General features: G+C 39.2%; 1 protein-coding gene and 2 long non-coding RNA genes across 8 annotated transcripts in view; 1 reads left to right on the forward strand and 2 right to left on the reverse strand.

Annotated features, from left to right (window-relative positions):
* Positions 1–50,299: 50,299 nt before the first annotated feature.
* On the reverse strand, positions 50,300–98,329 carry LOC148398975 (uncharacterized). 2 transcript variants are annotated; one of them, XR_015858027.1, is made up of 4 exons: positions 98,283–98,329; positions 72,442–72,542; positions 52,053–52,218; positions 50,300–50,736 (listed from the first exon to the last, which is right to left on the reverse strand). It is a non-coding gene; the product is annotated as an uncharacterized LOC148398975 (long non-coding RNA). The 2 variants fall into 2 exon arrangements; XR_015858026.1 differs by lacking the exon at positions 50,300–50,736 and having other exon boundaries at positions 51,648–52,218.
* LOC148398976 (uncharacterized) lies at positions 51,940–57,595 on the forward strand. The gene is made up of 3 exons (XR_015858028.1): positions 51,940–52,124; positions 54,638–54,880; positions 56,777–57,595. It is a non-coding gene; the product is annotated as an uncharacterized LOC148398976 (long non-coding RNA).
* Positions 98,330–135,503: 37,174 nt separating the features above from the next.
* Positions 135,504–144,179, reverse strand: part of pcdh10a (protocadherin 10a) — a 17,748-nt gene continuing 9,072 nt past the window's right edge. The window contains exons 4-5 of one of the 5 annotated variants that reach the window (XM_088374421.1): positions 138,459–138,619; positions 135,504–136,787 (exon numbers count right to left, since the gene is read on the reverse strand). In XM_088374421.1, coding sequence (XP_088230547.1) covers positions 136,734–136,787; positions 138,459–138,619 — 215 coding nt within the window. In that variant the 3' untranslated portion in view covers positions 135,504–136,733. Of the gene's footprint in view, positions 136,788–136,813; positions 138,735–144,179 lie in introns of those variants that run through there. The other 4 variants (XM_088374419.1, XM_088374420.1, XM_088374418.1 and 1 more) reach the window with 4 other exon arrangements.

Here is a 144,179-nt window from a genome sequence, read left to right on the forward strand (position 1 = left end):
GCTAGAAACGCTTGATGGCTAGGAATCAAAATGGGAGGGAGTACTTGTTCTCATCGGTTGACTTAGTGTAATAGGGCTGCTGTTAGAATTTTTACCGCCCTGTAACTCGAGGGGGGAACCTATTCAAATTTGCTACATTTGGTGAAAACACCCCCAGGAAGACACTGAAAAAGTCAGTTGACTAATCACATAATTAGCTGGAAAATATATCAAGTCTAAATAATAAATACATTTTGTTTTTACAAATGTTACAATTACTTTCCATTTCCAATTTTGTGGACCACCTGCGATACCGCCATGGACCACGAGAGAGCCGAGGACCATCAGTTGACAATTACTGGTACAGAGGATATACGTATACCCAGTATATCCGGTCTCATTAACGTTCATGCTGTTCATTGCTTGACGACCTGACCTAGAGGATATGTATTGCATATAAAAGCATGTGACATAAAGTCCAATGTTTGCAGTGAGCTAAGGTTACAGTTATTTACAAAGTACTTCAGGGTGATTAAACTGAAAGGGAAAACACATACTTTGTAGCTTGAGTTTGATACATATCTTTTGTGACATCAACCCTAGAACTTGTCCAACAAAACGCAAATGCATTTAATAAGAGTACAAAATGCATCATCTTTTTACATCGAAAGGCTCTTAAAGTTGGAGATTCAAAGTACTACCATGTAGTAATTGGTAAACATATTACAACAAAAAAGTTCTATTTAAAAGTTCAGCAAAATGTAGATTTCGTTGGAGATATTTTGTTGGAGATAATGTGTGAGGAGACGGTGCCCAGGTGGGAAAAACATCTGATTCACTGACCTGCTTAATCCCACTTCTCCAAATAATGCAAGTTATTTGGCAATGCTAATTTGTCCATTAATGTGAATGGTGGTTTTCTGTATGTTACTTGCGATTGGCTTGCAACCTATCCAATCATCTTGGATAGGCTATAGCTCACCAGTGGCCCAATTAAAAAATAAAATGGATGGATGGATCATGTGATAGGTTTCTGATATTTTCTAAGGCAATTTTACCTCAACTGTCATTTAAGCATGTCATTTGCTTAGTCTCAGGCCTGTCGTCAAACCTTATCAATGCTGACGTTATTTACTTAATTAAAAGGCCTATCGCTGACACTGGAACTTAATATGCAATGACGCAACACTTCGAAAACCCCTGATGATGAAGGGAACGGTGGTGGGGGGGTGAGAGAATAAACGAGAAACACTCCTTCCTCCCTGCTATCCTTCTCCTTTGTCAGTCCACTGGGAAGAGAAGCTTAAGTACTTTGGAGCTGCAGTGTCTGTCTTTCACACATCAAACGATTTGTTTTATCCGGTTCATATTCTCCCCTTCCGACCCTGTGCAGCCTGATAAGGCTTTGATGATGAAATGCAGAGGACATCCATTGCATTATATCTGAATTGGCATTCACATAGGTGTGTTTGGGTATGTAAGTTTTGTACGTGTTTTGATGCTTCAATGACGTGATTTCAGGCAAGGTCCTTTTCTGACAGTAATACCAATAGACCTAATTTTCTCCACTTGTTCCTTTTCAAGATGCTGTGTCATCCTTTGCTGACCTCTTTTTTTCTGTCGTCTTTTATCTTTCTCAGTGTTCTCATCTCTCAACTTTGCTGGAGTGAATGCAACCAAATGATAATTAAAAAGATAATTAAGCAGAGAGCATTTGTCAACCACCCCTAACAAGTTGGCACAGAGTTAATTCAAAGTGAAGAATTCAAAGAAAGAATAACAAGTATATGCCTCTGAAGTTTTATTAAAAAAATAGATGATGTTTTCAATCATCATCCTCATCACATTAACTTTGACGTCTTAAAATTCGTAAATATGCACTAGGTACAGTTTGATGTCTTGCATGAAAACTGGAAATCTACCGACCAACCAGCCCATCCATCCATCCATCCATCCATCCATCCATCCATCCATCCATCCATCCATCCATCCATCCATCCATCCATCCATCCATCCATCCATCCATCCATCCATCCATCCATCCATCCATCCATCCAAGTACCTAACTTTCAAAATAAAATGTTTAGATATTTAAGATGGTCTATTACTCATTCTGCGAAAAGTTGTAAAACTACAAGATTTTTTTTATTTAGATCATTGGTCAGACTGAACTATAATACGCGCTAGACATCAAAATGTCCTGGATCTTGGAATGGCATTTACTTTGACAGGTCATCTTTACCTTTAAGGCTTTGTTCAGAATTGTCACATTTGGTTGTGTTAAAGTCAACCCTGGTGTGATGGCTCTCCTAATGTGGCTTGTTTTGTCAAATGCAAAAGCTACCATGCGAACATTGGTCCAAACCAAATAAATCGATGAGAGAGATCTCCTTGAAGATGCACTTTGCGGTCAATTCATGTGTTCTCAGTTATGAATCCTGCATGTACCAAAGCATTTGAAATTACATCATCTGGAACCTCTCTATAAGGATTTTGCATGTTTATTTCTCTCTGTGCTTTAGTGGTTTTTTTTTTCAGCAATCCAGGTTACTTCCACATCCAGAAAAATGTTAGATTAATTAGAGTGTTAAACTTTAAACTGCCCATTGGCGTAAAAGTGAGTCTAATTTTTTTGTGTTCTTGTGGCTTGTGATTGATTAGCAACCTAACTGCCACCCAAAATCAGCTTGGATCAACCCTAATGAGGATAAACAACACTGTAAAGAAAATAGATTGATGGATCGGAAAATGAGTTGGAAGTACAGTCGCGCCTCCAAATTAAACCAAAGCGAAATTGTGCACCATGTATATTTTGTTTTAATTTCATAATTACCGTATTTTCCGGACTATAAGTCGCAGTTTTTCATAGCTTGGCCAAGAGTGTAACTTATGCTCAGGAGCGACTTATGTGTGAAATTGTTAACTCATTATTATATAATTTTACATGTTGTTTTTGCACTAAACCGCAAGAGAGCACTCTAGGCCTGTGTGTCAGGATTCAGAAAGGCTGGAATAATTGGAACTGCAACTGAAGATGAGTCTGACGTAAGTGACGTAGAAGAGGAAGCGCCGCATCTCCTACCTCCGGAGTTAGCGGAGTTGTTTAAAAGTGACACAGAGGATGAAGATTTCATTGGATTCAGTGATTTGGAGTGACACGGATGGTTTGGTAAACTTGTTAGCAAGTTATTTATGCTATAGTTTTTTGAATAACTCTTAATATGTTATGTTAACACACCAGTCATGTTCTCAGTTTGTTGTTTATGTGTCATGTAACGTTAGCATACCGTACAATTATTCAGCCTGTTAATGCCTCTACTTTATTTCTATTTTGAATTGCCCTTCAAGGTGACATGTCTGTTCTTGGTGTTGTATTTGATCAAATAAATTTCCCCCCAAATTTTTGATTTATACTCCAGTGTGACTTATATATGTCTTTTTCTTTTTTATTATGCATTTTATGGCTGGTGCGACTTGTACTCCGGAGCGACTTATGGTCCAGAAAATACAGTTTATATTATGGAAGTCTCACTTTGATTCACTGACTGGTGAGCCTGCTTACTAAACTCAGTCATTTCAAATGAATCATCCAAGTTAACTTATTCGCTTTATGTAGCTACTTAACAGCATATAGCCAGAGACTCGTAAGATACAGGTTGATGGATGGTGCATACTCATGATGCCCGAGTCAACACAATGATTTGAATTATTAACCTCGGTGAATCAAAAACCGATCAGCTCCAGTCTGTCTATACTTGAATTGCTCTCTTAACCTGAAATTAAAAACCCATTACTACACAGACATGTTAAACATCTTACCACAGCAATTTACATTGCAGTGATGCCCTGTGAGGTTTAGAGCAGTGGTTCTTAACCTGGGTTCAATCGAACCCTAGGGGTTCGGTGCGTCGGTCTCAGGGGTTTGGCAGAGCCTCCACACCTGATTCATCGTGTAAAGGCTCATTTTGTGCACATGTAAAAAACATCTATGTCTTGAATTTGAAAAAAATAATTGTGTTTTTCACTAATGAGACGTATGTTGAATACGCATATGAAACTGGGTGGGTTCGGTACCTCCAACAAGTTTAAGAACCACTGGTTGAGAGGGTTGCTGTTGTTTGAAACAAGGCCAGATGTTACAAAGTAAATATACACACACACACACACACGCACTCACACACACACACACTCACACACACACACACACACGCACAATATAATTTTTATAATTGCCCCGTTGGGATTGTTTATCACAATTTGTCCACTGAAAAAAAATAAATAGTGTCACAAAATTCATTAAGACCTGCTCCAAAACCTCTGCACAATAAATTCAGACTTTTTGTACGGGAATGGTTTTAATCCAGCCTTCAAAATGGTGTCCCCCTCCTGGCAATGGAACTACCAGATCATATGTCTCAAACCTATCACTTTGTAAAACACTACATCATGAATATGAGTCAGACTCTAACTTAACCTGCATGGCCCGGAGCCGCTACATGTTTCACTGCAGTGGGCTGGAAATATCCCAACCTCATACCCTTGCCACTCTTGTACTTTGCTATGACAAAGAGCCAGTGCTGTCGACAAAATGTCTGAGGCGAGTTACATCTTGGTATTGTACTTCAGCCCCCCCTTCATATTGTCCCATCACTGTTCTTGCCTGAAACCCATGATCTAATGTACTTGCTTGGATTTAAATAGTTCCATTATGCCTCTGCGACATTTCCATTCAGACCCTTTTTGCTACCTGGTCTGCTCTCTATCACCATGTCCCTGTTAGAATGCCTCTCACACTCACTTTGAGGTCATATGGTGAACATGCCTACAACACTACAAGACAATACGCAGAATTCTCATCCATTTGAAAATAGAAAAAAGTAGGGCCGGGCAGTGCCTTGAAGAGACTGTTTTTGCTCATTGATTTATTTTGTGTCAAAGACACAAATGTGGATGTGATGGTCATCTTGAATAGTCTCAACATCATACCTGTTATTAAGACCATGAAAATCAATTCCATTTAGAAAATTCAACGTAAAAGAACATAAAATATTGTTACACTCATCCTTGAATTTTTAATGAATGAATCTAATTAATCACAGTTTAATCTCATATCTGATGAAGCTCGCAAAATAAAGAAATTGAACTCTAGGATATTACAAAATTGTAGTGCATGACTAATCAGTTGAATACACCAAGAAGAGAATATTTAAAATTCACAATTTTATTGGAGTAGTGTGCTGAGGTCTTCTTAAGTGCATCATTTTATTTTTTTTATACCGCATAACTTGAAATCATTTAAACGGCAGGGAGGAAGAAGTAAGTGGATTTGGACAGGATTTGGACAACCAAGATGACGACATATACGAGCGCCCCGTTTTTTGGTACTTTGGGTTTTGTCTGTTTTTGTGTGTTTTGTTTCATCATGCTCTTATGACGCGCCTCTAAACAGCAGTTGTAGTTGTTGTTTTTTTTATTTGCTGTGGACCTGATCCATTTTTGCCACACAAAAAGCCATAGATCATAGAGGCCATAGATGAGGGAAACGAGCTTGTGCACGTACCTGCATGAATCAGTACACAGGAGACACAAAAAACTTAGCCTGGGATTTTTTTTCCATTCCATGATCAATCAGTGTCAAGATGGATGAGCTGGTGAGGAGAAACAGGGACTTTTTGTCTTTTTGTCTTTTTTCTTCACAGACATAGGACCGTATTTTCCGCATTATAAGGCGCACCTAAACACCTCCAATTTTCTCAAAAGCCGACAGTGCGCCTTGTAATCAGGTGCGCCTTATATATGGACCAATATTGAGCCACTGCAGCAGGCGTGTACAAAGTCCGGCCTGCGGGCCATATGTATATATCTTATATATGGGCAAAGTTTTAAAATGGGCCATTCATTGACGGTGTGCCTTATAATCCGGTGCGCTTTATATATGGACAAAGTTTTAAAATGGGCCATTCATTGAAGGTGCGCCTTATAATCCGGTGCGACTTATAGTGCGGAAACTACGGTAGCTTTGTGAACAGATCCGGGACAGCGGTGGGTATTTCAGTTGTTCTGTGCGGCTCATAACTCAGAGCTCTCCCGCAAAAGTAAAGGTGCCGGTATCTGTTTCTACACCAACATCCTGGCGCACCAATGTGCCGGTGACTTACCAACACTGCTCTGGAATATCTGGAATACTGGTAATAAATGTGTAAATGTGCTGGCACTTGTACAGTGGTTTTCTACCTTTGGCAATCAAACCCCTTCACACTGCTTCCTCATTCACCTACTGATGACCCAGTATCAGAAACTGGGGGTTCAGTATCTTGCTCAAAGAGACTGACATGGTCACGATGGCTGGGGATTTAACGCCCAACTTTGAGGTTGGAAGACATCCACTCTACCTTTGAGCCATGCCGCTCCATAAACGGCAAGAAATTCTACTCTCTACGTGAGCGCTTATGCAAGAGGTGGAGCACAGTTTAGATGTGGAGAATGCTTTCCTGGGCTCCCTGGTAATTGCACTTGGCAACTAGAGTAATCTAAGCAAAGACTACCCAAGTACAGTAATCCCTCGTTTTTCACTGGGGTTACGTTCCGAAAAAAACCCGTGATAGGTGAAATCTGTGAATTAGAAACCTTATTTTTTTTACCATTATTATACAGGTATAACATTGAAACTAAAAGACAAAACTTGTTTTCATTTGTTTAACAAAGAGAAGGAAACACTTTCTTCCAGATGACTAAAGTAAAATAATAATTTTAATCATCAGTGCGTACTATATAGTGCGCCTCTGCGGTCTAACTCAGCTCTGTAGTGACTTTTTCATCTGAAGCCATAACAGAATGCACTGTCAAAAACATCTGTGAAGCAGCGAGGCCGTGAAAGGTGAATCGTGATATAGTGAGGGATTATTGTATAACCACTTTACTAAACAGATCAAATTATTTCTACATCGCAGTTAGCAAAGGAGAAGCAGCTTTCACATCACTTTATGGTTCACCTGATCGCTGCATGCAGACAGAATTTGAAGGTCGAAAAAAATAATTTAACGACATAGAGAGTTGGACCAGTGGAACTGTCAAGAGGCTATACATGTTTAGAAAAATAGACTGGCTGTGACAAACAATCTGAATTAGTACATTGAGACATTGATCTTATATATTCTCATATATACTATAATGGTCTCCAATGACCGTTCCACCCATACCGCTCTCCCCCTTGCTCTTTGCAGGATTTGTACAAAAGGTTTTGACGGCTGCACCCGAACAAGGTCCTGGGCCTGATAATGCCTCTTCATACACATTAAGACACTCTGCCGATGAGCTGAATAAAATTTTCAACACTGCACAGGAGTCATGCCTGTGTCAGACTACAGTCCTCTCAGACCATTTCATTCATCTCGAAAATTCTTGAAAAATATTGGAGCACAACACTTTTCTGATTACATGGCTTCTCGTAATTTAGAATTTTTTTAGTCTGGATTCTGACCATACTCTTGAAAGCCCCTTGCAAAAGCGACACACTTATTGTAGCACTAGATTGTGACATTTCATCAACATTATTGTATACTTCAGTGCTGCCTTTGATACTGTCACTCATAACGTGTCTGTATTACAGACTTCTCTAAGAGAAGACACACCGTGTAATTCATGGATATGTGACCTTTGTCACTTGCGGAGTCCCTGACCAGATATCAGCCCTCTATTGTTCAGTATTCACTTCCAAATCAATTTTCTACACTGTTTGTCCCAACGCGGGTCGTTGGCGTGCTGGAGCCTATCCCAGCAGTCAACAGGCAGTAGGAGGGCGACACCCTGAACTACTTGCCAGCAAATCGCAGGCCACACAGATGAACAACCATTCGCACTCGCACTCACACCTAAGGACATTTTGGCGTGCCTACCAAGCACGTTGGGGTGTGGAAGTAAACCGGACTGCCCGGAGAAAACCCACGTGGGCACGGGGAGAACATGCACACAGGGAGGGCCGGATGTGGAATCGAACCTGCACCCTCCTAACTGTGAACCGGTCGTACTAACCAGTGCTCTACCATGCCGCCCTGGTTGATATCCACAATATCAGATTCATTTCTGTTAGCCTTTCTATGATTTTATACATCTAATGTTAGCATTTAGCTAGCAGCCTTTGGGGTAAATCATCTGGCTTGATTGACATTGCTAAAACTAATCCAACTACGAGTCCTTCTAATCTTATTTATTTATGAATACTTTTTGGTTGGCGTGTGACTGATTGCATATGCAGATTGTATAATAAAAGTAACTGGCACACAAACCTAACATTATTTGTGAAGAACAGGTGCAGCGAGGATTTCACCAAATGCCGACCTTGCATGGTAAAGCAAAATCTTCATGAATGTATCAAGACCATAATCTGCCCTACCACCTTGCAAAGGACCTTTGACTCCTACAAGCATTTAAATGATAATTAATGGTTAAGCCGGCAATTGTAACAGTATCCCACAAAGATGAGAACCTCTTCTGTGCCGGAGTCCTTGAAAAGACAAAATAACTGTCCACCCTAAGGCTGACGGACAGACTACTTTGAGGCTCTATGAATAACAACTAGCCAAGGATAAAGCTGAGGCCCCACTCAAGTAGGTGTCAGAAAGTCAAGTGGGTTTGGTGTTATCTCCATGTACTTTCAGCTGTCCATTAGCATAGCTTTTCAGCTGGTACGGAGGATGGCCCACAATGGGAATAGAAAGGAGAAAGACAATCTCCTTCTCTTATTTTCCTCCTTGTCTTCCACTCTTCAGACCTTCTCTCTCCTTGCTCCCTTACTCCTCACTAATCCGCTAAATCCCAGGAGGGGCCAGAAGTTGTCAAGTGCTGAAGTGGCCTTTTGTCTTCTAGTTTTGTGTTGGGAAGAGGGAGTCCACCTGCTCCTGATAATTTGAAGTTGAGTGAGTGGACTGAGAGTTTTTTGGTTTTATAGATGGGGGCACATGAATGCAATTTAGCGGGTACAATATATTCTGCCATGGGAGGATAATATTTTAAGGGTAACTTGAAAATAGTAGGAATTAGGTGTGATATATAATTTTAGGTTTGCATGGACATTCTTTACAAATAAAATTTTCCACTCATAAAAGTTTCAAAGACAGATAGGAAACAGCAGGTGAGAAAACAGTTGAATATATTCTGTCTTGGGTATTGTGGAGAAGTGCTCGGATTTGTTTCACAAACTCTGCAAATGATGTTTTCTTCATTTTATGACTAAGCAAGTCTTACTTGTTTCTACGCTTAAGAAGCCCTTTGAAACAATTAGAAGCAATATTATTATGATTTAAAGACTGCTTGAATTGGGACATACTGCATTATTGGCAGTGCTTCATCTGTCATTCCCCTCCCCCCTTTCCATAAGTTCTTCATCAAGCCAGCATCACCAAATAATACATCATTAATTGGTAGTATATTTTTTTTGCTGCAATGTTCCTTGCATGCAATCTGGTAAATGGTCTGTATTTGTATAGTGCTTTTCAACCTTTCGTACTCAAAGCGCTTCACATTATATCCCCATTCACCAACTGATGGCATACCATCAGAAACAACTGAGGGCTCAGTGTTTTGCTCAAGGAAACTATGACATGGACACAATGGCTGGGAATTAAACACCCAACCTCTGGGTTGGGATACAACCACTCTAATACTAAGTACTTACCCAATCTGGAAAAAAAAAAACATCAGTGGATGGAAATGTCCACACAAAATAGTATTGGAAAGAAAACTAAATCTTGAGAAGGGGCCACAAATGGAGGGAGTCCCCCTTCCAAGATGACCAGGGTGCAATGGATGCAGAGTAGGCAACATTTTACACATAATGTGGTTCTCTATACAATATTACCTAGAACGATGAGAGACTCCATTTTGTAACAAGAATCGCCACATTAAGACTCAAAACTCCTCCTGAAATCTAAAAACTCGATGAATTTTCCATAGCAATGCCTCTGGCAATGTGCCCCACCTTAGATCTTGTCCAGGTTGGTCGTTGCAAAATCCATTTAGCAGCAGCATTAGATTCAGTCATTGTCACCTAATCCCCTCTCAAAGCAGGAAGGGATGTGACGGGAGAGGGAAGTGGTAGTCTACATGTTGTAGAAAAAGAGAACCAGTTATTTCTGTTGCAGTTTTATGCATTTTTTACTCACGTTTGATTATTAAGACAACTAACTATCCTGGTGTAATATAATCTGAATTGGTTTTAAAATATAATCCAATGAAAAACACAATGTTTATTTGGCTTTACCTTTTAGATTGAATTGATACAGCAGTTGTCGCAAAGGGCGCTATTTCAGAGGAGTGACTAGGAGCAGCAGTGTGACGCGAAGCAAAGTAAGTGTTGTCTGTATTACAGGCAGCATTAGTCCAGAATAAAACCACATTATCACACTTGTTGATGAACAGCCCAGGTCTAATAGCTTTTTTTAAATTGAGTTGTTCAGGTCAAAGGCCACAGTAATGGTCAAAATAATTATTTGTCTTTCCCTTCACTTCGCTCCCAAAAATCTGCTGTTTGAATAGATGTGAAGACTTCACTGTACACACAATTACATTTCTATCTAGGTCACGGTGAAAGAAAGGTTGTAGACCACTGATTAAAAAAGGTTAAGTGGCTTTTATTATGGAAAGTTATGGAAAAGCAATTCTCAACGTTGATTGTACAATCATGTACAGTATGTACTCATCTGTGGGAGTCCATCCATCCATCCATACAGACTAGGCAGACTACACACTGGTCACTAGCCAGTCGCAGGCATAATCCATGAGTCCAGAAACTATTTTTGGTTTTAATTCAAGCCATGTATCATTGGAATTAAATTGGTGTTTGCGGCTCAATGCTAACTTCATAATTCAGCTTTATCTTCGCTAATGGCTTTTTTGCAATGCTCATGGAATGCCTCGTCTTAATCTGAATCTGTAACTCTGTAGCCATAGCATCAGGTATTTGACTGCTTTGCAGTCACTGGCCACAATTTGGATTTGCGCACACTGGTGCAACATATTTGTCGTTTACGATACTTGCAATAAATATTTACTACAATAGCATGTAACACACAATACTGCATTAAATAAAATGTGCAAAAATGGAGTCTTCTGCCACCATACATGTTTGTCACATTATTAACAACACTACTATTTTTCCCTTTTGACTGATCTACACTTTAGTTGTTTGACATCTTACTTTACAGTTAGTGTTTCCCTTTCACTCTCTCGTATTGATTCTTCACTCTGATGTTCTTCTTTAGGTATGAGGTCTCCTCAATAAGTTCAAAGAACTGTGGTTGATTTGAACATTGGATGTCTTCTTGCAGTCATTATAAAGACATTGCACATGCCGTAATGAGATCTGATGACTGCAAGTGCTCACAAATCACTTTGCCATTGAACCAAAGCTGGGTTTAAAAACGGATTTTGAGCCACGATCACTCTAAACAGATTCAGTTGGCTTTTACAGTGTTAAATCAAGATGCATGTGTGCATTGACTCACCTATTCATTCCCATTGTGCTTCCTGACTCTTACCTCAAAATCTTCTATTCCACACCATTCCTTCTCTTTGTCCGTGGCCCTCAAAAGTCAATGCCTTGACCTTTTTAGTAGCTGCTTAAATAGATAAGATGTTATTAGAAACTATGCACTGCTGATGACTCTTTCAGGAGGTGGGACTTCTGCTTCAAGTCAAGTTAAGTCAAGTCAAGTTTATTTGTATAGCCCTAAATCACAAGCAGTCTCAAAGGGGTTCACATAGACAAAAATTGACAATTATTCTCAAAGCATCCCCTGATCTTAAGCTCCCAAAAGGGCAAGGAAAAACAAAAGAAAAATCCCTACCAGGGGAAAATGAGAAACCTTGAGAAGGAACCACAGATGGAAGGATTCCCCTTTCAGGATCATGGGCTTCATTGGCATGGTGATGATGGGGCAAAGTGGAGACGAGCTGACTGTAGACAGAAAAGTCACTTTGGGGAACATTGTGGCCAGGTAGGCATGTCAAAGAGGAGGACCATTTTCTGCAGTTAATTCAAGAGTTGGCAAGAATAGTCTTTGGGGGGGGATGTAATTGAATTGTTGAAGAGGAAAAAATGAGTGGAATTTGAAGTCTTAGATAAATAAAACTGGAAGGTATTGAGAATATTATGAAATATAATATTGTTATTTATTTCAGAGGAAAAACAGTTTTATCACTGAAGGCTGGTTCACTGAACTGTCTCTTGTCATCCCAAAAAGCATAATCTAAATGTGACTCCTCATCACAGGCTGACATTTGTAATAATTGTGCTAAAAGTGAACTGACAGTCTGATTTATCTACCAAAACCAGCAGACTTGCATAGTGCCAGTTTATTAATGACACAGTCTCACGGCATGCACTTTTTTGCATGATATGCCGGTTGAATTACTTTTATTGTGCAAAGGACAATTCCGTTCAAGATGGTTTATATATGGTACAGTCTGTTTTATTGTATTGCAACCCTAACTGGGCCAGCAATGTGAAATTAAAAAAAGTAACAGTTGACAATTGCATTTGAGCATGGTATAAAAAACCTCACCTGTATTGTAAGTAAGTATTGAGGAGGATGTTTTTACTCAGTATTTCAGCTTAAAACACTCGACTGGTACCTGTAGCGTTTTATTTGCAGAATGACCCAGCGTAGATTGTAATGAGTAGCTTTATGATTTTGTCTTTATTTACTCCTATTCCAAGGATTTACTTCTTTTTGGGTGCTGGTAGACTGCTTAATTGATAGATTGCTCTCTCGCCCCGACCTTGCCTCTTTCTTACTACTATATCATGTTTAAAGAAGTCGTGGACAAAGAAATTCTAGAATCCTTGAACCATCCTTCACCTCGACCAGAGAATGTAGAAAAAAAAGTAGGGAAAAGTATACATTTGTGGGATACATGTACGTATAGATATATCAGCAACAATTATGGTACATGGAAAAACATATTGTTAAGGACCTCTCGTAAGAGACACCAACAGGAGGAAATTCGACGTGCATCGCTCCATTCTTCCACTGCACCAACACTAATCTGAAATCACACATATATAGTATAAGCCTTCCTTTATACAGTCTCTTGGAGCACATAATACATATAGAACTACTTTGTTACCAGTACTCCCATATTGACACTAGCCTTCATAGTTTGTATGCACTATTTCTATTGTGTTCATTAGAGCTTGAAAGCAAGATCGGCCTTGTTCAATTAAATGAAGAATAAAAATGAGTGGGTCTTTTGGGTTAATAGAGTAAGCACGCTCAAAGAAAAAATTCTGAAGGTGAAAACGTTCATGAGAGGACCAGTAAAGTAATTAACTAAACTTTAATATTTATCTTCTCTTTTCAAACCAAAATCCAATTTCAGGCTTTGCAACCCCCTATGATAGGTCAATCACAGAGTGCATTAGCCAAATTATCAAACATATTTTAATTTTTGGCCTAGACTCTTCACACTGCCTCTGCTTCAACACAATGCACACAAACTTCCATTTAAATAAATTGAGCCAAAGAAACTAGTCTAGAATATAATATACTACGCACGCATTTTTCCGTTTTTAACATATTACAACAGACTTGATTTCTTTCTTTTCTCTTTTCACTAGCTTCAGTTCTAACACAGGACCATTTATTCACCAGACATAGTCCAAATGGAAGAAAAATATCCAAGGTCACATTTCATCAATTGTGTGCCAAAGTATATTTCCCCCTTAAAACACCATGACATGTTTGTTGTGGGGCATTTTTCCCTCTTATAGTGCAATAGCTTGTCAATTTGTGTGTCGGTATAGGCAGAGTTGTGTAGAAAAGCATAAAGCATGTAGTATTTGTGCACCTGCCTGATAGTGTTTCGTTCACTTGTTTGATGTACAATCTAGTAAATTGAAGCAGCATGGAGATTGGCCCATCAATAGATCAATCTATTGATTTACAGTGCTGGTTATGAGCTCTGTCAGAAAGTGTATGTCACTGTTTTATGGACTACAGTTATAGTATTTTTGGTCACATTTAATATATCTCTTCCCACTGGATGCAATTAACATTTTCTGACATTCAAATGAACACTTTTTATCATCTTCTCCGACTTCATAATCACTGAGGCTTAAAAAAGCAATAAGATTTCCCATCTGAAAAAAGATCCCTCAAAAGACTAACGCCCTGAAATGTCAGGTTTATGGTTTGACAATTTAATGGTAAACACGACAGTTATCTCAGAAGATTTGAATATGAAGATTGTTTTTTTTTGTTTCTTTTTTTTACTTGCAGGATCTGCTGACAGGCACATACCAGTGTGCCTACTAGAAACTCAGTATTATAATTAGCTAATATTAAAACACTAAAGTCAAACCAATGTCTCATTTGTCAAATCTGTGTGTGCTTTTTTTTTTTTTTTTTTAACTATCCCTGAGTAGAGCATTTAGGCGCAGATTAGACTTAGCATGTAAACAATGGCGACAGCAAATCACAAAGAAGCCCAGGTCATTAATGTGACAGGGCTCCTGCCAGAGGGGGCACAATGGCAGGGTTCACCCGCTCTCTCTGTCAAATGTAAAAGGTATCACACACATTGTTATAATGAGGGCCAAACTGGCAGTCCACAGTGTCCTTCACTGTGCATATGGAGAGGAGAATGAAACAAACACACGTTAGGAGAAATTAATGGCTGCGCTATAATTGTACACAGATGTTAAATGTTTTTAGATTTATTCAATTTTGAAGGCTGGACCAATGAAACTTTACAATAAAGTTTACAAAGGAGCAGTATTATTGGGATTAATATTAAAGCCAAAGTAATGATTAGGTTCATATTCAGTTTTTTGTATGTAAGAATGTTTTGCCATGTACTAACTCTTATATGGGCAATTGAAGACAGCCTTGCACCACGACCCAGCTAGCTTGGCAAGTCACGCCCACTAAAAAAGTGGGCCTGGAGATGAAATTTCACCGCGACTGAGTCTTCGTTCAAAACGAACTGTCCAATCCAATTCATTTATTTGTTATGACGTTCCTGTGTGTGCGACGTCACTCTTCAGTGGAGTACGTCATCTTTGTCCTAGTCATTCAACATTAAATCAGTTTTAAATGACCAGAAACACACGAGGTCATTAAAGCCCCAGCAGCTGACGGCACTGGAAGCATTTATGTCAAAAGATGTTTTGTTTTTGTTTTTTTTTTTTTTTTTATGTCACGTCCACTTTTTGCATATTACCGCAACCCCAGTTTGATGCAGAAGCTTCTAGTCTATACGCTTTTTAATCCGGTGCGCCCTATATATGAAAACATTTCTAAAATAAAAAGTTCAATTAAGGTGCGCCTTATAATTCAGTGCGCCTTATAGTGCAGAAAATACTGAATTTCATTTCAGCAATGGCCCGCCTCAAGAATGTGCTTGATGCGACTCCCCCCAATAACCAATTGCTGTTATTGCGTTGACTCTGGCTTGCTCGACTAGGATCGTGCATCTGGCACGAAAAAAAAAGATGCACTATTTTTACACCGAATGCAGACTACATTCTGTTGCCTGCTTTCTAAATCGTCAGATGGGTCAGTGGCACAGCAGCTCTCAACATGGTAACACCTGCTACGGCACGAAAATGAAGTTGCACCTTTTTTTTAGGTGCACAAACATCCGTCTACAAAAATGGGGCCCCACATGTACTTTGGAAAAGACTTTTGAATGTGTCTCTTGTTTTCTAACAGGGGTGCTTCAGGATAATGGGGTCCTTTTGGGCCCTCTACAATCAGAGCAAGAGCATATGTATATGTAAACACATTTGCCTGCCAAAAGTCCAGCTGAACACTTGTGGGATGAACTTGAAAATGCTATTTATACTAGAATGACCAACATTAGTCCCTAACAAGGCTGTTGACCAGCATGAGGAGGAGCCAAGCCATTGTGCCTGTGTACGTTATTTCTATGTGTTAACATGGGGTCCTTGAATAGTGCAATATCCAATAGGGCTTGATTCTTACTTGTTAGTGATAAGATTTACATCATTCAATCCTTCAAAATAACCGGTAATAGCAACAGAGAATAGGATGTTTGGAATAGGCAGAGTATTAAATATAATTTATTTCTCAGTATCGGTCGTAGTCATAGTATAACAGTGGTAATATGCACCCTATGTAGTATGGATCTCATTTCAGGCCCTGATTTCTTACCTCTTTATATATGTACCTTCTTTTTTTTTGTGATATCGGTATATTTATTGTGATGTGCACGTCTGAGTCGATTGGAGTGCTGTGCTCCAAAACCAATTTAGATGTTTCATGCTATGCAATAAAACATCTACGAGTGAGCTCACAAACTCTCAGTCTCAAGACAGATAATAAAAGCACAAGGTCAGCAAGCCAGCTTCATACTTGACACCATAAGTATTTGTCAATAGCCTTTCATTTACACGCTGATGAAAACAGAGAGAAGCTTTTGATGTTAACTGCCACTTTTCAGGTCATGCAGTCAATCCACGGGGTAGGTTAATCTAAGACTTTCTCCCCTTTTGCAACAGTTTTGCCTCACATTTTTTCCATTTGGCTTTATGTTTAATGTAACACTCTTTTCCTAGTGTTCTGCTTGACTTATCATCTCCCCCTTGGTTTCACAGAGGGTTCATTTTGCTCTTGTAGCCGTAGTAGTAGAAATGCACTTTGATGTGAGCCGACAATGCGGCCTGTGCTTCTGCTAAATTTAATCATATTAACTGGTTAATCATGCCCCTACTGTGTGATTCTCGACTTCTTCAGTTTTTTTCCTCTTTTTTTCTACAGCCATCTAGCCTTTTTTTCTGAGGGGAACAGAGAACAGTGTGCTTTACAGAAGTACTGCTACCTAGTGCCCTCTATTGATGAGCCAACACTGGCTGTAGGACAGTGTGGATTGAATATTTAGGGACACTCAACATTAGAAACACAGAAAATGTTTGCCAAATAATTCCTACTATATAATGACAATTTGTTTCTCACGCTATTTATCAAAATCGAGGGGGAGTGCAAGTGAAATTCAGAAAATTAGTTACATTTTATAGGAGTGTCCAACCAGTCGAGTAGACTCCGAGGGGTGTAGAAGGGAAAAAAGGGGTTGTGTATGGGGGTTATAATTTTGTGTCCATGCACTCAACTGCCTGTGTGCCTTATCAGTCCCCTGTCCACAATGACGTATTTAAATGAAAATAAAATGTGGCCCTCCCGATCAGAACACAAGCGGTGTGCTGTTACTGAACGTCTGTGCTCGTCACGGATTATCCAGAACGAACACCCTGATTAAACATAAGGGTGTCTATATGCACACTTGGAACAAGGACACCCTTGGCTGCAGTTCGATGATCAACTTTGTAACTGTGCCATTATAACTGTGTATAGTGGAGATGGTCTGCTGCTGACCCCAAGACGATGTGAGTTGGTGGAGAAAATACCTCAAAAACCTCCTGAATTCCACCGACACGCCTTCCATTGGAGACTTTGAGGTGGGCTCTTCTATCTCTGGGGTTGAAGTCACTGACGTGGTTAAAAAGCTCCTTTGTGGAAAGGCCAAAGGGATCGATGGGTTACTAAATGCTTTGGATGTTGTGGGGCTGTCCTTGTACAGTAGAACCGCCACTACAACATTGCATGGACATCAGGAACAATGCCTCTGGATGGCGGAGGAATCACACTTCTAAGTCTCCTTGGTTAGGTCTTTTCAGATATACAGGACAGGAGGGTCCAGTGGGAGGTCAAATCTCAGATTCAGGAGGAGTAATGTGGTTTTCGTCCCAGCCGTGGACAACTCTCTGTCAACTTAAGAAATACTTGCCGCATATGTGGGAGGTTTTTTTCCTCCTCCGTTTTTGTGAAGTCACGTGAGCATGCAAACCAGGAAAGCCAAAACCGTTAGCGAGTGAACACAAAAATATGTCTGCGCACAAAAATCCCTGTCAGAATTCCATTGAAATTCTGTCAAATGACTGTGCAGACAAGAAAAAAAATTTTGAACATGCATAGCATCAAATTAGGAAACACCTAATACATGTGTGCTAAGAAAATTCAACTTTTGAAAGGCAATTTCGGGAGAAGGTGTATAATTAACAAATTATTATGTTATTCTTGAGAAATTAATTTCTCTCTTTGAATTGAACGATATCGCCAGTCTATAACAAAGTGTATTTGTCACACCTAGATTGAATGGCTATCAGTCCAGGGTGTACTTCACCTTCATCCTGTCAGCTGGAATAGCCTGCAAATCCAACTGATCCTGAAACAGAGAAACAAACAAATAAGAGCATGTCAGTATTTGTCTGTAAATACATTTTTTTTTTTTAATTAGTAGCACATTGTCAGCCAATTTATAACAACAGCAAATACCATAAATGATTTATCAGAAATGCCAGCCAAGTAGATAAATACAAATGAGGTCAATTCATGTCAAGATTTAAAAAAAAAGTGTAAGTTTAGAGGCATCAATAAGCAATTTGGCGAAATTGATGGAATAAATGATGACTTATCTACTTTTCTTTTTTTCTGCCTTCTTGAACAAAATATTTTCCTGAAACTTTTCCATTTTAAGATTTCCAGTCACAGGGTAACCAGAAGCAACCCTGAAGGCATGGTTGGTTTATATCTACTCTACCTGGCAATGTTTCTTCACGTGAAAAAAAAATCCATGTCATATCACACAGTTAAACGGAGTAAACATCTTTGTTTTCTAAAAATGTGTTTTATTGTTAGTATCGCTGTCCTTGGCAATTCGTATTTGATTACAGCTAACTTGGACATTGTTGATCTTTCACTTTTGGTGTCTGAATGACAACCTCACTTAAAGACCCAATTTCATTTTTGGCAGGTTTAGAGCAGCTTTGTCAGTGAGTTTATCCATGTACAAACATCTCTGTTTGGATGATTGTTGAGGATTTGATTATTGATGGCTCTGTGGCTTGTCTGCGTGTGATTGCTTGTGCCTGGGGGGTTGGTGTTTGGAATCAAAATCTGTGTTTATTTTTGCCATCATTCCAATTTCACTACGCCAATCACTGTGGTAACAGCCCAATTGTCTCATCACCATACATCAGCCGTGTCATTGTCCCGCATTATCTATGGCTGTCAAGTTAATTCTACCTCTGTCACTCAATACTTTGTTGTTAATTACATTTCATATTAATTAAAATATTTGGTTATGAGAAAATAAAATAACAATTAACCCAGCTGTTGTCCACATATTAGTGCTCAATAAGCTCATTTGGCTGCCTCAACAACTGGAGCCACATTTAGAATTTTTTTTTTTTTAGTATCTTACTATTACTTTTTGTCATGCCATCCATAAAAATAATGAGTCAATGGTTTTGCTTTTGAAATAGAACCTTCCTTCATGCCATTCAGATTCCATTAAGTCATTTACCCAGACCTGTTCCTGCTTGTTAACTAGTCCTATTTAAACACCACACAGCAGTCACTCCCTTGTCAGTTTGTCCCAGTATGCTCCCCATCTGTCCTCTTGCTCTATGCTGTGTTGCCCTTGTTGCCTCCCAGTTGCCGACCTGTTTCCGTGTACTGACCGACCAAGCCCGAACGCCGCCAGCCCGGACCGAACACCCGACCACGACTCAGTCTCGCTCCTGGAAGTCCACGCCCGATCCCCTCATTTCCTCATTAAACAGTGTGTCGCATTTGGTTGTCGCACCCGTCTGTTCCCATTACAATTTGTGCACTGCATTTATATATCTAAGTATAAAAAATCTAATCATAAATTTCAACAAGTCAACAGAAATCATTAGAGGCACTTTTTCCACTTAAATCTTACTATGCTACTTCATAAATGACAGAAATACGCTGAGACATAGCATTAGTGTGGAATTTTAGGATTAGCCAGGATTTACCTAATCCTCCCAGAGAAGGAAGGCTTTAGGAGGGATAGCACAGCACAGGTTAAAAAGTGGGAGTAGGATATGGAGACCAGAAAACCCTCTGCACGGGGAAAAGGCAAGAAAATATTATCTTTTAATGTTGCAAGAGCATTTGGGATAAAAGCAGTTTGGCAGGGAAGGACAGAGGAAAACAGTCAGTATTGTTTTAATCCTGTCAGTCGGACCCTTTTAATCCCTTGTTGTGAACATCACAGACACACTTTGGTGTTTTTGTTAGCAAGGGTAATCCCTGGTTTTGCGGCCCTTAAATCCAGGGTGGTACACCATAGACAGGGCTCTATGTTAATTATATTTCTGAAACTAAAGGATGCAAGGACGTAAGACTGAAAAGTGATGGACAGGAGAGCCCATGACAAATCACCAGTCAATCATATGGCTGACTCAAAAAATAAAAAACGATAAGACCCACATCTTTGGACTGGGTGAAGAATTACACCTGGAGCATATATTTTCTATGTCCTAAGTAAAGACACAAATAAAGCCACTCACTTTTTGTTTTCAGTGATGCTTGCACCATTTCATTTGTGAACTGTTTATGGTGAAAACAGTCTCCTTGTCTGTCCCCTCATGCTATTCTATGGAGTGAACACAAGCTCCACACCACCCTTTGGTACATTGTAAATCACATTTAAAAAAATACATCATATTTGTCAATATAAGAGTCTCTTGTTGATCTGTGTGATCAAGACAATACAGAAAAGACCTACTTTTAATGAGTAAGATTCCATTTTCCTTCACTTGAGGATAGTCTGACATCGCTTGCCTGGTGGCTTAAAGTTATGATGTCAGTGGGTCATAGTGGTTTATAGGATTTAGCCCCTGGAGGAAGTCACAGGCTCTTTAAATCCAAGACAAAATGGCCTCTAAACTTAATTGAGGTTGCAAGTAGGTGCAATAACACTGATTGTTGTTATCATAAAGCCACAGAGGCATTGCATGCTTCAGTGTTGGTGATATTAACAATAAAAACCATGATAGTTGTGTGAATCCAATTGAGCTTCACTAAGAAAAAAAAACAGTGGAATGGTGTCCAACTGCATATAATTAGCCAATAATTTATTGTTTATAGGGTAGAAAAAAAGATTAAACAACTGAAACGACAACAATTGAAGCACCATTTCCCTGCTGCCATCACACATGCTTTATGGGGCTTCTATGGGAGAGTAAAGCAGATGTTTTGTCTATAACCAGACAGTGATTTTTCTTATTTACATTTCTGCTTGATATCTTCACCGCACACATATACAGTAAAAGCCTCAAGATGATTGACAGTCTGTATAGTTTCCCTAACAATAAAACCTTTTATTGACTATGAAATGGACTGGCGGCCAGACTCAGGTCTACCATGCATGCCTCTTACCCAAAGAGCTGTGGTAAGCTCCAACTCACCTGTGACCCTCGTGACAATAAGTGGTTTAGGTATTGTGGTTTTTTTTTGTGTGTTTTCGTCAGTGAGATAATACACCAGTTATTATAAATATGTACATTAGAAATCCCAAACAATTAATATAAATTACCATTCATATAAATGTAAGTGGATGAATTCCCAGCATGACTTGCTATAAAAAGCCTACAAAATAATCACTGAAGTAAATCAATATGTTTCCCAAATGGATTCTGTAAATAACTGAATAAGGCTGTTGTCAAGAAGCGTTTTTTTTTTTTTCTTGGCGAGAGTTGAGAAAAAAATATATACTATTAGTATTAGGGATGTATCTTTGGGATGATTGATTTTGCATTACTTTGATTTTGAAAGTTTGTATGGTCTCCCTGTACTTGTCTCTTTTGTTTAAATGATTGAATACTATTGACTATTGTCGAGCAAATTATGTGCATCCACTTTGTTGCCGTTTTTTTGGAGCCAATTGTCTTCACTTTTAAAAACAGCAACATATTGCAGACATTATTTTGTTACCCACCCTCTTTTAAAATGAATTTAATTTTTAAACAAACTGGACTTTTTATACAGCTTCTGATATCAAAATGAGTTATTTATCAATTAATTGTCTTTGTGAGGTGATCACACCATACTGTATTGCTATATCACATTGTATCGTGACATATTGTATCGTATCAAACAAAATGGCATTATATGTACTTTTCGAAAAAAAAAAAACAACTTTTATTTCTTTAGTTTATTTGCATTTTATTAAACCTACAAATGTGTCAGATCATTTTACCGGACCCTGTATGTTATTTGAGCTCAGAGTCATCATGGCCCTCAGAAGCAAATCATAACTACGGCGACAAAATTGAGTTTGACATCACCGCAGTAAACTGATATGTCAAAATCAAAGCAGTGATTTCTGCTCTGTTTGTTTGCCAGATCTTTCCCAATAAAGACAACAAAAAATGTGATGTTTAGCATTTAGGGAAGGTGTCCATGGGCAGTCTCTATCACCACTGATGATATTGCAAGTTTCTCATTCTCTAGTGACATTGATTGGAAAACAGCTTCAGGCAACCTAAAGGCTCATGTTTTCCCCGCTCTTTTGTTTCTTGTCATTTGACAGTGAATGTGCATGTGTTTGTGCTTATGCCTGCTTGTGACCTGATCTCCCACTGTTTCATTTTTATCAACAGCTGCGAGCTTTAAATGGTCAATATAATCATTGTCATTGTTTATGTCAATTGAATCACTGACTAAATATTTTTTATTTATGTAAGCATATTGTTATTTTTCCAGCTGTGCATAATTCTACTGTGCATTACAATTTTAAATATTCAATGGTAGCATGTTTAATCAACTCAAAGATGCGCCATAGAGTGGTCTAGTGGTCTCCATCCCATTTGGGAACTCTCAGGTTCGAATAACCCCCTGTATCGTTTGCATGGTCTCCTATGTCACGCTTGGATTGAACTAGTAGTTGGGTTTAAATAGCACAAAACTATGCGTGGTCTTTAAATTGATGACTAAAGTTGCCCATAGGTGTAATTGTGAATGTACATGTTTGTTGGTGACTTGCTGAGGGTGCATGTCATTTTTGGCTCAAATCAACTGAGATTCCACTCAACCACCATTCCACTGAGCACAAGCGGAAAAGAAAAAGGGACAAAGGATGAATGGATGGGTAATTCCAAGATTGTGTATGTTATTTGATTCGGTTGGGATTATTGATTCAGTTAAACAAAAATTAGACGTCGGTCTTCCACAGCATGTTTCCTATTCATCGTATCAGCGACTTTGAAAAGTCTGTGAAATTGGCGCAGTGCATAACAAGGGGGAAGTCTCAAACAATGCTCCTCATCTATCTGAGAGCTTTCCATCTTTGTGCACTCACAAAAGCACACACATTGTGCCTAGATCTCAGGAGAGAGGCAGGAAAAGCATTTGAGAGCTGTCTCCATTCACTTTCATCTCTCATCTCTTTTTAATACCGCTTTCCTTCTGGAGTTTTCTACTTCCACCCTGGCTCCCTCAACTGTTATTTAACCAGCCGTCAGTGTGTGAAATATATTACTGATGACTGAAAGGGTTGAGCTGGAGTTTGAAAGCAAAATCAAATTGTTTTCCTTCAATATATGTGCAGGTATTAGATCATGTTGGGGCCATTCTCTTGCATTGTCTTCTTTGCTCGGCTGCAAACACAGCAGGCTGCCTCATGTCCATTAAGACCCCTTTTGCAGCCCACAAACATTTTTCTCTTTTGTTGGTTGTCATGCTTCACTGAGCACTGTCATTGTTTGTATACATAATTTTAGTGTAGATCCAGTTTGAGATGTGTCCATCTTTAGAGGGGGCATAATCGTGACTGTTATTCTGTTACAGTGTGGCTATCTACTGCTTGTACCATTCACTTTTCAGTTTTCCTCTTTGGAATCTCCCAATATCCAGCTAAAACATTTACTGCACATACATGTAATGAGATCCAAGTGCACGGCTGGATCAAACCGTTGTAAATACATTATGTGTAGGATATTTAAGTATATATTTATAGTATTGAAGAGAATATTGTCATTGTAATGCAAAACAAAATTGGATAGTTAGTCTTTCAGAAGGGGAAAGAAGACAGAAGGGGGAAATGTAGTGTACAAATGAAAAAAAAATGCAGGAGACACAATCTGGAAATTAAAGATGACTAAAATTATATGCAAAAGTGTCATGTGGGGAACACTTGGAAACATAACGGTAGTCTTGCATTTATATATTGAAATTGCCCTGCATGTGCATTGGCTTTTATTCTCCTGCAAGTGTATGATGGGGAAGGTGTGCAGCAAGATTTTTTTTCTGGCTGTGCACATTCTCCCCATCACTTTGCCATTTACACAGCTTCAAGCTAGTATGCACTCTGGGTGGAGTGACCCTAAAATGTGTGCGTTACCCATCAAATTTGGCCTTGTGTGCATTCTGTTATTGACTTAAGCACTTGTCCTTTTACTTGACTGTCAAGTGCTCATGTGAAACAGCATGCTGCACTTGAAATGTGGCTGCAGTTATGCATAATATAGGCCACATTTGCACGTAATTCTGGAAAGGGGACTCCCCGAAAGCTATAACATCTATTTAAACTTCCAATGTTAATTTGTTTTGCTTTTCATCTTCTTTTACCAACATGTAGGCTCAGCTTTCTAGCCAGACCGACCATTTCACCTGCGCTAATGATATTGAGCAGACGTCTCCAAAGCAGAGCCTTTGTGTCTGGCTGCACAGACAAGAATAATAAAGATCCATAAAAAACACAACAACAGGCATGGCACTGTAGCTGCTTTAAATCATCTAGTTATAATGGCCATTTCTTGTTGATTGTTTTGCCCCAGTAACCAATCTGATGATCGTAAATTTGGCCGTCTGAAAATTGACCAAGATTTTGAACACAGCCCGAAAAAGCATACTCTCCTCCAAAGTGTTAGTTTATAGCCACAAGATACATCCACTAGACATTATACTGTATTTTCATATTTCAACGATGCTATATTTTTTCTAATGAATTCCAACGACTTTTACAAGTGTTAGGAAAATTCCATACTCCATAATTTACAGGCGGAAATCACTGTATCACATGCATTTGCTGCTTCCGCATGGTGGATGTGTCAAGTCTGAACGGCCTGTGAGCAGATAAAAAATGTGGAAACCCAGGTGCGTAAAAAAAAGTGGAGGTGAGTAGTTATATCATGTTTTTTTTTCCCTTACAACCCCCTTTTTATTTTTTTTAGCTGTTGAGTTTGGTGATGGCTCTGGGAATGAAGCAGTCCCTAAGTCTGTTTATGCGGCTTTTATGTACACTGTAGTGCTGGCCATAATGCAGGAGTTCAAACAGGTGGTCGGTTTGGGGAATTGTCCTTGACGACAATTGCTGCTCTGCTGAAATAGTGAGAGCTGGCAATGTCCTTTAAGCTGGGCCTTGTTTATTGCTCTCTGTGCTGTCCTGTCGGCTGCTAGCGTACCACACCTTTACAGTACTTTACAGTGAATACCTAGATATAACAACATGAATATAGTACTAGTTAAAAAGAAGTCTTTATTATGGTTGTAATGGTGTAAAGTCACACTACATCACAGGTGTCAAACTCAAGGCCCGAGGGGGCAGATACGGCCCGTCACATCATTTTATGTGGCCCACGAAGACAAATTGTGCATCAAATTCGTGTCATTACTAGAATTACAAATTGTCTTCACTTTTAATAATATCTTTTTTTTTTTAAATATTTGACCAGTTTTTACTTGCCTGATTTGAAAACGAGTTATTTGTCAGTTTGTTTTGTAGCTTTTGCTGTATATAATATGAGGTGCTCATACATTTATTTGGGTTGACAGTCATAATGGCCCTCCGAAAGAAGCTATGACTACAATGCGGCGCGCAAAAAAAATGAGTTTGACACCCCTGCACTACATCATAGGCTGCTGAAGTGATGTCAGATGGTAAGCAGCAATATTAAGATCAAATAGTTCATCTTAATTTTTATGTTACCTGCCTCTTTTTCTCTCAAACTTTTTATGTAACAGTGAGTAAAAAACATATAAAGTTGGTTGGTAAGGGTCTTTTCTTGGTAAAGCTGAGATTTCCGTCCACTGTTTTTTATTTGTATATTGGATAAGTGCCCACCTTTATGGCAGCTGGCTCAGTGGTAGAGTGGTCATCTCCCGACCATGAGGTTTGGGGTTCACGCTCCAGGTATTGTGACCATGTCCTAGTGTCCTTGAGCAAGACACTGAAGCTCTAGTTTCTCTTCATGGCATGTCATCAGTAGGTGAATGAGGAAGCAATGTCAAGTGCTTTGGTAGAAAAGCGCTATACAAGTACAGCCCATTTGCCATTTATTGCTCTTCTTTTGTAGCTTCCATTGCTGAAGTAGGTCTTAACCCTACCTGTGATGTTCTTGTTCTGTTATTATTCCTAGAAAGACTCCATGCTGGGACAATTGGCTCAAATTCAACGCGAGTACAAATGACCGAAAATGCCTTCTAATAAGTGCACATAATGACCTGTGTGCTCATGCGCTCGCCTGTTTGTATTCGCCCGCATGCGTTCGCTTGTGTTTTTATGTGTGCATTTATCTGCGCGTATGGGTGTGCTTGATAATGATGTCCATGAATTATGCATGCGGTGCAATGGTTTTCATTCAATTTCTGCTCTTATAACCCCCAAACAACATTACAGAGGCGGGTCTCTGGGCATTTGGCTGTAAATATACTGTGAACTAATAGACTCAAGACAACTCTGGGCAACACCAGTCTAAAAAGCACTCACTAGGGAGGGAGCATAACAAATTGCCCGGAGGCAGAGCTGTTTTCAGGTCAGCTCTTGTACATTACTTTTGACTGACAGGGGCACCAGTGAGGCCGAGAGCTAATTTGAAATCAGGAAATATAGGGCATTTTTTGTTTTTGTTGATAGGTACGTTATACCAGGCGTTAAGCTAACTAAAGGATGGAACACATAGCTTCAAGGGTAACTGAAGAGCTGCCGGCCAGCCGATCAGCGCAGATTTTCACGCAGGAGGGAAAAGCACAGTTCGGCCCGAAAACTTTACTGTTCTCTTGTTGTTTGAAGAGCCGTCTCACATTGTGAACGGTCAACGCAGATGAGGTGCGATGCAAGTCGGGGACTCGGGGGTATGAGAAACAGCAGTCCCAATGGGTCCCTCATAACTGTTCAGGGAAGACAGCCACAATCTCTTGACTAAACAGAAGAATATTACCATGACGTATTAATTAAGTGCTGCTAGTCAGTTGTTCAATTCAGTTTAAGTATCGTGGTTACGAGCTGCCTCCTTCATAAACCCACAAGCCGTTAATCACTTTGAGTATGTCACCCGGGTTGCAACATTTCTGGCTTAGCCATGGGATGTGCTGGAGCTAGTCCTTCGGGTAACAAGACAAACAATGGCTGTTTTTTTTTAATTATTTTTTCATTGTGAAATATAAAAAAGGTAACTGGGATTAATCTGCAAAAAAGTTGCTCCACAAAATTAGAAAGCTGCTTCTCAAATGAAGTCACTAATTAGCAAAACTGTCACCAATGTCAATGACTTGTGACCTTGCCCTCTTTCATCATTTGCTGTTTGTGGCAATGCCGTGGCTCAGAGCGCTATTGCAATTTGTCCTTTCACTCACATCACTTCTTCCTGTTTCTCCATTGCTCTCCTCTCACTCGCTCCTTGTCTGTTTTGTTGCTCACGAATGGCCGCAAGCTACTTGTTTGGGGGCTGGGGTGACCAGTTCTGCACTTGTGACATTGACAGTGTGTATGCCTTGTCGTGTATATTGACTGGATGAGTGTATTTGCATGGTTGTGTTGTGACCATGAGAAGACGTGACATTTTATTTAGGTGGCAGAAGTCACTTGTTGCATTGCTTCAATTGATATGATTACATTTTATTTCCACAATATCTCATATATATATATATATATATATATATATATATATATATATATATATATATATATATATATATATATATATATATATATATATGAATTTAGTGCTACAAAAAAGGCAGTCATCATAACTTTATGCCAAATGCCAAACTATGCCACATTTACCACCAAGAACCTTGAAAAACAACAGTTCATATATAGTTCACTATTTATGTCACACACAGACATAGCTCCTTTGGGGTGACAAGGGAAAATAAAACACCCAATGAAATATATTTTGACTTGGTTGTGGTTATAATAACAAGGTTAATTTTCATGTGTGTGTCATATAGAGGCTTTGCTCTTGGTGTAGGGCAATTCTGCAGGAAATTCATGCAAATGCTCTGAAATGACACTAATTCAATCAGGAATGTCCTTGACTTCAGGCACTGACTTCGAGATCTTTGTCAAATCAGTTTCACTTGTTTCATAGTGTAGAGAGGTCATTCATGAACCGTTTTACTTCTAATTACAGCATTATCTATCTATCTATCTATCTATCTATCTATCTATCTATCTATCTATCTATCTATCTATCTATCTATCTATCTATCTATCTATCTATCTATCTATCTATCTATCTATCTATCTATCTATCTATCTATCTATCTATCTCCCTCCCTCCTTCCCTCCATCCATCCATCCATCTAGGCCCTTGTTGTGATCTCAATTGCTGTTAGAATCATGCATAGACCTATTTTTTTTCTGTCAACAAAATATGCTGACTGAGAAAAATGTTAATGAATCTATGCCATGCAAGCATGCATCCTTTATGATTTATTTTATTACGAGGTAGGTTTATGGCTATGGTTCAATATAAACTCCAAAAGCTTTACTTGTATGCTTTGCACATTCAAATCACTGTTATTATGTTCCATAACAGTATGCAAGATACCCACAGTAAGCAATTTCATTAATCCTGTATTGTTTGTAAAGGACAGTGATTCTGCTCACAGTTTAAAAAGTATGTTAATAAAACATTTTCATGTAAATGGCTGAGGTTAAATTGTTACGACTGCTAAAATGAAACATTCACGGATCAAGAAAACATTACAAACCGTATAAATTACTGTATAGTGTTGGAAACGATTCCCTTTCGTTTGACTGATTTTATGGCTTCAATATTTATTTAAATAAAAAAAATATATATATATATGCTAATGTGGTGAGTGATACAAGAGTCACTTTTGATAACCAACGTGAATATAAAAGAGGATGAAAGGCTAAACTATTTTAAATGTTGGTTAATATCCATTTCAATTACAGCAAAAATGTTGAGACAATTCTCTTGTTAATAATTATTTCCCAAGAAGGAGTTTAAGGCTTTATTAGGATATACAAGAATGATTTCAAAGACAAATGAACATTATTAATCAAAAGTTTGATGGTAATTAATAGTAGGCTAAGTGAAGATGTCACATAATTGTGCATAAATACTTGCACTGGTTACCTGCACAGCTTTTGGACAATACATTTACAAGAATTGATCTAATCCATTATCCAAAATCCGTACAGAATACTTTTGAACAACTGGGCCCTGAAGCTCCCTATCCTACTGAGGGGCCAACAATTTCGAGTGTTGTCGAAGGCAGCAAATGTTGTATTTTTAGCAGGTTTTTTTCAAGGTAGCATATATTCACCCAACGTTCGCCATCTGTGGCCATGGGATGCACATGTACAAATTGACGATTGCTAAAAATCGAGCATTGTGATTTGATCTCTGCCTCGAAAAAAAATAAAAAAAATAAAGAATTCAACATATTCGTAGAATGAGTCACCTCCTCTGCCTGGGCACAATGTGCATGGACCGACTTGGAGATTGGCAAATGCAATCGCAACTCTGCCTACACTTGATTAGAACATTCATTAGTACTGACCTATTAAACGACCCACCAAAAATGAATGTGAATGTCATATGACGAGAGTTGTGAATCGTTCTTCGTATTGGTTCATAGACCGCTGACTCAGAATCTGGATCAAAAATGTTGTCCAGTATGTCCAGCTTTGCTTTTTGCCTGCACCTGTATTCTCAATTGCACTTACATCGTATTAACTTTATCACACTTTGCAGAGCTTATTTGCCTCCACTCTCAACATTTTATTTAATATTCTATTTGCTGTTGGTTGCAAAAATTTAATTGCCAATTTATGTGATTCAATTCATTTTTTATTCTGTCTGGATTGAATAATAAAGTAATATTAGTAATATGTTATTATGCTCTCTGACTATGATAAAACATCAGAAAAACAACTCGAAACATCCAGAATGTTCATCTGCATTTAGATGTAAGCAAGCATTGCTTGTGCTGACTTCAGGTGCATAAGTGACGTAGGTTTATTAGTTCTACATTTTAGGAACCATACAGAACCACTGCATGAGTGTCATGTGGGTTGATGCCTAACATATTTAACTATTCAATAGCTTATGTACTTAATCCCCACATAATACTCAAGGCCTGATGTTGAATGCAATTTAGAATTGCCACATCTACCCATATGTTTCATGTGCGTAAAAATGAAAAATTGTCAGTGATTCTGAGAAGACTGCAAGATAAGTATCTTGTAAAAATAACACCAACAATTCTCAGAATGTGGATGAAAATGCCATTTAAATGATCCATCAGCTCAAGATAATGTCTGTCGTCTATGTGGATGTGTAGGTGTTTGTGTGATAGTGCTATTGTCTGTGTTTTTGTGTGGGATACGCTAACGGCAAAGTGCACATCTATCATTATGGCTATTATTTTTGCAACAGTTGAGAAAAGTTTTTGTGGGTGGTAAGAGAGAGAATTGGAAGACTGTTACACACGAAGGAAAAGCAAGACACTAACAAACACCTTACAAATAAGTTCTCTCAATTTTGAAGGTAACATGGAAAATTGATTTTTGAATGTTTGTAATATAGTGATAATAAAGTAATTTTCTTGTGAATATCTGCCAACCCATCAAGTGCAAAATTAAACTATATGAATCTATCATCTTCATATTTAATGAGAATGTAGTTGTGAGTGAGCCGGTAGGCTTCTGCCCAACTGTTGTGCAAGAATAATTCACATAGGAACAAACCACACCTCGCTTTCTCAGCCAGTGACATGGCTGACTTAAGTTCCAAACCAAAAGGCTAAAATACAAGCAGCAGTCAAAGTGGTATCATTTAAAAACTAAATGGTAAATTGATCTCCAGTGTTTAGGTTTAGGTAGTTCTTGATCGGCTGCTGTCCCTGTGGGGGTGGGGGGGTATTAGTGTTTGGCAATGAGGGTGGCCGTGGCTAAGGATATAGTAAAGGTCGTCCAGTAAGCAAAAAGTCGGCTGTTCAAAACCTGCTCTGTCCAAGTTGTGTTGTTGTGACCCTGGGCAAGAAACTTCACCCACCTTGCCTCTACTGTCACTCACACTGGTGCACAGCTGGATGTGAATGTTTGGTGGTGGTAGGAGTGACCGTAGGCACATATTGGCATTGACCCTTCTGTCCTGAAAAGTGTAGTAGAAATCTGATGCATTATTATCCATCCATCCCATCCATTTTCTGTATTGCTTTGTCCCCATGGGGGTAGCGGGTGCACTGGAGCTTATCCCAGCAGTTACCGGACAGTAGGCAGGGGACACCCTGAACCGTTTGCCAGCCAATCACAGATGGCAATGATTGTCATTGGCGTGTGTGTGTGTGTTTGTTTGTGTGTAAGTGTGTCCGTTAGTGTGTAAGTGCGTGTGTGTAGCTTTGTGCCAGGTAAGCACAGTTGAAGTAACGGTGCAGGGGGGGTTGTGCACCAATGTGTCACACACAGATACATTATAAGAACTGCTGTCTCCTTGTGTTGAAATGCTTTCATAGTTTCGGGTCCTTGTTTGTTTTCTATACTGCAGCCTCTGCTTCTGCATGTAGAAGCAAGTAGCTAGATACAGTGCATACTGTGACTGGGTGATGTGAAAAGTGACACAGCCAAAACCAAATACAGATGAAATCCATCCCCATATTGGCATTCAACCTTAGTTGAACTTGGCTTTGTCGCAGTAATATACACTGGCTCACAGACAAGAGATGATCAGCCATTAAGAGCTTCATTTCAGCAGGACAAGCAAAGATTGTTTGATCCTTTGAATGACAGCATGCCATCCATTAATCTATCCATTTTCCTCAGTTTATCAGGTTGTGCGGGAAGCAACCTGGGAAGTTCAACCTGTGAAGTCCAGACTTCCCTCTACCCTCCCACTTTGCCAAGCTCTTCCATGGATACCTTGTCATTCCCAGACCAGCCGAGAGAAAAGTTGTGTGACTGATCTACCTTCTGATTCAGCCCCTTCTTAACCATGACAGACCATGTTGATGATCATGACTGCAGAAAACATGCAATGAAAGTATAGGTAGCAGTGAACCCAGATTACTACTGTTCATTTGAGCTCCTAATGTCACTGTCTAAAACAAATAACAGGATGAACCAAAATTTCATTTAATTTAACCAAGTAATCTGCATGTTCTCCTCTTGCCTGTGCGGGTTTCCGCCGGGTGCTCCAGTTTCCTCCCACATTCCAAAAACATGCATGGTCGGCCAACCACTCCAAATTGTCCCGAGGTGTGAGTGAATGTGAATGGTTATTGGTCTCTGAGTGCCCCCCAATTGGCTGGTGACCAGTTAAAGATGTACCCGCAACCCCCGTTGACAGATGGGATAAGCTCCAGCACCCCCGCGACCTTCGTGAGGATGAAGCGGCTCGAATGATGGATGGATAAAAACTGAGGTTACTGTCTTTAAAAACCAAAGACCAAGTCCAAAACCTGGTGTGATGATAGATTCCGACCTAACTTTCAGCTGTCATACCAAATCGATATCAATAAAACATCCTTCTACCCTCTGAAAAATGTCCAGATTGAAAAGTTGCATGCTTCTTTTAAAAGCACAATTAGCTGCTGCTCATTCAGACTAGCGCATACTGATGGATCACTATATTCATGGTTCATTATATTTGTGGATGCTCCAAATAGTCCAACTTAAGGGAGTATTTGCGCTAGGTATGAACAACCTGTCACTATGTGTGTATTTTGCATGAAAACAATGTTGGCTTCCCACAGAAAACCACCATATATATATATATATATATATATATATATATATATATATATATATATATATATATATATATATATATATATATATATATATATATATATATATATATATATATATATATATATATATACACGTATATCCTGACCAATACACTTGTAGTCAATTACAATCACACTCTAAAAGTCCAAAAACCAAGATATAACACACAGCATTAAGAAACATCACACATAGGCCCAGAAGTGACATCAAAGGTCAGGAGGCAAAAAGAAAAAGGGATCAGGGAGGGGGGATCACTCATTTTATCTCCAGGTTCCCTCTTGTGATTCACTGCAGATAGGGCCAATTACCTCTGGCTCCTGATCATAGGAAAAGGACCACTCTCTATCATGCCAGTTATGTCATGGGAACCTGTTATGATAGATGATAATTTAAAGCATTGGACGTGGTTTACTCCTTTTTATGATGCAATGTTAATTATTGAACAAACCTGTCATTTTGAGGTCTCCTCAAAGTGATGCTCATTACAGCTTCCCATTTGTTTTTGAATGTGTGCGTGAATCGGTGAATGTGAGGCAATGTAAAGCACTTTGGGCACCATACGGTGTGGAGAAAGCACTACATAAGTCCAATCCATTTGCCATTTACCATTTTGGAAGTATGAAGAGTGTGCCCAACTACAGGGATATGAAATAATCTATTATCACCTCTCACCCTTCTAGTCATAATGGCATCACTATGACAAAATATCATAGCAACCCAAGTGCTGTTCTTATTGCTTCAGTCCATGCTTACTGTTTCCACTGGACCTCATGCACTGCCAATGTAACTCTCATATACTGCAGCTAAATGGTATGCATTTGATTTAAAAAAAAAAAAAAATGCATCCATCCATTTTCTATATAGCTTGTCGGGCATGCTGGAGTCTATTCCAGCAGTCATTGGGCAGTAGGCGGGGGACACCCTGAATCGGTTGCCAGCCAATCACAGGGCAAATGTACTGTATGTTTGTATGTGTCATATGTACTGTATGGATGGATGGCAGCAGCTCACAGTTTTGTTTCTTTCGATTCCTTTTAAATTTGTCATGTGCACTATACAAGGAGAATGCATTTTTTAATTACTTTAATGAAAGCTCATATTGACAACAAAAGAAATGATCATCTTCTGATAGTCATTATCGGCACAGCAGCTGCCCGATTGTCTGGGGCTCCTCATCCATTATAAAGTTCAAACTAATATGTATTTCTCGGTTAATGGTGTGAGGTTGTTGCAGCGCCTAGAAATGAAAGGAAGTTTGACCCAGATATCTTAAATTAGAAATCCATATTTCATTTCTCAGGCAAGAACCCTTGCTTGCCTAAGGCCGGCAACTGATGTGGGCAACTGTGATAGGTACTATGTCAGTGTCGAGGCCAGCTCGTGCCTCTTTGTTTAGTTGTTAAAAATGCTGCACAATAAAGAGAGAGAGAGAGAGAGACAGACAGACAGACAGACAGACATAGACAGACAGAGTCACAAAACTAGTGTGGTCTGAAAGATCATGGTAATAATTGGTCATCTGAAATTATAATCATAATGGGAGTAGTGAGGGGGAGTGGGGGGGGCTAATATGAGTTTTTCATCAAATAATTAAGAGAACAAATATGTCTGACTAATTTTTCCAACATTCTCAGTACTTAAACCAAATTGTGTATTGGTTAAGGCTGACTGGTTGGTTGTTGGTGGACACATTTTGTTTTTCTTTGCCAAGTAAAGATTTACCAAGTTCTGTTTGGCATTTTGTCAATTATCATCATATGTTGTTATGTTTTTATTTCTCCCTGATGTCACCTCCATCCATCCATTCATCTTCTTCCGCTTATCCGGGGTCGGGCCGCGGGGGCAGCAGCTTTAGGAGGGACTCCCAGACTTCCCTCTCCCCAGCCACTTCATCCAGCTCATCCCGGGGGATCCCAAGGCGTTCCCAGGTCAGCTGAGAGACATTGTCCCTCCAGCGCGTCCTGGGTCGTCCCCGGGGTCTCCTACCGGTGGGACATGCCCGGAACACCTCCCCAGGGAGGCGTCCAGGAGGCATCCTGATGAGATGCCCGAGCCACCTCATCTGGCTCCTCTCAACGTGGAGGAGTAGCGACTCTACTCCGAGTCTCTCCCGGATGACCGAGCTTCTCACCCTATCTCTAAGGGAGAGCCCGGACATCCTGCGGCCAAAACTCATTTCGGCCGCTTGTATCCGGGATCTCGTTCTTTCGGTCACGACCCATAGCTCGCGACCATAGGTGAGGGTAGGAGCATAAATCGACCGGTAAATTGAGAGCTTTGCCTTTTGGCTCAGCTCTCTCTTTACAACGACGGACCCGTACAGAGTCCGCATTACTGCCGACGCTGCACCGATCCGCCTGTTGATCTCGCTCTCCATCCTCCCCTCACTCGTGAACTCTTGTTAAGTGATACTTCTTGTTAAGTATCTTGTCCCAAGATACTTAAACTCCTCCACTTGGGCAAGATCTCATCCCCGATCCGGAAAGGGCATTCCACCCTTTTCCGATCGAGGACCGTGGACTCGGATTTGGAGGTGCTGACCCTCATCCCGACCGCTTCACACTCGGCTGCGAACCACTCCAGTGAGAGCTGGAGATCACGGCCTGAAGAAGCCAACAGCACTACATCGTCTGCAAAAAGCAGAGAAGCGATGCTGACCCCTTCAACGCCTTGGCTGCGCCTAGGAATTCTGTCCATAAAGATTATGAACAGAATCGATGACAAAGGGCAGCCTTGGCGGAGTCCAACCCTCACTGGAAACGAATCCAACTTACTGCCGGAAATGCGGACCAAACTATGGCATCGGTGATACAGGGACCGAAACGCCCTTATCAGTTGGCTCAGCACCCCGTACTCCCGAAGCACCCTCCACAGAACCTCCCGAGGGACACGGTCGAACGCCTTCTCCAAGTACACAAAACAGATGTGGACTGGTTGGGCGAACTCCCATGCACCCTCGAGGATCCTGCTGAGGGTGTAGAGCTGGTCCACTGTTCCACGGCCAGGACGAAAGCCACACCGCTCCTCCTGAATCCGAGGTTCGCCCTCTCGACGGACCCTCGTCTCCAGCACCCCTGAATAGACCTTACCAGGGAGGTTGAGGAGTGTGATTCCCCTGTAATTGGAACACACCCTCCGGTCCCCCTTCTTAAAGAGGGGAACCACCACCCCAGTCTGCCAATCCAGAGGTACTGTCACCGATGTCCACGCAATGTTGTAGAGGCGTGTCAGCCATGACAGCCCCACAACATCCAGAGCCCTTAAGAACTCCGGGCGGATCTCATCCACCCCCGGGGCCTTGCCACCGAGGAGTTTTTAACTACCTCAGTGACTTCGACCCCAGAGATTGGAGAGTCCACCTCAGAGTCCCCAGGCCCTGCTTCCACAATGGAAGGTATGTAGGTGGAATTGAGGAGGTCTGCGAAGTATTCTCGCCACCGACTCACGACGTCCCGAGTCGAGGTCAGCAGCACGCCATCTCCACTGTAAACAGTGTTGATGTTGCACTGCTTCCCCCTCCTGAGACGCCGGATGGTGGACCAGAATTTCCTCGAAGCCGTCCGGAAGTCATTCTCCGTGGCCTCGTCAAACTCCTCCCACGGCCGGGTTTTTGCCTCAGCAACCGCCGAAGCTGCGTTCCGCTTGGCCATCCGGTACCTGTCAGCTGCTTCCGGAGTCCCACAGGCCAAAACGGCCCGATAGGACTCCTTCTTCAGCTTGACAGCATCCCATGCCGCAGGTGTCCACCAGCGGGTTCGGGGATTGCCGCTACGACAGACACCAACGACCTTACGGCCACAGCTCTGGTCGGCCGCCTCAACAATGGAGGCGCGGAACATGGTCCACTCGGACTCAATGTCCCCCGCCTCCCCCGGGACGTGGGAAAAGCTCTGCCGGAGGTGGGAGTTGAAGCTCTTCCTGACAGGGGATTCTGTCGGACGTTCCCAGCAGACCCTCACAGAGCGTTTGGGTCTGCCAGGTCGGACCGGCATCTTCCCCCACCATCGGAGCCAACCCACCACCAGGTGGTGATCAGTTGACAACTCCGCCCCTCTCCTCGCCAGAGTGTCCAAAACATGCGGCCGCAAATCCGATGACACGACTACAAAGTCGATCATGGAACTGCGGCCTCGGATGTCCTGATGCCAAGTGCACACATGGACACCCTTGTGCTTGTACATGGTGTTCATTATAGAAAATCCGTGTCGAGCACAGAAGTCCAATAATAGAACACCGCTCGGGTTCAGATCGGGGGGGGGCGTTCCTCCCAATCACGCCCTTCCAGGTCTCACTGTCATTGCCCACGTGAGCATTGAAGTCACCCAGTAGAACGATGGAGTCCCCAGAAGGAGCGCTCTCCAGCACTTCCTCCAGGGACTCCAAGAAGGGTGAGTACTCTGAGCTGCCGTTTGGTGCATAGACACAAACAACAGTCAGGACCCGTCCCCCCACCCGAAGGCGGAGGGAGGCTACCCTCTCGTTCACTGGGGTGAACCCCAATGTGCAGGCGCCCAGCCGGGGGGCAATAAGTATACCCACACCTGCTCGACGCCTCTCACCGTGGGCAACTCCAGAGTGGAAGAGAGTCCAGTCCCTCTCGAGAGGGCTTGTACCGGAACCCAAACTGTGCGTGGAGGCAAGTCCGACTATGTCTAGTTGGAACTTTTCTGCCTCGCACACCAGCTCAGGCTCTTTTCCAGCCAGAGAGGTGACATTCCATGTCCCAAGAGCCAGCTTCTGCAGCCGGGGATCAGACCGCCAAGGTCCCTGCCTTTGGCCGCCGCCCAGCTTACACTGCACCCGACCCCTTTGGCCCCTCCCACAGGTGGTGAGCCCATGGGAAGATGATGATGTCACTTTATTGTGGTAAAGGGGTTTGTGCAGCCCAATTATCGTAGCAGCTAAATTGTCTAACCCTCAACCTTCTGTGATGCAGGTCAACTACAGCTTCTGGCGTTGTATAAATAAGTTGTGCATAGTGTTTTTTTTTATTTTTTTAATACAGCTAACTTTCATTGAGTCAAACATCGGAGAATACTTGTAGACAGAAACAAGAAACAGGGTGTGTCATCTGACTTTGGCTATCTTGTATGAATGCTCAGTCTACAGGGTTCTTGTGAAAGATGTTGCGTATTTGTGACAACATTTTGACAGGTAACACACTAATTTACCAGGTAGACCTGTTTCTTGCTTTCTAATACTGCATTTTGTATACAGTGGAGTGATTTAACAGAGAAATTAATGTGGATGAATAAAGGTGTTATAGTGCGTTTTTGGAATAAAAGTATATGTATCTTTTGTTTCTGTAGGCTCTCTGTTTAGGGAAATAGTGCCACCAGCTCCTAGTTTGTCATTCAAATAGCCCGATGCATCGACATGTTTGGAAAACAATGTTTTTTTTCGGAGTTTGGGAGTGAATTTTGTAATTTGACACAATATATATTGGTGTCTTATACTCATTTAGAAAACACACACATGCAAAATGAAGAAACAAAAAGAGAGAAAGAAAGAGAGTGAGAATGAAAGATCAAAATCTGCAGTGCATAACCAAAGAAGGAACATCAAAATATTTAATGAACAGCCAAATACTCCCACTTTTTATTTAATACATCATTCTCAAAACAGCATCAAAGCTTTTGAAAAAAACAAGCAAGTGTTTAATTTGGTTTTCATTTATTGCTGATGCTAAAATTCTGGTTGATTTGCCCTGGAATTAAATACCTGACCTTTTGATTGCTGTGATGACATTTACCTGCTTATTCACACATAAAGTACTGTACAAATGAAATGAAGGTCAGAGGTTTATGTCAGCTGTAGGCTAATGATGAACCATGTTTCATATGTCAGCTCATGTGCCTTTTTCACTTCAGTGCTATGACCGGATTAATTGACCGTCACTGAACTTCACCATGACACATTAGAACCATCTCCCCTTCTGACACTCATCTGAACTTTCACTCAGAGACTCATCCATAGAGGATGCTTGGGAAAGGACGCACAAAAAAGCATTTATGTCGGTTTTTGGGTTCTTTAGTGCCAATGATGCACCAATGTTTACATTAACCATTGTACCATATTAACATTTAATTTAAAAAACAAAATCTGGAAAATGCTGAGTAGGACATACATCAGCCAATCTATTTTCTATACTGCTTGTCCTCTTTAGGGTCGCAGATGAGCTGGAGCCTTTCCCAGCAAACTTTCCTAAACTGGTCACTTGCCAATTGCAGTGGACTAGGATTGACATTAATTATACATACACCCACAAGTAGATGATATAACGGATCAGTTGCAGTTCCAACGAGGGGGCTCACACTCCCTAGCTACCCTGGTAAAGTCTATTCACAGTGCTGGAGAGCAAAGTTTATCTAGATTTAGATTCTCAAAGAGAGAAAGAGCAGTGATGTTTTTTTTCCTGGCCATGAAAAAGCGGATCCAGATTTATCACTTAGAAAGTTTATCTGAATCCAGACAATTTTATTTTGTGCAACTACTTGACAAAATAAAATTCAGTCAATTAAACTTTTTTTTTTTCAGTCCAGGTTCGGAAAACAAGATGAGTGGAAAGTTGGTGTTTCACAGAAACAACAATAGTATTGGGCTTGAAGGAGGCACTGATGTTGTACAGCCTGATTGAAGACAAAATGGTGTGCATCATTACATACAAGGGGCAAATAATTGGATATTGCTGCAGTGCTTTGGCTATCATGTGCACTCAGCAAGTGAGTATTATTATTATCATTTAGTAGTAGTAATAGCAGTATGAAACTTGATGCTCTTAATGATATGACCAACATTTGATACATCCTTTATCTGTCACGCCCGTGCCAGAGCACGATCGGCCGGCAACTTCCCTCAGCCACACCCCTTCATTACTGTAATGTCTGTCACCTACTCTTTCTTGTTATCCCATGTATTTAAACCCTGCCCGTGTGTTTCTCCCTGTTGGTCTCTACTGTTGTCTCCCATCTGTGTCTGTGTCTTGTGTTCCTGTCCTGCTCGTCCAGTTTCCCCCCCGGTCTTGTGTGGAGGCGAACGGTCAGAATCTGTTCCTTGTCCGAGTGGACTTCTGTTTGCCTCTCTGCTCGCCGTGAGTCTCTATCCCGCCCGTGTCTTTGTTTGCCCACCTCATTTCCTCAATAGACCGTGGTCCAAGCTGCATTTGGTCGCCCTGCTCATTCTACTCATGACATTATCAGCTATTTACTGTGCGTATAATGTTTTGTATTTCTATTTCTAGTGGTTTCACAGGAAAGGATGAAACTGCGGAAATGGCTGTTGGTGTGTGTAAGAAATTGGGGTCTGCCTTCTACTACTCGTGTAAGAAACAGGGATCTTTTTAAAGTCCATGAACGCCTCCTTCTTCCGAAAACCCGGCTGGTCACAGAGAAAGCAACAAAGTGACTCCAGTACACAAATAGCTGCACCCCCCCCCTCCACACACACACACACACACACACACACACACACATACACATTCACTCCACTCCAACTGCAAATCCCTGCCGGCAAGGCTAATCATAGAAAACATAACACTAACACAGAGAGTGTCAGCTCATCTGGGCTGAAATTGAAACTTGTACACAACTGTCTTTTTTTCCAAAACATTCACCCTAGAATGAATGAATGAAGAATGTTTTGATTTGGAATGATAGAAAACTGTAGCATTCCCTAACACTATTTGTGTCGACATGCTCCTTTCGGTTTTGCTCTTTCACCGAATTAGTTTTTGCACAGTAGAAGAGAAGGTCACGGAAATGTACTGTCATTAAATACCCACTGTGATGAATTTGATACTTTCAGGAATGGTTTGGTTATGGTTCATGGTATTCAAGAAGCATGTCTTCTTGATTTAAGTTTCCTCGGGGATTAACATCATACCACTACCAAATACTCCAACTCCACATGAGTTCCACATAAGGCGCATGACAATACAGATACATATGAATTCATTGACTAGACGAGAAACACAGATATAATCTAACAAATATGTACACATACGTGTTTCCTGAGCACACGCTTGGATATGGTAGTGTGTACAAACACACGCTGTCTTATTTTTTGTTGATAATCCCCCAGGCCTAGTCTCGAGAAGAAATGCATAAAGCAAGAGATGCCTTAATGTTTCTCAACATCCAAGAGCAAGTGAGAGAGAGAGAGAGAGAGAGAGAGAGAGAGAGAGAGAGAGAAAGAGCGAGCAAGAGAGAGATTTTAAATCGTGCTTTTTTTCTTTTACTTGGTTTTACATTTGACCAGGGAGCACATCTCAAAAATTCAATTTCTTCTCAAACGAAAAACACTGTTCAATGAAAACAAGTATAGGGGAATAAACATGCTCACGAAGGGCAATATTTTCCCAGTCGCACTTAATTCATTTCATTTTTTACACACCTGGCTTGCCCACTTTCTTCCATCAAGATTTCTGACACTGACACACTCTCGTAAGTGCGAAATTTGCAACAATTGAAGAGGCATGAATGCAAGTTGACCTGTTCTTGCCGTCCACGGGCTGTAACAATAAAATAAAACTCCTTATATTACCCATGGGAACTACTTTTAAAAACAAACAACATAAGTGAAATTGTTTCAGTTAAAAATGAAATGTTAACATGTTTAATAAAGTCTTTTGTTTATTAGTTTTTTTTTGCGAAGCGAACAACTGATCAGTTGATGATGTCCATTGCGATTGTGATTATATGCATATACATGCAAGCCATTGTCTGTTCACCATTCAGAGGTAATTTTATATCAGTGTTCCCAGGTTCCCTGAAAAAAACTGGAAAATTACTGACCGATTTTCTAATCATGGAAAACATGTCCTGGAAAAGCTTGAGTTTAAAAAGTCTGCTTCTCTCGGCCTTGCATGCCAATGTAAATGGCTTAAAAAGACACATGTTTTCAGCATCCTTCAGTGGGTAATATTGATCTGTAGCAGTTCTCTCCTTCATTTTTGCTTTTAGCTGGTACACGCCCCATGTAATGCTGCCAATTAATCAAATTGCGTATTTCCTTCAGTTTTTGTGGTGTTACCAACTTTTCATACAAGAGAGAGGGAGAGAGAGAACGAGAAATAGAGAGCGAGAGAAATTATAGCAGCAAATTCTAATTTGAGGATGGAACAGCGGTGTGCATGATTTCATGAATATAATTAGTGAGGTGAAAATGACTGTATGTCCTTTTCCAACTGCTCCTGTAATTCAACGACAGTCTCCTGAACAATCCACATTAAATGTGTAAAATTTGGGACAGTAGGCAAATAGGATGGCAATGCTGCTTTTGCAGTGTTTCTAACGTACCTTTTATGTGATCAATGAGTTATTTCTATTGGCAATTGCTACACATGCAGAGTTGAGTTTCCCACCTGCTTTTCCCATTACCCTAAAATTGTCTATTTGTTTTTTATTGGGCAAGTTATCACAGTTTGTCTAAATCAGACTCAAATAAATATTAGGTAATAATTTAGTCAAACCCATACAAAACTGTGGCAATACTTTACTTTTATTACACTTGCTACCAGAAAATGATCACGGGGATTTGGAGCATTCTGTTCATCACATTCATGACCAGTGTGGTCAAAGCTGACCACACTGGAATTTCTTGAAGCCAGTTTGAAAGCCAGTAAGAAAATATGTTTCCAGTCTATTCTCATTCATTTCTCCAGTCCTAAAATCTATTCTCAGTCCAGGTCGAATTTCAGATATAGTAAATCTTTGAGAGGAAATAGTGAAGGCAGAGGTTCCACTTTTGACAAGTGACTCTTTTTACAATTAAATATATGTTTGGATTGCCATTCTTGAGCAATGTAGGTACTGAGAAAAAATATTTTCAACAGTATGAAACATACATTTCAAAGAAGATATTTTAGGTAATTTTCTTCACAATTTAGAGGTGCCTTTCCATCATAAACATTTTTTTCCCCAAGGTTTTATGCATGACGTACTAAATTTCAAAAGGTGTCTGTGTCAAGTCATCATCTTGGAGGAGGAACATTTTTTCTTCTTGGTGGATCAGGCTGTTGCCCTGCTGTGCCTGCATCACAGTGTACTGTGGCAGGCCACAATTCCACCGACAACCTCGTCCCACTGAAGGTATATTCACTTAGTGTCACCTACTGTTTTTTTAAACAGAATTAATGGTTTCTGGAATTGTGATGTCACAGTGGTGGTATTAAGAGGTGGATTAAGTCGAGTAACTCCCCACTGAAAGCACATGCAGCTAAACACTGCTTGATGGATGGGCAGTCACTCCGGAGATTCAACTATTTGTATATAAACAAAAGTAAATATTCCGTAATACTGTATGCTCCTATTTTTCTGACTCAAGTAAGATTCTGCTTACATATTTATAGAAAACATTTCCAGATTGAACTTTTTCAGTGCTAATTAGCTCCAATCATGCAACGAATGTTGTTGGCCAATTTCTGTCCTCTTCCTCTCATGTCACTTGCATTACATTTGCAAGGTTTGTCTTACAGAATGAAACAACCAAATCATCATATTTCTTTTTTTGTCAAGAAATAGATATTTATATTCATACTCTTTTACCTTTTGTTATATACATGTTTGTTTGTGTTTTTTTCTTTCTTTCTTTTTTCCAAGAATGTGAATCACAGAAAGCACTTTGAAGATTTAATCAGTTTTACCAGATGGATTTAACATAATGTTTACGACACAAAAATAAACTACTATCCTTTTAAACTGGAGGTGAGTAATATGTGACTATCCCACAGTGGTATATATTAGATTTTAGCTCCTCTTAAATGTAATTTGGTGAGATTAAATCCAGTTGATATGATGCACACGCTTTTTCTCTCAGGAATAAATACAAATATATGGTTTTGCTACAGAAATTACACAAGAAATCATACCCGCCAAAAAGAGGTCTATTGATGAAGGTTTAAACAGAAGTGAAAACATAACTCATTGGTTATTGTACACTTCCCATATTTGATTTATGCGCAGGGCTTTTATTGCTTATATACCTCAAGTCTTGAATAATTAGTGTACTTGAAGAGATAATTTCTTCAAATATTGGATTTTTTTTTGTCTGCAAACCACAGTTCCGATGAAGTCTGGATGTGGTGCTTTGAAATAGCTTTGACTTATTTCCATCAAACGATTTTTTTTTTAAATAAAATCATCTCAGTGAGCACAGAAGTTACAAGTTACTATTCATATAAAACAGTTACAAAATAACTACAGTTTTTCAGTTTGACTTTGAATATTAAATATCTTATCTTTGTGTATTTCATAAAGGTTGAAATTGATTTGCAAATCATTGTATTCTGATTTTATTAATGTTTCACACAACATCTCAACTTTGTGGGAATTGGGGTTTGAATGTGGAAACTGACAATATCAAACAGAAGTGATGAACAAAACCCATCTGGACTTTGTGGCTCTGTGAAATGTGATTTTATTATGCTGATGCAAAACTGTTGGAAAAAGTTGGATTTCGACTCACACTTAGTATAAAGAGGGAATTATTCAAAGGTACCCCCAAGTGTCTTCTCCTTCACACTACCTTATTTACTTCAATTGAAGTAATTTATCTCCCACTGATTCTATTTACACCACCTCTTTTTGTCCAATTATCGAATGGTCTCTCTTTTCACTGACTGATGATATTGCAGCACAGGCTGTACTTCAGGCCAGGACACTCCAGTGTCTTGGCAAAGAACGGCATCGCTCACCAATATCTTAAACTGGATAATGGCGTACTTCCATTTAAACAATGGTTCCAAGCAGGGTATTTTATTAGTGCATTCTTAGTTTCCAGCCCTCTAAAAATTCTTTAAAACAACAGTTAAAGATAGGCGGCACGGTGTGCACTGGTGAGCATGTCCGCCTCACAGTTCAGAGGGTGCGGGGTCCATTCCCCCTCCGGCCCTCCCTGTGTGGAGTTTGCATGTTCTCCCCGTGCCTGCATGGTAGGCTGATTGAGCACTCCAAATTGCCCGTAGTATGTGTGAGTCTGAGTACAGATGGTTGTTTGTCTCTATGTGCCCTGTGATTGGCTGGCAACCGGTTCAGGGTGTCTCCCGCCTACTGCCCGATGACTGCTGGGATAGGCTCCAGAACACCCACGACCCCGTGGGGACAAGCAATACAGATAATGGATGGATGGGACCAAATGATGTCCGATATGTAAATATCTAGACACACACATTGAAAAACACATGAAAATTATGAATATATTTGTGGATTAGAAAAATACGTGAAAATCACAAATATATAAGTGTGGATATGAAAAACACGTGTGAATCGTTTTGACACAAATCTCTCACCCTAGAAATTGCCTAAAAAAAAATTTAACTGTTACATTCTGATTGAGCAACTCTTTGGCTCAAGACTGCAAAAAACTTTCATTCATTATTATTACCTGCTGATTTTTCATGTAATAAGAAAATTATGTGTAATAATGTATCACCTTATCATCAACAAACTGACTTAAAGTGAAAATGTTAAGGGTTTACTAACAGTTTTTGAAAAATACATAAAATGCTTGAATGGGTGAAAACTTGTTAAATATTATAAACTCTATATTCACCCGTGCCCCCAATTTGTTTTGTTTTTTTGTTTTTTCAAAATGCAAGCACAAAGACAAAAAATGTGCCGTTGACAATGGAACTGAAATGTGAACTTGCCACCAGGATGTCACACAAGCTGTCAGCACACCTTGTTTTAGCTCTTGTGACACATTTAGGCAAGGACAACAGTGAGAAAAGGAACATGAATGCACTTGTGAAGTCAGCTTGGAATAGGTGGTTGACATCTGCCTCACAGTCAGTAAATCTTTGCTGGAATATTTTCTGTGTGGGATTAAAGAAATAAACATTTGCCGATAGAATTAAACTCCCTCTCAACTATACTGGCTTGTCAAAAATAAATCATGCATCTAACAACAGATTTGTGCAATTGCCCTTGTCATAGTTTTCCCGAATTTGAGTGAAAGTGGAATGTCGGCGGGATGACACCAGATGCAAATATGATGGTTCTTTGAAATGAATAATTTTCCAAGCAACAAATATCAGAATGTTCACACCTTCAACTCTCTCTGGTATGCAATCACTTCATGCATTGGATATTGCATTTTGTTTTTAATATTTCACACTTACCGTCTGCCATCTCTCTTGAATTCCTCCCTCAGTCTGCTACTCCGCATGTGTTAAATTTTCACTTTCACTCCAAATGGCAAATCTTTGCTAGAAATTAGATATTGGCATAGCTGTGCAATCCCTTTTATACTTGAGTGAAGAATGCTTAAAATTGGGGCTGAAATACTTGGCTTTCTTGGTGCTGCATTTCAACTCATAGTGTCTTTTTTTGCTGTCAGTTCTTCTCAAAATGCCCGAGCCTTCCACCCCCAAGACCACTCATCCTCACGCATTCGGCTTCACCTTTTGCATGCATTAAATCAAATGGAATACATTAAAATGGCACGCACGTCAGACAATAGCTTTTATGATTGCCTGTCATGTTCAGCCTGGTTGTGCTGCAAGGCCCCATAAAATGCCATTTGAATCACCTCATTTGATCAGGACACACACACAACACACACACACACACACACACACACACACACACAAAGGAAGGAGTGCAAGTTTAGAGGGCGTTATCAAGCGGAACTGTGGTAGTTTGAGCATAGAAGGGTGGAGGAGAAAATACGGGGAATGGAGATCTTGTGTCATAGAAAAGATCAAGCCTGAGTTTAAAAAATTATGATTGCATATACATAAAATAATACATTCAATTTGTTTAGATCATAGTAGAGAAGGGCCTATGAGTTAATGTTAGTGAGAAAATAGGAAATGAGGCTTAAAAGTGTTAACAGTGGGGGATGAATAAATGACAAGATTAGGAATGAAATGTGGCGAAAACAATCTAAGTGAAAAGATAGGTGGAGCAGAGAAAAGGTAATGTGAAAAAATACTCATACGGGAGACACGGTAGGAACAAATAGGGGCAGGGTGCGCAATGTGGCATAAAAATTTCATTCATTTTGAAATGTTTAGGTAACCAAAGGTTATTTTCATACCTTTGGTTTGGTCCAGACCAAATTAGAACATTAGCACATTTAGCCCTCAATCACTGGCCCGAGATGGGGACTTGACACACCGTTTTGATGACTTGTAACAAGACTTGACAAAAAAAAAAAAAAAAGAAAAAAAAAAACTTCATTCTTGCCTTGGACTTCAGGGTTAATGACTTGGGACTTTACTTGATAGATGATGACTTTGAAAGACTGAACCAAAGTTCATTTTATGTCTTTGGCACATACTGAAAATGGCAAAGTCTCCATTGGAGGATTAGCCTTTTGATCAATCAAAGCCCTTGCTAAGGAGATTCATGCTTTTTGTGTCATCTATTTTGTCATGATGTTTTAAGCCACATAGGATAGGCCCGATGCATCCAGATTGAAGTAAAAACCAATACAGCTCCGATTTAGATACACATACAAAAGAGGCCTATATATTGTGATTGTACTGCTCACATTGACATGAAATGGGGGGGAAAAAAATCATAATTGACTTGCAGTATAAACATAGCCCAAGCTCATAGTATTACCCGGATGGAACTTGGAAATAGCAAATGTAGTAATGAGATGTAATCTTGCTAGATGTTTTTTTTAGAAAGAAATGTCGAAGACCTCCTATATTGAACTAAATAGAGAATATCATGAAGTGATTTTATTGCATTATGTTGAGAGCTGTAATACACAAGTTAATTGGCCAATAATTTCACCATTTGAACGGACTTCAACTGTTATGAGGAAAAAATAATGCAAGAGTGAAATGAATAAGTGACTCGACTTCTCATGTGACTTTGCACAAGAATTGACTTGAGATAACTTGACAGACTGGCCTATGACAAAATGACTTGTGGGTTAAGGGTTATGACTTGTGATTTAACCTATATTACCAAAATATTCACTCAACTGCCTTTATTTGAATATAAACTCATTTTGACATCCATTCACTGATAGCGAAAACAGCTTCAACTCCTCTGGGAAGGCTTTCTACAATGTTTTGAGGTGTGTTTATAGGAAATTTTGACTTTTTTTTTTCCCCCCAGAGGCATGTGTGAGGTCACAAACATTGGTGGATGATAAGGTCTGGCTCTTACTCTCTGCTCTAATTCATCCCAAAGGTGTTCTCTTGGGTTGATGTTAGAACTGTGCAAGCCAGTCAAGTTCATTGACACAAAACCCTCATTCTCACATTTACAATTTTAATTGTCTGTAACGGCCACCCATGCTTTCGGATACACTATGTGGTATGGCGAGTGTAAGCTTGAGGTATTTGCTTTGCTAATTGGAAAATGTTCATCTCCCTAAAGTGTCTGGTGTGTTTTGATGTTTATTGAGAGACTGATAAAACACAGCAGAGCGATAACAATTGCGGGTACCACCGAGAGATGGGAGGGCAAAGTGTAAGAGGAGCACCTTGGGGCTATTTACCGGTGAGAAGGAATATGAAAAATCAATGAGTGCATAATGAGCTTCATTTAGAAAGTTGTCAGACAATAGCAAAGGGCTTATTAGCATGCTGGAAACAGACACTGTTTACTCAACACAGTGCACAAGGTTACTCTCCTGTTATAAAACAATGTCCAGTGCAAAAATTCAATCCACCAGGAACGCCTCCTTTTTGTTTCAAACTATATCCAAGATGTACAGATACATGACTAAAATTGCATGTCTGCACATACAATTAATGTGTTAGCTTTTGTCTTTTACAATATATTCTCACAAGTAACTACCATAACTTTTGGATTATAAGACACACCTGAATATAAGAAGCACCAGCCAAAAGTGGAAAATCCTGTTTTCGTTCATTTATAAGGTGCACTGGACTATAAACCTATAAGCAGGTGTTTTAAATTAAAAGTCCTCATAACTATTACTTGTATTACCAAAACAAATTATCTTACAATATCATAAAAATAATGAAAAATCTATACAAGAGCCACACTAGACTACAAACTGCAGCATTCAAAGTTTGAGCAAAAAGTAGCGGCTTATAGTCTGGAAAATACGGGAATTGGAAATAATTTGAAAAGTGACATTTTATATTACACTTAAGTGAACAACTGGCAAGAGAATGAACATCACAAATGCCAACAGAGTTGGCAAATCCTCCCTTCAATTAATACAAGAATACATTTAGTTGTGGTATTGCATAATTTAAAATGAAACCATCTACCGGGCAGCCTTAACCTAACCTAACCTAACCTAACCTAACCTAACCTAACCTAACCTATCCTGACCTAACCCTAACTGCATTTGCATTCAAAATTCTCATTGTACATCAGTGTTTGCATGTAACGCAAGAACGATGCCCAGAAATGTCTATGTCCTTTTGCACAAAGCCTTAAGTGGCTCGATATGTACCATCCCCGTTTTACTTCTCATCCTCCTCTTATGGTAATATATGTAATTAGTAGAAAGACTAGAAGGTGCAAAGAGATGCAAAAAATGTCAACCGTCTTTCCATACCGCTCTGATTGATGTCCCTGAGCTGAACACAAATTAACACTTGCTGAAAATATGAAGACACACACGCACACACACACGCACACGCACACGCACACGCACACATACACACGCACGCACGCACATAATTCTAAAATGTTCTTTAGCATGTTTATACATATTAAAGATATTTATTTTAAACTTTTACACTTTAACAATTAGTTTTCTTTATGGCCAACTCGCTACTCAATTTGAATTACCACCAATTCGTACACAGCACTAATTAACACGCACACAAACACACACACACACACAGTCACACACAGTGATCTACCATTCTACTCAAAGTGGTGCCCAAAGTACATCGTTGAACACCCAGAAAAAGGAATGCAAGTATCCTATTGCATGCTTGGCTTGCCTTTTGACTATTTGGCTCAGATGGTAGAGAGGCCATCTCTCAGCTTGAAGTTGAAGACGACTAATGGTGTCTTGCTGGCTCACTCTAATGTAGCATCACATCTGGTGGTTGCACTCAGTCCTTATTCGACTGTGACTGGACTCCTTCACGTTTGCTTAAGACTCCAGTAAGGGATGTTTATATTGTTCTCAGTAAAGACCGTAGGGGACTAAAAATCTACTAACTCGATGTGAAAATGTATAGTCCTCTACTCTTACATTTGTTCATCCATAGCATTATTTCAATTTAAAGGCACAGATGCAAGCTCATCTCTGTCCTTGTTTTCGCCTCTTATAGTGGAAAGGTTTTATTTTTATTTGTGATAATGTTATGGAGCTATTATCATTGTTGGTTGCAGGAAACCCTCCTTGATCAAATGTAAACATGGAACTTATGTGCCATGCCAACATGTGCCAGTTTTGTTTTGTCTGTCCATAGTCATTTTAGGACAGTTATTTATTTATTTATGTATTTATTTATTTATTTATTTTGTATTTTCAGCAATGGTGTGTCCTTCTTGGTCATCTTCCATAACGTTCACGTTGGCTCAAACAATGACGGATGGTGCGATGTGTTACAAATTTATTTTGAAGTTGGACTTGACCCTACATTTCTATGGAAATTATGCTTGGCTCTTTTGTTACCATTGGTATCATCTGTTTGTATCCTTTAATTTTAACTTGCTTGTCGGTACTGGAATTTCTTAATCTTTCATTAACAACAGGTTGCCAACAACATTGTCCACATGCATAAACCTCCACAATTGAGTACACAGGAACACATTTCAGCAATTACCTTCAAACATGTATTTAGAAAAAAAAATTCTAAATTCATGTTAGACGGTCTTTAAACAGCCTGACAATCCATTTTACAAGAAGGTAGATGCCTGCGGGGAAGTTGGCCAATGCAGAATCCTCCATAGTAACAGCAACAGCCTCTCTTTGCGCTTTGCAATCCTTAAAAGGGCAAAGGTGAAGACTAGTCACAGACTAGTTGCAGACCAGTTGCAGACTAGGTGCAAACATGGAGACAGAAGTCATACATCGAGGTTTAAACAGTTCTATAAATTTCTACTGGTACGGAATTTGGGAGGACTGGTACCCAATTAGAGAATGCTCTATTTTTTTTTTTATTTAATTTCATATTTATTTGAGGAGAGAGAGATACCACAACTATAATACAAAAGAAACGACCTCTATGCCTCACTGCATTTGTAGCCAGTGTTTTTTTCCCAATGCCTGCCCCTGGATGGGCTTTCAGACAAATAATTAAAACTGTAGTAATAAAAAAATATATAACTGTTTAAAATAAAGACACACACACGCACACACACACATATGAGTACAGGCCTGATGTTCAGCTGACCATTTTGTCAGTTTAAGTCTAAAATGTGGATAGTTCATTCCATGTTTTAACTCTTCTGACTGTAAAGATATGGTTTTTCTGTAAGATATTTTGCACTTCCTTGAGCTGACGTAAACTTTTTGTGAGCCTGCTGAGTCATCAAAGACCAGTTTGTTGTAAATGTAAGGCCAAGCCAGGGAGAGAACATTAAGTCCCACTGAAGTAGCTAAGTAAGAAGGTGCTATATGCCATGTAATATTTTATAAGTAGCAAAACTTGAAAATCACTCTCAATCTCAAGTAAAACCAGTGTAGGTTAGCCAGAATAGGGGTAATATGAGCAAACTCCAAGCAATAGTCTTGCTATAACATTATGCTGCATATCTGCAGACTTTTACTGACTATGGAAAGACAAGAAAGCAACACATTAGGTCATTTTCAAGATGAGGTGACATAAAATGCATGAGCAATGGTTTTCTTTATCAGTCATTGATAGACTTGGCTATATTTTTAGGATGGGAAAAAACTTCTGATAATGTTTCAAATGTGGAGGTGAAGAGAGAGCAATGAGTCACATATAAACCACAGAGTTTTTGATGAGTCACTGTGAATAATATTACTTTTATCAAAGATAAGAGACCCTCAAGTGGAGGACTGTCTACAAACTGCCTGTGAAAAACAAACAGGTGATCTGCCATAGAGCATTTGGCATGGTGCAATACCAGCAAATGCTTGTTAATAACAACAGAGTTTTTGCTGAGTCACTGTGAGTAATAGTACTTTTATCAAAGATAAGCGACCTTCAAGTGGAGGACTGTGTACAAACTGCCTGTGAAAAACAAACAGGTGATCTGCAATGGAGCATTTGGCATGGCACAATTCCAGCAAATGCTTGTTAATATCAATGGCATCAGGACAAAACATTGTACCTCCAAAATAATCACTTTTTAGGATATCTCCAAAACGACGTCTGTTCAGTCATTAACTGTCTTTGCCCGATGGTAAGTCTTCTGCTGAAGTTATGCAGCATTGTTTGCTGTCCCCTTTCGATCTGACATGCCTCCCCGCATACCTGCATGTGTGTGAGCTGGTTCTCTGTGTGGTGTGCAACAAAAATATACAGCAGAGTCAGTTACATTTCCTCTTGAGGGATTATAATGGGCTGAATAAATACACGTGCAGATTCTCTTATCTGGTATGTGTGCATTCCGGCCATCCATTTTCTATACCACTTGTTCCCATTAGGGTTATAGGGGAAGTGGAGACTATCCCAGCTGAATTTTGGGGGGAATATTCTGGACCGGTCACCAGCCAATTGCACTATGTGGCATCCCATTAGATATAAACAGAAGTGCTTTTGGCTACCATGTCTCAATTTCCCTGGTGCCTTTTTAAGTGCTGCAGCATTATTTTTACACTGCTATGTGTCAAGACTTAGATGGATAGGTTGCTCTATGACTGTTAAAAGTAATGGTTGCATGTCCCTCTGTGATTTGTCTCACCAAATGTTCGGGATGTGCATAGTGGAAAAGGAGGTATAAAACTGAGAATCCATTTGTGTGGTGGCGAGCATCCTGTATGAAAAAAAAAAATATTTGCACAAGGATACAAAAACTATTTTAGGGTTTTTTCATATTGAGGTTTTATGCATCCGATTCGGATACCGATCATCCATGAGTAAGATTGTTCAATATGTTTACAAAGTGTGGAAAAAACAAGGTGAAGAACACTGAAAACATTTTATATGTTGAACTTGTGTATTGACACCGGATATCTGCATATCAATACAAAACCCTGAGATATAGCAATCAATTGTGATAAGGACAATATATTCACTTCAGGTACACTGACAGTATTTCTTTTATCAAGTTGACAAAACGTTTCTCCTTGTGCCTGATTTTCCCCCACATTCTCCCAGCTTGGTAGGTGAATTGACAATTGTCCTTATGGGATTCCGAGTGTGAATGGTTGATTGTCTATATGTGCTCTGCGATTGGCTGGCAACCACTTCACGGTGTCCCCTGCCTACTGCCCAAAATCAGCTGGGATAGGCTCCAACATTCCGTGACCCTTGTAAGGTTAATATGGTTCGGATAATGGATTGAAGTCAGAAGTTAACAAAATTGTTAATCTGTAACAATCAAGACTAAGTATTTTGTATTTGTGTATTAGCAGATATGAAAGTACATTATTTTTGAACGAGTGCTTATACGGTGATAGAATTCCATGTTTTGAAATGACTGCTTTCAATTGTTCGGGTTGAACAGAGTCCATAGTCTTGAGATTACTTATAATCAAATCCAATTATCTGTGCAAAGCAGATGTTTTTACATGAAAACAAAGTACCTTTAGCATCATATTTCTTAATGAATTTTTGGGTAAAAAAAAAAAAAAATAAACTGGTGTTTATTCTCAATGAAATCTATCCATTGTAAAGCAAGATGAAAATAAATAATTGCCCCCGGAATGCTAGTTTTTTTATCACTATCCCCCAATGTCTTAGCGTGACGTCAGCGGCAGAATTGGACACCAAATTAGCTGCATAGGTGGTGTGGATCAAGAAAATTTCTCGTGTTCTGTTCGCAAAATCTGTCTGAGATGCCCATCACTGGGTTTCAAGCTTTTGCTTTGTTTCACAGAGGTGAAAGAGTAACTTGTGCTTGTAATTCGCACGAAGGCCCATTTCTATTTGTTCACATCCTCTTGACTTCTGAAAGCATTTTACAGTTCCTTGGGAGGTTGGACAATTATGACAGGAACACAAAGCAAGTGTAAAAAAATCAGGACTTCCTGCCAATTGAAACTGAAACAACTTACTTTTCCCCACTGCATGTCAATCTACCGAATCTATTGTCCAACAAAGTGAACCAAAATGTATTGTAACCAATTTAACTATGTCCCATCCAAATTGTTTGGAACAGTATTCAGTAATTAGTGGTAGAGTCATTTGAGCATTTTCAACTGATTTCATCTACCAGAAAAAGTTTAGTATGGTGTTATAGCTACATTATGTAATATGTTTAAAAATTAAAAAGAAAAAAAAGAACTTTGGAGGGAGGGAAGGAGGGAGGTTAGGGTTGAGGTAATGTAGTATACTCAAATCGTATTTTCCAAGTATTTCAGTGGGTTTAAATTAAAGAGTTATTCTGAGCTAAAGCTTGAAACTGGACAAAAGAAAAAAAAAATTAAATGAATCAAAGCTGACTGTCTTTGCAGCCCTTTATATCTCTTAAGGAAAATTGCATCAAGGAAGCAGACACCTTCAAGAGTCAGCACATCTTTCCACTTGTCTTTCCAGAGTGTGAATTTTTTTCGCATTTTTTTTTTGCTTGCATAAATAGGGTGTTTAAAAAACTTTCGCTTGAGTCACATAGTATGCACGTACCTACACACATACACACACATGCACACAAACGGCCTGACAGACAAGGTTGGTGAGAGTGGATGTGGGCAGGTTCAGTGATTCGGGTGTCAAAGGCAATCTGAACACTGTGTGTGTCTATTCTTTCTCCAGCAGACCTAACATGGCAGTTCTCCTCTCATGGGTGTTCTGAAAAGAGACAGAAAGGGCAGCAAAAGCGAGGGTGAAGTGGAAGGATGGGGAATGATGGCAGGTACTGGGGGATTCTTTCAATGCCCTCGACGTCCAGGAAAAGCTAGAATAAGAGGAAACAAGTACAATCCAAGAACAGGTATCAAAGGTAACACACCTTTAAGAGGAGTGTGTATCTGGGTGGGAAATCTCCAGTTGCATATAGTAAGGACTTTTAACTCATTTAACTACTAACCGTATATACTGTGTAGAAGACATGATTTTCTGATTGTGTGTAAAGTGGTATACCAGGTCAATACATGAAAGCGTAACTGGCACTTTGTGTTTGTGTGTGTGCGTGTGGGTGTGTGCACTCCCACTCTCAAAATCCAGTATGAGACCCAGACCAAGGCTTTTCTTTGGCTGAGCAGATGTTTTGCTCTCACCTTGCCACACCTCATAAAGCATGATGGCTCAGGACCCTGGGGCCAGAATATCACTCACACAAACACATGCATGCACCAATATGGCTGCCCAAGGTGAACCCCCACTTGTGCAACATACATATATATATATATATATATATATATATATATATATATATATATATATATATATATATATATATATATATATATAGTAACTGTGCTAAAGTAGTCGTTGCATTACAAGACTGCTATTAAGACAGTGATATTTAATAATTATAATTCAAGAACTATAATCACTCATTTCAATCTTCCACAACAGTTTTGTCACGATCCAAAATTTTTGTAATGGCTTGCTCACGGTGATAATTTCACATATCCTATCCGTCAGATCTCATCAGACATGAAAAAGTATTTATTTGGCTGTTTTTTTTTTGTGTTATTACAAATGGTTGGAGTACAGTTCCCCTCAGAATCAAACCATTTTTTCATCACAAACAGTGAAACATTATAAAATGGGTATACTAACTCAGATTTGAAAATATTTTTTTCTTTAACACTGTGTGGGCACACAGATAAAGAAAAACGATACGTGTGATTTTCTCCTTTCGACAGGCTGGTCTGTATCATGAAGATGTAGAGATGATTAAATTTAGGGGCCACTAGCTTGAAAATTGGCAAAGTGATGGACAGAATGACAGGCAACGTCTCGTCTGTGGAGTCATTATCGAGCTCCCGAGTGTGTCAGAGATTCAGGGATGAAGGTGCTGAAGCTCCTTGAGCACATTCAAGGAGGTTGCAAAGAAACAGAAGAACTTTGAGAGAAAACCGTAGGTGTTTCTAGCCTATTTTTGGAGTACTACACTACCCCTAAATTTAATCCCACCACCCTTAAAATGAGAGATTTAATTATTTTATTATGCTTTTACTGTTGGTCAGCAAGAAAAGTGTATAGCCATACATTACTTTGCTAAAATGTATTATTTTCAACAACAAGAATAAAGCTCTTAACCTCAAAAATATTTTATTCCACTCATTCCGACTCATCTCTCCTCGACTGGCAACACGCTGTCATCCATGCAGTTAGGGATGGGCAATGCGGGACAATTTTGATTCGATGCAATACCGATTACCTTTTAGATTTTTCTTCAATACATTGTTTGATCCTCCCAATAAAACACTAGACCACACATCCATACAATTTCAACAATGCTTGTTCTGTTCAGGGTTATAAAGGGTGCTGGAGCTTATCCATGACGTTCTGACATTGGGTGAAAGGCAGACAACAACCTTAACAGGTCACCAAGCCAGTCACGGTATATAGTATAGAGACGAACAACCAGTCACACCCACATGCACACCATGCATGTCTTTTGTTTATTAAACAGCAGCTTTTCAGATTTACATGCTATTTCATTCTTCCTCTTTTTTTTTTTTTTGTTAAACAAATGACATCTTTATTTTATAATTGGAACAAAAAGTGCAGGGAGTTCCAAGAGTCAAGAGCACCTCTCATAATGTTAAATAAATAGCTCCCTGAAATGTTTTATGAAGTAATTCTAATTTAAATGTTAATCTTTTGCACAATCTTGCTTAAAGTTAAAAATTAAAACAAATGCTGCATCTCTTATGAATTTAACTTAAGTGAAGTGAAAGGGAGAATATCTAAATGTAAATGTTATATTTTGACAGACAGACAGACAGACAGACCAGAGGGAAGTCAACACTGCTGCAATTCTCATTAAAACACAAAGGAGAAAATCCCTCTTCATCATGGGAGCGTCACCCTTGTGGTAATCCACTGTGTTGAATATGCTGAGCATTTACGCACAAGTTGAAACAAGGTGGCAGAGAGCCTCGCTCAGCTCCACGGTGGTTTTACAAACATACAATTTATTTATAAGCTGTTGAAAAACTGACCAGAATAAGAACTAACCGCAGGCAAATAACATCCAATTACTTTGTATTTCAAATAACAACAGCAATTTACACCAGATATCTTTCAGTTCAAAAAGACTAAACAGGTTAATAAACTGCAAACAATTCCACATTTCATCAGTACACTGTGGTTGTAGCATAGACCCCAGGTTCCCGCAACAGTGCCAGCGGTCCACCTATTATTGATTTTATGACGCGGGCGGCATTTGCCCCACGGGCCGGACTTTGGACATGCCTGTTTTACTTGGACAATCATCCTTCTATCTATCCATTTTTTTACTTTGCTTGTCCTGTTAATTATGTGTTGCTGAAGTCTATACCAGGTAATTTGGGCTGAACGGTGGACTCCAATCACAGCACATATAGAGACAGACAGCATTCATGCTACTATTGATGCAACACAAGCACTGTGTGGGAAATGAGCCCACCCTGCCTACATCAAAGTCAAGAGAGTGTCCACATAAAGCAATTATGCATCTCAACATACTAAACACTGGTTACACTCCTACCTGCAGTATATTCATTACTAAGTTTACTCTGTTCAACCATGACACCAATGTGAAATATGGAGCATACATGCGATGCATAACAATAGGTATTGGGTGTATTATAATTCACCAAAATGTCATTATAGATCACTGTCAGTCTGCTTTATGATACTTTTTGCACAAATTGTATTGCTACTGCTGTGGCATAATTAAGCTATATTACTTGTATTTATTACTTGCCAGTTGCCACAGACCAACAAGTGACACCTTAAATTTCTGTCTCTTTTTTTTCCTGCTTGGATTAGATTGATTGTACCCCCCCATGGATCGGTTCAGTCCTTCTGTTTGTCCGCCCATGCCATCTGTCTGTCCACCCAGTCGTCCGTCCGTCCGTCCGTCCGTCCGTCCATCCATTCATCCATCCATCCATCCATCCATCCATCCATCCATCCATCCATCCATCCATCCATCCATCCATCCATCCATCCATCCATCCATCCATCCATCCATACAAATATTTATATTCCCTTTTGTATGTTCACTTTAGAGTACACCTTAATTGAGGATGACAAATAAACAGCTATGTCTTTTGTTTTCTTTGTGTTTTATTTTGCTTCCTCAATTTCATTTGCCAATGGTTTTGTGTAATATCTTTGTCTGAATACAAACAGGAAGCTTTGTATTATTTGTAATATTTAAATATTCTGAATAAAAAAACAAGAAAGAAAGAAACAGCTTGAAGCAAGTATGATGGGTGGGCCTCTGTGCAAACGAGTATTTTCTCCTAAAGGTGATGCTATCGGTTGGTCTTCCGTTTTGTGACAATGAGAGAGTGAAATTTAGCGGCAAACACTTTCATTTTTTTTTAATACGTTGGAGTCCAATTAAAACATATTAATACGGTCTATCACAGATTTTGATGGCTTTTGACTGAAATGTTGATCTCTAGTCTCCTATCATTGCTGAATCTTTTCAACCTACAGCAAAAATAAAAGATTGGGCATCACTGTTCAATACTTGTGGGGAGCAATGTGTTTGTTGATACTTTGCATTTTATCTTCCAGGCTAGGCACCACGTTTAATCTTCCACCCGACCAACGATCACAGTAACTCTGTCGTCAGATTCTCTTGGTTACAAAAGACAAAGCAAATATATTGTCATAGGAAAAGACATTCCATGCATAGTAACGTACTTTCTCTCTCAATTTGGCTTTGTGTGGTTGACTACCCCCTGATGGGAAGCTTTACAGAAGCGTTCACAGATTCGGTCCTTCTTTTATCGACACAGCGGCACAAACATTGCTGTCAAATGCACACACATACACACGACCACATCACTTGTCATTATTCGCTCAGTCAAAGCAGATCATAGAGACATTAATTGAGAGTGCAATCATGCTCTGAGCCTACGGTTCAAAGGAGCTGATAATAAGCTGTGATAGGTCCAGCTGATGAAAAAATTCAGGCAGGCAGTTGTAATGCAGAGACACACTGCTGTGTGTGCTTTAACTTGTCCTTGTATATTATTCCACTGCGCGCCATAAATCAATTAATATTAGGGACCATTTTAAGTGGATGTGGACTATTGAATTTGAATGCCTAGTAGAACAGATTTAAAACTTTATTATTTGTGATGCTATATTGGATTTGGGTCAGTGTTTTGCTTTCACAGATTCTTTTAATCCCGGGCAGGCAAGGCTAACTGATGGTCCGCAGGGCACACAGAGCCCCACCCTCACCCAATGCGGCCTGCTCATCACAAAATAACCTTTACAGTAATTGCACCGGCAGTTGGCAAGTAAGAGTACTTCAGGCGGAAGTAGTCCACCGTGCAGGGCAATGTGGAAGGAGGGGAGTGGGAATGCTCTGTGGGAGCACAGCTCCACAACAACAGTGGTAGATTGCTTGCTGATGGCTGGGTAAAATGTGTTGCCAATAACACTGTTGTTGTAGTTGTTTTTAAGATCATCAAAATTGCCCATCTATGAGTTATTCACTCAAATTTTAATTTTGTTTCATACTTGACTGGTCACCAGAAGCATGGCGAAAGTCTTTCAATCATCAACAATTGCGAGCACTAACAAAATGAAGTTTTGTTTTATCATAATAATTAAAATCCCTCAATGGATTAAGGGATTAAGAGAGATAAAAAAAAAACATTAACTACCATGTTTAAATAAAGTTTAATTAAAAAATAATTAAACTTAATTAATTGAGATTGAAATTAATTGATAAATGACAATCAAGTCCAACCAGCTTTTAATGTCCTCCCCCCATTGCCACTTTTGTGTTAGCCTACTGAATGTTTGTTTTGTGAACGACCACTTTTAGTTGCCAGTTCTGTATTTCTGGCACAGATATGGCCAATAAGACAGTTAAATCATATGTGTTGGAGGTGGTTATGTAATATTGATCAATTTTCTATACTGCTTCTACTCATGGTTGTGGGGAATTAGGAAAAAGGCGGGTTAAACCACCAGTCACAGTCAGTCACAGACAAACAAGTCATATTCAAATTCACACTCGTGAGTGACTTATAATCTTTAATTAAACTAAAAAGCATGCATGTTTGGGGTTTTTGGGAAGAAACCAAGGAACCATGCCAAAAAACACACAATCATGGGCAGACCGTGCAAACTCCACACAGAGAAGTTCCGACAGTGCTTCTTATTGTGGGGGAGTATGTCACTGTGCTGCCCACATTGTGATTTTTGGGTGTAAAATTTAAATTTAACTAGCGCTGCCCAAAACACAATAATAGAAGTCTAGATATATGTAGGAATTTAAATTAGGGATGTCATAGAATATTTTAGGATTGATTATTCTATTGATTATTCCATTGATGAATTGGGAAATGTGTTGCAATATTATTTTGCAATAAAGTGTATTACACCATTTTTTTTTATTAATGACTGTCAACCAAGTATTGCTGTTTATATGGTATTGTTTTATGATAACAAATACAACTACACAACAATTCAATTTGATACCTCTTACTTTAATGTTGATTTGTAGAAATATTGAAACCGTGTATTTTGTCAAAAAGAGGCTGAGTTTGAATCCATTTTTATGAAAACCGACAATCATGTAAAAAGATGCCTGCATGGGTTTTCTCCGGGTACTCGATTTCGTTCCACATTACCAAAACATGTATGGTAGATAAATTTGGTACTCTAAATTGTCCATAGGTATGAATGTCAATGTGTCTGCTTTTTAATGTAGTATTCTGCAGAAGAATATTTCTAGACGTCGGTAGGTAATTCTTAAGTGCACAATTGCTTATTGGAAAGTTGCAGTTCATTTGGTTGTCTATCTTTTGCTATAATACTTATTGTGTATTCATTTATATATTGAGGCTCATATGTTTAGGAAAAGGATGTGAAAAATAAGTCGCATGTTGACTGGTGGTAATTTATTCATGTTATTTTCCTGGATTAATAACCAGAAAAGTTACACATTAAATCAATCAATTCATTCTTTTTAAAGAAAGCATTCACCTTGTTTGTGAGGTTCATCAGAAGGGCACGTCAGAATCTGTGTCAAAAGCTAAACCTGAGCTTTTTTTTTTTTTTTTTTTCAAAAGGAAAATAGGTAGGTGTAGAAGCTAAAAGCAATTAAAATGGCTTGTTCTGAGCATGGAGCCGCAGTCAGTGAACCATGCTGTATTGCACTTAATGGTGCATTACTGCCTCAAATGGTTGAAGTATATTTTTGTAATACTTGGAAACAAGAGGGAAAAAGTGCACTCTTAGGACACACCAATAGAAACACTGCCATAATGAAACCCTTGAATCAAACTATTTTAAAACTAGTGAAGCTTTACAACAATAGACAATGTCCACATCAAAAAGGAGCCAATGTGATATTTTTTCACTTTTGAAGTTTCCTCACCGAGAGGTAGTATTTCTGATATTTTGCTGCTCTTGGGTCACTAAATAAAAAAATATTAAAAACAACTATCAATATTGAATACCTATAGGAATGCATTATTCAAACCTATTTCTTTGAAATTCTGAAACTCTAACATTCTACGTGGCAAATATCAGAATGCCATGAATTAAAAAATATATTATTTGAGTCAGTAAGAGACAAATTGGGCGAAATGAAATGATTATATTTTCATGTATTTGTTGTTTGTGTGTGTGTGTGTGTGGGGGGGGGGGGGGTGTAGGGTCATATTTAAGGGAAGTGCAAAAATGTAGAGAGAAAGAATATGGAAGAGAAAAGTCGCATCTTTTAGATAAATAGGTTTAGTTTGACATGTGCCGGCAATGCACATTTACAAGATGGCCACATCAATGAAACATCACACAAAATCCATCTTGCGACTTGAACTTCTCCATATGGGGCAGGATCTCATCCCCGACCTGAAGGACCCTGGTCTCATATTTGGAGTTGCTGATTCATCTTTCATAAAAAACTTGCAAATACATCACCAAGATGCTAATCACCCAGCTTTTATTGCAGGTGTACAATTTTAAATCTCCTGCAAAATGACAAAATTTGAGTTAGCAGACTCTACCTAAACTTCATATTTTACTATTACATATCCACTATTGTACATGAAAGATAAAGAGATTTCTGACTCTGAATCATGATCTTACTTCCAAGCAGGTCACCATGTTTGTTGTTTTCATCCTGTGCTCATATCATGGCCAATATAACCATCTACCCACAATGACTCTTCAAACAAGCAGAGTCAATAAACATGCTGTGCTGCTTTGTGCACCGATATTGCTCCCCCTCTCTAATTCAACTTATTTAATGTATGCTGTGGCTCTGAGCAACAACTCTAGTTGGCATCATCCTCTACACCCACAGTACAGAAAATTTACTGATGAAGTCACCATGATTTCATTGTCTAAAATTCCTGGCAAGGTAGCTGCATGCTTTATTTCATCACGACTTGGAGAGTGTGAACGTTTCTGTCAGATGTGCAGACTTTGTAAATTAAATTGCAAATTCACCTTATGCATTCTCTAAAATTGTGTTTGTCAGAGTTCATCTGATGCAACAAGAGCTTACAGCAAATTCATCATTCCAAAGCACCCTGACAAACTATTAATTAAATCAAGGCAGGTTTTGAGGCTTTGTCTCAAGATGAACTCAAGATGAATATTTATGTGATCTAAAACAAATGTCTAAAATATTAAATACATATTTTGCTACAAAAGGTTAGAATAGTGTCTGACATTTTCCTGGTGACCCAGGATCACCAATTTAATTGAATATATTCGCAATTATTGTATTACTGCAAATGCAACCAGAAATAGTTGATGCAGACTTTAAAATGCATGTTTAAAATGGATAAGGTATGTTTCAAATCTGAGACAGACAATTTGCACTTGAATTTTAATTTTGACAGTTACTGTAGTAACCAGTGTCAAGTATTTAGCATGAAGCAAATTCTTTGTAATGTGTCAAAATTGTAATCTAAGAGGATTATACCACATTACTGTGACCAATGCAGAGCACAGTAAGGGGGAGCACTTGATTATCAAAACAGGGAATTTGGGAGTATCGCTGCCCCTCTTCCACTTATTGGTAGCAGACAGGCCTGTCAAGTTTGGCACTGAACAAAATATTCCCATACTTGCCATGCCATTCTGTCAAAAGCAGTTGATTAATGAATAGACATGTCAGCCACGCATTAGAAGCTACGCCTGGTAAGAAGCAGAAGAATTATGCATGAACCTTCCTGTATTGTTATGTGGGTATGACAGGCCCTGTAATAGGTCATATTTTACTTAAATTAGTATACAAAATATATATTTTTAAGTTATGTATATACAGCATAGAAATTATCGAAAATATCTATGGACAATTTTGTGGAAAGACAAACTACACATACCAGGTGACTGTGAATAACAATTCAACACATCAGCACAATCTCCTGACAGCTAATCTAATGAAGTACCTCTTCTCATCACTTGCCGCAAAGTGGCAACACTTTGTCAAGGCTCTTTAGCATCTCTTACTGATGAACAAGGCAACCTTTTGTGATTGTAAGAGGCATGGCGGGCTGTTAATCACTTCCAACGTAAGGCCTCTCGTAGACTCAACAGCTCCTGTCCGTCATACAGTGTATGAGATGTGCGATAGTCGTGATGGATGTGCAATACTGACGAGTGTGTTTTTCAGCCCCACCCCCAAAAAAAGTATATTTTGGTGCAACACCTCTACCAGACAAAAAAAGACAGACACTTCATTAGGGACTTGCACACATGTCCTAATGACAGTAAACAACTACAGTACATAAATAGCATTATTCAGTCACACAAATGGCGCTCAACGGAGAGTGTCCTCAGATTTGTTTGGCTAAAAAAAAATGTGACGGACATGTAATTTTGTTCCACTTCAGGAATATCATTGGAAGAACCTGGGTAATTCCATTTTTGACCACTCTTACTGCCTAACTAATTGGGATCTTTCCGTTTGGATTTTAAGTCAGGGAAATGTTCAAACACTTGTATACTCTCAGGTGTCGTCTACATATTAATTCTGATGATCCTTGAGATTGTTCTCCACCTTCAATGGAGTCCAGCGGTGTTTAACTTATTGACTGCATTTGACTGGGAAAGACACACCTGCCGATTGTCTATATTTTACAGCTCACAGTGCATGTCAGCAAATGAGAATTATGAGGTCGAGGAACTGACCAAAGAACTCTGAGACAGACTTGTGACAAGACACAGATCTGATCAAGGTAAGAAAACAATTTATTCTGCAATTAAGGTTTCTAGAGGCCTCCATAATCACTAAGGGATTTGGGTTGACCAGGCCAAACTGAGCAATCAGGGATAAAGAACCTTGGTGAAAGTCCAAAAGAAGAATCCAAAGATCACCGTGACGACACTCCAGAGATGCAGTGGTGAGATGGAAGAAATTTCTACAAAGCATCAAGCATCAGGGTGACTCAATGGAATATTCTCCTTAGCGCAAGAGACATGAGAGCTCGCATAGCGTTGGACGAAAAGCACAGGTATGAGAAATAAGATTCAATAGTCTGATTAGACCAAAATAGAACGTTGTGGCCTTATCTCTAGGTGGTACGAGTGGAGGAAAACAGACGCTATTTACCTGCCACCTCCTCATAAGTGAAGTGGGGATGTTTTTAGCTGCTCATTGTTTTTGTTTTTTTTTACAATTTGTTAAACGATATATGCACCAGAGTACAGATTGGGCAAAAGGTTATCTTCCAACAAGAGAGCATACAGCCGCAACCCTGACACACCCAACTGAGCAATGTTGAAAAGACCTGAAAAAAGCTGTCCAGCAACATTCATTATTTAACTTGACAGAACTGGAAAGGATAAGAAAGGACAAATGTCGGAGTATATCAAAATCCCGGTGTGAAAAACCTGTTGCATCATTCCCAAGAAGACTGATAGCTGGATTAGCTCAAAATTCTGATTCTACTGAGAAAAGGTTCTGAATACATATGGCCATGTGTTATCAATTTTTGGAATTGAATTTGTATAAATATTTCTGTGAATATGGGGGGAAATTTGCGGAAGAAAAATGAAGAAATGATTTTGTCAACTGTCAGCAATGTGTCAAAGAAAGAGTTAAGTATTTAAGGCGCTATGAATATTTTCTGTACATTGTGCATGGCACTTTGTTCCAGCTGCAGTTCATAAAGTGCTCCATAAATAAGGTTGAGCTGAGTTTAGTCCATTCAATTAGCACAACTGAAGTAATTTCAGGACACTATATGAACCATGTGGACCATCCTGACACATTAAAGAAGTCCAACTGAAGCCCTCATGAGCAAGCACTTAAACCAGGCAATGAGGCAATATGCAGAATTAATTAATCCATTGAATGGCTCAGTGACGCACTGGTTAACACGTCTGCCTCATAGTAAGGAGGGTGCGGGTATATATATATATATATATATATATATATATATATATATATATAATATTTATTATGATATATTATTATATATATGTAAGTATTATTAATATATAAACTGTTAAAAAGGTCTGATTGTATTCAGCCAAAACTGATATCAACAGCTAGCAATTCATCTCACTTTTATCCTATATGGGTTCCCTGCATGGAGTCGGGGTTCCACTAGGATTGCTTACATGTGGGGTTTTGGGATAAATTTTGTATATCTGGATTAGCTTTGACATCAGTGAATGTTAAATGCGCTGAGTCTGGATTAGATTGTTTCCTCATTTAATTCATACATTACTATTAAATGTGTGGCTTTGCTCAGATAGAAGTAGCATTAAAAGCTTAACGCATTTGTTCCAGGGGGTAAAAAGAGACAAAATTAATAACCTTTGCAAGAATTACTCACTTTTATATATGATTAGTGCATTAAGGGATTAAACTAGAATTTGCACATTACTCATTACAACCATGTTTCTCAATATGTTTGTAGCTTTTATTGGAGCCAGATGAGGTGGCTCAGGCATCTGATTAGTATGCTCCCCAAACGCCTCTCTGGTGAGGCTTGTCCCACTGAAAGGAGGCCCCGAGGAGGACCCAGAGCACGCTGGGGAGACTAAGTCACTGCCCCTGTGAGAGGACCTCGGAAAGAGAATGAATGAATGAATACTATACATACTGTATGTAGGCGTGAACAAGATATCTTGTCGATCATTTGCTTTCGCTTTCACACAAGGGCACAAAGCCGCAGCCTCAGTTTCTTTGGCCGGATTATTTAGCAGCAAAAATTCAAAGAAATTGAACAGCCCTCAAAACAAGAGCAAAGCGACGCAACACTTCATTATGAATAAGTCATGCTGATAATTAAGTGGCCCTGGGTAAGAATGGGTTATTCACTCTGCATTATAACATTATTGTGGCTTTGGTCAAGAACTTGAGGTGGGGGCGGTGGGAAACTAAACTACGATCAGAAATTGCAAACTCCCCCTTTAAATCAAGAGATGGATTCCATAGAAACAAAAAATATATTTTCACTTTGCTGTATAAATTTGGTGTCGTTTTTTCATGATGAACTAAAACATTTGGAAACAAGACTTTAGTAAAAGGAAAACATGTTTAGTATAACACTAGGTGTAAGTGGATTATGAGGATTATGCAGTGAATCCATTTGTAATGCAACACCTGTTTTCTGATTCAGTACTTCATTTTTCATTAATCAATACATGCAACGGTAAATGAAGTTCTAACACGGAAAGTCAGCAGACAGTAATAGTCAAAATAACAAGGAATAATGGAGTTGCGCTGTCCAATGTAATAAGCTACAGCCAAGGAGAAAGAGTATGCTTGTTGTCATAGAAACCGTTCTTGTTGTTCATGCAGTTGTTGAGACATTTTGCAGTAAGTGTTTCATTGCTACTATTCCACATGTGCTTGAATGTCAGTGTGCAATCTTTTGTGTGTGTGTGTGTGTACGTGTGTGTGTGTGTGTGTGTGTGTCATGGGGGTGAAGGTACATGTGTGGCTGTTACTAATTCACAGCCAGCCCCCGAGACTGTTATTCTCCAAGAAAAGATCAGTGTTGCATATTCAGATGATCTATCTCATGGGGGTCATTAAAAAGCATGTTTCAGAGGAGCCAGCATTTCCACACTGCTGTTAATGAGCTATGGTTATGGCTTTATTAAAACTAACACTTGTTAGCCTGTCTGCATTTGGACATCGATACAGAAAGGACATCAATGTGAATTGGCCTTTTTGCTGCACAGTTGTACATAGAAGTCATTTTATATGTTGCCAATATTTTCTGAAAGATGCAACATGCATCAACTGCTCTGTGTCAATCGCATTCAGAAATTATGAAAATTGAAATGTGCTGCCAACCTCAAAAGTGATATGAAACAGTTGACAGCATTGTAATTCAGTGCAACAGGAAGCCAGCCATTTGTCGACATTGCTCTAATTTTGGTACACCAGCTGAAAGCCTGTTAACATCCATTTCCAAGCATTTGTGAAAACCCCTATACTTGTGTTCCATCTTAAGAATGCCTTTTCTAGAAAGTCTTGAGTACAGGACTTTGGTCATTTGGATAATGTGGAATTTTAAAACTGACACTAAATTCTGTAAGGAATCAAGAAACAAATGAGTCGTGTTAATTTGAATTGGATTTAAGCATTTTCTACTATTTAACTGTCTGCATTATTTTTTCAGATTCCATTTTCAGTAAGGGCTAACATTCGTCTGTGTTACGACATTTGTCTTTTAAAACCAGTATGTATGTTTTCATGCACTTAATTTTTTCCTTAAGTCGAAAAGAGCACATAATTGTATCCAGTGAGGTCATCACAGCAACTTGCAGTTGACCTAATGCTCTCTCACAAATGGATAGTGGCTCGTGGCAAACCAGAACGTGAGCGGTGGTTATGAGTGCAAATGGAGCCAGAAATGGGATGCATAAAAGACAAAAATTACACAGTGAAAATGCTGACGTTCACCCAAGGACATGACCACCACCAGGATGTGACATTGTCAATGACTGATGAAGAGAGTACTTTCACAGAAACATCCTTTTATCTCACCGGAAGCATTTGAATTGGGTTAAATGGCGCACAAGAGACAAACCTGCTATGAGATCAGATCTACAATTATTCAGATCCATCGGAGGACAACGTCTCTACTAACTCGCAGGAATTGAAGCTGATCCTCTGTGCCAGAAGCAGCATGCGCTACATGTAGCCAGATAAAACATGCGGGGTGCAGGCCGCCACTGTGAACAATCGAAGACCAGTTTGGCAAGGGAAACACAATCCAATAAAGCCTTTGGTGAGTTTATACTGCTACTGCTGAAGGAAACTGCATGAGTGGCTAGGAAAGCATATGATTAGAAACATAAAACACAGAGTAATAGAGTGGGACACCTTACAAAATATTTGAGAAAGACTACGATAACATTACATGGAGCTGTTCTTAGTATATTTAGCATGTAAAGCTTTGCCCCAGAAGACATTCCTGTAAAATATTGTTCTTGCTATGCCCATCCCAAGAGAGATCATATAGCTAAGAACTGCATTTAAATGTAATTCATTCCCATCACCTTGTTTTATTGGCCTCCCCACTTTTATAATAGATCAGTTATTTACTTCCTACAGGTAAATATGTGTTTTTATGTTGAAACAGACACTATTATATTGATACTTTGTTTTCCTGGATGTTTGCTAATCATAGCTTTGATTAATTTGTGACAATAATTGGACAAAGACTTTGGAATATAGTAAGGATTTTGTCAGACATTTATCTTTGAATTTTTACAGGCACATACCTCAGAAAATATGCAAAAGGCACTTGATAGAAGAAGATGAAGTGAGGCAGGGGCTGAGTGAAGTTTGCATCACTGCACTACCCAGCCACTAATGAGTACTCATCTTCTGTTTGGATTTGAATGACACCCTTTCATCATTATACCATATGCAGAGAAACCAGGGTCTTTGGTTCATCAGAAAACTATTTAGAGACTGCTATGATTCATATTTTTTTTAGGGAAGAAGCTATGTCAAAAGGAGAGACAAGTATTTATATTATATATTCATATTTGGTCGTTCAGAGCTAGTTGCTGCTTATTGGGTATGGTTTGAACTTTACAATATATACAAGTACAATATACATATCAGACAGGTTAGCAGTGATAGATTTTCATTCAGCTTTCATGCCATAAAAAAATGCTTGTATATAATGCAGGATGCATAATTATTTGCCCATGTTACTGCGTATTTCCATGTGAACTTGTTTTACTTTAAAAATTAGAAAAAGTAGAAGTAAAAAGAAGCCATCCACATAATTACTTGAGTTAGAGAAAGTACTAAAATCTGGTGAACTAGTGTAAATTACAGTATGAATTGTCTACTTCAATATTACACAAATTCATTACAAAATAACAAATTAGAGTGAATTTATCCACAATGTGTCTTACGTGTTCTTTTTTTTTTTTTTCCACTTATGACGTTTGGCATGGCATAGCTGTTCTTTTTTACAGTGTGTGAGGTAAACACAGATTGAAGGTGAGGCCAGGGGAGGTCCTCCTCTCCCGTCTTATGTACAATGGTTACTTACTTTTAAAACTATATAAATAAATACAAATTGTAGACTTTCGACTGATAGGGTGGGCACATTAGCCAGACTGTACCACACACTACTACAAAAACATATACCGGAAACACACACACGCACAAAATCACGCTCGACAGATTAAATGTTGAATGTTGCCCATTCTGTATCCATTACAGCCTAGTCCTCCTGGTAGGCGGATCCTCCCATCTGCGGTCTCTTTTCAAGGTTTCTCATTTTCCCCCAGTAGGGGCTTTGTGAGTTTTTCCTTGCCCTCCTGGGGGTTAAGATCAAGGGATGTCGAGAATAATTGTCAACTGAGGCCATGTGAAGGCCTTTGAGATGTTTTTTGTAATTAAGGGCTATATAAATACATTTGACTTGACTGGTTGGGCACTATCTATCCAAAATGGTTGCTTAATCTTATATTATCTCGTGTGTGCCCTGTTTGGGGGCTGTTTTGCCTTTGTCCACGTGACAATGTGTGATTCCAAATCAGTATGTGTGTGTCGAAAGGTCCCACGGATAAGCATGGGCGAATCTATAAAGTACACATAAGATCGACTCACAAATGAGCAATCTGACAACAAGTCAATGTGAACAAAAGCAAGGCGGGAAAAATGGATATCAGTAAGGTATCATATTGCGGTTTCTGCACAGGGCAGGATAATTAGAAGGATGGATAGTTGCATTTGTTGCAAGCCCCAAGTTCTGTGCAACTTGTTTTAATAATGTGATCATGTAATATGCAGACAAATTCAATTGTACGTAAACAACGTATTGAAAGTTTGAATAGAATACATTTTGCAACACCATAAGTGAGTAAGTTAGGCTAAAGAAACATTTTTTAAGTTTATTGAATATTTTTGTAATTATTTGTTTCACCTTATGGGTAGATGAACACTGTTAGCAATTTAACCCGACAGACAACGTCTTAGACGTTTACTGCTAGGTGACCTAGACAAATTTAATAGCTTCGGGACTCATCAGATGTTGGCACACTCACTTCAATTGCGGCTTCTTCCTTGTCACTTAGTGCCTATTAGCATTTACAAATGATCTGCATGCTCAACAACATGAAATGCCTCCTCAATTTCCTCTGAGTGAATATGAATTGACTTCAAGGGCAAACAAAACATCATATTGGGAGAGGGAGAAATGCACTGACTAGGATACAGAGGTTTATTTCATTCTATCGCTCACTCTGGCTTATACGTCCCCATGGGTGATTAAGTCCAATGCTGAGAAAGCCGATAATTTCAGTCCTGAATGAATACGCATGTCATCAGTCTGAGCAGTACAATCTATTGGGGTCTTATTGGAATGCATGACTTGGGGGAAGGGTTTTTGCGCCCGGATATATTGGCGACAGAACAAAATGAGAGTCGCTCGTTTTGTTTGATCCATGCCTGACTCTGCTGGCAAGTCTTTACCATGCATCAGCCGCCTCTGCTCTTTGGAGACGGGCAACATCTGCGCACGATGTTTCGCTCTGCCGAGTGAGACAGCACGAGGATGTGCACAGCACAACCGGGACTGAATGACCATGGAGGTATATGAAGAACAAACATGTAAAAATTTAACGAAACAAAATAATAAAAAATAGCTCAGAAGGGGGACCAAATTGAATAGAGCAAACAGAGCAGAACATAAAAGCAACAAAAAAAAAATTTTTGTGTGGATTTTCAGTGAATGCTATGGATAGTAATAGACAAGTAGAAGAATGATTCCAGACTTAAGTACAGACCATGATATACATACGCAAGTGCCCACAGATTACTGACCTATGACTTTATGCAGTTATAAATGATGCACAATAGATTGTTTTGCACACATTTAAATGTGGATATGCCTGAATTGTCTTTTTTGTTACTGTTTTTCATTTCATTATTATATATTACGGCAAAGGAGTCTTTTTCATACACTGTAATGCATTATGATTTGTGTACAAATTGAGATTACCGTATTTTCCGGATCACTCCAGAGTACAAGTCGCACCCGCCATAAAATGCATGATAAAGAAGAAAAATACATATATAAGTTACACTGGAGTATAAATCGCATTTTTGGGTGAAATGTATTTGATAAAATCCAACACCAAGAACAGACATGTCATCTTCAAAGGCAATTTAAAATAAAAAATAGAATAGAGGCAACAACAGGCTGAATAATTGTATGGTATGCTAATGTTACATGACACATAAACAAGGAACTGAGAACTTGTCTGACGTAACATATTAAGAGTTATTAACCATAGCATAAATAACATGCCAACAAGTTTACCAAACCATCCGTGTCACTCCAAATCACTAAATCCAATGAAATATTTGTCCTCTGTGTTACTTTTAAACAACTCCGCTAACTCCGGAGGGAGAAGATGCGGCGCTTCCTCTTCTACATCGCTTAAATCAGACTCCTCGCCAATTGCAGTTCCAATTATTCCAGAGCCCTAGAGCGCGCTCTTGTAGTTTATTGTGAAAATAAATGATGTAATAATGTGTTAATAGTTTCACATATTAGTCGCTCCTGAGTGTAAAGCACACAAACTATGAAAAAACCTGCGACTTAGAGTCCGGAAAATACAATACGTCATTGTCATAGGAACAAAATGACCTTGTACATTGTTGTTCTTTTTAAATGCACTCAATGCACACAAATGAGTTCGATGTGACAACAGCCCTTATTGTTATGATGCGATGTGTCACCACATCAATGGATAATCATGTAGCTGAATAACATTGTTTTATCTCTCTGATTGTATGTTACTTAGGTCAAAGGAGAAGAAAAAGCTGAGCCTGGGTAAGGGAGCAAGAAATGTCATGGGAACTTCAAAAGGTTTCAAGATGATGCAAGTGAATGTAACATATTGCCAAAGTCCAACAATGGGACCTGAATAAAGCAGGTATTTTTAGCACTGACCAACAAACTGCTCACCAGTGTGGACAGGAACCAATTGTTCTCATTATCTTCATCTGATTCTCTTGATATTCAGGTTGAGGCTGAAATGTGGCTTTCATGAGATTCCTCTTCTGCCCCTGTGCAAGAAAGTACATTTTCATTGAGTTGAAACTGGGACGTGTGATTGCGCATACATTTATCTAGAGAGAAGAGAAGTACCATGAACTTGTATACGACATCATCTGATTTACAAGACTTGAGCTTGTTTTTTTGTTAACATTTTGGCTGCCAATTTGTGTGCGTGTTTCAACACGTTCGCCAATATACAGAGTACATGGCGAGCCTAACATTTTCCGACCAAGTATAGTGTTAGAGAGCAATCCCTCCAATTTTAAAAGACCACTTTTAAGTAGGCCCTCATGAGTGACTGGATGATATCAACTCTTGAAAGTGTTACATTAGTTTTCAAATAGTATTTCTTTTCCAGTGTGTAAAATTTGTGAGTATAAAGGCAAATACTCATGATTCTTTTCAAAATAATCTATAAAGTGTTGGTACCATTGACAGCAATTTCAAGAGGTCCACTTTTCTTGGAGATTAGCCATCTATCTCAGTAGTTGTTGGAATTTATTTCCATCTGCATCTGATTCATGTTTGAGTAAGAGGTGTAATTGGGAGGGAAAGAAATACAATGAGCTCAACAAGATCAATGTTATTCATTTGGTCTTCACACCGTAGCCCTTCTAGTGATGTTCTACGCTGTCCTTTGAAAGAGGCTGACTTGAATATGCAAAGGCTGAAGCTTTTGTACATGTGTTTACCATAATGCTAGCTATTTTCAAAGGCCAGGAGAAGAAATCTAGCTCTTTGAGATAAGCGATCCTTTGTTTTTAATCAAAGCCTGTTTGAATGAGAAAATGTTCAAAATGACTAGCGTCAAACGAAACATAGATTTACGCAGCTACAGAGCTTTTACTTATCAAATCCATCCTCAAAACCACCACCATAAGAGAGGAGGCTGTGAAAACAAAATTAACATTTTGCTGCTTGTGAAAAACTTCATATCCATAATGTTTGACATTCTCTCGTTATAGTTTTGGGAAGGGAAAGAAATTATGCATAAAAAAATCTTATTACACTCAGAGTGGGATATCCTTTTGACACGAGTATCTTTGCACCTCTCCTCAACTAGTCCGCAATCTCTGGCCACACTTCCCCATCTCTATGTGGTAACTGTTTAGAATCGTATGTGATAGTGTATTTTCCAAAAATGTATAGGATAATCCCATAAATGTGCCTTTTTTTTTCTGAAAATTGCATCTTTCATTTTCATACCAAAATTGCCTACATTCAAGTGTGAGTGCATATTGTTTAGATGGAGATATAAATGGAATTTAATTGTAGAGTTCTCAATCACTTATCACAAAACCATTTCAATCACATATGTATTTTATTCATATCATTCTACCTCCTTCTCATCTTGTGAGCTGAAGTCAATAGAAATGATACAAAAGATTATGGAAGCGCCAGTCACCTGATGAGGGATATGGCGTGTGCCCTTATTTCCGTTACATTAAATGTTGCAGGAGTAGAAAAGCATGAAAGAGCAATAATAATGAGGAATGATTTCAATTTGTTTTTATTTTACCGAAAAGAATCATTGGGTTTAAAAATACATTTCACAAGGTATATTTGGCTGAGAAAGCATCCATCCAGAGGCACAACCTATGACACAAAAAATACAATTGCCTCCTATAACACTAAATTAGAGCTGTTACTGCCCACCAGAACATGTGATATGACATGTTTACCTTCCCGGCCACATATCCACCATGACAAAAAGGTTTAATATCAAAGATTAAAACCCCAACATCAGCACTTTAAACATCAAACGATCAAATATGACATAGGGAAAAGTGGCTACACTGTAGTCTGAAGTCACGGATAAATTCAGGCCAAGTGAAATGAGTCACTTTGAGAAGCCCGCAAAGACTGCGTGTGGACTGTGTACAGTAGCTGCCTGGCTCCCATGGATTACATTTGATTGGTGAACAGCACCCAGAGCAGTAAGTCTCCACCCAAAAAAAAAAGGTCTATTGTGCAAGCAATGAATTAAGTAAAAAAAATAAAAAATAATGAACAGAGTGAAGTTCATTAAAAGCACTGTTTTCTCTTAATATACAAAATCAATAGGGCAAGTGCACTTTTTCCCAAATGTTCCAGATAAATGTTCACACATTCAAATTTTAAATCACACCTATATTTAGCATCTTCAATTAACATAATAATTCGGACTATGGGAGGAAATGAGAATTACTTTTGAGTACAAGCAGCATCAACCCTGTAAAGTTCTTGCTGTTCTCTTTAAGATTAAAACATAACCACTGAATTTTCACCTTAACTTTTTTCTTAAGTGCAACAAAGCAGAATCACGGCTGAAATTATATTTAGATTACCCACCTCATGCACGGGATTTAATCATCTTTACACATTAGTGTGAACATTTTTAACTGCTTTTTCTTTCTTGAGTGATATGTACCCTATACTGATTTTAAATGAGCAAATCAGCCACTGAAGGACAGCATTTTGCACGTAGGTTCTGTGTCAATACTTCAGGCCTGCATGGTCCATCCGAATAGCGTGCAGGTCATACAGTATATTCAAAGATGGACTACACTACTGCCTCGTTGCTGATCTTGAACCAGAGCAGATGCGTATACGCACTCCCTTCCTGCATTTGTGAAGGTCCTTTAGAAGTCACCGCTAACTAGAAGCTGGGGAATAAAGTGTCCGCATTGATGCAGAAGCCAGTTGAGTCCCACAAGTGGCTCCGTCAGCACCTCAACGCTTGCACCTCATACAGATTCTCTTTCATGTGGACTATTAGCATCAGGTAACATGCAACTCGCCGCTTTGAAGTAAATGCAGATATAAAAGACGTAGAAAGAGACATGAGAAGGGTATGCCAGCCATAATATATATTGCTGGTGTCGGGCGGAAACTTCAAAATTTTCAATGTCCAATTGTGGTCCGTTCAAAAAATATTTTTCACATATCGATACTATTGGTCAGTTCCCACATAGGTATGTTTTTTTTTGTTTGTTTTTTTTTTTACAAATGATGGACCAATATAATATGGTGAAATGACTTGCTCACTTAAAAAAAGACTAACATTTTAATTTAAAAAAATTCCCTTTTGGGCCTTTTGGGTTAGTGATTTTAGTGTCATTAGGGCTTCTCAACAAACATTAGAGTAGCTGCATTCCCAGCATGCTTTTCTGCACTTTAAGCTTGTGAATGTTTGAGTACCGTATTTTCCTGACTATAAGTCGATTCGGAGTACAAGTCGCACCAGCCATAAAATGCATAATTAAGAAAGACAAGACACACATAAGTCGCACTGGAATATAAGTCACATTTTTAGGGGAAATGTATTTGATAAAATCCAACACCAAGAACAGACATGTCATCTTGAAAGGCAATTTAAAATAAAAATACAATAGATGCAACAACAGGCTTAATAATTGTACAGTATGCCAACATTACATGACAAACAATGAACTGAGAACGTGTTTGGTATGTTAACATAACATATTAAGAGTTATTCCGATAACTATAGCATAAATAACATGCTAACAAGTTTTCTGAACCATCCGTGTCACTCCAAATCACTAAATCCAATGAAATCTTCATTCTCTATGTCACATTTAAACAACTCCGCTAACTCCGGAGGGAGAAGACGCGGCACTTCCTCTTCTACGTCACTTACGTCAGACTCATCAACACAATTATCAACACAGGCCGAGAGCGCCGTCTTGCGGTTTAGTATGAAAACTTGAAATGATATAATAATGTCTTAATAATTTCACACATAAGTCCAAAGAATAAGTGGCACCCCATAATGAAGAAAACTGACTTATGGTCCGGAAAATAGGGTATGTTTTATTTCATTTAGGCAAAGTGAATATGAGTTGTTATGAGTTAGATGTTACAAGGGTGTTTTTAGTCTTGTATTCAATTGTTGCAACTTCTGGTGTTAGATTACTGTGGGCTTTGTTGACACGCAACAAAAATGTGCAGTCAATGTTATATACTGTGCTCTTGCACTTGCGAGCTTGGATGACACAATGTGGAGAGATCAATTGGCCGCTTGATCAGTTAAAAATATATTTATATCAATATGGAGTAGTTACGGGTCCGTGGCTTCCTCTGATCATACTCTGAGTGGGCCCTTGATTAATTAAAAATACTATATATATAAATATGCACACACAGACTTGATATTGATTTTATTATTTTATTTGAGTCTTCTCTGCCTTGTTAGTTTTTATTGTTGTTCATGATCTCAATAAACAATTCTATTAATAAATCTATCAGATATAATTAATTAACATTTTACTATTTTTTCATTTTATTTTGCCTTTTGTTTTTATTCACTTTACAATCTGGATGTGTTTATTATTTTTCCTCGCTTACCATGCCTGAGAGGAATTCAATGCCTCAGTGTAATTATTCTCTTCCTTCCTCTCAGTCAGGCCTCAAACAGTATTCTGGGCGACACACTAATGTGAAGAGAGCCCCACTTACCTGAACCAGAAACAGAGGGAAATACCTCCATTAAACAACCTGTTACTGGGTCACTCCGAGTTCGCTGGTGGTAGTGCAGTTTTTAGCTTCACTTTCATTCTTCGAGAAGTTAACCTATTGATATTCTGCCTGCAGTAGCAGCCAAGATTGCACCAAAGTGATGCGTTCCAAAAAAGGTGGACAGTGAAAATCAGCACAGGCACACACTCAACGGAGCAGCAGAATTATAGAGCACAGAGAAACGTTCTTGTCTCCCGCTTGAGGTTATTTATGCTCTTGGTATCGGTATTTGTTTTGGATTGATGACAGGTTATGTTTGGTTCACCTATTCATTTTAATATACGTATGTCAACATAGAATGACGTATTTTAGTTGTTTTTTGTGTTACAGTTAAAGTATTACCATGTGGGGAGAGACACTAAATTGGGCTTTGACTCACTAAAGTATTTGTATTTGCATTCACCTGATCTAGAGTACTATATTATTCAACACATCTATGTTCACAATAAAAAAATATTTATGCCATGGGAAGGGATAGTCTTGCATTCTTGCAAACAAACACAAGCGCTTAACCCAGCGCTTGAAACATCCATTTGACACAAAAGACATTTTCCTTTGCTGTTTGGTTAATACTGTGTCTGTGTAGAGACAGAGAGTAAATGAAAGAAATGGACAGAGACAGAAAGAGACTTTCATGTAACGGGGTTCAGCCAAGTGTGAACACCAGATATGTGGAGTACTGGAAGGGAGCCTGATACCCAGGGCCCATCTCGCAAACACAATCAGACATCCACTTGTACACACACACACACACACACACAGAACATGCACAGATGCCTGAAAATATAAGTAGGTGAACTCAAAGCCATCCCAAGCCTTTTGGAAGCCTTAAGAAACAAAATCTGAAAACTATACCAAATCAAACCAAAGACTAACAAGAATTAAACAATTGATAGTAATATGATTTTTTTGTTAATAACGCCAAAGACCACAGTGTAAAGTGTCATGATTGAGCTTAAAATTGTTCATTCATTCCGCTATAGTGTTACATTACAGGATTTCAATACTATTACAGTGAGCCCCATCATTCACAAGGATTAGGGACTAATCATGAGAATGTTGGCTCCTTTTAGAAAGTCGTTTTTTTTTTTTTTTTTAACTGAGCTCCCCAAAAAGAGACACCTTTTTTGGCTCCCAAGTAACTTATCACGTTTTGTTTTGTAAATTAATTTATTACCAAATTAATGTGTACCTTCTACTGCATATGTAGGTATGAGATAATGAAAAGACGAGCTCATGCGCTGGATCGTATTTAATTGTGTAAACACTACATTATGCGTAATGTCGTCTCGTGTCTCTTTTTCACGTGAAAATCTGAACTGTGTGTTAAGTCCTTCCGTGTGAACCTCGCCTTGGAGCCAGTCACAATGACAGTCACATTATCTATGACAAAATTCTTTTCACTTCAGCATTTCCTTGTATCTAGGTCGTTTCAGCACACTGTGGCAATTTTTCCGGTATGCTGTCCCAAGTTTTAAACCTATTGTTACACAGGATGGGCTGAGACATGCAATTGCCTTCCACTTAAGATGAGTTAAATCAAACACAACATATTTTAGGAAGTGGCTCCCCCAAAATGAATGGAGTTATATACTGCACTCAACTTGTTCCCCCACCAAACTGGGACTTTATATATTGCTATCAGAAACCGACATCTTCGAATGTGCAAACTGCATGTTATTCAAAAGGGGTCATGACAAATTCCATCTTAATACTGTATCGAGGGATTATTTGCTTCAGGTGCACATATCTATGTAAGACATAAAGTGAAGCATTGATGGAATGGTGATAAATTTGTGGTGGTGGGGATGACTTGGAGTATTTGTCTACACTGGAGGGTTGAGAAAGTGCTTACTCCTATTCACACTCACATCGACGGGTAAGTGGCAGGAAAGTGGAGTACCTGGAGAAAACCCACGCAGGAACATGGAGAATCTGCAAATTCCAAGCAACAAGGCCAGAGCCAGAATCGAACCCTGCACCTCTGAACTGTGAGGCGGACATTTTGACCAGTGTTCCACCATGCAGCTCTGTTTGATACTTATTGTGAACAAAACAGAGCAATGGATAATGCATTGCTACTGTTCCAATTTCCTGGTCGCTCTGTTAACTAAAATGATTGGGGTCAAAGATTTCTTTCCAAGGCCACTGCAAGTGAGTGTGCATAAGGAGAGTGCTGTGCAGTAGACTGCATTTATCTGAGCAAGCATGCGGAGAATTAATGTGTAGGATTGAAAAGTTAACCACTGTTGCATTAAAACAATGAGTCATTCTCAAAAGGTTGCAATTATTGGTATTAAAGGAGTGGAGTCACCCATTCATCTCAGGGAACAAGCATTCATATACACACTGGGGGATTTAGGTGGCACTCTGAAGGTAAACAAATATAGTTGAGATTAGATAAATAAATATGGCTGTGTATTTTTTTTTAATTCTGTTGTAATTCTTAGCATTTACAAGCACGTTTTCCTTTGCCAAATTTTAGAAGGGGACAGATGAAATAGATTTGCAGCTTCATCCTCTTTCTCTCTCTTCCACTCTCCTAAAATGTTTTAGTCAAAGTGATATTAAGCGAGTGTGGGCGGTGATTTTTGGTTAAATGTGGGGGTAATCAGCTTAATGCAGAGTTAAAGGGATGATGGGACGCTGGCCAAATAGCTGAGCTATTAAAGTCGCACCGCATCCCTGACTGTGACCTCGACTGCAGCTTTAATTATGGCTATGGTGTTTCCTTTAGCTCCTCATTTCCTCTTGCTTTCACTATTTGTCTTTTACCTCCTTTACAACTCACATTCTGACATTTTTCCAATCTCTTTTACGAATGCTTTCACATTGATACCCTCAAGTCTATTGTAATCAAACTAGTTCATTATTTGCCTTCATGTGATGCAGCGGGTGCAATATTGCAACAATGTTGGCAAAAACATCAGCCGCTCAGCCAACAAATATGCTCTCATCACATTATGAAATCACAATAGTAATGTACCGTATTTTCCGCACTATAAGGCGCACTGGATTATAAGGCGCACCTTCAATGAATGCCCCATTTTAAAGCTTTGTTCATATATAAGGCGCACCGGATTATAAGGCGCATAGAATAAATAACTCAACGTTGCTCAAACGTTCACGCAATCACAATAAAGTAACACTCGAATTAGTGAAAACAATAACAATCTATCAATAACTCAACGTTGCTCAAATGTTAATATCACACAACACACAAAATGAACACGTAAAGCTTTCTTTAATAAATTAGTCCTCATCCACGAATCCATATTGGTCCATATATAAAGTGCACCGGATTATAAGGCGAACTGTCGGCTTTTGAGAAAATTGGAGGGTTTTCATTCCAAAAACATGCATGGTAGGCCAATTGACAAATTGTCCGTAGGTGTGATTGAGAGTGTGAATGATTGTTTGTCAGCATGCCCTGCGATTGGCTAGCAACCAGTTCAGGGTGCAGCATGCCTTCAATTCAGAAAATGAATGGAATGATGTTTTCGTATTCATTTGTTGAAATCTTTGAGCATTATAGTAAACTAGTTTTTTTTTTTAAAAATACTGATTTATTGTTAATATCTGGCTGCCAATTAAAAGATACCACTTTGTCAATTGTGATTTTTTTATTTATTTGTGGGGAATATGCACCTGAGCCACTTCTGTTTAGCTGATGATTTTGTAAATGTGCACTTGACTCTAATTTCAGTGCCTCACCAGGCATGTACTTCACTTTATATCACTGGTGTGAACATAAACTGAACTGGGGAGATGACATTCTTTCCAAACCTATCAACTGATTTGCCCCAGAGAAAGCGAAAGGTGTGAAAGCACCCAACGAATCACTTAATAAACTCCTGCGGCACCGGGTTTCTCAGGTTCATTTGCAGATGTCATTTCCCCTCCCTTGCTTTTCCATCTCTTGTGACATACGATACGTTAATAATTCTGAAGCTTCCCGCTCGGCCCACCCACCCCGCTGCTCTCGCCTTCTGTTCCAAGCCTTCTATCTTGTGAGGGGAACAACTCCACACGAACGCTATGCTCCTTTAACTGTCAGCTCTTTTCCTCTCTTGTTCTCCCTTCTCAACTTGCATTCTGTGCTTTGCTCTTGCTTGTAACTTCAGTACACAGGAGGTGAATGGCAACTGGAGTAAGCTAGAAAGTATGCTGCTCATTTGATGATATCTAGAGAGGCCAGTGTGAGGTTTCATTTTATGACGACTGTCTATTTTTTTATAATGACGTCTTAGGGAGTGAAGTGAATGTACTATACTATTTCTCTCAATAGGTATCAATGTTTTGGGGGATCAGAATGTGCCTTTTTTCTTATTTCTGTTCACTTGGTTTGTCCTCTAATGTCATTCCCCTTTTTCTCAATGCCTGACAGGCTCTTTATCTATACGTTCCTCTTATCCACTATGACATTATCCTTTTTGCAACCCTTTTTAATCTTCCAGAAAAAAAGCACAATATACTGTAATTGTGTAACCCTGTCACCTTTTTTTCAGCATTATGATTCTGCCTCACTACCTTAGAAACACATTACTTTAATCCAACGTATTTTTCCCCTTTCCACTTCCTTATTTATCTTAATCACCATCTCTTTTCGTTTATGTTCGTATGTTTTGTTTTTCGAGTATAGTACATCTTCACCCCAACGATGTATAATCAAAAAAATGTTTTCTAACCTCAGCTGCATACTTAGACTGTACACACTTTGTGTGCAAATGTTGCTGCAAGTATCTACCAGTCACATTCAAACATCTGTTAACATGGTGATAACTTGAATGCTGTTGCTGACCCAACACGTCTTCCAGTCTCACAACTCGACAGCACATGTTCAAGGCTGATTACTGTAGAATGTATGGGAGAATATCGGCAGCAGCAATCTTACTGATCTGCAACAGGGGGAGAGAGGCTTGATGGATCATGAGCTCTCACTGGAAAAAGGCTGGGCCTTTACTAAGCATCTCCCCTATGGTGAACCCACAGTTTTATCTTTGTTTGAGAAATGTTGAGCGAATTTAAACATTAGCACAATTTCTTGTTTGAGATGGAAACCTCTCTGACAACTGTATTAAAGAAGTGCAGTATGACGCCATGCCAGTGCAACCAAATGGAACCTATTAACCAATTTATCCCAAAAAAAAAAAAACAACACTGCACATTTGTGTTGTTCTTCTCGGAATGTTGCTTTTAATATCAAGAATGTCGATTTTCTCAACAGCCAATGCAGTTTTCACAAGTGTAACTCAAGCACGAACTAATATTTAAACAATCAGTCTTAAGGGCAACAGGCATTAGTCACATTACAATAGTTTTGCTCGCTTGAAAAGTAGGTGGAGTCAAAAAGTTGTTTAACAGATATATAGATGCCAAAACCATGAAATAAAGGATGGCATTCTGAACTTTTGTCTCATATTTATCTTTTGATCTGAAATCCAAATTCAGTATGCAACAAAAACAAAGTGATTGACCTTGCTGTTTCAATATTTCTGGCATTGTTTACAGTGTTGTATTATGGCAGTGCTCACCAAGCAGCTGCTTATCAGTGCAACTCTCTCTCTCTCTCTTTGTACTACTGAATATGCTATGAATATGCATTAGCTAATGCAATGTATTGATGAGGATATCCAGGGCTAAACTGCAGTGTTGCACTCAATAGTTTATCTACCATGCCAAGTAGCCTAAAATAACTCAGTGGGCCATAGAAACGTTAGTGTAATAATGAACACATTAAATTTACTGTAATAATAAAAGCCTTAAATTTCACAGTAAGCACAGATGATAAACAGAGCATACCAATACTCCATTAATTGACATACAAGCCTTTCATTATAAAACTTACATATCCATTGAGTATGAATCCCTGAGGCTTGGAATAATAGATATTTCGTTCTTACAGATACTGGTGGGCTCTTTCTGAAAGATAAACATGACGTCATTGCTATAATTGTACAGTGTACACTGCTACAAACATATATTGCCGCCAGTGCTCTAAAACTCTTGAATTGTTGGAAAACTTTTCTAAATATCAATAGATTTAATGGAAGAAATAATCAGAATTTAATAATACATTGACAAAGCAAATCAACACTGCTGCCTGTGAAAAGCTGCAAGTTTAGAGTGGGACTTCATGTGGCTTGTGTGGTGGGCATGGGGTGTGTGTATTTCTCCAGGAAGCCTCCAGCTATTCCTCTATGCCACCTGCCGCTCAAAACTTGTCCAATTTTTAGCAGTTGTCCCTCCGCAAGCAGGGGCTCAAAACCCATCCTGACCCAGGCACAGTCTACTTAATCATTCATCAAGACTACACAATAACTGTAGTGCTGTGTAGCCAATGTACACTGCTTTAGTAGGTTAATCCAACACTTGATATGTGTGCAAAATCCATCTTTGATATCTTTAACGTGCCACATATAATGTGCAGTTGTATATACTGTTTTAGCCAAACCTGTGTACCATATTTTCTGCACTATTAGGCGCACTTAAAACCTTAAAATTTACTCAAAAAAAACACAGTGCGCCTTGTATATAAAATAATTTCTAAAATAAAAAATTCAATGAGGGTGTGCCTCATAATCCAGTGCGCCTTTTGGTGCGAAAAATACGATATTTACATTTAGCGAATTGTGTTTACCTTACAGTCGACCCCCGCATACTCACGGTTCGGCAAGTGTGAATTCAGATGTTCACAGTTGTTTTATTATTTTTTTAGTTAGTAAATATTTAAAAACAACAAATCTGTTTTTGGTGTCTCCCAAACATCATAGCGGACAACTCATTACCGTGCGGTGGATTTTTACTCTTGTGGTGCACACCTAACTTGGTCATCGAACACGCTCCTTTGGTTTGGGAGCGCGGAGTACTAACCGCTGAGATTAAAGTCTAAGGTAAAACATTAAAAGCCACGGAAAACTTTTTATGCTTAACTTACAACACCACTACGACACTATTTTTCTGTGAAGCTATTTTTCGGCCATTTTCTCGTGATAAGCTTTAGAAATTTTGTATAGGGGTTGTTCAGCCATCTGGAGCCATGAAAACCACAACTTTGGGAAAGAGTGGCAAGCAAGAAACCAATAGCATATTTCAATGTTTAATATCTATTTTGATGTTAAAAGTGCAGGAAATGCTTCACGTGGCTCTACATCACTCATTCACTGGACACATTAAGACAGTGAGAGTATTAGGGCACATTAAAGGAGATTAGGGCAAGCAATCATGTCATGGTCGTCATGGCAACGCCAATCCTAAACTTTTATTTAGTGGAGCCCAGTGGCGAGCCAACAGTAAGATTTAACAATAGGAATAAATTACATGTTTTGTAGCTCATACAGTAATCTACATGGTACATACACTGTGCTCTACGTGAGAATATTTATATTGCTTCTGTTTATTCATGGAAGCATGGATTACAGAGAGAACATCATTTCAATTATAATCATCCATTGATTGGAAACTAAAAATATTTTAAGACAAGTGAGATTACAGCTATCTACTTAAGCTTTGTTGATTCGATGACAGCTTCAATGTTGAACTTTTTTATTTAAAAAAAATTAAAATTGTGTTGTTATACACACAAGAAGAAGTTCTAAATAGATCTTTGCTTAAGTGAGAGAAAGAAAATGTATTGTTTTCTCTATTTTTGGTTTTTTTTTAACACAAAATTAAGCAATTCAAATTAAAAAAGACAAGATACGAAATTTTCAAATTGTTTAATGCAAAAAGTCAATTATTTTACATTATTTTATTTTACACTTTGTGTAGTGTGTAAAACAGTAATGGCTTCAGTCCTAAGGGAACAATAAGGTAATATGTTTGAATCCTGCTGTTGCCCCTCCAAAAAATATGTATTTTCCTGCAAGACTGTTAGGGTGCAAAATTTGATTTCCTACCAAATGCAAAGACAAGAATAAAATCCTGATTTGCACTCAAGGCTCCAATTACTACTTCTCACTTGCATTGTTCAGAATCAAATAGACAGTCATTCTTGGGAGAAAAACAATTCAAAAGGACTGTGAAGCTGTTTGTGGCACTGAAAATTTCAAGGGAAAACAAAACAAAACGAAAACACCTGTTTTCTTCGGAGATGCATTAATGATCTTAACCATCACTGGGTGGGTTAACATTACTTTTTCTGTATTATGAGTTGGCTTTGCATATCGTTATAAATGAGTGCCTTCGATAGTGGAATCTAGATTCTAATCTATAGAATCTGAACACATTGACTTTTTTACAGAAATTCAAAATCTGTCATAAATGTAGTCTTACTAGAAGGCAATTTCAAAATGTTTAATCAATGCACCCAACTCCTTTTCTTCTACTTCAACAGAAAAGTCTTGCTAAACTGCAGGGACTATACGTATCTACAGGCGAGCGAACACTGCTTTTATGCCCCAGGTGTAAGAACAAATCCAACAAAACTTACATCAGCAGCTGACTAAAAGATTTGTAACAATGTTCAACGCCTTCAGCATTGGGTTTATTAGAATCACTGGTCAATGTTGTAATACTTCCATGCTGACAGTAAGAGAATGCTGTCAGAATGCTCTGAAAACTATGCCATGCAGTGTGGCTTTAGGAGTGGGATTTTTACAGAGATAAAAATCCATCAGATTCTGGACTGACTTGATGTTGGACTAGTTGGAAGCCAAGGCACTTAAGATACTTCATACCACACTACATTGATCTAATAGGTTTCACAACCTGTTTAGGATCCCCGCCTTCCAGTCATAAAGGGTTGCTCTAATGGAGGAAACAATGTGTGGTATAATATCTGCTTTCATGCAAATGTTCTGTAAAGCTTAACTGGCAGAGAGAACGCCTTCAGCTTTTTGAACTCCATATGTGATTATCCTTGATGCTACCTAATGTTTTGTTCAATGTGGTTGTCGGTTGCTCAATTGGAGACGCCTGTAGAAAAGAATATGGGGGTGTCCCTGATATTTTGGAGAGTTTGACTGCCACGAGGGGTCAGCCAGGAATGAGAATTTGGGGTGTACCTAATGATTTGACCAATATTGCCACCCTAGATGCAACTATCCGGGGTGTACCTAATAATTTGATCAATGTAGATTCTATAAAACGACAGAAATCCAAGCTTCAGATTGCTTTTATTCTCAGCAAACGCCTCAATATTAAGGCAACACAACAAAATCCCTGCATGATAGTCGTTCTATTTCTATTTGATACTGCTCATCCAAGAGGAAGCTTTAGTCATTCTATTTCTCAGAATATGTGATACTGCTCATCCAGGAAAAAGCTTTGGCTTCGGCAAATTGAATTTTTAAATTATATTAATCATAATGAGTGATGATAATGATATAGATGAATTTGAAATATTTCACCCGGGGCCTTTTAAAATGTCACACAAAGCAGAACATATAGCATATGCTCTGCATAATGGGACCCCCATAGCAGGAGTGACAACCACCCTCCATTACCACCACGCCCCCCTTCAGCGCCAAAGTGTCCTAATCAGAAGATCGCATCTAGCATAGGTGTCAAACTCAAGGCCCGGGGGCCAGATACGGCCCGCCACATCATTTTATGTGGCCCACGAAGACAAATTATGCATCAAATTTGTGTGTCATTACTAGAATTGCAAATTGTCTTTACTTTTAATAATATCTTTTTTTCTTAATATTTGACCAGTTTTTACTCGTCTGATTTGAAAACGAGTTATTTGTCAGTTTGTTTTGTAGCTTTTACTGAATATAATATGAGGTGCTCATACATTTATCTGGGTTGACAGTCATAATGGCCCTCCCAAAGAAGCTATGACTACAATCGGCCTGCGAAAAAAATTTGTTTGACACCCCTGGCATATAGCATGCACTTGTGACCCATGTTTGTGTCATGACATTAAACCTGCACTACATGCAAATCCCACCCTACATGAGCATGGGAGTTGAGGAGCAGGTATAACAACACCCTAACTGGCAAGTGGAGACAGAGGTCACCTGCATGCATCTGGGGATACTTCTGACATTAATTATACACCCTGTTATATTACCCTATTAGCTAAATCCCAAGCGATACCTTATCTTTACTGCCATCTGCTGGCATGGCATAACAATTGATTAATGAACAAACAAGGCTTAAAAAGAGCATGCACTCATTAAAACTCATTTTATAGGATAGGCTCGGGACTGATGCCAAAAATCTTTTGAGTTAATCAAACTGACTTCTCTTCACATGCCTTTTGCCCACATATTTCAATCCCCTAAGGAGTGAAACTGAAAAATGGTGACTCCTTCTGAAATAAGGCCAACAATTAAAGCGAGGGGTTGGAAAGGGGTGGGAGTGAGTGTGTGTATGCGTGAAAGAGGAGAGTTAAGACTTGAGGGGAATCTGAGAAACTTGTGATGCACCTGCATTACAGCAGATTGCGGTCCACAATAATAAAGGACGAAACAGAAGCACAACACCATTAAGAACAAGTTATTACCCTCAGGGGAGTTATTGGCTTTGGGATTTTTTTATGGGCACTGTGATGGCTGGAAATTGGCAGGAGATCTTGTAGCATTAATGGAATGCTGTTTAGAACAAGTTCCCATTGGATATATTTCTCATGCTTGACTGCACAGTCCACAGGAATATATGTACATATATTGTTGTGCTTCAACTAGAAAACTGTAACCTTTCATATCCTTCACGACTTCACAGGAAGTACTATTCTTTTAAATTTTAGCTGCAAAATGGCAAAGGCATGCGTATCGGCTCTGCTATCTTGTGAGTGATCGCAGTTATTTTCTTCCTTTTCTCATGACAACAGTGAACGTTTGAGTTCAACTGCATCCAGAAGCATCAAGGTGCATAATCAGAATTATGTGCCACAATTTGGTACGCTCAGATTTTTTTTCTGGATCCCCAGCATCACAGAACTTTGTTTTTTGCCAGTTACCTGCAACAACAATGGGCTTGACTGCTGTTTCATTCCTCCCTCAGATAGTTTCAGAGGAAGCAGAGAGAGGCAAGCGAGATGGCAGGGTGAGCTAGTCTAATGGAGAAACCACAAGCCTCATGCAAGATTTAGACTCACTCAACAATTAAAAGGGAATTTATATGGCTGCAGAAACATGACTCAAACACGCACTGGACTCCATGCAAAGAACAAGACCACTGAAAACATCTCACGGTGTAAGGGAAAAGTTTCAAGGCAGTAAGTAGATTGTGCATTTAGCAAGGCTTGCTGCGGGGATGCTCTGGTGGTTTGCAAACAGTCTGATTCATGTGGAGTTTATGATTATCAAGTGACTTCTATGCCTTTCTATTTTCCCCCTACCATCAACAACGCAATTGGGAATGAGGCACTGACTGTCCTCTACCAAACTATCAGCAGAGAACACAAAGCCCAACCATACTGATTTGGATTATGTCTGTAGGTAAAGTCATCAATGCAGATGTCAGTTTTTGTTAAATATGAAACATTTGCTTTTTTTCAACAAGGGGAAACAACACTTTGGACTCTGTCTTCATATCTTCAAACTGGATGGCTGTTTGTGATCATGTTTCCATTTCTTTTTTTGTTTTATATCAGCGAGAGACTGCAATCAATTTGGGTCAGCAACAACACCTCAAACACCATTGTTTTCATCACAGGCTCCTTCACACCTATGGATGTGTTCCAAGGCCCTTTCTCTTTACACTGCTCACCCATGACTAAACACCAACATAGGGCAGATATCACATTTTCAACATGACCAAAGACAGATAGATCAGACAGAGCATCTCGTTGGGTAAAGATAAGCATCTCCTCTTCAACATGAACAAGGCCAACAAGATTATTTACTTCAGGAAAAGATACCAACTAGGAATATCTATTATCACTGCATCATAATTAAATGCATTTTTAAATATATCAATGTATTTTTGGTTGGTAACCCATATTTCCACAATTAGGTGACAATAAGTGACTGATTGCATGAACAAAGAGTAAAGAGTGACTCCCCCGCTTCCCCCTCTCCACCACTCTGCACATTGACTTAATGCCCCACTCCTGGATGTGTACTGTAGCCAACACTGCAGCGATGACAGTGAAAAAAGTGATTGATTCACCTTGCATTCCTGGAGCTAAATCATACAACTGTTTTTGAAAAATATACTACACTGTGAAACAGTGTTTTGCTGTTTCGGGGGGAGGGGGGTAAAAGACTTTCATGAGACAGCGATCACTACACTACATACTTAAAAGGTAGTCCAACAGGACCGTGATGTAAAGTTACAGACTGTCAGGATGCATAATTAATTTGTGTTCCACTTCCTGACAATTCTCATATTGAGAACTTCATTTATCATTTAGTAATGTTTTGGGATGCCACAGCACACTGACTGAGGATTTTCCCATGTGTACACTTCTTTTGTCAGTGTTCGTTTTAAATAATGTCACAAAAGCCCATAAGCTCCTCTGACATCTCTGTATCACTTGCAGACAGCCATCGCTAAAGCTATTCTAACTGAATAAACAAGTGTCCGCCTCTCCCAACACTCATCCCCTAATTATTCATAAAGAGCTGAATGGGACATTGTTTGTCGAGACTGTGGCTCCAGTGGCCCCCGTGCAATGGGCTGTACACCTATGTGTGTGTATGTGTGTAGCAACGTAAGCCAGAGGAAAATAAAGGGGAAAAAAACTCAAAGGAGTTTATGCTCAGCCAGCCAACTTTCCAACTGGTAATTAAAATACCTTCAACCAAATAAATTCAGCTGTCTTCTCAGTATTGTTATGCTAATGACGGTTCACGAAGTAAACTGCGTTCCCACCGCCAAGTGGGTGAAGAATGTTTAGCGTTGTCATGTTTTAGATCAGGGAAAGGCAACTTAAATGTGGTAGGAGGCTATCTTATTTCATCAGTGTTAATTGGGGGCCACATAGCACCACACACTTGCTAAACAGATAAGGAAATGAGATTTGATTTCTGATCATGCATTTTTCTAAGTCAAAAATATCCACTATCCTTACCCAACAACAAAGGGTTTGAAACAAGCCAAAAACAATATAACCATAAAATATTTCATAATTCAAATAACCCAAAATGTTAATATTTTTAGAGGTACTATTTGACAACGAAGCCATGTCTGCCATCTAGTGGTGAATGCTGATACGGCAACTCAAAATTACGCACACATCCCCTGCATATTTGCAGGTGTTTTTTTAAATATGTTTTTTATTATTTGGATTTTTTCCAGTTGCTGATGGTGTCGGGGGGAATCGCTTGTGACTTGCAGGCAGTGTGGCATCGATTATTGTCCATGTGGCTGGTTGTTCGTCTCGATAAGTGCTGTGAAACTGGCTGGCAACCAGTTAAGTGTGTACCCCGCCTACCAAGACAGCTGGTATAGGCTCCAAATCTGCTACTTAATTCTTCCTGGTAGGATGGCTTAATGATATATAAGGACAACTGCTGCTCAAGTCCATTTTCTTCCCTTGTGTTTGAAATTTTCATCGATAAAATAAATTAAATGTAATGGTTGTAAAAGAGGCGTGCATATATCATGACATTTCTTTCTGTATTTCATCATCATTCACAGATTTAGCCATATCTCCTTTCCTATTGCCAACACAATCATTCCCACACATTAAATTAGGCACAAGCTCAAATTGTCCTTCATGATTTTCATGAGATTCCATTGACATTTGCAATAAAGTTGGATGGAAATGTAATGAGGGATGCAGAAAGGCAGACATGACTGTGGTTCTCTGCACATCCATTCAGAAACCTCCTTGGATAAGCACCCACTTTCGAGATAAAGCCCTTGTATCATTCAAATGTTAATAGGCTTTATATGGGCTTAAACCTGCATTTATTATCGTGCAAATTAACCAATTTCCTCATATCTATCTGCTGCTTTTAGAGCTGGCATGTTTAGTTGTCTGAACTTAATTAGAATTATTAGAATAGAAGGATAATAGAAGGCAAGTATGGAGGACAAGGGGAGAAAAGAAAAGGGAAAGGTGAAGCTTTTGCAGAAAGTTTTCTCATAATTTCTTTTAAATGTACGATTCATTTTTGTTCAGTTTTTCTAAACAAAAATTGCCATATTTTCTGGGGAAGCCAGTTTTCCAAAATCAAATGTGGAGAAATGTGAGAAAAAAATTGATATTAGCAAATAACATACAAGTGATATACAGTTAGTGTGGAGAACAATCAATGCAAAACAAATCAATTTCAATGTTAGGGATCTGTTGGTGACCCTCCGGGTCTAATGTGTTGATGCCGGTGCAGGATAGATGAATCCTCTCAATGATTAAAGCTGACAGTGTTTGTGCGTATATCTGTTTCTTCGTTATGCTTTTTTCTTATAAAAGTGAATATAAACTGAAAACATTTTAGATGACACACAGGAGCTGTCATTGTCATCTCATGGTATTGTCCACCCCCAAGATAAATATCTGAATAGCGTATGATAAATGATTGACGTTTTCACATTTCTGTGGTTCATTGTTTGTGTATCCCTATGACACAGATTTTGATCTGTGATCCTTTTTTTTTCCATCAATCTATAATTTATAAATGCAAGCACAGTGGAAATGGATCTTTATATGATTACGTTTCCCTTCAGGAAAAAACAAATAATGCAATCTAAAAAGAAATGAATAATTTAACCAGTGCTTTGCGATTGGCTGGCGACCAGTTCAGGGTGTCCCCCGCCTACTGCCTGATGACGACTGGGATAGGCTCCAGCACGCCCGCGACTCCCCTGGGGATAAGCGGTACAGATGGATGGATGGGTCATTGGATAATGTAATTAATAAAACAAATAATAAAACTATAAAAACACACTCCGAGAAGTGCAACGGGATAAATGGATGGATGGACGGATGGACAGACAGACAGACAGACAGACAGACAGACAGACAGACAGACAGACAGACAGATGAATAAAAGGACATATCAGATTTGTCTTAAAACTGTGCTGCAGGTAAAAACCAAAATAGCCGTTTTATAGCACAATTTAATATTGTCCTCATACCTTGCTTGCTACTTTGGAATACTAAATCTTGTCTCATATATTTACATCATAACTTTGTCACTGGTCACGGTCGTCTTCTTTGACTATGCTGTTGAATAAGGTGTGTCCGTTCTAAGTTGCATGCTGAGAACAATTTGTTCCGCTCCACTTACAATATTTTAAAGGACCCGAGAATAAAAAAATGTCTTCATCTGAGCTGCTCAGGAATGTAATTACCATCTTCACATAAAAGCAACAAACATTCGCTTGCTCTGGCCTAACACATACTGTATCTGTACACTTGGAATCATTTCACTGTTCTCTGCTGCTACTGAATATGATTATCTGACAACCATTTGGAGGAACGTTCACCCATGCTGGGAGATTACAGACATCCAGCATACCAAACAGTACTACGCACATTGAGCAATCTATTACCATACTGGATGAGAGGGAACTGAAGTATGCCGGACATGATATTCAGTGCAGGATCTAATATTTCCCAAATTGTAACTTTACCAAACTGTAGAAATTGTACACGGAGATGAAATGAATTGCAGACACTCCAACTAGATGTCTTTGATGAGCAGATCCATTTTATATGGAACAACCTTGGTTTAAAGACAATGTTGTATTATTACTGAGTATATATGACAATATTGCTGAAATATCCATCAATAGTCATTTTAATTCCATTTAAGTTCGTTGTTCCCAGCGAATTAGTGAACAGTTTTCCTAAATAATAATAATAATAATAATAATAATAATAATAATAATAATAATAATGACTTGTGTGACAAGGGAGGTTCAAGCAGCTTTAAGCATATTGTATTCGGTGGCAATTGTCACAAATGAAATAGGTGGGAAGCAGCTGGAAAGAATAAATTATGATCGTTCGGAAAATGGATGGATGGCTTTATGTGAAGAACATATGTCCCGAGAGATGGTAATTGCAGTGCATATGGGACTAGTCAATTATTTGTGGAATAAATACAAAATCAGTTGTTTGCCACATATGTTTGAGTAGATTCTATAACTATTAACTCGGCAGCGTCTGTAAGCTCTTGTGATGTTTGAGAGCTTTTTAAATCATTTCTACAAAAAAACGTTTGTTACAGTTAATGATAATCTGTATTTGATTTCAACATTTAAAGCTGAAGAAAGTGTAAATTGTCATCATGTAATAGCAAGTCATAAAAAAACAAGCGCTAGTTTATGTGATTATATATAGTTCAATAAATACACGTTAGGAAACTATTTATTTGAAGTGTACTATTATCGAAGTGACAGCTTGATGGCAGTAAATTAAACTGGAAGAGTTATACTGAATAATTAGTTTGGAGGAATATTTTGTTCTCAATGACTGACACAATTTACATTTTCCAGACAAGACTGCAAGGAGAGGTCAGAAGGCCGCCGGACAGAGAAAAAACAGGATCACTACAAAGAATAAACATTGGCTGACATTGGCTGGTTCATTACCGTCACTGACTAAATGGAGTATTGCCCTACTGTCTCCAAATGTATCCAGTCATCCGTAGACATAAAAGAACAGGATCAAATTCTACCACAATCCACAGATTTGTCAATCATTCCACTTTCTTGTGACAGATGACCTCTATCAAACCCCAACTTTTCCACAAAAACTGTATTGTACATTCTGCTAAGTTTCCAACTGTTTTGATATTGCGCCAAGGCCCCTCTGGTCGATTATTAATCATTGTTCTTCTTACCTGCTTCTTCTGTACTTACAATAGATCTAAACTTCTCTCTGTTCTTAAAATCCCAAAATACAATCATTTCAACTTTTTTTTTTTAACCTCACAGTTATCTCTTTATTTTTTCTTCTCGCTGCCTCTTGTACAAGCCCTAGTCTGCTCTCCCCGGGGGAGATTCTGTCCATCTGCTATGTCGCTGCGACAGGACAATGACAGTGACCACTGACACCAACACAATCAGTCAGAGTCTGGCAATTGGGACTGACAGATTTCTTTCTCGCTGAGTTTTGGAGCAGTCCAACTGCTCACTTGCTGAGACTTGGCACAGATTTTCAAAAGATGTTTTAGTATAGATAAGGCCACACAAGCCAATACCTTAGATCAGAGGTGTACACAGCATGGCCAAGCACATTCTTAAAATAGCATAAAGAAATAACAGTAACATGAATGCATTAAGCTTGTGCATTACTTTTCACACTGGGTGGGATAAATCTAACTAGGCCAGAGCAATTATATGAAGAAAAGCTGTGGCCATGGTTTCATGAGTGTGAAACATCATAGGTCAGTATGAGAATAATCTAGGTGTGGTGGGTGGGGGAATACTTAAATCAAGACAGGTTCTGAATATCCAAGCATGAAACTCCAGATGCCATAATGCTTGCAGACAGTGGGGAAAAAAGCATGAGCAATTGTTGCACTGCCAGAAGCACAGAAGCCTGCTAGCTCAACTACATTTTGGTTGCCGCCCCCAACACCACAAAAAAAAAAAAAAAATGCAATGTTTCTAGTGAAATGCAAATATCTTAAAACTATTGATAAACATCATCAGAAATACTTCATTATCGATTTATGACCTGATGACAACTAAAATTAATTAAATTATTGCAGCAAATTGAGTGAATCACCATTTCCACTTTCAGGTCATATTTATAAATTATACTACTATATACTAACAGCCTTCAACAATCCTTTACAGGTATCTCTGACTATAATAACATGTTTGCGTTCTATGATTTATTTGTCTGTTAAACATTTAACTACAAGATCATACTTTCATCCATCTATCCATCCATCCATGTATCCGTTATCCATCGGCTTTACAAGGTCGAGCCGCGGGCCGGCAGCTTCAGCAGGAAAAAAGAACCCCAGGATCTTCCCAGGCTTGCCGGGAGACATAGTCTCTCCAGAGTGTACTGAGTCGCCCCCCGGACCTCCTGCCGTTAGGACATGCCTGGAGGAACACCTCACCAGGAAGGCTTCCAGGTGGTATCCTAACAAGATGCTTGAGCCACCTCATCTAGCTCGTCTCAATACGGAGTAGCAGGGGCTTGACTCTGAGCCCCTCTCGGGTGACCGTGTTTCTCACTTTATTTCTAAGAGCCCAGACACCCTGCGAAGGAAAACCATTTCAGCCGAAATTGAAATTGCTGGAACTTTGTGTCAATTATTCAAGTACTGCCTTTTATTAGACATCATTTTGAGGGAGTTAAGTATATGAAAAGGTCAATTTTATTCTTTGGTGAAATAAGCTGATTTTGTGAACACATATCACAAAAAAAAAGCTAACAAAGAGTTTCAAAGAGTCTTAAAGAGTTCAAACTACGACGAGACTGTCTTATCTCTCTCAGTAATGATGAACAAACTGAGTATATGGGTGCCCCCCTGAAGCTTTGAAGACATGGGAGGAGGTGGTGCTTACAAAACACCCCACTGGCAGTTGACGAACTTGCACCTTTTCTCACTGAGACTTTCATGTGACATTACAATGCAATGTGTGTCAGAAGTGATGAAAACAAAACCCACTCAACAATGTACCCAAGTGACACATAAGTATGGCGGAACTAGAATTAATCATTATTTCCGTGATTCATTTTACTCAGTATGTAAAGGGATTAAGGGTCTAATTATTCATTGATTATGTTGGTAGCTTGAAAACGTACTGGGTTTAATCTCATGAAAAATTTAATTGGATCCTACTTCCTTGGGATAGACTGACACACACATTCTACCTCCAAGCATGTGCCATGTCCTCGAATAAATCTAAAACCCATTAGATAAGCCACTGGTGACTTGTTAGCATTGAAATGATTTACAAATGTACTGCTGTGCACTGCTGTGCTGAGGAATTCACATCATAAAAGAATATGATCACTACAGTACTGCATACTTTTATGCTCTGTATGTGAGTGGTTTTAATTACAGTGCAAATCCAAGATGGTGAGTTTTTTGAATTGCTCAGCATGTGACAAATTATAAGAAGGTTAGAGAAGTAGGGAGTCTTTATGCGTGCATTGTGCCACGCTCATAGTTATCTTTAATGGTACACTCGTGGTCTTCTCAGATCTAAAAGGAGCATTGTATTTACGTCTCTTATCTGTAATAGTTTATCTGGCTCAAGGAAATTCCTGTGGGACGTTTTAAATCTAACACAATGGTGCTCAGTGAGGCACTGAAATGTAATTGATGTACTACTACAACAATGACGTATGCCTCAGTGGAGTTTCATTTTTTTTTTGTTTTTTAAAATCATGTTAATTGTGTTTGTACTGTTATTTGGTCTAAACTTTAATTAGTTAAGCTCTGTTTTATAGTTTTATAGTAAGGCTTCACCTCCTTTTTATCTTTTGTTTTTATTTAAACCAGGTTATTATTATAAATCCTTTGTTGTAATACACACAATCATGCTCCACGGTCAAATGACTTTCAAAGTGTGATTTGTTGTTAAACATTCTGCAACAAAATAGATTCAAATCTTCAGCAGCTACAAAACTGGTAAACAAAATATCTCAGATTATCTTGCTAGCCACATGTAAAGGGCGCAAGAGCCACTTTGGTGTGAACAGTGCAATGCTAACCACTCTAATTTCAACCACCAAATACATTTCTGACCATTTGAATAATTTATTGACTATTTGTTCTCAGTTCCCTGCTCTAAGGCAATGGTTTGAAACCACCTGAACTTGGACACAGTAAAGATCAAGGAGGGTATCATGGACCCTTGAAAATCAAAGAGAACAACACCCTCTGTATCAATAGTGAGAGTGCAAAGCTTCAACTTCCAAAGTTTCACTTGGTCCACTACTTTCTCTGTAAACTATGTTGACAGCTGTTGACAATCTTCTTCAGGTCCCCCATTATTATTACCACCGTAATTTCTAGACTATAAGCCTCACGAGCAAAAATGAGGTGAATTTTTTGTCTTTTTCATAAATAAGCCGCACTGTACTAAAAGCCGTATGTGCATGCGAGTTATTTACAAAGAAAGACAATACACAGAAAGCCTTTTTAAAGTTTTAATAACATACCTTAACATTCCTTTCCAAACACTGCCTGTGACGCAGCAGTAATACCGCAGCAACATGGAAGTAACACAGCACCAATAGGGCTGGATAAAAAAAACATACCGGTAAAAGTCACTGAGACACGGCGGTAACAAAGCGGCAACACGGTAGCGCAGCACTAACAAGGCTGGTTAAAAAAACATACCAGTAAAAGTCACTGAGAGCCATCTTCATCTTCCTCCTGTGCACTGAACCCATCAAAGTCTTCCTCCTCAGTGTCCGATTGGAATAGCATCAGATATACTTCGCCACACACTTTCTCAGTCTCTCTTTTGTTGTCGCTCTTATGCATTTCTTCTAGCATTTTCCATGATGAGGGTCTGTTCATGCTAATTTTATTCATGCACAAAGCTGGGCTAAGTTACATTAAACTAGCGAGCTACACGTATAGCTCCAGAGTAGACGTGACCAGGAAATAAAAAAAGAAAAGGGTGACAACACAAGATGTCATCAACATTAGGCCAGTGCCCCCAGTGACCGGAAGAAACCTCTACAGGGCATGTTAAGAGCCAAATCGACTCCCTTTAACTTAAAAGCGGCTTCATAGGCATTTCGTTTGTCTCCCATATTGAGGGTTTGTGTATAAAAACTTCCTTTCTTCAGTAATGTCCGTCTTGCTCTCATTCTGTCTCTTCTTTGTGTCACTTATACGCCACTATTTAGCTGGCGGATGGACATGTGATCAACACACCACTTTTCTCCCCAGTGACCGTGTAACATCCCTCCGCCCAGCAAAGCGGTGCCGCACAACAAAGGTCCACAGCCATTTTATGAGTGTATAAGTCATAAGTCATCACAAAAATCACACAAAAATCCATAGATAGGCTGCATCGGACGACAAGATTTCAAAACTTGAGCAAAAAGTAGCGGCTTATAGTCCAGAAATTACGGTAGGGTTTTTTTCCCTCTAGCTTCACATCCATGGGAAGAGACAGTGAGGCTCTGCCTCTCCTGCTTGACCTTATTGATCTTCTGTATCATAATATAAATGTGAATAACTATGTTCCATTAATATTTTTCAAGATAACATTTTGGGGATAAATGTGTACGCTTATATTCTTTTTTTTTAGCATTGAAAATTATAAAATACCTACCTGTCATTGAGCCTGTGTGTGAGTGTCAGTTTCAGTTCAGTTTAAATTTCAAAGGTTAGATGTTGTATAGTTCTTGTCACATGCACATCTTAAAACACTGTGTCAGCTGTTGCGCATACCTTTTTGAAGGTGGAAGTAGAATGTCCAAAATGGAGGCATGCAGGCAGAGGGAGAGAGAGGCAATGACAGGCAGGCAAGGGTGGTAGGCCAGGCAAGGGAAGGGGGAATTGTAGGCAGGCAAGCAGGTGGCACACAAGTGCAAATCCAAATTGTTTGTAATCCAACTAAGGTTTCAACATAAAGGGTTCCAAGAAGTAAACTAAAGATTGTTTTCTAAGTTCAAAGTGTTAAAGTTCCAAAAAAATACAAGCTTGGAGCAGGATTGAAATAGTTTGAAGCGGCCTTTGAGCGTTAAAAAACTATATCACTGCTATCTTCTTTCTTTGTCTAACTGAGACTGGTTGAGACTGACTACTAAGTGGGAGCAACCAAATTTACCTGATCAGGTGACTGATCAGGTGACTAACCAGGTGACCAAAGGCTTTGTCAAAAAAAGTCCATGGCCCAAGGCCAGCAAATCTTAAACAAAAATAAGAATTTAAGCCAAGGAAACTAAATTAGCTCCAACACTGTGAGAGTGAGAATAAACTTCTACCGGTGGTCAAGAACATATAGTCCACGAGTCAGATGAGACTGATTTGATATGTATATCTAGCCTGCAAATAAATCTTAGCTTGCATTTCTCAACACCATAAATGATGAACAATTCTGCAGACATTTTAAAGTAAAGTATCATAGATATCAGCATTATAGTAGTATTTGTAATATAAAGGATTCCATCCATTCATTCCATGCATTCCATTTAATGTATGCAATGCCAGCTATCCTTCCTGGTACAGAAAGGTCTGACACCAAAATGCTATTTTCATTGCATGATGACTTGGCTTGTTGTGAGGTCAATACAATGCCCTCTTTTTTTAAGAGAGGACAAAATAATTAGCCTTTGTGGAGTAGAGCGGGTTCTGCAGTGTGTCTAATATGCAATGATCAAATTTCCTTGATGAAATGGTCTAATATAAACTGGCATTTTGACACACACCATGCAACTTGAATCCAAATATTCAGCAGGGCAGAACAGGAAAGGAGGCATGCCAAGAACTACTGTGCAGAGTATAAGCGAGTCAACAGCAACACTATGTATGGATTCAATAAAGTGACTGTAATTTGGCTAGTTTTGGTGGTTCTAGAGCAGCAAGCAGTAAGGAATGGAGAGCCGTTGACAAATGGCAAGTATGCATCATCCATGCTTGATGTGGCATATGGACTTTTGATGAGTATAAGACATGCCTCTCTCAGCAAGAACTGTTCACCATTTTACTTTTATGATAGGAAATCAATTGGAGGATACACAACTAAAAGACATAAATGCAGCGCCATACTTTTTCCTCAATTTGAATGGGTTGACTGACCTAAGCCTGTGATTGCAAGGTATGCTGCTGGTGACACACGATGTGAGATAAGTCTTCCTGTTTGCTAAAAAAATAAGAAAGAAGGCATTATTTAGTCAAGTTTTTTTATTGAACGGAAATTTCAAGTCCTGCAGAGGTGGCATTGAGTTTGAAGAAAAGGGCGCTAAGAGCCATGACTTCTAAAAAAAAAAAGCAATCACAGAAGCAGTCTCATAACCATAAAGCCTTTTGAGTCTTTCCTCAAAAAGTCCATGGTATTTCCAGAACGTCGACTATAATCACTTTTCCAATGTACCAATCCCACACCTAGACGACTTTGCTCTTCCCTTTTTGGGTGTTTTTCAATAACATGAGGTAGTTTTAAAAGGCAGCCTGGGTGTGCCTGTGACGTCCTATCATCTGATTGGCGGACAGATGTCTGTTTTTCAAGCAATGTGTCAGACAACTCTACCACACATGACCATTTCCTGGTCTTAAAGCTATTTGCTCATATATTATGTCTTAATAATTGTTTAAGGCATCAAACATTATTTTGTAAACCCCAGCAACTGATTCCAAGTAACCTACATGGTTATGAGCACCCATCCATCCATCCATCCATCCATCCATCCATCCATCCATCCATCCATCCATCCATCCATCCATCCATCCATCCATCCATCCATCCATCCATCCCTCCCTCCATCCATCCATCCATCCATCCATCCATCCATCCATCCATCCGTCCGTCCGTCCATCCATCCATCCATCCATCCATCCATCCATCCATCTTCTTCCGCTTATTCGGGGTCGGGTCGCGGGGGCACCCACACTGTACAACTAAATTCAGAGTGTATTGACTTCATCTGTTTCTGTTCTTTTTGTTTCTTTTATCTGTATCTCATAGGGTTTCCCTGCCTGTTTGTTGTTTTCCTCTCTCACCTTCTGGCTAATTGCAGCTCCAAACACATACGGCTTTCTTTCTGGATTTGCTTTTTTACTGTAGCCACCTGCCTCTAACAATATATAAAAGATAATGCATATTCTTTCATTCATAATAAGCTGTTGTACCACGATAAATGAAAATGGGCCCTGCAAATATCAGTAAGTGAGGTATATACATATTTTTAATCTGAATTAACTGTACGCTTTTAGTTTTGCCACGATGCACACAGCATGAGTATTCTGTACATTTTAAAATTAACCATTAAACACATTAAGTCAGTGACTGGGGATTGACTTTATGGTAAGAATAATTTTTACAGCACTTATTGTGTTTCAGAAGTTAAATGATATTCAGTTTTCTCCACATTCTGTTTTCCCATTAAGATCCTCGAACGGTCAAGTGTGAAGTCTTGACTGCATATGACTTCATGGCTGGTCACATCTGTGTCCTACACATACATATCTTGCATAACTGTCTCTTGACTGGCATACTTTTGATTGCAAGATGCCTCTACCCTTCTTCAAAGTCATAATACAGCACAATGCCTTCTTGTTGTCATGTGATTAGGCAGTCTGTTGTATAGTTTGGCAGCAATTTGAAATAACAATGCAATTGACAAATGAGCAGCATGATTGACAGTGCTTTGTCCTGTAGACCTTTTCAGTGAATTGAGGATGTCAGTATGTTCATTTGGGATTTGCCAGAATAGGCACCTTTTAAAGTTTAATTTTTTTTTTATTGCCTTCCTTGTCTTTAGCTGACCATGTTCTTCTGCGTTATCGATGTGTTAATGTCAGCATTAAAATTAAACACGTTGGTTGGTGTCTGTCTCACATGCAGAAAGCTCTGCTACTTCCTGCCAAACTCTGTTCAAACACCCTGGCTGTGACTGAGATAGCGTTCCTTTAATTCTCACCACATGTTTTAGCATTGTGTAAATCATCAATTCCATTTTAAAGAAAATGGCCCAAAAGACATTGCAGGAATCAGATTAATCTTCCTAAAAACTGTTGCTACAAGTACAATGCCACAACTTCCGCATTCATTGCCATGAAATTAAAATGTTTATACATTTAGACTACATGTATGTATCTTGAGGGCAGATATTCGGAAATAGGGGAAGATGTTGAGGATGTAGAGAACAAGGTCAGTGCTGGGGTGGGGGTAGAGATATCAAAGAGCTTAGTAGGGCAAAGAAATTAAAGCCCAGAGGGCAAAATCTATTGTCTCACTCTGTGTGCTGGGTGCACAAAAACAAGTTTTGGCCTCTGACCTTGGATCTCTCCACATTTTGGAAGAGGGCAAAAAAGCATAGCTAACTAAATGAATCTAAATGACGATGCTTGCTCAAGCAATTGCGTACTTCTATCAGTAACCATTATTTTTTGCTTATGTCTTGTTTGTTTTTCAATGTACAATAAGGTGGAGCGGTCATGTTTTTTCAGTGAATGAAACAACTTTGGAAGCAACAAGATCAGGTACATCTTCACAATTTCATACCATCCACTTCAAGAGCACAATCAGCAAATGTGCAAAAATATACTACTTGGAGCTTGGTTATTAGGAGTATAAAGTTGTCATCATCAAAAACTGCTTATTCAGCCCTTAATAATTAATCATTGATTTCTCCAAGTGTCCCTAATAGTGGTCAGTGTAATCATCACAGATTTAAGATCCTAATATTATTTTCTTACTTCATGCATTTTATCAGTTTGACAAAATGGGCAGTCTGGTTGAATAGAGGTTAGCACTGCCACAAGTGCACACACACTTCTATCCACATTCCAAGATCAAGCGTGGTGTTAAGACCCAAACCCATTCCTTGCTCTTCACCCTAAACCTTTGTCTTCTTTGGAGAAACAAAGAAAAGAGTTAAAAAAACAAATAAATCTTTCCAATATTTGGGAACGTACTACACTCACTTGGATCTGCATGTTGGTTGTGTCATTAGCAGACTATTTTGCTTACATCTTTGGAGCAAGGATTTGCTAATAACTCAGAATATGCAATTGTACCAAAGTATGGAACATCTCATCCAACCATGACTGTGATTTAGATGAAAATCAATAAATATGACTTAAATGTAGTATGTGTTGCCCCTTTCTCTTCGCTTTCCAATGTTGTTAGTTAACCTCCAGAGATTCAAAATATTTAAGAAAAAATCATTATGAATGATTTAACCAGTTTAGGGAGTACTCTTCCTTTTGCCCCAAAACAGCTGGGATAAGCTCCAACTCACCTGCGATCATGATGAGGTGTAATATAGAAAATGGATGGTGCGAAATGTATTTGATAGTAGCCAAATAATTTTGACTGTAGGATTTTAGACATCTTCACAAATGAATAGTCGCCTATTACACAAAATACACAAAGAAATCTAATGTGAGACAAAAGATCTGAATTAAATTTTAACTTCGAGGTCACCTCTCCCTCTCCTCTTCCTCTCACTCTGTCTCCTTTAAAAACGCTCCCTCTGTACATTTGGCTTCCTCATCTCCTTCATCTGCTTGTTTCACCCGCTCATCGTCACCTCTGCCTCATTTAAAAATTGTTCCTTTCTTCAGGGGAGTGTTAACCTCGACCGTTCAGTCACGTAGCCCTAAGGCCATGATTAGAGCGACAGAGAGGGGAAGGGAAAGTGAAAAAGGGACAAAAAAAAGTGACGGTTGCTGAAAATGTGAATGTAGGCCTCAGCAGTATACACAAAAATATGATGTAGCCGACAGCCATCCAGTTAGAGGCATTTTCTTTGTCTGTTTACCTAAAAATCCTTCTACTTTGATATCATTAGCTCAAACAATTGATTTGAGCATATTACACTGTCTACTAGTAAAAAAAAATAATTATTAACCGAGATATTTAGGTAAAATGGTATATAAGATGGATGGATGAATGTATTAATGATCATCAATAAGTTTCTTCCTTCCAGGTTCCAGGTACCTGTTGGCTGATTGAATGGTATTTGTATCTATAACCTAGTAATTGAAATTATAAAAATAAACAGACAAGCATTTTTTCTGTTAGTCCCCATTTTTTATTAAACTAAGGCATCCATTTCACATCTTATAAAACGTACAATCTCTCTCTCTCTCTCTCTCTCTCTCTCTCTCTCTCTCTTTCTGTCCATATATATATATATATACATATACACAAGAAGGTGAGCTGTGATTCATAGGCATCTTGGCTCAGCCACCTCTTCAGTACAACGATCTCTTGCGTCCAAGGCTACAACCCTTCTGGATTATTTATTATCATTATTTATTATTTCTTTTTAATTTATTTCTTTTCCACAACTCACACTAACAACACTACCAAGTTTGGATAGTATCCTCCATCTTCCAATTGTTAATTGGACAGCCTGACTTTTCTAATTCAATTTGAGTTCAAATTTTCATTGATGGGGTAATTTGTATATCGATCAATACTGCACTGACTTTGACGGGATAATAAGAGTAAGAGCATCAACATGTCCAATCCAGCTGCTGGAGAATGCCATGTGAATCAAAGACTGTTTTCATGATCTTTCTTTGGGGGAAATGATGACTGAGGCCTACTGTATTGTGTTCTTTGGCGCGTGAACTATCAAGAACACTCATAGAGGTTGGGATGGTGACCAAATCATTGTGATGGGCAAAAAGTAACCTTTAACAGTGTATGAATAAACCGTTGATGCTGTGTTTGGTTGACATTTACTTTATTGCCTCGTTGTTTGGGGTCCCACAGAGTCCACTGCTGCGTGCTGCATTAATTCTAATAACTATAAATGTTGTTTGTATTTTTTCTGACCTTATGAAAACCTAATATTTCCAAAATGATTATTTTTCACATGCTGAAATGAACAAAGCGGTTAAGGGCACTGTCAAAAGATCAACATGAAGTCTTTTGCTTGGTAAAAAAAAAAAAAAAAAAAAAAAAGTAGGAAATGTACTGCACATACATTGTTGAGGGGTAATTATAATTTACAGAGCCCAACAATTTACTTTTGCAACAATTTACATACATTGCACACACACACACACACACACACACACACACACACACGCACACACACACACACACACACACACACAATTTAAAGAACTTTATAGGTAGAGTGCTACCTCGAGTTGAGTTTAATTCATTCCGTGATCGACCTTGCAACATAAAACAGTCATATCTCAAATAATCTTCCAGCTATATTAATTAGATTACTTAATCAGAATGTAAAGGATGCAACTTTATATAATATTTAATGCAGCAATTAAAATATTTGTGCTGCTCCTTGTGGTGTCACCACCTTGGCCACAAGTAGGCAGTCTAATATAGTCATGCAGGCACAAATGAAGAAGACATGTATTGATGCCGAAAGATGCTCTAATAGTGGTCATTTTAAATTTAAATAAAGAAATCATTTAAATGGCATTATTATTATGTTTTTTATTTTATTATTATGCATTAAGATAGCAGGTAATTTTGAAAGCTGCATGGTTCTAACTACTGTACATGTGTGATTCATTAACTCTTATTAACTCTCATTAACTTTCATTAACATAGATAGATAGATAGATAGATAGATAGATAGATAGATAGATAGATAGATAGATAGATAGATAGATAGATAGATAGATAGATAGATAGATAGATAGATAGATAGATAGATAGATAGATAGATAGATACTTTTATTTCTGCCATTAGACCTCAATTTCCCCATTCTCTTTCATTTTGCCTGCAATACTTGTTCCTTGAGCATGCCTTTTCTTCTCCAAATAACAATCCTCATTTCTAACCTTTTCTGACATCAAGTCACTCTGATCATTCGTTGCAGATTTTGTTCCACCAACTCTCCCCTTCACTCCCTCCCAAGCTGGTTCCTGACCTCCATCCTCCCTGTGATCCTCCTTTTAGAGTCGAGACCATCTGTTTCTTCAGGAGAACTACGTGCTTCCCCTGTCCCTATTGATAGCTCGACTACAAAGGTGGGGTCCCCATCAACAGAATTATTCAGACAATTGAACATTACTACAAAAACAGTAGTCAATATTTAAAATACAGACATTATATACAGTATTCATTTCTGTTAACACAATTAACACAGTCACTAACACAGCTATTAGTCATGGTAGATGAAAGGAAGCTACAGTGGATCTAAAACATTTACACTTGGTAGGCAGTGTTTTTTGTGACATCCAGAAATGAGATAAAGATAAGTCATTTTAAAACTATTTTTGACTATTAATTAATCTATCATCCTTGCAAACATTTTTGTAGTCACATTTGCAAAGCAGATAACATCTGCAGCATCTGAGAGCTATGATTGGCAAGTGAGGATGTACATATTAAATTTAAGTCTGCAACTAAAGAACGATGTGCAAAGTGGAGATGCAACAGATTGGGTGAAAATGATACCAATAAAAAAGGTTTAAAAAATGTTGAGGCTTTTGTGGTCACTGTTTACTCCTGACCTGAATTGACTGGAAAGTTATATGTTGTCCTACTATGATGTCATGCAATTAACAGCACTTATTCGGCTGCTATGCTTTTATGCTCTAAACCACACATTTTCATTAACACTTAACAAATCAATTAACAAATGTGCCTTGTGAAAATTTGGCTTTTGAAAGGTTGATTGCAACTAGCACCTGTTGTATTTTTCCTAAGGGGAAAGAGGGAAGCGTCTGTTTCGGAGAGGCCTTTATTTGATCCACAGGATCCACTCGTGATTAACACAAACTTGCATCGTATTTGATTTTAACCACATTGTCAAAACAGGAAGCCAACATGTCAATTGTGACGCCAGTTAAATAAGACCCAATTGTAATTTATATCCTTGAGATTTTATCTTTTGGACAAACAAAGAGAAGCGATTGTTCACAAGAATTGTACATTTTGGGGAATTTTTCACTCAACTTGGGAATGACACTTTATTAACAAACACTACCATGAATGTCCACAATACACGTACCTTTCTCAGTGCTCCTAAGCCTTTGCTCTCATCTGAGCAGCAGCTGTGCATATTCCTCCTTAGGGTGAATCCTCTTCGAGCAAGAAGGCCTGCTTTACAAGAATGACCCAATTTATCAGACAGGCTGTTGATGGATCTAAATTAAAATCTCTGTGCCAATCTTATAAAGGCCAGCGGTAATCATATTCATATGGAATAGTTTCCGTTCCACTAAGTCAGTGATCCTCCAACCTTTTTTGCACTAGGAACCGGTTTTACATAGACATATTGGATGAATGCGTAAAAAAAAAAAAAAAATGAAAGCAAAATGATTAAATACGCTATCAACCCTTATGCCATTTCCCCCGAATGTAGTTATTGTAATTAGTGAGAGGTCTGCACTTGTTTCTCTTCAATGAGCCGTCTTGTGGTTATATTTTTTTTCTTAAAAAAAAAAAAAAAACCCTCAAAAGACATGTTTTAATGCCTTGTGTTTGGGCTCGAAGTGCGGGAATGCATTTCTTGCCTCATTTGCAAACCTGTCCTGACATCTTACAGAGAGCAGGTTTGGTGCCACGTGAGTTAATGAGCAATAGCTTAAGTAGTTCTGCTCATATTGTCTTTAAATTATATGCAACTTTTTTCGTTAAAAATGCTTTTCTGTCTCATTATTTGACCTGTTCCCATTTTCAAAGATTTTATCCAAACTACTTATTTATTTATGCATTTGTATGTTTGTTTATTTATTATAAGGGAGAAGGGTGGCTCGGTGGTGCACTGGTTAGCACAGTTAGGAGGGTGCAGGTTCGAATGCACCTCTGGCCTTCCCTCTGTGGAGTTTGCATGTTCTCCCCGTCCCCACGTGTTTTTTTCCAGGCACTCCGGTTTCCTCCCACATCCCAAAAACATGCTTGCTAGGCCAATTGAGCATTCCAAATTGCCCCGAGGTGTGAGTGAGAGAGCGGATGGTTGTTCGTCTCTGTGTGCCCTGCTATTGGCTGGGAACTGGTTCAGGGTGTCCCCCGCCTACTGCCTGATGACTGCTGGGATAGGCTCCTGCAGGCCCATGTTGGCACTTCTTTGATTTTAATATATTGAAAACAATGTGAAGCTGGAAGAGAGAAAAGAAGCAAGGACACAAGGAAGGAAAGACCAACAAATTGATCCTGATTCTCCATCATCTGCACGTGACTATGTGTGATTTTATAAACAACAAGAGCTGGACTGACGTTGTTTAATTTGTGGGAACAACATTGAATCCAATTATGTTATTATATTATTTTCACTGTTGAAACTTTTAATATCAAACATAGGTTTGTTTAGAACTGATGAACTATAACATACTGATTTGAAGTATACTGCTTGGTGAAAATTTAGGTCTCTTTTCAATTCGAGACCAACTCTCTTTTCAACCAGTTCTTCCTCATTATTATTTTTTTTTCATCTTGTCTTTCATTTACTTTCTTTTGTCTATTCCGCCTCATTCCCTCTGCAATTATAAGCTTGGTGCACAGAGTTACAGGCCTAATTATCAGGGTTGTTTGAACAAAGGATACAAATCCTTATACCGTTATGTTTTCAATCTGAATAAATTTAATGCTACTCACACTCTGTGTTATTGTATAGCTCACGGTGAATTGTTAAATCAACACCAGGAGAGGAAAAAAATAATTGTAGCTGCACATACCAACTAGAGGACTATTTCCCAATAAACGAAAGAAAAAAAACTTCCTGTGCCTTTCAACTTCACACACAAACACACATTATTTATTATTATTATTTATTTAGTTATGCGTACCAGTAGCCCAGTGGCGGGGAATACTGCCTTACTGTATGTGAAAAATCTGTTGTTAGATATTGGACAAGATTCACATAGGCACTTTTATTATTTGAACTGTAATTAGTTAACAGATCAACTCATTGCAATACAGCAATGACAAGACAGCTCCACATAGCACAAAGAAAAGAACACATAAATGAGGATAAATATGTACATAGTACCTTCTCCTTCAGGAAAACTCTACATACAGTGTTAATGAAATTACAGAGGGGTCATCCTACAACTGATGGCTCTGGGTTTCTTAAAGTGTGCTTAAAGAATGCTTAAATTATATAATTAATCAGTAAAAAAATATCCCGCCAAATATGAGATGTCCTTGAGAAGAAGAATGACAGTGGGGGGAAAAAAAATAAAGCTGAATCTTATGTGTTGAATTCAAAAATGTTCTTATTAATAGAATGACAAATTATCAGTTGCACTATTGTTTTAGCAAATTAATAAATGTGAGTCATCTCACTACTTATATTGGTATGATTAGTGGTGTGATGTGTGCAATAAAAGGTGATGGTGAAATACAACAAAAGTAGAGTATTTATTCTGTATGTAATCTTCTTATACCACTCTTGAAATATGTTCACCTTCGACTAGATATTAAAAAACACTGAAGCTGCAGTGGATGAAGAGTATACAAACAAGTGTGGGGGATTTCAAAGGATAACATTATCTGGCCAATAGCAGACTTCTCGACTGGTATTTCCCTGCAGGAGAAATACATACAGAGGTTTTTTTTAGCCCTGATAATAAGTCTTAACCCCAGCTTTGAGGATTCAAGAATATGAATCCCGTGTACAATGAGCTCAAAGAAGCATTTTTTTTATTTTGCTCCAAGCAGAGTACAGTTGATTTAAAAAATTAAATTCAGTAATCAAATCAGCCGTTTGCAGGACATGGTTGAGACATGTTGGCATTTAGGAATCCACATTTGGCTTTGTATCAATTCCAATCCCACCATTGAATGTCACAACAACCCACATGGTGTGTTTGCATGTCTTAATAACCATGACCTTTTCCATTAGTCAAGTGACATCAACCCACTGGTTCCTGTTCAGTGTAATATTGACTTTTGAGGGAGGCAATGTCAAGCTGGTCAGAACACAAAAGAGCAAGGTTGCCTGCAGCCGTTTTTAAATATTAGCTTTATAATTACTAAACTGAATCAACCAAATTGACACCAAAGCTTGCCTTGCAACACTCCAACCGCAAGATAAATAGGCCAAAATCACTGCAGTGCCCATTGTTCATTCGTGAGGAGTAGTCTGCCTCTTGGGAAAAGCTGACACATACATACATAACCAATCTTTTGTTTCTTTTATATGACATTTTATTGAAGTTTAATGACACCTTTCAATGAAATTTATTATTCATTTTGTAACAATATTTATGTTTTTCTATATGATTCCAGATATACCAGAATTTAAATGGTTGATGAAGGGAACCAATTCTGTTTGCTCTGTAGGTTGCATTCTACTTTAAGAACAACTACAAATCAAACTTACACATCAAATGGATGACACTGAGTTAAGGGCAAAAACATTCAAACTGAGCTCATTCTTTTGACCTCCTGCAAAGAAAACGTGATTCAGTGCATTATGTTCCATTCATAACTGCATTTGAGAAATCTGTTATCCATGAATGAAAAAAATGAACTACCGCAGATAATACTGTTTTATTTTTAATATTTTATCTTGTAATTTGAATTAGGACAATATATGTTCGTCAACTTGTCACCAAAAGCATTGTTTAACAAAAACACTTAAAAAAAAAGAAGCTTTGTTGAAGCTTACTATCAAATAAAACAGTCACTATCTATTTGAATCTTCATGAAATCAAAGCAAACCTGGATTTATCCACTTGCAGCGAACCAAAACGTGATGTTACAAGAGCACCACAATCTTCTAATTTCAATCACAGTTTAAAAGTGAAAAAAATCATTTAAATTCAAATACTCATTCAAATACTCAATATTTTCCAAAGTGACAGAGAACCACGGTAGACAGATGAAGAAGCCACATCTGGTTCTGGATCCATGGGTTGGTATTTGGATAGTAGTCTATGGTTCATAGACAGCACCAGGTTCATAAGTGTTGCTTATGTATTCACGCATGCATCATCTAAGATAAATTAAATACAGAAACTGGACATGCGCACTCTATACTGACCTGCCATGTGTGATTGTATTTATTCTAAAGTTTTTATGAAAGCCAAAATATTTAGGCATTCTTTTTAGAAGAGGAAAACAATAAACATTTGACTTTGTTATTGTAGAGTGGTTGTGTCGCTACTCTGTGTTCAATTTTGCATAAAAATGAATATTAACTACAAATGATTTGTAAATCGGAAGGCAGCATCATCATTTAAAAATTCAAGGTCAAGAGTTCACTTCTCATTCAGACACTCATACTGAAATAAATAGAACCTAAAAAAAGAAGAAAAGGGAAAGATGTGGTTCAAGTTCATTCAGATATTAAGCAAACATGAGTAAAACATTGAACCACTGCCAGTGTCAAACTAAAAATTAAAAGCTGACATTTCTTTATTCATGTTTTTTGCTTTGTTTGTTGCAGCATTTGTTAGGATGTTTCTTAACCTTGCCTTATCGTAATCGCATGATTGTCTCTATTTCCAGTAGTGTTACTTAAAGGTCACCCCAAAATGGCTGTTTTTAGAACTTCAGTAGAAAAGATGATTCAAACTTCTTTTGAATTAAATACAACACTTTAAAATTCTGCACATTTTACGTGGCTATACTCACAGGAGAACATTGTAACGATGAAATCAGATGTAATTTTATTTGTGCAACAGCTTGTGATACTCTATTGGCTTTTTCAATAAAACTCAATAATGAATACAAAATCTGAAAAATAAAGCAATGCAAAGTGGGAAATACAAAATGTGAATTATATATTATATGTTGTAAAATATGTATCAGGTCAACCATTAAAATATGTTAAGGTGTGAAAAAGTGGAGTCTACTCCTACATATCAACAATAGTTATTTTTCCTGCAATTATGGATTTGTGAGCAGCTGCTTGAATAAAAAAAAAATGTCTCCATGACCGTGAAGAAATGTTTAGCATTGTTCTCAGAATGATTTTGTCAATACCTGACTACAGAAGTATTTTGTCAGACCCGCTGAGCTTAACATACTGCATAGACATGTTGAGACACTTACATGTGTACAAAGTTAGAGACACATGGATTGACTCACAGACAAACAGATAAGAAGACAGCTGGTGACAGATGGGGTCATGTACACCCCCTCCCAAACACACACACACGTACACACACACACGTACACACACACACACGCACGTACACGTACACACAGCTGCTCTTCTGATTTGACACTGTTTCAGTGTCACCTCTCTCCTCCCCAGCTCAAACCCCCGAAGAGCGTGCTATGTGTCAGTGATGCCAATTTGTAGACGCTGTGCCTGCCACCTCTGTGAGTGCATATTTGTTTGTCTTGGAGGAGGAAGTTAAATATTTCCTTCCTGTGCAAAAATGGAGTGTGGAAACTAATACTAGCTTCTCAAATGTCTTGCCATTGATAGAATGTAAGTGAACTAGAACTTGAAATTGTCGTTGCTGAGGGATGCTTTCACAAGAAACCTATCAATTGATTCTGTTGAGCACACATAATTGCAATCTGCAGATAAGAGAACAGAAATGTGCGTGTGTGCTGGGAAAGCTGCAGGCATAGCTCCAGATCAATCTGTTAGGATGCCAAGCAACCAAGTATAAGAAGTTTATTTACTGTAGAGACCATTGTTTTACTGTTAAAATCATTTAGGAGGGGGAAAAAAATACTTCAAAAGTACATTACTAATATTAACCGATTAACATTAGCAATATTCCAAAATAATAAAAAAATAATCAGCATCATTATCACAAAATGCAATAGGCATTGTTGCTTTTGTTTGTATTTGGGAAAAAACCCAAAAAGAACCTTGAAGAAAGACAAATGATGTCGCTCCCACAGCAGCAGTTCAGGGATTCTAATTGTAATTGTTGTTTTGCAGTTTGGGCCATGTATACCCAAAATGATGTCTTGATGTGGTTAATGTCACACTGTTCCCAAACAAAGAAAGCATATTCCTTTTTATCTACAAAGCCCCGAGAAATGTGCATTCTACGCAAAGCAACAAAGAAAAAGAACAGACTTGTCGAGCCAGTGTTTTGACATCTCCAGGCAGAATGCCACAGCGGAGCTAATGGTAAGTGATAAAATGTAGGTTTATGAGGGATTAGTCAGCTGTGTGTGTGAATTAGACACGCGCACACGCAAATGCACATGAAGGCACACGAGATTCCCCAAGTTTAGCGATGCATTAGTGGTGTTTACAACAGCTTTGAATGGAGCTTACCCTCTGCTCCTGTAATGACTGCCCTCCCCATGAACGGCACTATGTACAAACATTCAAGCCACAGAAAACAGTTTTGGAGGGAGGTTTAGTTTAAGACAGGAATTGTCAGCCACAGATGTTCAGGTCACAGAGAGTGAGAGGGATGGAAACAGTTGTGGGGTTACAGGGAGTAGGAGCTGGAGGTCAGGGCAAAGATGCCTGGGGAGGGGAAAAGAAAATATTTTAAATAGTGTACAAGAAACTTTACTTTGCACCTTGCTGTCAGTGGTGGTGACCAATTGGCTGGAATGGGTGGGTGTATCTATAACTAGTGTATGGTAACCCAGTACACACGCATACGCGCACACACGATCTATCTATCTATCTATCTATCTATCTATCTATCTATCTATCTATCTATCTATCTATCTATCTATCTATCTATCTATCTATCTATCTATCTATCTATCTATCTATCTATCTATCTATCTATCTATCTATCTATCTATCTATCTATCTATCTATCTATCTACACACTCAAATGTGTGTGCGCGTATGCGTGTGTACTCTATGTAAATCTTTTTGTATCAAAAAGATGGCTTGTGCTTGATATAGGACAGAAACACTCTTAGCTCAGAGCTTAGCGAACACTGGAATCTTCTTAAATCTATACTAATCCATTATCCTGTGGGTGTGCTGTTTTCAGTGGGAGGGGTGTGTGTGTGTGTGTGTGTGTTTGTGTGTGTGTGCGTGTGTGTGAGTGTGTGAAAAAGAGTTAATTTAAGGTATAGACACGTCATAGTGTGTGTTGTTGAATCTGGGGTCAGTTCTAGACTGTACTGTACTGTACTGTACTGTACTGTACTGTACTGTACTGTACTGTACTGTATTGTACTGTACTGTAGCTCACCTACAAAGCCTAACCTCTACCATTTTTATGGCACACCTGTTTTTTTCCCAGTGTTGGACTGCCATTTTTCGGAGGGCCTTTTTTTGGGGAGAGGGGGGTCTTAGGCAGAATAAGGGATGACAGACAATACTCTAGGCTGCAAGATCAGTATTGCGTCGTAGGTGAAAAAGTTGCACTCTACTGTAAAGCTATGAAAAGCAATGTCAAATCACAACCATACCTTAGTATAATACTGTATATACAAAATGACCTAGAATTCTAATTTGGGGTTATCTGTTCAGAAGCAGTACCCAAAAGCAGCTAACAGTGCATGGACACACAACGTACTGAAAGTCATTGAAACATTTTTCTTATCTAAAGGACAACTAAAGAACCAAATGATCCATTAAATTCCTTTCCAGCATGAGTCTATGAGTGTGTACTGAAGATTGTATGTGTGATGAGGCAGCATCTGTTCCACTCTCTACAGCAATGATAGACTAATCAAAGACAATTATGATGTTGACAAAGCCACCCAGCCGATAGTACTGATTCAGCCTCTGCAGGAGTTGAATATTTTCTATGGAAGTATCAGAAACACTTTCGTGTCATTTGTGTGCACACGGTTTTGTCTGTGATCAGTATGTAAGAGATCCATGTTTCCGGAGTTAGTAACTGACTCAAAATACTGCACAACAATAATTTAATAATTGAATGTTTAGTACATATTTTTCTATACTGCTTGTTCCCACAGGGGTCGCGGGCGTGCTAGAGCCTAACCCAGCAGTCATCCGGCAGTAGGCGGGGGACACTCTGGATCGGTTGCCAACCAATCACGGGGCACACAGAGATGAACAACCATCCACACTCAGTCGGCCTACCAAGCATATATTTATGATGTGGGAGGAAACCGGGAGTGCCAGGAGAAAATCCATGCTGGCACGGGGAGAACATGCAAACTCCACACAGGGAGGGCCGGAGGTGGAATCAAACCCACACCCTCCTAACTGTGAGGCGGACGTGCGCCACCGAGCATACCCTTTTTGATGAAAATTTATTGAAGACGGGGGACAATCTTCTTGGTGGCAGTATTATAAACAGCGCTGGTACTGCTAAAACAATGTAGACTCGTAGAAGATATGTCTTAAACAAATGAAAAGATGTGTTTGTTTGTTTGTTTGTTTGTTTGTTTGTTTGTTTGTTTGTTTGTTTGTTTGTTTTTTCAAAAAGTTGTACTAGTTTTTACAAATGCCCAGCGGTGTAGTTAGGCCGAGTTGAGGCGGGCTTAAGCCCCACTAAAATATTCTTAAGACCTTCAACCCTACAAAAAAATGTTACGTATCAGTCACCATTTCCTCAACATCCTCAATAACATGTGTAGCAATTCTTCTGTATTTAGCGATTTACATCAGAGTAGCTTGGAAAATGATTCATGTCCAGTTAGTATTTGGGGGATTTAACAATAATAAGCCACTTGCCAATCTCGGGGTTGTGCAGTGTTTTATCTGTGAGCTAATTTTATTTTTGCTACTAACTTAGCATTCAACACTGGTGGAATGTAACAGGGAAAGCTGTGATAAGAACCCTTTCAAAAGCTAGAGTGTTTATGCTTTTAGGGTGTGGGCAGTTAGGGTTAGGTTAGGGTCATTTGCTTTGTCCTGGTTCATGGGGATATTTAATGCTTACAACACATATAGTAATGAAATGTCTTTTTGCACACTTACTGCCATTTCATGTCATGTTGCATTAGCTAGTTCCTGAAAAAAATGGGTAGTTTTGTAACTTATCACTCTCAACAGTGACAGCAAAACACAAATAAATGTGTTGTTTTGCCCATGACATGAAGTGAAATGATCTAAGGCAGCGTAACACTCATCGAATCTATGCCACAATAATATTTAACACCAACAAAATGTGTAAACATTTATCGGTTTAAACAGTGGCGGTGACAAAAACGATTTCTGTCGAGCTGATCCCATGGTCTGTCTCTCCGTTATATCTCTTTCTAATAGCTTGCTTACCATAGAGTCTATATGTTTTCTCTTGTTTTCAAGATACGTGTTAAAAAATACTATTTTAGTCCATCTTATTCGTCTGTCTCGATTTTTTTCTGTCAGGGAAATTATGAAGAATGTATGGAGGCTTGCAATGCTTTGCAATGGTGTTTTCTTTTAACATCAACGTTCAAGCCAATAAAGTCCATTAGAGCAGTTAAACATGGCACCTGTCTTTTTAATCAATGCCTGCAAGCATTGAGGTGTAACATTAGGCACACACCTTGGTGTACTATCACACAAAACCCAGAAGTTTGACGGTCATTTTTACAGTGAGGCCTACAAAGGAGTGGGCTGACCCACCGCAAAACCACAGCAATTAAAGAACAGCAGTGCACAGGGAAACTGACATTGCCCGGCAGTGCTACGGTCCAACATGGCCTCCCTTGCACAGCGTAAACACTGACAATGCATCAACTGACAAAGAGCGAGAGAACCAGGTTATGCAAATGATCATGGCCTCTAAAAAAGTGGAGCGTGATGACAATGGAGTTTCTTCTAACTATCAGGAGCAAAACGTTAACTATAAAAAAAAAGTCACTAGAGTTCTGAACCCATTCACTCCGTTTTTCTTCCATGCTTTTCTTGTTAGTAAGTGATTGTGGGAGTCATACCTAGCTCAAAACTCTTCAGGCTATTTAGAATTGCAGATTTTTAATCCAAACTCTAAATTCACCTAAATGTGTTTCCAGATACAACTTCTTAAACCACATCTTGTGTCTTGTCACCCAAAGAGTACCTCGTATTCCATTCAATGAGTCTGTTATCTTGACTTGTTTTTATCTGACTTGAGCGAGAGAGACAGGGCGGCTGGGTTTAGTAGGTATATTTTCATACCATTCTGGTGGGAGAGACTTGGCCTTGTTTTCAAAGCCTGCCGCCAGATGGTACGAGCAACTTGTGAGGAAAAGGAGGAGATAAAAGAAAATAAGGTTGACTCCGAAATGCGAAGACCAGATGAGAAGATAACCCAATTCACACACGGACGTGTGATTTTGCATCTCAATCACCACTTCAAAAGACCACTTAAGGAGATTTTTTTTTTTTTTTTTTTGCACAAACCTTGCATGCTATTGTTAGAATGTGAACAAAACCATCTGTCCATCCCACATGGATCATCCTACGTTTACATGAAGTACTGTCAGTAATTATAAAACACATTGATTTTGCACATCTTTCACTATGCTGTCAATAGAGAAACAACCTTGGACTATTTGGTTTATTGAGCGTTCTGTTTTCACATCCATGCACCCTACATGCAAGCACAGCGTGAACACATGAACTCCAATCAGGAAGTTGAGATTTCTCTGTTCATTTTTACTTTCTTCTGTTAATTAGTGTCACCCAAGCAGAAATGTAACTCCCACACAGATGTAGACTTTGTTACACAACACACCAGATCACACACGTGCAGGCATGCAAGGAGAAATTTAGAGTGAAAGGTGTTCCCGAGTGCTGCACCACTTGAGCCTGGGTGGTAAGTAAGATGGCTTGCTCAAGGGTACCTCGGCAGCAGCCAGCAAACATATGAGCATCTCATTTCTAAGGTGCATTCGAGTCCAACGCCCAACACCCGACGATTTGCAATTTTCGTATTGACACATGAATTCCATGCACAATTTGTCTTTGCGGGCCACATAAAATTATGTGGTGGGCTGTATCTGGCCCCCGGGCCTTGACTTTGACATCTGTGGTTTAGCATATGGTGAAGCCAGACAGCTTAGACCCTCTTTAGACCAAAAAAGGGGTACAAGTCAGGTCAACCAGTCACGTATAAAGATTGTACTTGCTTGACCTTATGAAGAGATGATCCTGACCTGTTTACTGCTCAAACCTGAGTAATCACTCTAAAGTTTCGTCTGTAACCCTTACCATCGACATTAGGGATATATACAGCATGGAGGATTTTAAGACCTGACATGAACTATTGTTTCCACAAGCGACTTGGATCAGACAAATCGGATGGGTTTAGAGATAAAATAATCCTGCTTTTGGGGACAACAGTTAACAATTGGACATGTATGTGTGTTTTTGTTAATTACATTCTCCTGAGTTGCATTCCTAAATGTTATATAGCAAAAATAATTACAAATTACAATTATTCACAACCGAGCGAACACAAATTCACGGACAACCAGTCCACATATGGTGTTTGACCATGTCCCTCGTGGAGTTCTGTGGGGGGGTGCTTTGGGAGTACAGGGTGGTTCGGTCCTTGTATCATCGATGCCAGAGTTTGGTCCGCATTTCCGGCAGTAAGTCGGATTTATTTCCAGTGAGGGTTAGACTCCGCCAAGGCTGCCCTTTGTCACCGATTCTGTTCTTAACTTTTATGGAAAGAATTTCTAGGCGCAGCCGAGGCGTTGAAAGTGTCCTGTTCAGTGACCTCAGCATTGGATCTCTGCTTTTTGCAGACTATGTGGTGCTGTTGGCTTCTTCAAGCCGTGACCTACAGCTTTCACTGGAGTGGTTTGCAGCCAAGTGTGAAGCAGTCAGGATGAAAGTCAGCACCTCCAAATCTGAGACCATGGTCCAGTCGGAAAAGGGTGGAATGCCCTCTATGGGTCGGGGATGAGATCCTACCCCAAGTGGAGGAGTTCAAGTATCTTGGGGTCTTGTTCACGAGCAAGGGCAGGATGGAGCGTGAGATCGAAGGGCGTCTGCTGGGATGCGCACTCTGTACCGGTCCGTCGTGATGGAGGGAGCTGAGCCAAAAGTCGAAGCTCTCGATTTACCTGTCGATCTACGCTCCTACCCTCACCTATGGTCACGAGCTATGGGTCGTGACTGACAGAACAAGCGGCCGAAATGAGTTTCCTCTGCAGGGTGTCCGGGCTCTCCCTTAGAGATAGGGTGAGAAGCTCGGTTGTCCGGGAGGGACTCAGTCGAGCTGCTGCTCCTCCACGTTGAGAGGAGCTAGATGAGGTGGCTCAGGCATCTCATCAGGATGCCTCTTGGACGCCTCCCCAGGGAGGTGTTCTGGGCATGTCCCACCGGCAGGAGATCCTGGGGGCAACCCAGGACGCGCTGGAGAAACTGTTTCTCGGCTGGCCTAGGAATGCCTTGGGATCCCCGGGAAGAGCTGTACGAAGTGGCTGGGGAGAGGAAAGTCGAGGTGTTGCTCCTAAAGCTGCTGCCCCCGCGACCCGACCCCGGATAAGTGGTAGAAGATGATGAATGGATGGATGGATGGATGGATGGATGGATGGATGGATGGATGGATGGATGGATGGATGGATGGATCTTCACAAATGGCAGCACAGTGCCACATGACACATATGCCTGTCTGAAAATGCTTTCACTCTGGTTTCCCAATTTCATTTTCATCTGTGCCTTTCATACATTGTGTGTTGGCACACCCCATGTGGTTTGACACAATGAAATCAATTGATGTGTTACAAGGTCAGCACAACAGTTACAATTGCATTGAATAAAAATGTAAATCGTACCGTACACAGGAAAAAGCAAGCTTAAATGAAAATGTGATATTTTACCTGTTGAACACAGAAAACAAACCTCAAACAGATGATATTATTCACTTATAGAAGGGAATTAAATTCAAACATGAGCCAAACTTGAGTTGTTTGATGATGGTAAACTGATGATGTTATACCATCATCAAATACTCAAAGTTGGGAATGATCAAATCACACAAAGGACTTTTAGTAGACCAACAACTCCACCCCCAACTTTGTGCACCAAAACAATAGTTTGCTCATTTAAAGTCAAACAAACAATACATAAATAAAAAATAAATAAATAAATAAATAAATAAATAAATAAATCTAGACCTAAGTAACTTAGATTCATGAGATCAACACTAACACTCCATAGACCAATATTAAAACCACCTAGGGTACAGTGACAGATGGTTAAATTTCCCTTCAAGGGAGACTAAAGGGAAAATCAAAAATTTAGTTTTTTATGTTATTTTTTAATTGTGTGTTTCATAGTCTCATTTTAGGTCGAAATTGAAATGTTTAATTACTTTCATTTGCAGATGAAGTCTGTTACTTTAAAGTCCTTATTTCTTTCTTAATGCTTCAAAGGTCACGCTATCTGAATGTATATTATTCAAGGTAAAAAATGGCTAAACTGCAGGTTTTAATGCTCGATTCGTATTTTGGGGTAAAATCAGATTTTTGTGTGTAAGCATTCACATGTTATATTAAATGTGACCTCAGTCTGACTGTGTGTCTGACTTCATAGTGTGTCTGACTTCATAAGTGTGTCTGACTTCATAAAACCAAGTCGGGTTGTTGTGATGCGTCTAGTGAGTTTGTGGAGTGCCCAGTGCATGTCACTTCTCACTGTCAACCCTCACCGCTGGCTAGCAGTATGCGAACGGAAGAGCCGAGTGCGTAAGTCTCTCCCTGCCAGTACATAGCCTCTCTAACAGCAAACCCTATGTAGTGCCTCCACGCAGCGACACATGGTAACTGGGTACAACACGGACCCAGGCGAAACTACAAGGGACTCGGAGGAGGCCTGGCCCCTAGACGTGCGGCACGCAGGCCCACCGGTGTGTGGACAAACCCTGGTGCCCACGAACCCCCCCTTTAACTATGGGTTAAATACTACCACTGCCCAGTGGGCCCCTCGGGAGAGGAATGGGCTAAGGGAGTCAACCCCTACAGAAAATCAATTTCCCCTTGGGTTGGTGTCAGGAAGGGCATCCGACTATAAAAAAGTTTTGCTCCAAAAATATTCTCAGTATGGCTAGACAAACACAGAAGAGGCGGGGAACACCCTTAAGTACCCCATGGGCATTTTCATCAAGTTGATCGTTGGGAAGCGCCTGACAAACGTAATTTCAATCTATGCCCCTCAAGTTGGCAGAAGTGAGGATGAGAAGAATGAGAAGGATGCGTTCTGGGACAAGGCCGTCATGGTGCTGTCAGGGATCCCCCAGAATGAGGTCATAATTCTGGGAGGTGATCTGAATGGACACGTGGGGAGGGAGTCAGATGGCTTTGAGGGGGTACATGGGGGACAGGGGTACGGCATGTGGAACGCAGAGGGAGAGAGGATCCTAGAGTTTGGTGACGCACTGGAGCTGGTGCTGTGCAACACGCTTTTCAAGAAGGACGAATTAGTAACATACAATTCGGGTGGCTGCAAGACCACAATAGATTGCATCATGGTCAGAAAGGAGGACCGCGTCCTGGTCAGGGATGCCAAGGCAATCCCCGGAGAAGAGAGTGTGTCTCAGCATCGCCTAGTCATCGGATACCTAACTCTGTGAATCAAGAAGGTGGGGGCAAAGAAGCATCCTCCCAAGTTGAAGGTGTGGAAGCTACATAGCGCAGGGAGTAAAAACGAGTTTAGGGAGAAGATTGAGCATATAGCAGAAGAAGTGGAGGAGATGATGGAGTTGGGTGGTGTGGATGGCAAGTGGCAGGCAATGAAGAAGGCTCTGCTTGAAGCTACAGGGGAGGTGTGCGGATGGTCAAAGGGTAAAGCAAGACAAAGAGAGACATGGTGGTGGAATGACAGCGTCGAAAGAGCGGTGAATGAGAAGAGGAGGTGCCATAAAGTATGGAAGAAATCTAAAAGGGAGGCAGACCGAGTGCGGTATGTAGAGGCAAAGAGGGCGTCACGGACAGCAGTGTGGGAGGCCCAAGAGACCAAGAGGAAAGAATTTGCAAGTGAATTGGAGAGTGAGAGAGGACGAAAGAGCTTCTTCAAGATAGCAAAGCAAATGGTTAAGGAGAGGCGTCATGTGACCGGTGCAAACTTTGTAAAGGATGAGGATGGCAACGTCGTGACAGACAATAGAGGAGTGAAGGAAGTATGGCGAAGGTACATGGAGAAGCTGCTGAATGTGGAGAATGACTGGGATGGAGAGGTGGGATGCGACAAAGTGGAGGGTGAATGTGGTCCGATCACGCGAACAGAAGTGGGGAAAGCCATGAAGGCCATGAAGGATGGAAAGGCAGCTCGACCTTCTGGAGTGGTGGCAGAGACGCTAAAGGTAGCGGGAGACGTCGGTGTGCAGTGGATGACTGACCTGTGTAAAAGTTCATCGCTGAGGGGCACATTCCGGAGGACTGGACAAGAAGCGTCCTAGTGCCGCTATTCAAAGGGAAGGGGGACCCACTCGCATGCGGGTCATACAGGGCCATAAAGCTGCTGGAGCATGGAATAGAGTTGTTAGAGAGGGTATTGGAAAGGAGGGTGAGGTCACGGGTAGAGGTGGACACGATGCAGTATGGCTTCAGGCCTGGTAAAGGTGACGCAATTTTTGTCATCCAACAGATGCAAGAGAAACACCAGGAGAAGACGAAGAGGTTCTACTTCGCTTTTGTTGACCTGGAAAAAGCATTCGACAGGGTGCCAAGGGAGGTGGTGAGGTGGGCCCTAAGGAAGTCGGGCGTGGAAGAGGGACTGGTTAAGGCTGTGATGGCTCTCTACTGCAGAGCATGCACAGCTGTTAGAACAGGAGTTGGCGACAGTAATGGGTTTGAAGTAAGGGTAGGGGTGCATCAGGGATCAGTGCTCAGCCCATTATTGTTTGCTATCGTGATGGATGTGGTATCGAGGGAAGTGAGGGGTGGACGACTATGGGAGCTGCTCTACGCGGATGACCTGGTATTGATGGCTCACAGTCGAGAAGACCTTGCTAGGAAGCTAGCAGCCTGGAAGACTTGCCTGGAAGTGAAGGGAATGAAGGTGAATGCGGCAAAGTCAAAGGTCATGGTCGGTGGTGCTGGCCTGGGAGTGGTACCGCAGTCAGGAGCATGGCCATGTGGAGTTTGCGGGATGGGAGTGCAAGCTAACTCTATCCGCTGCAAGGGTTGTCAGAGATGGGTACACCGGATATGCAGCGGAGTAAAAGGCAGCCTACTAGCTGCAAGTGAGACCTTCAAATGCAAGCGGTGCAGGGGAGAAGTCGCCCAAGCAGACCCAGCTGAGCAAGAGGGGCTCATAGTAGATGGGGAGATGTACGAGGTGGTGGACAGCTTCTGCTACCTTGGAGACATGCTTAACGCTGATGGGGGGGGTGGACCTAGCAGTGACCACAAGGATGAGAAGCGGGTGGAAGAAATTCAGGGAACTCATGCCCTTCTTAACATCTAAGGCCCCATCCCTAAAGATGAGAGGCCAAGTGTACTCAGCCTGCGTCAGAAGTAGTATGACGTATGGTAGTGAGACATGGGCCCTGAAAACAGAACACGAAGACACAGAAAACAGAGCAGAAATGAGGATGATCAGATGGATGTGTGGTGTGTCAATGAGGGAGGAAAAGACCAGTGCAGAGCTGAGAAAGAAGATGGGAGTGGAGGCCATAGTGGATGTGGTGAGGAGAGGCAGACTGCGATGGTACGGACATGTAGTGAGGAAGGACGAGAACGACTGGGTGAAGAGAGTTATGTCGTATAACGTAGAGGGAACAAGACCCAGTGGCCGACCTAAAAAGACCTGGCAGGCGACCGTGTCAGCCGACATGAAGGCACTCGGCATCAACCACGAGATGGCCATGGACCGTTCCCGGTGGAAGAAAGCCATATCAAGAACCCAGTCCAACCCAGCGGCGCCTGGAAAACGGACTTTAAACCGATGATGATGAGTCTATCTTGTGTGTAAACAAAATGTGTCTGACAACTTAGTGTTTGTGGAAGTTAACGTGGTCTAGCTTTTATCAGTTCATCTTTTTATCATCTAATATCTACAAAGGAGCAATGTACAAGGCAGTAGAAATACTAGGAGGAAATAAAACAAGGCTTTCTATCGACTAATTTCATGGAGACCTCAATTAAAGACGTTATAGGCAATGCATGATAAATTAACTATCTGCGTGGCTAAATTACTTCCATAACGACAAAGGTCCATTTTATGCTTGGGATAAAAGTGGGATAAAAGTAAAGTCAAATATAAAGTCAATACTGTTCCTCAAGACAACTGCAAATTCATGGACCATCAGTCAATCTGCCAATCTCTCTCCCAAGAGCGCGTGTTGTTCTTGTGATGATGTACGTATAGGTCAGACCTGCCCATTCAGACTGCATAGCAAGAAATCTGATAGGTATCCGATGTAGGACCACATACGTGAAAGTGACTCAGGTCTGATTTGAAAAAATTGGAATTGAGCCAATCAAACTGTAAAAAATAAATAAATCAGATACAAGTCACGTATGGGCAATAAAAGCCTGCAGTCTGATTGTAGTCAGTCTTCAGTTCTAATTTTTAAGACTTTTTAATGGGACAATGAGCTGTCCACAGACACCATTTTAACTGGCACAATGAACACCATCTGGAGTAACTTGATATAGATATTGTTGATCTTTATTCCACACCACCAGACACCTTAAATAGCTTAAGTACTCTGCATCAATAACTCTCTGTACTCTGTACTGTCTTTAATGGTCTTTTTGCTATAGTGGCTTGTTGCTGCAATGCTATAGTGGCTCAACCTACCGTAGAGAAAATTTTATTCATAATTTGGTCAGTAAAGCTGAAAATACTTGTTGCCCAAAAAGATGATTATTTTTTCATTGACACTCACTCTTTCCTTTTTTTGAAAACCCTTAATCTGTGATGCTCCTTCCCCTGCTGGCTGCCACTCGCCGCTAACCTGCTGCTGCATGAGCATTGATTTTTTTTCTTCACACATTGCTTGCAACACACGCTTGTTGCAGGGTAGTGGTGGTGCCACTTTTGTACTTTAATCTTACTGGTCCAGTCCATTGTCCAAGATAGAGTCCAGGATGGACTGCTTTCATCCTATATTCTGATTTGTCAAACAACATGTCTAATTGAAAAAATAACCCATAGGCTACACCTCTCAATACTTTACTTATTTTACTTTTGTCCTATATCCTGAGTGATTCACTCAACTATCTACATGTAAAATGGAACAATGTCTAAAATGTTTCACAGGCATGAATGTTTATTATGTGTCAATCTAACCCATATTACTTACAGAACATTTGCATAACGAATCAATTTTTTTACATGGCTTATTTTTGCTGAGTAATTTAGCACTGTTGTGTAACTGGCCGTTCCTAAACTACATTAACAATGCATTTGCACATTTTACCCACAATTATTTTTGGAATAAAACTTGTGAAAAGGTCTCTAGTTGAACATTTGGAAACACTTTCCTCGACTCAATACAGCACAAGAAGATAAGCTACATTTTCAGATGGATTCAGCATTCCTCCTGTGTCTCTCTCACTGTCTTCAATTCTCACACTTGCTGTACTTGCTAATAAAACCATTGGGTATTTTCGTTCCCAATAAATGGATTATACTAATTTTGCTCTCCGACAACACTGCATTGAGAGTGTGTGCCTCAGTTTAATATTGCTCCAATTTCACTGCCTGTAATTTAAATAAAACATCATTATAATTAACCATTTTGACATCTAATTTAAACTAATTAATTTCAGAGAAATAAAGCCTGTGTTATTGAGCTCTATGAAAGGCAATGAAACTTCTAATCAAGAGGACAATGTGGATTTCAAATTGTATATGGTATAACCATTGTTAATTGGTACATGTGTTCAAATATACCGGTAGTCTCGTCTGAATATTGGTCTGAAGTGCTCATTAACTGGCTATTTGCCACCAGAAAGGTGAAGGACAGCTCATTTTGCAAAAAGCTTACCAGTATATCTTACTACAACAGCCAGGGATGCACACTGAAAATATTAAAAGCCAACCTGATTCAAGTGTGTCACTGTGCAAGCGAGCCAAGCATTTTCTTGATTTTTATTTTTTTGTGGGAGTGGGTAATGGAGCGGCAGACAGGGTTCAAGTAGTGTTTTGTTGTTCGTCAACGACACACTCAAACAAATTAATCCTTTGAGCGAATGTGCTGAATGGATTTACTGTATGAGCCAAACCGTTCTTTTCTCAATTCAGTTGTGGTCACCCACGCTTTCTATCTATCTATTTGAGGTCAGCCACTGTTTCTTTCTATCTATCTATCTATCTATCTATCTATCTATCTATCTATCTATCTATCTATCTATCTATCTATCTATCTATCTATCTATCTATCTATCTATCTATCTATCTATCTATCTATCTATCTATCTATCTATCTATCTGTCCGTCCACACTGCAGACTATATCAATTTATATAGCAATTTACTAAAATGAAACAATACACTTCTTATATATATTAGAAAATAATACAAAGTTGAGGTCAACATGTTGGCTTGCTCCTCGGCAAGCATTCTCGTTTCTCATCGTATCAACCTACATCAATATATTTCTACTTGGAGAATATTCTTCAACATGAACTAAGGAAGAATAAAAAATAAAAAAAACTTTTAAGCGCTGTGTGCAATCCATTCTGTCATTTTTTTTTCACCGCAAATCATTTAACTTTTACTAATTAGTAAATTGTAGCAACATCCAAAATCCGAACGTGTAATAATTAAGTTTAGTCCGATATTGGAGTGAAAAAACTACCTATCTGCAAATATATATTTTTAAGCATATTGTGGCCACATTGTGTAGACAGTAGACAGTGTGATCTTGCATTTTGATGTAAACTCACTTCAGTAACTCTCAAAGAAAGCATTGTCATAAAACCAGCAGACTGCCAAACTCCCAATGAGATCAAGATTCATAGGATTTTTTAGTGTTCCATTCTTAAAAATAAATCTTGAAACAGTTGAGTGAATCTGAGTGTAACGACACAGATAGCTTGATTTGTGCCGTCTGCGGGATATCAACATTAGTGTCAATTATGCACAATTTTCCACTCATTTCATAAGTTCTTGGTGGATAACATTCAAAAGTTAACATGGGAATGAAAATTTATTAAGTTCTCTTTCTAACTGCTTCTCTTCATGTATCAGTTTTTTGTTTGCTTTGTTTATAGATGAATATGGGACTTAGGGTTGAAAGGCCTATGTGGCTCTCACGTGCTTTTCATGTTCCTTCTCACTTATTTCGTATTTGCATTTGTATATAAATTTATGTGCATGCTCATGTATAAAGAACTAGTCTTTGCTCATGCAGTCTTAGCTTTGTACCAGGGAATCATGACATGGCTGCAGATGTCACAGGGGTTTAACTGCAGCTCTGGGGAAGGACATGCACAAAAGCACATACTGTATATAAATATACACATTATGGGCAAGCCAAAACATTAACAATTGTTTCTTCAAGGATCAGGTTGATAGGGGGATTCAAGGGATTAAATACAACGTCCAACCTTGGAGACTTGTCTTTGAATGGATGAGTCATTTTCGCTCTCCAACGGGGTTGTTCCCATGTTTTGTCGATAAAACATAGAATGCTTGATTATCTTTTAAGGGCTTGAAGAATGCGGCTCTAATTCTGTGGCCGAGGTAAGGACACTCTTGTTTGATCGTTCTGTCACAGTTGTGGCAGTGAGAGATCAGATGAACGTAGGAAAAGATTATTAGTTCCATAAGAAATCCATAACAAAACAGGTTTTGTATTCATGTATTCATTACAAAGATACACGTGGGTACTTAAGGCTACACACTTGCACAAACATGTGCGTGCACCCACAGTTACAAACACACACACTGCACTCTCGCACTTCCCCGCCTGTGTTCTACCCATACGCAACTCAAATATCATTTTCACTTGACAGTAAATGGCAAAATGGCCACCCTCTGAGATAGATAAAAACAGGTAGATTTTGCCTGTTGAATTCATATTCCTAAATTATCAATCAGAACACTGTGTTTTGGCTGGTTGTGCTGCACAGAACATTACTGCTCAACCTTGAATTTATGCGCTTCGATTCTTTGTGACTTTCTAACGCAGTTTGGTCATGGACCACATTTTCTTTTTTGTCATAAATTTCAACTGTGAGCACGAACCTTAAAACATTTTAAAAAACAACACACAACCATTGTCGATGCCCAAGACATTGGGATGTAGCTTTGGTTAAAAAAAACATATTTCAAATAAACTCAGAAGAAAACATTGTTGTTTAGTGGACACTGCAATTGACTTCACAGATTTTGAAGTAGTGTTTTAAATGGACGATATAAAGACCGTACAAAGCTTAATGACTAGCGTTTAAACCTTAGCACTAGTGATTTGATTTCCGTGGCTAATTTAAAGGCATTGGATGAGATGTCGGAACAGCACTCCATTGTGCGACCATAGAGACAGCGATCGGTAAGGGCTCAGATAGGACGTCCCTACACAATCGCTAGCCCAATCGGTAATATCATATTTTTTAATAATTATATCGGATTAATTTTCTCCCAGAACAATGATGTTCCCCAAATGCGAACACGTGTGTGTATCTTAGTGTGTATTTCCCTACTGCAATTTCTCCAATACCTACACTCGTATAGATGGCTCTGATTTTATTACACTTCCAAAACTTTTTAAATAATGTGCTTTAGGGGTTAACACGATTTCCAAATTCTGAAACCCAAAGTCCGCATGAAATTGAAGTTCAGTTGAACATTTTAAGAACATTTTAAGGCTGACTTACACTTTAATACATGTCATTCAGTCTGTGATTGAAATGTTGCAGCCGCTTGTTAAATACTGGCCATGAGGAGGATGTCACTATAAATATGCTCAAAACCCATTGCAAAGCAGTGTTTTTATTCAGTTGCAGTGTTACCTGACTTGACGACACTTTAAATTATGTCAAAGGTGCAGAGTAGCTTTGATCAGCCGCGGGGCATCTATTATAATTATAATCACATCACTTTGGACAGGGCTTTTATTATCAATAATGCACGTGGATAGGCTAGTTACTTGCTTACAAAGCAGTCACTGAACTTAAAACCCCTGAAGAGCCTGGAAAAAGTTGCGGAACAAAATTTAATTTGTCTTTGATCCTTTCAGCAAATAAGAGTACTAGTTTGATGTGATGAATCACAACTGATTTGTCACTTATGACAGAACTGCACATGTAAACCTATGTAAAACTGTCACGCACAAAACAATATATGATTATTTGAAAGCATGAATAATTCTGCTCTCTCCAACTCAATCACAGAGTTCTAATTACACATGACTTGTTCAGGCATCTGTGTTGAGAGTCTGTTAATGAGTAAATGTTTCATGATTCTGTATGACTACAACCACCCTCAACTTTCTTTCCAGGCTAAAGACCTCTGTCTCAATGTGACAGCTGAGTGCATGCACAAGAAAACAGAATAAACGAACTAGACAGAATCTGGGTTGAAGAAATGTGGAAAGAGATTTGGAGAAATACAGACACTATCCATCAGTGGATCAAAGCCTACCCTGAGCAACATGTGAACAAATCCTCAGTTTTCGGACCAGACGCGTTTCCTCAGAGAAGGATTATGGCTCCTGTGTCTCACTTTGTAAAACTGTTGGGATGAGAGGTTGAAGGGCATCAGTTAAGATTAGTTTCTCAAGAGGAATGCATTTGTTGGTGCAACCCTCTCTACCCATGAAAGATGTGGACTGCATTATTATTTATATACCAAATAACTCCTTTATTGAACTGAAATGGAACATAGTGCTCAAAGCAGGGGTCTCAAACTGGCGGCCCCCGGCCCGATGGGGGCGAGTTTGAGAAATTGAAGATAGTTGCCTTAATATAAAAGTTTAATGGAGAACATATATACGAAAAGCTCTTTTCTATCTTTAACTTCAGTAAGTCCAAGTACAGGTCTGGACTTACTGCTGAGCATCTTCAAGCCTTACTAAGGGTCTCAACTGCTTCCTCCCTTACACCAAATGTAGCTCAGCTTTACGAGAGGAAGCACTGCCAGGGCGCTAGAAGCAAGAAGTAAACAGAAGCCATGTTCATAACAATGCTCCTTCCAAGGTTTAAGAAATGTTAATACAGTCATGTGAATCTGGATATTAATAAATTTCTCTAGCCAGCAACTACATATATATATATATAAATATACATATGTGGCTTCTTCAGTTTTCCATATCTGCTGTATTATATTGTTTTCATTATTATCATTTTATTTATTCATTCCTGTTCAAAAAAAAAAAAAAAAACAATATTAAAAAAAACACCAGTCTCACCCCAAACTCTACCTCCAGTGGCCAACAGGTAAATTGAGTTTGTGATCTCTGGCTTAAAGTGAAAAAATAAACAAGTGTGCAGTCTTCTTAGGAACATTATATTCAAGTACCAGGCTTGTATTATCAAGTGTAAAGCAGTTATCTAGTTACAGTTGTTGTTTTTTTTCTTTTCATGCATTTGTTGCCCTTGGAGATTTTCACTTCTTTAAATCATTCATAGTGGATGTGGACTTAGCCTGTTTTGTCTTTGTCAATCAACTTGTGTTAACTCAATGTTAGAGGCTACGATCTGTCCTCTCCTGGGTTGTTTCCTCCCTTAGGGGGGTCAGGGAATGAATCAGAGGCCTGATTCCGTCACCCCAGGTTACCAACTCACTACTTTGTATCCAGAATATTAGAATAAGAGGGGATGGTGGCTGAGGGCAAAATGTTTCAGGCTTAATGAGTGAGTGCATAAGCTTGTGCGCGTGTGTGTGTGTGTGCGTGTGTGTGTGCGCGTGTGTGTGCATGCATGGATGTGTGTGTCCGTGTGTGTGCGTGTGTCCATGTGTATGTGCGTGCTAATTTTTGGTGCTTAAATTGAGTAATTGTAAAGTAGGACAAAAGGACTTAGCCCCGTTGAGGGACGAATCCCGTTCTGTATTAAGAGTTGCCATTTTACACCTCTGCGAAGCTGGCTCCCCACCCCACAAAAAATTGGGGGAAACCGTCTGTTTCGTTTGTGCTTTGTTTGTGCTGGTTTGTATTGTAAAATAGTTTGTTGATGCTGCTACTGTTTTAGTGTTATTGGAGATTATTTTTTAGGTCACTGCCAGTTTCACTGGGGTCATTTTGCCTACTTAAGAAATCTGACGTCTTCCAATCAAAACAAAACTTATCAAATCTTCATTCAAAGCATACACACACACCACCTTTAGTAGAAATGTGGAGTCCAACATCAACGACTATATCTGCCTTTATAAGAAAAATATTAACACTTATGCATTAACACTTACGTATGCAATGACTGAGACAAGTCATGTATGTTTTTATCAATTACTATGGTTAAATATTGAACTGAAATGTAAATATTGAGAACTGATGCCAGTATATGTCACTTTTATGTCATTAAAATAACTAAGGAGCATGCAGACCACACAGAGTCAAAGGAGTTAGAGTACATTAATTAGCATTATTGCACAGCTAACATGATTCAAATTTTCATAATGAGCAATGTTATTCAAATAATTTCACCATTAGCAATATAATAGTTTCTTCCTAGCCCATACCATTTTTTGTTCTTATGATGGTAGCCTACATTCACATAAATATGGATATATATTAAGACGGCTGGGTGGCATGGTGGACCATTGGTTCGCATGTCTGACTCACAGTTCAGATGGTGCGGGTTCCATTCGACCTCCGGCCCTCCCTGTGTGGAGTTTGCATGTTCTCCCTGTGCTTGCGTGGGTTTTCTCCGAGCAGTCCGGTTTCCTCCCACTTCCCAAAAACTAAATTGCCTGTAAGTGCGAGTGCGGGTAGTTGTGCATCTCTGTGTGCCCTGCGATTGGCTGGCAACCAGTTCAGGGTGTCCCCCGCCAACTGCCAAATGACGCTTGGGATAGGCTCCAGCATGCCCGCGACACACCTGGCGACAAAGTGGTACAGCATATGGATGGATGGATGGATGGATGGATGGATGGATGGATGGATGGATGGATGGATGGATGGATGGACGGACGGACGGACGGACGGACGGACGGATGGATGGATCAATAAAGACGGCTACGCTATACGGAGATAAAATGTCATTATACAGTTTCTCAAAGATGCAGAGCAGTTCTGCAGTACTACAAGCTTCAACCACAAACAATATATGTATACACAATTACACATTTGGATTTCAATGGGTTATTCATCCAAGTTTGTGTTTACTGTCTGAGCTGCTAAACCATTTTGTTTCCGGCAGCCTTGAAGTCGTTCATTTGGAGGTGAGTTCTGTGGTTTGCGATGATTTTAGAAAAGGTATTTTTGCTAAACTTAGTACAAAGACATTTTCTACAATATATTGTTCTTATTTTCGACTTCTGAGGGAGATATTAAGCTTTTTAGCTGCACAGTGCTCCTCCGTGGTGTTAACCTTTTTTCAAAGTGTGTCTGTTTTCCATTTTGCAGGCTTATGGGTAGAATGTGTACAGTGGATTAATGTGTAGTTCTATCTTTAGAAGTGCTTTCACCCAAAGTGTTGACCTCCATTAATTATATTTAGATCAGCGTTGCGTGTAGAAAGCCCCCTATTTTATGATATCTCGCCTTGGTGGTGGCATCAAGTCTGGCAAGAAAAAAAAATCATTAAAACGCATGATAACACTAACCAAACTCTAAGTCAAATTGGAAAAAATAATGGCTTTTTCTGAGAAGAAACTACATTATGGGAACATAATTTTTTACATCTAAATTAGAAAGATAATTTTTTTTTTCAATCTATGAATGAACATATTAACTTTAGTGTCATACAAATGTGAAACAACAGTGAAGGTAGAATGTTGCTACTTTCGGTTCAGAGATCCTCTTTACAAATTGCAAACTGCCTGACTACGTTTTTCGTGAGAACTGATAAAGAAAAACCAAATCAAGTTATCACAGTAAAAGATGCTTATAATCACATCTTTCGTGAGACCTGGGATGAATGCAGACCATAATAAAACCAGCTTCAGCTTTGAATACTATAAACTTTGTACCCCCTCCAAGGGCTGATTAACCATAACCATTATTTCATCAAACGAGTCATGAAAATGTTCTTTGAGTGTATTCACATTCAGTTCGGGTAGTCATTTTGAGAACTGATTTAATTAAAAATTAATCTTTGGATTTAATATGCCTCGTTGTATCACTGCAACAAGTACAGTACTTTCTCTAAAGGTTAAGAAGTTAGAAAGATTTTTTTTTTTTTAATCTTTTCAGCTTCATGTGACTTGAAGATCTGAGGCCAATTCACATTGACTAATTATCTTTGACATGAAATTGTGACATCTTCCAGACAACCGTATGTACGTCCATGTCTTCAAGTAGAGCAAAATTACTGCATGTCTCAGGTCAATTGTTGTTGTTGCAGGCCGGCAGAGTAGGAGAGTGCTGCAAGGATGAATGTGCATTTGAGCATCCACTGTAATAGCTGTCTGCCGGTGTCCGACGAGGTGGCGAGTTGATGTGAACCAGCAATGTGTCTGTGAATGGCTGTGCATGCGTGTTGACTGATGGGCCTGTAAAGAGATAAGGCGGCAGAAGAGGGGGGAGAGTGGAACATGTGTGCCTGCGTGGGCGTGTCATGTTACGCTTGTGTGTGCGTATGGCAGAGTGCGTATGTCTGATGAGGTGTCTGCGTTGAAAGGTGATAGGGCTGATGGGGTCTCTTGAAAGTCTATTTAGCCAGAGTAATGAAGTGCGTCTGCCAGGGATGAATATGAGGGAAAGGCTCGGAGGCTCAGACTGACAGCTAGGTCACCTCACTCAACCTTGTATAGTGAAAAGAAGTGAGCTAGACACAATGATTCAGTTGCAATGACTTTGTCTGCTATGGAGGCGCCTTAAGATCAGGCCAACTCCGGGTCATTGATTAGATGTCCATCTCCTCTTTAAGGTCGTCTGTATTTGCCTAAACAGGATGCTTATCTTGTTTTTTCTTTTTATGCTTGTGCCAGTATATTGAACTTCTATTCTTACAAAAAAATAATAATCAGGAATTCTATTCAAATGAACTCTGTGTAGACCTGTATTGGGACCTAAAATGAAAGAAAAGAGGATTTCTTTTGACAATATTTTGGAGTTTTTGTGTTACCCCTATCAGAAGGTCAAACATTGCGTCGTGCAATTAGTACAGCCATAAAACCACAAAACTTAATTAATTATTTTGGGTTCAAAACCACAAATTCATTTGGAAGAATATGCAGCTAAAAAAGCATTCAAGCATTCTCACTTTTGAAAAGTGACGTACCATAATGTCACGTTCAATATGACCCTCATTAGTCATTTGGCCAACTGAAGTGTCTAAAGCTAATTACTGTAAGAATCAATGCAGCCTTCTGGATAGTAAAGTTCCATTATACAATTTCATTCATGAAACCATAAGGCGGCAAAGACTCCTGTTAAATTTGTGCTTTCATTTTGTTTTATTTGGGTAATAGGTTTTTCCTTTCCTTGTCTCCTTCCTCTTGTGTAATTATCTTTCTTAGCCCATCAGCTTTACTTTCCCCTTCTTCTAATACTCTTGGCCCCCATCTGTTCATCTCCAGTTCGTTACCTTGCTTTGTCTCATTAGTTGGCATTTTTCCTTATACTTACCCTCGTACGGTCGCTGATAATTTAGGGGTATGGTTGCCTAGCTTGTGTGTGAGCAGTGTGGGATCCATTCCCACTCAGAAATGGTGTGCATGTGGGTGTCTCTCTATGTGCCCTGCGAATGGATGGCAACCAGTTCAGCATGTTGCCTTTTGCCGGATCTCAGCTGGAATAGGCTCCAGCAACCCCCACAACCATCAACAGGAAAAGCGGTGTTGTGAATGGACGGATGGTCAGTCTTATGTTTTGATCTTTGTCTGTTCATATCGACCAATGCTTTTAGTCGAGCTTGTGTTCAATGTGCTACTTGCGTTCATCTTCTTGCTTTGCTTTTATCAAAAGACTTGTTCATTCTTAGACGTATTCTTGACTCCGTGTCATGCCTATAATTTTAGCTTGTCTTGTAAGATTATGAAAAAAAGGTAAGTGTTCTTACTGTTCACTACTCACTAAAATGACCAAGTGTCTGAGAACATCTTAACATTTTATGACAAGGTCGGCTTTTAGTTCAGTGGAGCATTTTTGTTACAGGCCAGGTGCTTCTTGATAAAAGGTGTGCATGGTGCTTGGTATCTCTGTAAATAGAATTTAAATGTTCCCAATGGATACGTCAAAAGGGATAGCGTTTTTTTTTCTCTGAATTAGAAGTAAAGTTATAAGAAAATCATTAATCCCAGATTAAGATTCAAAGCTTATGATAGTTTCCTAGTAATAGAATGCAGACATTCATCTCAATTCCAAAATCACAACATAGCAATTAATACATCACATGGAGTAGGACTGCTCAATAAAAAGCAATACATGTGGAATAATTACCACATTCATATACAAATATTTGGAGCCCATCTACTTCTAGTCTTCAGTCTGAAGCATTAGCGTTTGACGGAATGTTTCTGGATGAGATGCTAATCCAAAACCCAAAGGCCATTCATTCATGCAGGAAACCACCGGATCAGTCACATGCGGCAGTCACATGCATCTCTGCTTCTTAAAAAAGGAAATCTCGTGATGGACACAAACAGATCATCTCTGTTTGCAGCCAGCCAATTGACAGAAGCCTCCACCCCTTCCGATGACCCCGAATTCAAGAGTTCTTTCTCCTCTTGTGAACATCTGCAAGGCCATGAGAGAATCACATTGACGTGAAAGAATGATGGCATTGGAATGTGAGGGTGGAAGAGTTGTCTCCAGTGATTTTTGGAAGATGGGCGTCAGCGGAGAGTGACGGGCACCATAACCTTTTTTTTTAGGTCATAGGAAAGTAAAGCAAAACCACAGTGATTACATCTTTAAAGTCCACATAATTCGTCAGGCATAACTCAGTGTCTTATGAAAATTCAAGTACTAAAAATAACAGCGAAATGTGTTCTGTGATAAGACCGAGAGAAGAGCAGGTTTCCCAGTGAACTTCTGGTAAATTATTCCCGACAAAACACAGATTAGAAGATTTCAATGACACAGTTTATTTATTACTTGACCTGTATGTGTGTGTGTGTGTGTGTGTGTGTGTGTGTGCGCGAGTGTGTGTGTAATTGTAAGCATATGATTGTAAAATCTTTGAAATATAGCTCAGTTGTAATACCCCCCCCCCCCCCCCCCCCCCTTCCTGTACATGAGCATATACTGAGATAAAAATACACAGGCGACCAAGATCTCGGTAACATGGTGAATATAACAATCAAATAAAAAAGTCAACCGATCCTTTGTTGACCTGAACGGGGTTTGCTTTTTTTTTTTTTGTAAAAGCATTCCTCATTTTCAGTCAGAACGACTTGCACTTGAAATTCTCGATTGAATGAAGTGTACAAACCAATGGTTACACAGTTTTCAGGAAAACAAATATTTTTGTTTGTATATAGTTGTTAATATATATAGTTGTATATGTATAGATTTATATTAATTTAAACGCTTTTTAAAAGAGCACAGTAAACACTTTTTCACACATGATAAAAACCACCGGATGTGTCTGATTGTTTATGTATAGGCCAAGGGCATTAAAAGAATCACATCCTGGTAATTCATCACTTCACTTCCATTGATCATCACTAGTTCAGAAGTTCACACATTCTCATAATACGTGACCTTTCAGCTCCATTTCTGTAGTAGAAAGTCATTCAGAAAAAGACTGAACCTCTACATTGCTGAATGCATCTATATGTTGTAATATGTATGCATCTATATTTCTTCACACTTGAACCACACAGAAAGAACCGAACTGAAAACGTTATATAAAGACAGTCGGTCAAAAAACAGAAACACTAAAATTGTAGTCAGTTCTCTGTGTCCTTTTTTTTTTCTGTGCCATCAATACCTGAATAGCACCTGCTGGCCCTCACTTTTTTTTTTTATACCCACATAGTCTTTGTACAGTTGGCTCACTAGTGACCATAGAAATAGCTAAAGGGCTCCACGTGACATTGGTCCAAGTTGATTCCGCTTCATGTTTGTAAACAGGCACACACAACTCTTCGGAGTCAAAACCACATCTGGGAGTGAGCAGGTCCTTCATGGTCTGTCGTAGTCCTGTTTCACTACTTCGCTTCTCTTTGCTGATAACTTTGAAATCTTCACAACGTCAAGAAAGTTTCAAGCCCAGATCTCAGTCCGGCTGAGAGAAATAAGGCCTTGGAATGCTAGTCAAATACTGGAAGGTTGACAGCTCCTCAGAATTGAATACTCCTTGCCTCTTTTGGGAATCAAAGCCCAGGCTTTGTTATAGTTTGCCACTCGAAAAAATGGTATTCATCCAGAGTTGTTGTTGTTGTTGTCCAGCTTTCTGTTTATTTAGTCAGTTTGAAGTCTCTATCATCAATGTTGGTGGTATGTTACTGAACTTCACGCTGTCTCTGACAGGTCCACATGGAATGAGCTAGCAAATCCTCTTGCGGGCTGTAAGACAGAGAAGAGTCATTAAGACAAATGACACTATTTCCCATGTGGCTTTTTGGTAACGGCTCCAAATACAGCTGATTGAAGGATACATGCCACAAAGGACATTCTGTGAAGTTATTTATACGCCACAGTGCCTAATACTAAAACCTATTAAAACAATGGTGAAGATAAACATTTAAACATCTCTGCCTGTATTATGTAAAAAAATATATAGACTGCAAAATTTGTTTTTGTAAGCATAATAAATGTATTACATGTTATTTACTAATAAAAAAAATATTAGCGTCACCACGACCAAAATAGATGTAATTTTAGCATAGCAGCAACATTTGGATATGTTTTTAGACCCCTTCTGAGCAACACAACCTCTGCTGTGCCACAATGAACCCCGTTTATTTGAAAAGACCAAAATCACAAATCCAATGTTTATGAAATATATTGCATATTTATCATTACTCTGTGATGCAGAACAGGAGAGACATTGTTTGGCACAGTTTACTAGGTCAAAAACAATCCTTTACCTGAGAGACAGCCCCGAGTCAGCATGCAGTTTCATGGCGGATGATGGTGTGCATGCTAGTGACTTGATTGGAAATGACCTCTCTACTGAGTGTGTATATCGAATCCATTCTCTACTCTTAGAGGTAATAGATTATTCATGCTATGTGGGAGCTCGGAAATGATTTGTTATCGTCTCCTAATGAATGCTATGGAACTCTTTGGAGCTGGAAATTCCCTTTCATGTTCCAACTGATATCAATATGATGCGGCTCAACTTTCCTTACTGAATGTTTTTGTGTGTTGTTTGTCAGCTTTGCTTGCTACACAAGGGACACATTTTTTTCCAGAATAAAGTAGAATGATGATTTTTTCCTTGTGGATTCCGAGTCACGTGTCAAGAGTGGATTCATCCAAGTTTTAAACAAAGACAGCACTCAGACAAATGTGTGAGGCGATGTAACATAAAAACATGGGGTGAGCTTGATGTAGATGACCTTGATTCATATGACCATCAGATAGTATAAAAGAATAAATTGGCAAAGGATTTTACAGGTAATATTATAGAGGGTGGGAGTGAGACAAACGGGCCAGAGCAGAATCATGAGTCCAATTTTTCTTTTTCTTTTTTTATTAGTATTTTTTATGTCACATAATTACAGACAACATTTAAATTAGTGGGGAAGTCTATGTCGTGAATTTTGGGGAATAGGAGGGTAAGCATTAATGGATTGCATTTGACATTTGACAAAAAAATATTAATTACAAGAGAACATTATAATTATAACACACTAAACTTGCACTTTTAAGCTCCTTAAAAACAGGAGAATTCAAGTTTATTGTCCAGATCAGGAATAAATGGCATATTCAGCACCCCCTCCTTTAGTATCTGTGCTGAACCAGACCAAAGTCAAAGGGTCCTAAGGATTTTTCATACTGATACTCACAGAAAAAAGTGGATTTGTACGGGAGGGTCCCCCTATCATACTCTTTCCTCTCTAGCGTGCTGGAGCTGTACTGCGGCTGTTGCGGATGGAGGTGATGGTGAAGGCTGTTGTGTGACTGTGACCTTTGACCATCCTTGCCAAAGGTGAAGAATGACTTATTGCTGGACGAAGCGGTGGACGATGTCAAGGCGACTTGGTCGGAGAGGTTGACAGAGGAGGGTACCTCAGTGTCTGGCAGTGTGGCGTCCATTCCGGGGACATGGAGGTTGCTGCGATAGTCTGGCCCCTGGCGTCCATCGGATGGGACGAAAGATGGCATCCAGCAGCGGTCGGAGTGGCCCAGGGCTTTGCACTCTTCTGTGCAGTTGGAGAACAGATCAGCACCTGCAGTCAGGTCAGTGAAAATACAAAGAGGACATTGTAAGCACAATGGGAATGAAGTAGAAAAAGGCAGTAATAGAGGACACCAAATAATACTGACAGCAAGTAAGGAAAAAAACTGTTCAAAATAGATGAGAGAGAGAAGCGGCAAATTTGTGGAAGAGGACAAGCAAGATGGGGGGAAAAGACCAGGGGTTGGGGAGGAGACACGGATTATGAATCATTTATCTAACAAGAACAAAAAAAGTGTGTGAAAACTATTCATCAGAGAGACAAAGCCAACACCGATTAAACAAATAGTTTGTTTTCCTCTAAACCTCATTCATTCTGTCTGAAATGTGCAATCAAAGTGAGGCAGCATTTTAAAAAGCATCTCCCCAAGTACCGTCGTCTTAAAACACCATCACACATAAACAAAAACTACAATTATCCCCAAGAAATGTGACACGCAAAGCAACCAAGTATTCACTTGATGGACAAATTACCCGTGCCAGTCATGCCTATACTACGAGACAGTCTGTAATTCACATTAGGTTACAGCCAAAAACAAAATAGCTCCTCTAAAAAGATTATATTAACATGGGGAATGATATAATAGAAGAGGGGGCATGAAAGGGATCCACGTTATGTTAATTATACTCTCTTAGAGAGAATAAAGAGAGGAGGGTGGTAGGATAAGTGTATGAGCGAGATTATAAATGGGGAGAAAAAAGAGAAAAAAAGAAACATGAACAGAGTCATCATAATAATTACACCCTGCAGCCAATTTTCTCCTGTGCAGATTGGTTGGTGTTTCCCCTGTAGCTGCTAAAATGTGAGAAAGCAATGGAATGGTGTGATCAAAGAATGAGACGGGAGGTTGAGGGCTTACATCAGGGAGAAGGAAGGCAAAGCGATAGAATGAGAATCAGAAAAAGGGACAATTTGCGACCCCTCCACTCTCCGACCCCCTCAGGACCAAAATGGCTTGCCGTCAAAGAGCCTGCAGTTGCAGAAATGCACCCTTGTGAACAATGTGACTGCTGACATCGAGTAGATACTATTGTTATCGGCCGAGCAAGTGTAACTAACACTTTGACCAGTGAATGCATGAAAATAAAATGTTTTCATAATAACTTAAACAAAATCATGCAGAGTAATCCAAATATACAGACGGGAACACATATTTAGACACTGAAAACTACGTATAGTTTTCAGTGTGTACACTGAGTAAATGGGTAACTTTCCCTGTTTTTGTTTTCCTATTTAACTTTTCTCTTGCTTGCAGATAAAACTGACTCTCAAAATATCTGCCCATAGTACCGTGAATTATATTTATCCACTATGAACGAAGAAAGCGCTAAGAAAGTGGGACATGTCATAAATGCACCTCGTCAAATGTTCTATTTCACTTATGTTTACTTTGACAGGATAATAAATCTCTATTTACTACTATTACTATTTGATCTCCCTTAAACAGGTCACACTGCGAGAAATAAAAAAGAACGGGTAGGAAAACCGCTGTATTGTTATTATTGCGTATAGAAGTTGGAGCATTCCAGAATAGTGTTGTGCTTGAGCCCAATCCTCTGTCACTATCTGTCTGCCCATTGCCATGTGTGATGTTATGTGCGAATTGTCGTAAAAATTAGTTTTGTTTGTTTTTATCTGACTATAACTTGATAACGTTTTAGTTAATGCTCCATTATTTTATTCTTTACATTTCAAATATATTCTTTCAGTTATTGTGCTATCTAGAATTAGGGATAAATAAACTATAGTGTGATTCAACTAAAAAAAAATTACAAAAGACACAGGCCAGTCATTTCTTCTGAATGATGATTAACTAAAGTTGGGTGAACACATTGATAATGGGACCAAATCTGAGCAATTTCCGATCAGCAAAGACACAAATGTCGGATGTTAAGAATATTTTTCAGGGCTGAAAGCCTTAAGAAATAGAGAAACAATCATTTCTATTGAGCATTTGTCTCATGAGTTTCCGTGTCATTCACAACAATCAAAATGACAAGAAAAAAGGTTCCAAGTGCATTACATGAATAGATGGAAATTTCCAGATACTATAGTTCAAATCCAAACATTTTCTTCCCCTTCCAAGTAATTCCCCTTCAATGAAAAAAAAATAAAATAAAAACTTCACAGCAATCTCTGCCAAGCCTTCATGCATTCCTGGAAGAATTCTTCCGGGATCTTCTGCCTGGACTTATGTGTGTATTGACAAACAATTCTGCTAACTTGCCAAAACGAGAAGCGAAACCACTGGCGCGCATCTTGGGTTGCCACTCGCTAAGCTCGCCTGACTTGAGTACAATTTTTTTTCTGCGTTGTTTTTAATGTTATTTTCTTTCTCTATAGTAAAAATATCACAGTATGAGGCGTATAGTTGTACCAATATGTCTGGGAGAAGTGTTACATTCCCATTTGTTTGGTAAGATTCTGATTAAAATGTTCACTTGTAAGGTAGGAGTTTGAAATATAGCTTTTAGGACACCAGCCCTGGAACCTTTCTGACACCACTTGCACTTAACACATAGGCCTACTGTAAGTGAACTGTTGGACAAGCTTCTTTTATTCTATCTGTTCTTTCTTGTATTTTCTGACAGTCTTGATGCCCTGCTACCGCTCACTATGACATGCATTTGGTTAACATGAATGTTGGACTCAATGGTTGTCTGTCATATACGGCACTGTGATCTTGTTCAAATGTCAGTTTTGATAAGCTTCATCCCACCATGAACAGGAAAAGGAATTTAAAATAAACAATTACTGAATAGGACAACAATGTTTTGTGTTCTCAATATTTTCATATGACAAAGATTAAATTTAAATTTGACATGTTTTTTTTTTAATTGAAAATGAAATGTACTCATCTTGCAATCATCTGTCTCTAATTCCAAAGATAAATGTCATCTATGATCATGATCATCTGGTCAAAGCTGAGATGTTTGTGTGCACTGTGTGTTGGTAATAATGCTGCTACTGTACTTCAGGACACATGGGAGCAAGGCAGGCCATGCGACCGCAGTGACCATGAAGTCAGATGAGACACAAGGCTCCCAGACAATCAACAGCGCGGGCCAAACAAAAGCGGGAGTCACAGATTTCCAGGGCAGCAAAGCTGCAGCAGCCATAAGGAACAGAGAAAAAGAGTGCAGAAAACACAGATGGAGAGCGCAATGGCCAAAAACAGACAGGGGGACACTGCAGATGGAACAGGAAGTGTGCTTAAATACATACAGAATTGGAAATCTTATATACAAGTAAATACAATTTGATTAGTTTGCTGTTATTCAATTATTTGCTTAAACATATTTAAATGGAACTGTTTTATATTAATATGTATGGTTGACCTTTTAATCTCAATTAGAAAAATGACTGGGGATGAAAATTAACAGGAACATGATTTTCATCACTTCAATATTACCCAATTAATTATTATTTTATTATTATTATTTGCTAACCCTGCTGCAAAACATCTATGCAGAGGCAACTCTATCAACGCCTAGCCTTTAGCCTTTTAATGATTTGTTGACATTTGCGTGTGTTGAACTAGAGCATCCTAATCTTCTGTGGGCAGATAAGTGCTTGACAGTAACAATGCACATTCATCTTAAAATATATCCGTTTTAATCAAATCAAAGCCACCAAAGAGGTATTTTATTCTGGAGAAAAAGAGTAAACATAGTGTGCAAAGACTCTGCAACCTGAGAGGGGCCGTTGTCTGCCAGCTTTCTCTTAACAAACAGGGACATCAACACATATGTTTGCAAACACATGGCCTTAAAAGTACTCTTATGCCAAGTTATGTAAATGCTTGGAAGCAGAGAGGCAGACAGGCCATGTGCACATGACACCCAGTGGCTGTTGATCCTCATGAAGCACCTTCACTTCCTCGGGCAGGAAGCAAACAACAACCAAAACAGTGAGTGGCAATGACAGTCCCTGCCAACAGCGCTCTCCCTCATCATGACCTCATCCGGCAGGCAAACACACACACACACTCACACGAACGCACACACGCATACAAAGTTGAGCACATGCACATGGGGTAAACAATGCTACACAATGCAAAGACAATCTACTTTCTAATAAGCCATCAGCACATTTCCCCCCGACTATTTTGTTTTTCATTACATCGTGGCGCGTTTCGGAAATCCCATGTTGGAGTGATTTGACTAATTGTACTGCCTGACATACGATCAGCAAGTAGGAGCTGAAGGAAATGAGGGAAAACAAATCCTGAGGGAAAAAAAAAATGAGCCACATGTTTGAATGCACTGTGTGGGTACCCAGATTAGACAAACTCAACCCCCCCTTTCCGCCCATCCCTGTCCTGCATTCGCCCATCTTCTCCTGACTTTCTCTCTCAAGCTGTCTTCTTTGGTGTCACTTTTTCCACTAAAAAAAATCTCTACTGCTGGTTGATGTTGTCTTCTAGCAAGACTATATATATAATTTTATACTTTATACTTTCTTCTTTGTTCCAGAGAGAATACAGACATGGCAATATTTGGACAGCAGCTCAAGACGGCAGGGGAATAGCAAAGCTTTGTGGCATGAGCTGCCCAGTGATGAGTAAACCAGAGACCTCCCGGGGCAGAAACAGAGCAAGATGGCTGCCACTCTACCCAGCAATGACAGAGAGAGAAATTGTTGGGAGCCTCGGAGAGGCAGCTACTAAATGTTTTGATGGAGAGCCGAGATGGCCACTTGCCCATATGCTGCCTGGTTGATTAATATCCCACCTTACTGTACAGGCTCTGGGTGACTACTGGTTATTGATCTCTGCTTTGTATGTTGTTTGGATGCAACGAGATGTGCTGGATACTTTTAATGAAACCGATACAACATTCACAACTGTCACACCTCCAGTTGTTGCAAAATACAAATGAGCTCTTTAATTGACTATTTCTTTAATGATAATGCATCCATTTTATAGCCTTTCCTTAGTAGGGTCAGGGTTAGCTAAAGCCTACTCCGTTAAATATCGTGCAAAAAATACCATTATATAATAATGCTACTGTAAATACTATTACATCATAATATTTTGCCCTATATTCCCTATGTGAGTTATTGTCTTGGATGTGAGCAAAGGTGGTTGCTAAACCCAGCTCGCTAAATGCCTTTGACAGATCACTGACAAGGAAACATGATGCCAGCTACTAATTCATAATCATCAATCTCATACACTCTTGCCACAGTGATTTAATTGGCTCATTTGTCATGGCGTTCGTTCTCACGAAAATGTCATCATGACGATAATTTTTGTTCTCTCTACCGTCTCAGCATTTGTGTGCGAGATGCCTTTTTTTTTGCTCCTTCACTCAATTTCCTATTAGGGCGAGACAAGGGAAATAATGCAGCGAGAAGACAGTACCGTATTTGAATAAAACAACCTGAATGAAGGTGTGGGCAAGATAAGGGTGTGGCAGTCAATCACTTGGGCTGCCGATCTTGACACAGCAGTGTTTCACTGCAGACACACTGCTTTCAGGAAAGCTATTTGCACACTTTTAAAAGCATCTGGAGATAACCTCAGAGGCACAATCCCTTTGATTTAAAA

The sequence above is a fragment of the Syngnathus floridae genome, chromosome 4, assembly GCF_059516105.1.
Source record: "Syngnathus floridae isolate MCC-2025c chromosome 4, RoL_Sflo_1.0, whole genome shotgun sequence".
NCBI classification, from domain to species: domain Eukaryota; kingdom Metazoa; phylum Chordata; class Actinopteri; order Syngnathiformes; family Syngnathidae; genus Syngnathus; species Syngnathus floridae.